The following is a 144,179-nucleotide window of genomic DNA, read 5'->3' as shown; positions in this document are numbered from 1 at the left end:
CTAAACCTAAACTCGATCCTGAACCCGAACCCGAACCCGAATTCCTAAACCTAAACCTAAACCGAAACTCAAATCCCTAAACATAAACCTACACCTAATCCTTATCTCAACTCCCTAACCTAAACCTAAACCTAAACCTAAACTTGAAAACCTAAACCTAAACCCGATCCCGAACCCGAACCCGAACCCGAATCCGAATCCCTAATATTAAAATAAACAAAGGATGGCCGGTGGCATAATATCCATGGCCCCACGTATAATAAAAATTGCTTTGAGTAGTTGGTTTCCACATCGCAACCATTGTAACCAGCCTTATAGACTCGAAAAGGACGGAAGCGAATTTTCTGCCGAAGCCCTTCCCAAGAAGTTCCTATGCAGGGAACCTATGTGGGGTCGACCGTGAAGTTTGTGAGAAATCCACCCCGTCCATCCATTTTGCAAGCTCATTTTAGAAAATGTGCCAAAAATAATCCTGATCAAAGACTGAAATGAACCACATGAGAGGGATAATTGAGGAAAGAAATACCTACCATCGAAACCTTCTTGACCTCCACCTTGCTGTTTGGATACCATCTAAAACGTTTATAGGATCATTGCTATTGGGATGAACTGAGAACAAATTAAACTTACCTTGATACAACTTTTGATGTCATATTAATGTTTGGACCATGATTGTTCAATTCCTAGGGTTTTCTCTCATGTGGCCAACTTGAGTCTTGGATCCAACTAATTTTATTTTATTTTTATCACTTAGTCCTAAAATGAGATCCTAAAATAGATGTACAGTTGAATTTATGATAAACATTACAGCCGATCCTAGGAAGTTGGCCGGTGTACCACACACCAGCTATATAGCTGGTGTGTTGATGTCAACAAGTTCCGTGGGTCCCATCATGAGGTATGTGTTATATCCAAACCGTCCATCCATTTGGCGAGCTCGTCTTAAGGCTTGAGCTGAAAAATAAGACAGATCTAAAGATCAAGTGGACCACACTACAAAAAACTGTGGGGGATTGAAAGTCTAGCATTGAAGCCCTTTTGAGGGTCAAAGAAGGTTCGAATCAATATGAATTTTTTTTTCCCTTTTTATTGATGTATTTTTGACCTTATTAACAGATTAGATGGAAAACAAACATTACGGTGGGCCTTAATATTTTATTTGTTAATGGTGAAAATCATTGTCTCGCTGCGATTTTTCGTGTGTTTCATTTGAGCTTTGGAGATAATTGATTTTATTTTATTTACCAATACTCTAAAATGATCAAAAAATGAATGAATGGTACAAATATAATAAATACATTATTTTGGGGTCATCTAACTTTGATCTCATTTGATCTGCTAGTACAACTCGGAGCAGGAGGAGCGTCGGCGCTAGTCACAACACTATCTACACCAGCTATATAGGTGGGTGGTGGTACACCAGCCAATCCGCTTCCCCTTACCTAGCTCCCAGCGTAAAAGGTTTCACAGTCCGAAAGTATTGCATTAAAATAAACAGGGATGGCCGGTGGCACAGCATCCATGAAAGTGTGAGCAATATCTTGTAATAGATAAAGGTGTGTATAACCATTTTCCCAAGAGGCAAAAAAAAAAAACCATTTTCCCAAGAGCCAAAATCACTCCCTCTACTCGTGCATATACGATGGCATCTCAGGTTGGTTAAGGCATAAAAATAAAAATAAAAACAAAAACTACTCATATCCCATGTTATGGTGGAGGTTATTTTTCACTACATGGAACTGTGTACGGATTACGAGACGTGATGTCTCACTCCGTGTTTCACGTTATGCAGATGACTACAAATAATCCATCACATACTGTGGATGGGCCATCCTATTAATTGCCATAGGGTCATCTTACCCTGGGTTTCACGTTATTCAAATGACTACGACTAATCAACCACATATTGTGGAGGGGCCATCCTATTAATTGTCATACAGTCATCAGGGTCATCTTACCGTGACAACAGCTAATCAATCACATATTGTGGATGGGCCATCGTATTAATTGCCATAGGGTCATCTCACTCCGTGTGTTTCACGTTATTCAAGTGACTACAACTAATCAACCACATATTGTGGTGGGGACATCCTATTAATTGTCATAGGGTCATCTCACTCCGTGTTTCAACTCAACACTACAATTAATCTACCACAAATTGCGAGGTCTAGTATCTTCTTCTTCTTCTTCTTCTTCTTCTTTTTTCTTTTTCTTTCTTTTTTTTTTTTTTTAACTGTTATTGAAAAATTCAATTTGAAAGGACACATGTTGTAGTAGAAAAGAAAAGATATAGCATGCTAATAATTTTTAAGGATGATGAGAGTATTTTTTATTAAATCATAATTAACAAGATGACAAGACAGAGAACAATTGAAAAGAATTCAAAAGAAAATTAAAAAGATCTATTGAGAAGGCAATTAAGATAAAATCTTGATAAACAAAGTTAAGTGGTCGATAGTTGTATGGAAGTAGAAAGAGTGATCGATAGATGTCAACAAAGCAAGAGTGACTGAGTAGAATACGATCGAGTCAGTAAGAAAGTCGGGAGTAATTACAGTACATGTGACAAATTTAGAAGGAAGTCTCTAGAAGGTAATGTAGTACTTAAATAATTATAGCAACTGTCAGAAAGCATGAAGCATCTAGATGGTCAGTTTAAGGCTATAAATAGCAAAAAAATCAACAGAAGAAGACTTTTCATACCAAGTAAACCAAATCAAACCTATCTTTCAATTACTTTATGCTTCTTAACACTATCTTTTATTTATATTCCTTAATGTAATTAACATTATCTCTCATTTATATTCCTAAGTGTAATCTGTAGCAGTAACCAAGTAGTTGTTAATCTTAGCTATAATTTGAGTTTATGCTCATACGCTAAATTTAATTCGAGTATCAAGCAAAGTTCTCTAATTTAGAAAGGTACTCTGTAGTTGATCTATGTGGTTAACTATAAGAATTTTATTTTTATTTTTATTTACATAACCATGGCCGATCTTGCGTGGTTTCGGCAATTGCCAAGAGAACCATGCGAAAGCTATATTATGTGATTCAAGTAGGTTAAAAGTCATTGTAAGGTAGTCATGACTGAGGCCAAGTTCGTGCAGCTCGAGTAAGATGATCTGGAATATAAGTTACACAAGAAGTTTGTAAGCACGGAGTTTGCCGACTTATATAACCTTACTAAGAAGGTTTCTCATTATGAGGAATTACTCCAGGAAGGAGTCAGACGAGCTAATTCGTTAGTAGGAAGGTATTATAATATGGATCCCAATTATAAAATCGTGATCACCAAAGTGGTGATTAAAAAAAAAAAAACCACTGGTTTGTTCGGCATTAGTTAAAGCGGAATTGATCGCTCCGACCACGCAAAAGACCCTGAAAGTTTATACTTTTGACATCACTCCGGCTGAAGAAATATTTGATTTCATGTTGAAAGTAAAATTCATCAAAGTGCCTATTAATCTTAAAATAGCTCCGGCTGATGAGTTACATAAGGTCGAATAGTGCAAATGACATGAGTCTCGATCTCATTGCACGAACAAATGTATTACTTTCAGGAACCTCATCTAAGATCACGTCGACCGTAGACTGCTCAAGTTCTCGAAAAAAAAGAGGCTATTAAGGGTTAAATATTGCATATTATCTCCCATTTATAACTTGGTTTTATGAACATGATAATGGTTAATGTTCTATTTTAATCATGTTTGTGTTGCAAGGTGAATTTAAGAGCTTGGATTGAAAAGGATGCTAAAAGCATGGATTTAACGCTCAAGAATCACCAAAGCGAAGGATATATCTTATGAGACCAAGACTGAAGAATTCACATGCCAAAGATCCAAGAAAACTAAGTTAAGAATGAAGAGAATCAAATTTTTGAAGTGAATTTCTGTGATCCTCGATTAGTCTGAGCTTTGACTAGTCCTGGCGCCTGCTTGACTAGTCCTGGCTTCGCTGGGCCTCGACTAGCCGAAGAATCCTTGACTCAAACTCCATCAACATGAACTTTTAAATTCCCGTCATCTTCAACCAGTCGAAGGTGACCCTCGACCAGTCGAAGGTTGTCCTAGACTAGTCGAGGGTTACACAGATTTTGCGCGAACTGCATAAATTTGAAGCAGTTTCCGGATTTTTCCAACTCAGTAAGAAAGTTGGAGTTGCAAAACTATAAATAAGAGTCCCTAGGATGTTCCCAGGTATCTTCTAGGGTTTGAGGAGTGAAGCAAAAGGGTTGAGAAGCCGTCGCCAAGAATTTTTCTTCCTTTTCCTTAGTTGTTTTTACGTTTTTCTTAAGAGAATTTAGTTTAATCATGTCTATGGTTGGCTAAACCTCTTAGCTAGAGCTAAGAGGTGAAGCTTGTAGTGTGATGAGATGTTTATTTTACTTTGATTCATGTTTATGTTGAACCTTCTTTGATTCTATTTTGATTTTAAAAGAATACTTTCAGTTCTTAATGGTTTATTGTGACTCAAATTACAGTAGATCTGCAATAGCTTTGAGTATCTTCTTTTCCTGACTTTGAGATTGTGGGATTGGTAAATCCCGTTGTTAGCTATCGTCCCATAGGCATGGTTTGGTGATGGAATCTCTTCCAATTATCACAATTCTCCCTAATTGAGAATTAGGTCATGGAAAGTTCAAATTAATCTTAATTGTATATCTTCCAATTGGATAGGATAGGATAGGACTCCAATTCCAATCGTGTGACTTGAATCAAGTAAGAGGGCTTCCTGATCTCTACAAGTTGATCCTTGGAAATCCTAGTTACTACCTTTAAATTTGTTAGTTTTAATCACTTTAATCACATTAACTCTCTCAATTACTTCAGAATGAGATTCATAAGTTCTTCTAGTTCTAGTTCTAGTTACGTTTAGAATACAAACAAGATTAGTCCATGTCGATTTGACCTCGTTCTCACAGAGATTATTACTACATCGCGACCCTACACTTGGGGTTGTGAACAGAAGCCATGTTGATCGATAATGACCCATTTCGACTCAGCATGGAGGTGAACACATTCACTGCCAGCTTGAGGGATTGGTCAAGGTTAAGAATTGATTTCAATTCAGAAGCTCCAAAAGGAATCGGTGGGGACCACCCTTAACTAGGATGGTTAAACCCCCTGCTACGCAAGAAGGGGTATGGAGGCAAGTCATGCACCAAAAGTTCCTGGCGGTGCCAGAAGCTCTTACCAGGACCCAAAAGCGTTAATGGTAGAGGCAGAGAGCCACGTTAAGGAGAGAAAGAGAGGAGGATGAAATACCTCATCGACCGGAGCTCAGGTTACCATGCCCCTTTTGGAGAGTTCCCTCACTTGACGAACCAGTGGCCATAAACACACTCGAAGCTATGATACCACCCACTGATCATAAGGGTGAACATCCCCTTGAAAGCATGGAGAAGTCGGAAGGCCTTTAGGAGGAAGACAAGGCTGGTAACTTGTCTGACTACTTTAGTGAGGACTATTTCCCCACAGAAGAATGGCTGTCTGGCGAACTTACGTCTGTTGTAAGTACGCTGAAAAATATGGTGGTCGATGTCCCATTCGATGCTAGGACCGACGAGCACCCTAGTCAGACTGAGAAAGTTGAGTCTGATACACTAGGGGGCGAGTTTTGGGTGGTGAGATTGTGTTTGGGTCAATTCTACCTGCAGTGTTTCATCGCAATATGGTACTAACTTTGCCGGCTAGATTTTAGGCAAGGTCAGCTCAGCCGAACATAATGCCTGCGGATGTAGAGGAACACACTTCCCCGGTAATCATACAACATGCTTATTTTTCTTTTAAAGAAGGTAGACAAGATAAAACATTGCATGTCAACACAATTACCGTAGTGTCTGATGGTACATCCGATAGGGTGGTCATAGACAAACCCACTAGTGACATGACGCAACATCTCAAGTCGTTATATATATCGGCTCATTTGGATAGATGAATCTTGGTAGACAATGGGGATACAGTAAACCTATTGCCAAAAAGGATAATGGCTAAACTAGGAAAAACTACGGCTGACTTGATTCCCATCTGAGGTGACTGTTATCAATTTCGCCTATCATGTTACCAACACACATGGTGTCTTACCTGTCAACCTCACCATAGGCACAAAGTCTGTCCTGGGGCCATTTTTGTAGTTGACACATCGTCAAACTACAATGCTTTGATAGGGAGGGATTGGATTCATTATTTTGTGTGCATCCCATCTTCTCTCCACTAATTTGTGATTTTATGGAATCAAAATAAGGTCGAGTTGGTCGTAGCTAACAATAAACCCTTTTTTGCCACATTGAATGCTAATGAGGCCTATTATTACAGTGAAGAAATAGGACCCATTAGGTTAACAGGGAGGAAAAGTACGGTTGCCCAACTGAGATTACAATGAAGAAAAATCTGGGCAGTATTGTGTAGGTGATGTCGAAAGTGACTCGGGCAAACGAGGCTCAGTCAAAAGACATTGTCCTTTATCAGTCGGCCACCCGCTGTGTTATAGAAGTGATATCATGATTGTGATAGCTGAAGGCAAAGCGTGTGTGGCCGACTTTGCGGCCATAATAAAAAGGCTTAAAGAAAGCTTAAAAGAAACTGATGAGGGAGTCTTTTGTGACTTTTCCTAAGTTTCACGAACCAGCCGAGGAAGATGGCTTAAGGATGGAAGATCTACCAGGAGAAGCAGAAAAGCATCAACCGCAGGTTTAGGACCCACTGGACTAAATAAATTTGGGGACATATCAAGATCAGAGGCCCACGTTCATAAGAAAATTTTTACAGCCACCTGAGTGGGAAGGAATAATAAGTTTTCTTAGGGAATTTGAGGATTGTTTTGCATGGGGACTATCATGACATGCCAAGGCTTGATAGATCTTTAGTTGAGCACAGGTTGCCTACCAAAGAGGGGACATCGACCATACAAACGGTCCCCAAGGCAGATGACGGTCGAACTCACTCTTAATATCAAAGAGAAAATTGAGTGAATCCTTAAGGCCGAGTTCATTCAACCGATTAAATATGCCAAGTGGATGTTAAACATAGTCCTAGTAATGAGTAAGAATAGTAAGTTGAGAGAATGCGTTGATTTTCAGAAATTTGAACTTACCTACATATAAAGATGAATATCCCATGCGTGTAGTCAGTCATCTAATTGATGGGGCCGTTGGACGTGGGATTGTGTCTTTCTTGGATGAACATTCTAGGTACAATAAAATTTATATAGCCTTAGATGATGTGCATAAAGCTATGTTCAGATGCCCTGGCCCTCTAGGGACTTATTGTTGGGTGGTAATGCCTTTCGGATTGAAAAATGCAGCGGCCACATACTAAAGAGCTATGAATGCCATCTTTCATGATATGATCAACCATTTTATGGAAGTCTATGTAGATGATGTGGTAGTCAAGTCGACCGATACGAATGAGTATATGACCCACTTGAGCAAATCTTTCGAACAAATGAGACTCCATAAATAAAAAATGATCACTTTGAAATGTTTATTCAGGGTATCGGCCAGTAAATTCTTGGGATTCCTCGTATACCAGAGACAGATTGAAATAGATCAGAACAAGGCTCAGGCTATGTGATCGATGCATGACCACCAGGAAACAAAGTTGAGTTACAAAAGTTCCTGGGCCGCCACAATTTCTTACGACGCTTCATATCTAACTGTGCAAGCAAGGCTAATGTTTTTTCTTCGTTACTAAAATTAAAACAGGGGGCTGAGTTTGTGTGGGAAGTAGAGCACTAGCTGTCTTTCAATCAAATCAAGGAATAACTGATGAAGCTACCCATATTAATGCCTCCTATTAAGAATCAGTCGCTTAAGTTATACATTGCAGCTTCCACAAAATCGATTGGAGCCCTCCTTTCAAAAGATGATGATTTGTGTAAAGAAAGATCGATCTATTACTTAAGTTGAGTGTTACTTGATGCAGAGAAGCGCTATTCAACTATGAAAAAATTGTGTTTATCCTTGTATTTTGCAGCCACCAAGCTAAGGCATTACTTGTTGTTCGAAAAGGTAAATGTAATAGCTTTAATAGATTTGATTAAATACATGTTGAATCAGCCAATTTTAAGCAGCTGTATGGAAAATGGGTATTAGCATTATCAGAATTTGACCTACATTATTTACCACAAAAGGAAATAAAAGGTAGGGCAATACTAGACTTTCTGGTTGACCACCCTACGGAATTAGAGAAGCAAATCCCTCCGAACATTATGGATTCGTATTAAGTGCAAATCACACCATGGAAATTAAGTTTTGACGGATCATGGATGCACGAAATGTCTGGGGCCAGAATAGTGCTTATCGCTCCGAACGAGAATCGACAAGAATTCACATTCCAATTAAAATTCAAGTGCACTAACAATCAGGCCGAATATGAAGCTATGATCATAAGTATGGAAATATTGTTAGAATTACGGGTGAAAATGTGATGATTATCGGGGATTCATCGTTGGTAATAAATCAGATGGATTGATTGTTTAAATGCAGTAACCCATCCTTGCTACCATATTATGTTGTGGCTATTCAGTTGCTCGAGCAATTTGATGACGTTCAATTAATGCATGTCACTCGAGAATATAATGTGGATGCCAACAAAATGACACAGTTAGCAGTAGGTCTAAAAGTTTGGAAAGGACCGACTGATCGGTCCATTACAGTTCAGAGAAGGTCATTACCTTCTGTTTTCCAAAGGGAGAACATAACACAAAATTTCCAAATAAAGGTAGAAGAGAATGATTGGAGAGCTTCGCTTATGGGTTATTTACAAAATCCTTGAACCAAGATTGATCAGAATATACGAAGATCGGCAATCAACTATGATGTGGTTGATAACAAGTTGTATCAGAAAGGGGCCGACAGACTGTTACTTCGATGTTTGTCAAAAAATGAAGCCATGTCGGTTATGGAAGGGGTTCATGAAGGCGTTTGTTGGGCCCACCAAGAAGGAAGGAAAATGAGGCTTATGCTCAGGTGCTATGGATACTTTTGGGTAGACATGATGGGTGATTGTATCGGATACGCTAAGGGTTGTAAGGCTTGTTATTCACAACCCCAAGTATAGGGTCGCGATGTAGTAATAATCTCAGTAAGATCGAGGTCGAATCCATAGGGACTACACTTGTACGAATTCTGAAAGTAACTAGAACTAGAAGAAGATCTAAAATAAATATCTAAAATAGACTAATTGTGAATAAGGTTAAACAATCAATTTAAAGGTGGTAACTAGGGTACCAAGGATCCACTTGTAGCAATTGGGAGACTACCTTGCATGATTCAAGAAATCCAACTGGAATTAGAATCCTGTCTTATCCAGTTAGAGAAAAGAGAGACGGTCAGATCTTTGAACTTCTCATGAAACTAGTCTTAATAGATGAGAGTTGTGAGGATTGGAAGTGATTCCATCACTCAACCATGCCCAGGAGACAATGGTAAACAATAGGATATACCAATCCCACAAACAATCATAGGAGAATTTTGAAGATTAAGAAGGATTCCATCGCCCTACCATGCCCAAGGGACGATGGTGAACAATGGGACTTACTAATTTCACAATCTCAAATCAGGAAAAGAAGATATTTAAAGCTATCGCAAATCTATGGTAATTTATCACGACAAACCATTTAAAACTAAAAATATTCCTTATAATTAAACTAAAATCTAAGAGAGTTCAACAAAATATGAATCAAAACAATGCAAACATCCCTATCACGCTACAAGCTTCACCTCTTAGCCCTAGCCAAGAGGTATAGCCAACCATAAACATGATTAAACTAAAGACTTTTAAAGAAAACATCAACTAAGGAAGAAGAAGAAAAACTCCTGGACGGTGGCTCTACCCTTTTGCTCTACTCATTAAACCCTAGAAAATGCCTAGGAACATACTAGGGACTCCTATTTATAGTTTTGCAACTTCAACTTTCGCACTGAGTTGGAAAATTCTGAAAACTACCTCAAATTTACGCAGTCCACGTAACATCTGCGTAACCCTCGACTAGTTGAGGACAACTTTCGACTAGTCGAGGATAGTCTTTGACTGGTCGAGAATCGCGCGAATTTAAAAGTTCATGTTGCTAGAGTTCGAGCTGAAGTTTCTTCGTCTAGTCGAGGTAGAGCTTAGACTAGTCAAAGGAGGGCTTAGACTAGTCAAAGTAGGCAGATTTTTAGGGTTCCTTTTCTTTACTTCAAGTCTTCGATTCTCTTCATTTCTCACTTGGTTTACTTGGATCTTTAGCATGCGAATTATTCATTTTTGGTCTTCTAAGATCCAACCTTTGGCTTGGTGATTCTTGAGTATTAAATCCATGCTTTTAGCATTCTTTTCAATCCAAGCTCTTAAACTTATCTTGCAACACAAACATGTATAAAATATATCATTAAGCCTTATCAGGTTCATAGAACCAAGATATAAATGGCGGAAAGTGTGTAATATTTGAGTCTCAACACTTGTTAAATAAATGAGCTTGTCCAGCATGTGCTCGCAACCGAATTGCTTCATGTTATAAAGTCATGGCCATTTTAAGGTTGTGTAATCGATCTTATCGAGCAGATCTATCCACCTTCAACTCAGTTAGATTGATTCATGATCGTGGCGACCAATTACTTTACCAAATGGATCGAAGAAAAAGTCATGAGGAAGGTCAGCCATGGAGATTGTTCACAACCCCAAGTGTAGGGTCGCAATGTAGTAATAATCTCGGTAAGACTGAGGTCAAATCCACAGGGACTAATCTTGTGTGTATTCTGAAAGCAACTAGAAGTAGAATTAGAAGAAGATGTGAATCTAAATATGAAATTGTAGAGAGAGAGAGAGAGTAATTGTGAATTTGTATTTGAAATTGATAAATTTAAAAGTGGGAACTATGGTGCCAGGGATCCACTTGCTGCTATTAGGATGCTTCCTTATCTGATTCATGAAACACAATTGGAATTGGAGTCCTATCCGATCTAATTGGAAGATATATCAATAGAATCAAATATAAACTTTTATTAACCTGATTCTCAATGAAGGAGAATTGTGAGGTTTGGAAGGGATTTCATCACCAAACCATGCCCTAGAGATAATGGCTAACAATAGGATTTACCAATGCCACAATCCCAAAAGAAGAGAAAGAAGATACTCAAAGCTATCGCAGATCCATTGTAATTTGAGTCACAACAAACTATTAAAAACTAAAAGTATTCCTTAAATATCAAATTAGAATCAAGAAGTTCAACAAGATCAAGAATCAAACAAGAAAAACATCCCAAAAATGATACAAGCTTCACCTCTTAGCCATAGCTAAGAGGTTTAGCCAGCCATAGACATGATTGGAATCAAAACCCTAAAGGAAAGCATTAAAAACTAGGAAGAAGGGAAGAAAGAACTCTTAGATGACGGCTCCAACCCTTTGCTCTGCTCCTCCAAACCCTAGGTAGCTCAAAAAGTTTGTAGGAAACCCATATTTATAGCCTAATTTGCATAAGATCACAAAACCACCTCAATTTACGCAGTTTGTGTAACTTTGCGTAACACATTTCGATGTCACCGAACAACCTTCGATGTCATTGAACATAAGTCAAATTCTGGAAGTCACACCTTTACGCGCTGCGTAACATTTCTTGTCATTGGGCACACCTTCCATGTCATCGAATAGGACTTTGATGTCATTGAACAGTCTTCGAGTAATCAAAAAAGTGTTTAAAACAATCCAATGAGCTGCTTTAAATTCTTTCATAATTCAATGCCATCGAACAGACTTCGATGTCATCGATCATCTTCTTCGAGTCATCGAACATGACTTCGATTCATCGAGAATTGCATTCAATATGTCCAGTAACCAACTTGATTTTCATGTAAAAATTTAATGTCATCGAGTTGTATTCGATGTCATCGAACGATGGCTTCGATGTCATCAAAAGTGGTCGATGACACAAATAATGAAGTGAATTTCAACACTTTGTTTTTCCGACTTCCTTCTCCACTTGGTTTTCATAAATCTTGGAGTCTTGAAATCCTCGATCTTGGTCTTCAAAGATCCTTTCTTTGCTTTGGTGTTTCTTGAGTATCAAATCCATGCTTTTAGCATTCTTTTCAATCCAAACTCTTAAATTCACCTTGCAATGCAAACATGTATAAAATGTACCAGTAAGCCTTATCATGTTAGTAGAACCAACATAAAGATGTGGTAAAATATGCAATATTTAACACTCAACAGAGATATCATTAGTTTTATAGAAGCTAACATCACTCACCATTTTGGTGTACTAGAGTCTATTACAATGGACCGAGGTACTGCTTTCTCGACCAAAGAAATACGTGCTATGGTCGACCGATACGGTAGAAAGATTCTACATTCGACTCTGTACTAAGCTCAAGCTAACAGCTAGGCCAAGGTTAGAAATAAGGTAATCAAGAATATTTTGAGAAAAATGATACATGGAAATTCATATGAATAGCATCTCAAGTTATCCGAGGCCTCGTGGGCCTACAGCGTATCGCCTCGTACTAGTACAGGGGTTACTAGTCTTTTTGTGCTGACTTATGGGCACGAGGTGGTGCTACCTTTAGAAATTATGGTCCCATCATTACGAGTCACGCATCAGTCTCAATTGAGTCCACCTGAGTTTACGGAAGCAAAGTTGGCCGAGCTTGAGGGATTAGATGAGGTTCGTATCAGGGTGCTAAATTCCATCATGGCTAACAAAGTAGCTGTAACTCGAGCATACAATAAAAGGGTTAAAGGAAAGGCTTTCAAAGGAGGAGATATGGTCTAGAGGATGTTTCTGCCCATTGGCCTGAAGGATCGAGCGTTAAGAAAATGGTCCCATACATCGGATGGACCATATACCATCGAATATGTTCTAATGGGAGGTGCCTACTTCCTTAAGAATTTGAGTGGCAATCTTGTAGAGACACCTATAAATGGCTAATTTTTGAAACAATACTTTCCTCCGTTATGGGAAGTAATTAAAAATCAGGCCAAGTCAATTTAGTAAGATAGATGAAATTTTTGTTTAAATAAAACTGTGAAGAAGGGTACATTAAGTATGTTTAAATAAAGGCCTAGAGGCCATTAGTTACAATCATGTTGGACAAAATAAAAGGAAATAAAGAGGAAAAGAGAAGGAAAGGCCAGACGATAGAGTCTCCACTTGGCCCACCTTATATGCTCGAAAGCTTTAGTAGCTTCAAGCTTTGTGTCCTTCATCAGCTTCTTCCTCTCGCTCCAGGACACTTGCTGACTCACGAGCCTTGCTAAGGTACGTTCTATGTAGGCTAGACGATAGTTGACATCTTCCTATTCTAATTCAACCGATCAATTTTTAGCCTCACTGACCTCAACACATCCCTGACAGAGGACTATTTGGGGCTTCACGAACACTACCAACTTGGTATTCTCCAGTCGATCGTGGTTGGGATGAAGCCGAAAAGTGTCGGACGGGTCAACAAGAAGGCAGTCTAGTGAACACTTCAATGTCCACAGCATTTTTTTTATATTAAACTCATGTTCATGAGTCTAGTGCAGTTCATTCTTCCATTCTACTTTAGAGCGGGTAGGCAAAGCGCTGCACTTAGCACTAAGGCAGGCAAAGTGCTGCACTTAGCACTACGATCTGATAGCCAATTTAAAGTGGCAATACAACGCTCAATTTTTGCGTCTGCCACTATGTATTCAGCACCGAGTTTTCTGAGCTCAGAGAAAAGGTTCAAAATCTATTGAGGAGGTCATTCTTTCTCAAGAAGGTTTTCAACATATATGAAGAAGAGGAAACGGTCACCTTTAAACGAGGGGCATGAGATGGATTTTATCCCTTTCCTCAATGATTTCTTGTATAATCTTGAAGGATAAAGCGAAAGGATCCATTGATGGTGAAATTTCTCTAGCAGGGATGTTGGTTAAGGTTGGTTCATTTAATGCCTAAGTACTACTTTTATAGATTAAGATTCAAGGTAAGCATTTAATGGTCACGAGGAGTGAAGTGATGGTTGATTACTTGATACTGGATGAGCCATTCCTGGGATCATGGGGATGTGGCGAGACAAGCGGGGCTTGTTTAGGAAGTATGGTGTATACATTGACATGTTTAAATGTTGTGTCCACATTCTAAAGGGAAAAATGTGTGTTATTGAGTTAATGTGTAGCAGACAAGAAATCGGTCATTTTAACATGTGCTTGCAGCCAAGTTACATCTTATCGTAAGCCATTTCCATCTCAAGGATGGGCGATCGACTTGATTGGGTAGATCCACCCACATTTGACTAAGGTAGATACATTCATGATCGTGGCAACCAATTACTTTACCAAATGGGTCGAAACAAAACCCATGAGAAAGGTCGGTCATGAAGATATCATTATAAATTACAAGAATGCAACAATGCCCTCGATCAATCAAGATTATTTTATTTCATCACTTTGTTGGTTATCAATCACATGGTTACATGAAATTGGAAAACTTCTTTGTGAGTAAAAATAAAATAAAGGACAAGGCTGATTCATCACAAACTGTAAGGATGAAGAAGAAGATAAAATGGAGGGTACAAGCTGTCGATGAGGGAGATGGTCAAGATCATATTATCACTGCGCATCCCCTCTCAGCCGCAGCCTACGCCTCCCTTGGCACATATTGTTTTCGCCCAGAAAATGTTATCTAAGAGCCACACATTAGGTTTTTCCAAGCCATCTCTTGGCAGATGGGTAGAATCCCATATGACCAAGGACCGCAGGCTTTTATTCAGCTGCTCCTTTCTCAGTCTTGTTGGAGATTGAGCGGTCCCAATGAAATGTTGTCTAAGACTGGATGAATATGGCCAACCCTTTCCAATTTGTCTAGACTCGACTTGGGTAAAGCAGATGGATCTGAGTTGAGCCACTAGCTAGGGTGTTAAGAAAAAACCCCATCGACCATGACATCTCATTATTAAAGCAATGATCGCAAGTCCCACGTATTACGTTATGTTGAGCCATCTCTTGACAGAGCCTCATTTTCAGGGGTAAGGCATGATGGGTATGAGAAGAGAGCGCTAGAATGATCAAGTTCCGCCACTGTATTTGTCACGCTCCAAACCCGAAAATTGGATTCATAGGAATCCCGATCGCCGAATCTGGTGCCGACAGCCTCCGTAGTACCCCATTCTCGGCTCCCAGCATCCATACGCCAGATTCCGATCCTGGGATCCTACAAGGAGGATTTTTTTTTGTACATTTAACTCGCAATAAGCATAACCACAAGATTACCTAATTCACAAAGGCAACATCATCATCACATATCCACTAATATAATCAGTTGAGTACAATGCTGGAAGGAAATACATAAATGAAAAATACAAGCCCCAGAAGATCGCCGCACGCTCCAAGCTCAACATTGCTGTAACCTAACATCATCTGCACGCATCTATCGTGCATAAGCTTATAGAAAGCTTAGAGGGTGGTGTAAATGTGTGCACAAGGTAAGTGCCAAGTATTCCATATCAGAGTAATCAAGTTAAGCGGAAGTACTGACAAGTCCATGGATCATACAATATCGGGGTACACAACACAAATCAACTATGCAAGTGAGGAGTCAAAGCGAGCTAAATATTAGATGCCGAGGATACAATGTCATAAATCACACAATATCGAAAGTACAGGTAATCCATAAATTGTATAATGTCGAAATAAGCAGAAATATTGACAAGAGCATGAATTATCATAGTAAACAGAGTATTGACAAGATCATAAATCATACGATAACAGAGTAAGCAAAAATATGGACAAGTACATGAGTCAATCAATGTCAGAATATGCAATGTAGAACAACTATGTAAATAAGGAATCATAGATAGCCAAATATCAGATGCAGAGGATACAATACAATATACATTCCTGATGAGTAAGACAAATAGTGTCAGCCGTACCTAGACCATATAAATGAAGGGACACAATAACCCAAAATGTCGTATGCCGCGAATGTCATGCAATATGTGGTGCGAATGGAATGACCATACTGGAGTGTGAAGTCGGGATGATAGTACGTAGTATCGCGGGCTATGGGGTCCATCACAAGGGACTTCTATCCAAACCAGTCTCATACCTAAATTTGGATAGTCAGACTCAATGTGGTAAACTCCTGATCTCAAGTTAGTCGCACGCCCCAACCGAAATCCTGGCCATTGCGAGGGCACACGTAACAAATAGTTGCGCACCACCAACCTGAGTGGATAGTGAATGAATGAATGCATGAATGAGTATGCAACTCCTGCTCACTAAATCCACTTATCAGTACAGTTCCTCTCTGGGATCATCACCGGGGTTTAGTACACTCCAAATGGCACTGCCGCTCTCCCAGCCGCATAGTCCAAGTGAGCGTAAGAAACCTCACTATCCGCCTAGCCAATAGTCTGTCAATACCTATCCGGCACATCGATAGCGGACCCATTCACGAGCTAGTCAAACTCAGCCTAGTATTGCCTCCTACCCTCGGGCGAGTAAGGCCACACCCCCTCCCAACCGACCACGACACAGTGGGAGATGCGGCCTCCTGGATTCGGCACTCAGGCGCTCATGTATCTACTCGATCTCGATGTTGGGGCGTCTACTGGCCACGGAGGTTTAGGGATTTTCACCCAGGGACATCTATGGCGCCCGTATGCTAAAACTAAATATTTTCGGTGTCCCATTTGGCCATCCACTATATGCCTGTGGAGGCTACGACCCTGGTGTCGCTAGAGCGTATAGTAATCATAATGTGAGATGCATGAGTATACAATCTAGTCATGCATCAATCCTGGGCATACCGCGTGCTCATGTGAGATAACCTCTGCCTATCAGGGTCTCATGACAACATACTCAATGACATATGCAATGATCAACCACATCTCATAATAAACACGCAGATGATGCGTATGGGCATGTATCATGATGCTAAACTATCACATACTCATAATCGGTATCAACAACCGGTATCGACAATCGACCTCGACAATATGGACATTTAACCAACAATGCTCCTAAGGAATGGCCCACATAGAGCCAAACATATAATGGGCCCACGGCCTCACACAAAGACCTGATATACAACATAGTGGGCCTTACCCAAGGGCCACATATACACAACAGGCGGGCCCTACTCATGGGCCTAACATACATCATAATGGGCCTTTCTCATGGGCCTAACATACATCATAATGGGCTCCATAACCTGGTCCTCAAATACATCCCAATGGCTTCATCGCATAGGCCTCATGTACATCATATTAGGCCTTAAACACGACCTGAATGCACATCACAACGGTCCTCAAATACGGGCTGCATATACATCGTATTGGGCCTCAACAATCGGCCCCGATATTCAGCTTCAATAATCGGTACCAATAATCAACACCTATAATCAGCATTAACAATCAGCATCGATAATCGGCACCGACAATCAATATATATAAACAAGGCGGGTCCATAGATAGACAACCAATCAACAATAATGTAAAGATCGGCTCTCGGCCATGATTATATCAATCCGATAGCACGGAGCCATCTGTCTATGGTGAATGGGGCCCACTTATTTGAGTTAACCCACGAGGAGAATGGGCCTAACAAGGCCCAAGGGGAGGTTACAATGAGGACATCTAACCGTCATTACCCCTCAATGTGTACATTCAACCAACATTGCTCCCAAGCAGCGACCCACGTAGAGCCAAACATAAGTGGACCCATGGCCTCGCACAAAGGCCTAACATACATCACCATAGGCCTCAGTCAAGGGTCTAATATACATTACAGGCGGGCCGCATCAATGGGCCGCACCAATGGACCTCATGAACAACACATCGGGCCTCACTCATAAGCCACATGTAGATCACATTAGCAGAAGGTGCATGCAGTACACTCACACGAATGGTTAAGCCCCTGAGCAGGCATTTAAATAATATTACCATACCTCAAGCCTCGCACGTGCCTCCCTACCTTGGTTTAGCTCATGCGTGGATCAAGTATGCATCCCATATATGTCACATATGCATTCAATGTAACCTGTCACTCATGCATGTATTACTTGCATCCATGCATATGTTATATGGGCCTGGGTATTTGGCCTAAACTGACCCAAATTTGCAGGCCGCACCACAGTCAGCTCGATTGTCCGTTGGGTCTAAAATTTTGCAGAGTGACACTTATATAGGTGGGTCACACCCCCACAAAATGTCAAAATTTTTGAACGCTTAAAAATATTTTAATTTATTTAAATAAAACAGACTGTCCAGAAAATCGGACTGATCTGGACACCATATTGTAATGGGCCGGTCCAGCCACCACCATGGTATGTACAGGTGTCCATTAGCCCCAAAATTTTTTAGGTGGGTCCTACCATGAGTGAACCACCTCTCTGCAAAATTTTACGATTTTTGGATACTCATAAATATTTTAATTAAATTAGGAATTTCAATCTATCCAAGAAGAGATGTTGTTGTCCATGCATTGTTTACCCAATAAGGTGAGCCCAACCTTCATCCAAGAGGGGGAAAATGGAGGTTTAGTATTTTCTTTATAAAATAAAGTAAGGTGTGGTCCATAAAAGTGGCCCATCCCTCAGAGAAACCAAGCTGAAGTGTATGTTTTCCCTCCATACATATGGGCTGGACAGCCCAATAAAGTGGACCGCCCACTCCTATGGGCCTCCTTTTTGGGTACCATTTCATGGGCCATCTGAGGTATGAACCATCACACCTCACGGTGGGGTCCACACCTTCTCATTACACCCCATAATTATGAAGAAAATAATGGCAATCATGATCCAAAAATCCATGCCAAAGATTGAACATGACAGTCCATGTAATAGTCCAGGTTTTTGGACAGCAATACATGGCTGGACACATCAGCCTATATCTCAATAATCTCAGCCATAAAAAAGGTGTGTAACCTTCCTCAGTGGGCCCCACATAAGTCCAGATCACATACTAGGACTAGGACACTTACATGCATTGATTAAGGTGTCTAATGATCATGGAGTTAGGTGGTAAGAGCATCCCACCTTGTTGGATTTTTATTTTTATTTATTTTGGGACATCCAAGGCCCACTATAAATGGGCCAGACACACATTATCATCCATACATCAGAGAAAAGAGAAGAAAAAAAGAGAGTAATCTGGCTATGGGGGTAGGGCCCAGCCACTAGTAGGCTCTCCCAAGAGTGAATCATACCCATACAACTATATTGATTGTACATGCAATATAAAATCACTACATGCATGATCTATAATTGCTATGGATGGTTGAGATGCCATCCCAACATGATCCTTAGGGTCTAAATAACCTTAAGATGGAGTGGATCATTAAATACATCATGATGGGGTCCATGGAGAATGGCTCCATCATAGATCATGACATGCATGTAGGATGGGCCAAAGGGCCACATCCATGGGATCAAATGGGATCCCCACCATGGATTGATGGGTCGCATATGATCCATCTAGAAAGAAAAATAAGATCAAAGGGTAGAAAAGAAGATCAGCAATTATAATCACCCACCTTAATGGATCCCACTCCAAAGTTACATCAATCTTCTCTTTATGCTCCAAGGGACATGTTTCAATGGGTGAGATGGATTATTGAAGGTTAGATGGGAGGGAATTTGAGGGAGAAGGGGCTGGAGAAGAGGGAAAATGGGGCTGGAATTTTTTTCTAAGAGAGAAAGAAAGAGAGAAGAGAGTAGAGAGAAATGAGAGGAAGAGTAAGAAAATTTGCTAGAAAAGAGAGAGAAAAAGTAATCATCACTCTCTCTCCTAGATAAGAGAAAAATCATCATAGCCTATGGTGATATAAACTATGTTGCTAGGTTAGAGTAGGGATGGGTAGTGTGTGGGTGGTGGGTGGTGTAGGATTTGGGGGTTTAGGTAGTGTATGGGTAGTGTGTGTTGGAATTTGCACAAAAGAGGGTGGCCACCTCAAAAAATGTGCCCTCCACACTAGGTGGGCCACATGATCATGCTCAAAGGCTACAAATGAGATGCACATAACTTATGATCAACACATCGGATGGACACACAAGACGCATCGTTAAAACCGCGGCGACGATGCGGTCACAATGGCATAGGTCTCAACTCGATCCGAGTCGGGTCTTCACGACTGGGCTCACGGATGACCGCAAAAACTATCCAAGGGTTACGGGTAGCCTGGATTCGACCAGTAGGATTGCGGGATCAAGATGGATGGAATGCATACTCACACACACATATGCACACCTGCGAACTTGGGTCGGGTCTCACAACCCTCCCCACCAAACAAGAAATTTCGTCCTCGAAATTGAACAATCTAAGACAAAATAAAAGACAAAACACCACCATCATATAGCAATCATCATATAAGGAAGGCAATATAAATAATCATATATCAATCAATCATCAAACAAATGGGGATAACGTTCTCTGATCTCGGCCTCGCGTTCCCAAGACGCTTCGGCCTCTGAATGATGACCCCATTGCACCTTCACTAAGGGAATGACCTTGGTCCTGAGGACCTGCTCCTTCCGATCAAGGATACGAATCGGCTGCTCAATATAAGAAGCATCCTCACGGACCTCAAGTGGCTGCCAATCAATCACAGGAATAGTGTCCGACCCACATCTCCGCAATATAGAAACATGAAACACGTCGTGGATTGCAGACAACTCAGGAGGTAAGGCAAGCCTATAGGCCACAGCGCTCACGCGCTCGGTAATCTCAAAAGGTCCGATGAATCTCGGGGCAAGCTTGTCCTTCACACCAAAGCGAACCATGCCCTTCATAGGCGAGACCTTGAGATACACCATATCCTCGACTGCGAACTCGAGGGGTCGATGCCGACGATCGGCAAAACTCTTCTGCCGGCTCTGGGCTGTAGACATCCTCTACCTGATAACATCAATAACCTTTGACCTCTGCAGCACAAGCTCGGGACCTAAGAGACGACGCTCTCCAACCTCGGTCTAACAACTAGGAGATCTGCACGGTCTGTCATAAAGTGCCTCAAAAGGAGCCATGCTGATAGTTGCCTGATAGCTGTTGTTGTACGCGAACTCGGCGAGGCGCATATGATCATCCCAACTGCCCGCAAAGTCGATCACACAAGCCCTGAGCATATCCTCAAGGATTTGGTTGACCCTTTCGGTCTGCCCATCTGTCTGCGGATGATATGCGATGCTGAGATGTAAAGTGACCCCCAATGCCTGTTGAAAACTCCTCCAAAACTGAGACGTAAATCTGGAGTCTCGGTCTGAAACGATCGAAACTGGGATGCCGTGCAGTCTCATTATCTCCTCAATGAATATCCTTGCTAACCGGTCCATAGACCAGGAAGCACGTATTGGAATGAAATGAGCCGTATTCGTCAGACGATCAACGATAACCGAGATGGTATTGTGACCGCGCTGAGTCTTCGGCAAACCTGCGATGAAGTCCATCGATACATGCTCCCACTTCCACTCTGGAACGCTCAACGGCTATAAAGGACCAGGGGGTCTCTAATGATCAGCCCTAACACGCTGGCATGTGTCACACTCGGCCACAAAACTCGCAATCTGGCGCTTCATCCCCTGCCAGAAGTACTGCCTCCTCATATCACGATACATCTTCGTGGAGCCCGGGTGGATAATAAGTCTCGATCGGTGTGCCTCGGTCATCAGATCTCGACGCAACTCTGGAACGTCCGGGACACACAATCGGCCTCTGAAGCGTAATCCACCATAGAAACCAATCTGCCAGTTTGACTGCTCCACGAATGTGGCCTCTACTCGGTACTCTTGAAGTGACTCGTCCGTTTGCTTAGCCTCGATCACCCTGGCCACTAAGGAGGGTTGAATCGACAAGCTCGAAAGCTGAACAATGGAAGACTGCAGACTGAACTCAAAGTCAAACTCTGATACATCCTCAAGCATCTGCCACTCATGCACCATCATCTGTGCCACCAGGCCTCGTGGCTGGCGGCTGAGTGCGTCCGCCACCACGTTTGCCTTGCCCGGGTGATACTGAAGGTCAAAATCATAGTCTTTTAGCAACTCCATCCATCGCCTCTGTCGCAGGTTCAACTCGGACTGCGAAAATAGATACTTCAAGCTCTTATGATCCGAGAAGAGCTCGAATCTGGCCCCATATAGATAATGCCTCCACACCTTCAGTGCGAAGACGACTGCTGCAAGCTCCAAATCATGAGTGGGGTAGTTCAGCTCATGGACCTTGAGTTGGCGCGAGGCATACGCCACTGGCTTCCCATGCTGCATCAGTACAGCACCCAAGCCAACTCTGGAGGCATCAGTAAAAACAACAAAACCCTCACTCCCATCAGGAATAGTGAGAATAAGAGCGGACGTGAGGTGGTCCTTCAACTCTGTAAATGCCTTCTCGCAAGCGTCACTCTAGATGAAATCGACGCCCTTCCACGTCAACCGGGTCAGCGGTGCTGCAATACGGGAGAAACTCTCGATAAACCGTTGGTAATATCCCGCTAGACCAAGGAAGCTGCGAATCTCGGACGCATTCGTGGGCTGGCCCCACCGATGCACTGCATCAACCTTCGAGGGGTCCATAGCGACACCCTCCCTCGTCACCACGTGACCGAGGAACTTCATCTCCTCCTGCCAAAACTCGCACTTCTCCAACTTCGCATACAGCTGGTGGGCACGGAGGGTTTCAAGCACAATCTGCAGGTGCTCAGCATGGTCCTCTCGAGTCCTCGAATATACAAGAATATCATCAATGAATACCACCACGAACTGATCAAGGAACGGCCGAAAAACCTCATTCATCAGCTGCATGAATATAGCGGGCACGTTGGTCAGTCCAAATGACATGACCAGGAACTCGAAGTGACCATAACGTGTTCGAAAAGCTGTCTTCGGAATGTCCTCCTCTCGGACCCAAATCTGATGGTAACCAGAACGCAAGTCTATCTTGAAAAAATATTGTGCACCCTACAACTGATCGAATAAGTCATCAATACGGGGAAGCGGGTATCGGTTCTTGATGGTGACTTTGTTGAGCTCACGATAATCTACATAGAGCGCAATGAACCATCCTTCTTCTTCACAAACAATACCGGGGCTCCCCAAGGTGAACTACTGGGACGAATGAAACCTAACTCCTGAAGCTCATCCAACTACTCCTGCAGTTCCCTCAACTCCAACGGTGTCATCCGGTAGGGGGCCTTCGAGATGGGCACAGTACCGGGCACCAAATCAATCTGGAACTCCACCTGCCGACGTGGAGGCAAACCCGAGATCTCCTGAAACATATCCAAGTACTCACAAACAACTAGCAGCAGCTCAATATTCTCCACCACAGAATCCTCAACAACTAAAGCCAAGAAACTAGATAACGGCTCTCCTCTTGGCTCAGCAACAAACTGGAACACTGGTAAGCCTGGAATGTGAAACGTAACCGTCCTCACGGCACAGTCTAAGACGACGCCATACTCTGCAAGCCAGTCCATACCTAGAATCACATCAAAACCTGACATCGGCATCACGAATAGATCGGCAGGAAGGAACATCTCGCCCACTAACACCGGACAAGAAGGACAGCGACGGGTCAACATCGTAGACTTCCCCATGGGAGTCGAAACGGTCAAAGCCTCAGACACGGACTCCGATGAAATACCGGTCAATCGGCAAAACTACTCGGCCACAAAAGAATAAGAGGCACCAGAATCAAATAAAACATGAGCAATGCAGGAAGAAACTAGAAAAATACCCTCGACTACTCCACCGGTCGATGATTGCGGGTCCTGGCCTGGCGCCTGCTGCACAGAATAAAAGCGGCCCTGAGCTGGTAAGGGAAGCAACCCCGAAGACTGAGGGTCCTAAGTCTGTGCCTGCTGAGCTGCGATACATACTGGACCCAGGGACCGGACATGCAGATATCCCCTCTGCTGGTGCTGCGGCTGCTGCTGTCTCTCACTACAAGAAATATGGTTTTTACCGACGAAACTTTTACCTACGAAATTAATTTTCGTAGGTAAAGATGACTTTTATCAACGAAAATCATTTTCGTAGGTAAAAGTAACCTTTTACCAACGCAATTAAATTATGTAGGTAAAAGTCATATTTACCTACGAAAATTTTCGCAGGTAAAGGGTCTTTTTCATTATCCCTTTACTTTTACCTACGAAATTAGATTTCGTAGGTAAAAGCCATCTTTACCTACACAAATTTTTGTAGGTAAAGGGTGTTTTGAATTTTTCAAAACAATAAAAAATCGAAAAGGTTACTTTTACCAATGAAATATAATTTCGTAGGTAAAAGATATCTTCACCTACAAAACGTTTGGTAGGCAAAAGGTGTTTTCAAATTTTCTATGTTCGAAAAATGAAAAGTTTACTTTTACCTAGTAAAAGCTATCTTTACCTACGAAAATGTTCGTAGGTAAAGGGTGTTATTAATTTTTCAAAATACAAAAAAAAATCGAAAAGATTACTGTTACGGACGAAATTTAATTTCGTAGGTAAAAGTCATTTGTACCTACGAAACCTTTTGTAGGTAAAGGGTGTTTTCAAACTAAAACCCATCTTTACCTACGGACATTTTCGTAGGTAAACGGTGTTTCGCATTTTTCGAAGCAACAAAAAATCGAAAAGCTTACTTTTACCGATGAAATTAATTTCATAGGTAAAATCCATCTTTACCGACGAAACTTGTCGTAGGTAAAGGTGTTTTGAATTTTTGAAAAAATCAAAAATCGAAAAGTTTCCTTTTACCTACCAACAGTTTCGTAGGTAACAAAACATGTATGAGGCTTTTACCTACAACTATTTTCGTAGGTAAAAACCACTACAAGAAAGAGGGTTTTTAGCGATGAAATTATTTTCGTAGCTAACAGTCCCCTTTAGCGACGAAAAGTTTCATAGCTAAAGGGCGTTGCGGATTTTGGAAAAAACAAAAAAACTTGAAAGGGTACCTTTGAGCGACGAAATTATTTGCGTAGTTAAAAGTCCACTTTAGCGACGAAAATTTGCATAGCTAAAGGTCGTTCTGGATTTTGGAAAAAACAAAAAAAAATCGAAAGGGTACCTTTTAGCAACGAAATTATTTTTGTAGCTAAAGGGCGTTCCGGACCTTTTAGCGACGAAAATATTTTCGTAGCTAAAGGGCGTTGCGGATTTTGGAAAAAACAAAAAAAATAAATTGAAAGGGTACCTTTTAGCGACGAAATTATTTTCGTAGCAAAAAGTCTCATTTAGCGACGAAAAGTTTCATAGCTAAAGGGCGTTCCGGATTTTGAAAAAAGCAAAAAAATCGAAAGGGTACCTTTTAGCGACGAAATTATTTTGGTAGCTAAAAGTCCACTTTAGCGACGAAAAATTTCATGGCTAAAGGGCGTTCTGGATTTTGGAAAAAGCAAAAAAATCGAAAGGGTACCTTTTAGCGACGAAATTATTTTCGAATCTAAAAGTCCCCTTTAGCGACGAAAAGTTTCGTAGCCAAAAGGGCGTTGCGGATTTTGGAAAAAACAAAAAAAATCGAAAGGGTATTTTTTAGCGAGGAAATTCGTTTCGTAGCTAAAAGTCTACTTTAGCGACGAAAATTTGCATAGCTAAAGGGCGTTCCGAATTTTGGAAAAAACAAAAAAAAATTAATTCGAAAGGGTATCTTTTAGCGTCGGAATTATTTTCGTAGCTAAAAGTCACCTTTAGCGGCGAACATTTTCATAGCTAAAGGGCGTTCTGGATTTTGGAAAAAACAAAAAAATCGAAAGGGTACCTTTTAGCGACGAAATTATTTTCGTAGTTAAAGGGCGTTTCGGATTTTGGAAAAAACAAACAAAAATTGAAAGGGTACCTTTTAGCGACGAAATTATTTTCGTAGCTAAAAGTCCACTTTAGTGACGAAAATTTGCGTAGCTAAAGGGCGTTCCGGAATTTGGAAAAAACTAAAAAATCGAAAGGGTACCTTTCAGCGACGAACTTATTTTCGTAGCTAAAACTCACCTTTAGCGATGAACATTTTCATAGCTAGAGGGCATTCCAGATTTTGGAAAAAAACAAAAAAATCGAAAGGGTACCTTTTAGCGACGAAATTATTTTTGTAGCTAAAGGGTGTTCCGGATTTTGAAAAAAACAAAAAAAATTGAAAGGGTACCTTTTAGCGACGAAATTATTTTCGTAGCTAAAGGGCGTTCCGGATTTTGAAAAAAACAAAAAAAAAAATCGAAAGGGTACCTTTTAGCGATGAAATTATTTTCATAGCTAAAGGGTGTTTTGAAATTTCAAAAAAGGGAAAAAATCGAAAAGGTTCCTTGTAGCGACAAAATTATTTTCGTAGCTAAAAGGCACCTTTAGCTAGCGATGAAAATATTCGTCACTAAAGGGTGTTTTGAATTTTTCACATGGCAAATTTTCGCACTGTGTTGTTGGCAGTAAGACGTTTACCGATGAAAATGTTCGTCGATAAAAGTGTTTTTCCTATGTTTTAATTTTTAAAAATCTTTGTCGGTAAAAATGTGTGTGTGTATATATATATATATAAAGAGAGAGAGAGAGAGAGAGAGAGAGAGAGAGAGAGAGAGAGAGAGAGTTTATATCATATGAATGGAAATTTATATATATATATATATATATATAATTAAAAGGTAATATTTAAACGATTTGTAATATCACATGAAAAAGAATAGTGAAAAGTTTATAAATTTTAACTGTGTTTAAGAAACATTTTGAGAACAAAATAATGCTTTTGAAGAAAAAAATCAGCATTTTAAAATTTTTGAAAAAAAATTAAAATATGAGATAATTTTTGAGATTTTGAAAATAAAAATTCAAAATTTGTATTTTTATAATAAAAATGATATTTAGTTAAAGGATTAAAAAAAATATACATTTTGAAAAAAAAATGTTAAATTTATTTGTGAAAAATAAAATTACTAAATTATTAGGCACATCCACTAATTGAACCTTTAATTGTTTTTGGACAATCTAATCAGTTCAAGTTGAAGAATAAATAACTTTAGATGTTTAAATCAAATTTCAATGAAATTGTTGATCTATCTTGTATGCCCAATATCTTTCTCATATGTAGCTTGATTGAGGCGAGTAACTAGTCAAATTGAGAGTATTGATCAGTAGAATAGAGTGAATGGACCAGACATGTAAAATGGGCCAAATATTTTGGTTAAAATTGTCACCCAATTTATTGACCTATTGAATACCTAAGAATTGATGTTAGTAAGTTTTGTGGGCCCCATCATGATGTGTGTCGAACATCAACACTGTGGATTTGATGTGTCCCCTTTAGGTTATGAGATATCTCAAAAATCATCGGTAAACGAAACTCAAGTGGGCCATACCATTTAAAACTATGTGAAGACATCCTAAAACTATAAAAGCACTTGGTGGGGCCCACGTGAGTTTTGGATGCGGTTGAAGCTTGGTCTGACCCCTCATCCAAGTGGGACACACATAATGAGTGGGTTGGATATGTGAATCACATTTAGGCAGGCCCAATATATGATTTTGAATGTTTTGAGGAAACCTTTCTCCACTACATTTAAGTGAGTTACTCGTTACCTTTACCAGAGTAAACTCTGTGGGGTCCACCTTTTTTTATTTATTTTATCCACTCCATTCATCCATGTTAACAGATATTTTGAGGTCTAAAGAACAAAAAGGAAGCATATCCAAAGCTCAAGTGGACCACGCCACAGGAAATAGTGTGATTGAACCTCTATAATTTAAAATTTCTTGGAGGTCATAGAAGTTTTTGATTAAGCTGATGTTTGTGTTTTCTATTCATTTATATATATTTTTGATATTATGAACAACCTTTCTTGGAGGCCATAAAATTTCTGTCTTTGGACAATCTGATCAATATAGATTGAAGAGTAAATAACTTCATATGTTTAAATTAAAATTCACTCAAATTGTTGATCAATCTTGTTTGCCCAATATCTTTGTCATATGTAGCATGATCGGGGCGAACAACTAGTCAAATTGAGGGTAATGATCAGTAAAATAGAGTGAATGGACCAGACATGTAAAATGGGCCAAATATTCTGGTCAAAATTGTGACCCAATTTATTGACCTCGTGAGAACTTAAGAATTGATGTTAGTAAGTTTTGTGGGCCCCATCATGATGTGTGTCGAACATCAACACCATGGATTTGATGTGTCCCCTTTAGGTTATGAGATATCTCAAAAATCATCGGTAAACGAAACTCAAGTGGGCCATACCATCTAAAACTAATCGAAGACATCCTAAAAAATATAAAAGCACTTGGTGGGGCCCACATGAGTTTTGGATGCGGTTGAAACTTTGTCCGACCCCTCATCCAAGTGGGACACACATAATGAGTGTGTTGGATATATGAATCACATTCAAGCAGGCCCCATATATGATTATAAATGTTTTAAGGAAACCCCTCTCCACTACATTTAGGTGAGTTACTCGTTACCCTTAGCATATTGAGTAAACTCTGTGGGGTCTACCGTTATTTATTTATTTTATCCACTCCGTTCATCCATGTTCACCATTGAAATAGTGTGATTGAACCTCTACCATTGAAAAATTCTTGGAGGCCATAGAAGTTTTGCATCAAGCTGATGTTTGCGTTTTCTCTTCATTCATATCTTTTTCAAACAAGAACTCCAAAAATGGAATAATGCCACAGGAAACAGTAGGAATAATGATTTCCACCGTTGAAATCTTCCTATGGCCTACAGTGATTTTTATTTGTCATCCAACCTATTCAATAGATCACAAATACATGGATGAAGGGAAAACTAAAATATCAACTTGATCCAAAACTCCAGTGGCCTCCCAAAATTTTTCAATGGTAAATGTTTAGTTTATACTATTTCCTATGATGTGGTCCACTTTAGATTTTTATAGGCTTTATTTTTGAGCTTCTGTAATAAAATTATATGTTAAAATGGATGGATGGAGTGGACAAAATGTATAAATCATTGTGGGCCCCACAAGATTTACTCAGTATACTTGTGAATGGATTGGCTACTCTCCCACACCAACTAATGGCTCGTGGTTGATGCTCTGTGGCCCCCACCATGATGTATGTATTTCATCCATGCTGTCCATATATTTTTACAGATAATTTTACAATATGAGACCAAAAATGAGATATATCCAAATCTCAAGTGGACCACATTACAGGAAACAGTGTTGAATGAGCGTCGACCATTAAAAACATTTTGGTAGCTATAAAAGTTTTGGATCAAGCTGAATTTCCCTTCATCTGGTCTTGTATGACCAAATCAACAGACTGGATGTCAAATAAACAGTACAGTGAGCCTTAGGAGGATTTTAATGGTGGATATCCAATCACTATTGTTCTCATGTGGTGTGGACCACCTGAGATTTATATCCCTCTAATTTTTGACACAGAGCTCTAAAATGATCTTTGAAAATGGATGAACGGAATGGATGAAACACATACATCATGGTAGGGCCCACAGAGCACCCGCTTGAAACCGCCCAAAATTGGGCGCGCGCTTAAAACAGAGGCGCGCCCAATCCCTCTGCCCTCTCTCTTTCTCTCTCTCTCACCCCTGCCTCTGCCCTCTCTCGCCGCGCCCAATCCCTCTGCCCTCTCTCTCTCTCTCTCACCCCTGCCCTCTGCCCTCTCTCGCCGCGCCCAATCCCTCTGCCCTCTCTCTCTCTCTCTCTCTCTCTCTCTCTCTCTCTCTCTCTCGCCGTCCCGGTCCCAGACACCCCTAGCCCGGAGGCCGTGCGTCGCCCTCCTTCCGACGTCTGACCTCTCTCTCTCTCTCTCTCTCTCTCTCTCTCTCTCAGATCTGCTGCGCCATCGGATTTCTCTTCTTCAGAGGTCGATTTTCTCGTTGATTTTTAACGGTAAGTCTACGATCTTTGATAGTTTCTATTTTCTCCGTTGGATGTTGAGATCTCTATTTCAAGTTTGAGTTTTCTGGATATTTTCTTCTTGAATCCGTCTCTCTTCTTGAAATATTTGAGTTTTGAGTTTATTTTTCTTATTTGTATGTGATTTATTTGAAGATATTAGGGTTTCATGCCATTTTCTGCTTCTGTTTTTCAGATATGAAGCTTTTTTCTAGAGAAATTTGAGGGGGTGTTTTTTTTTTTTTTTTTTTTTGTGCATGATATTAGGGTTTCCATATGGCTCAACGGATGGAAACAACAACCTGGTCGAAAATACTAGCACATGATATTAGGGTTTCCATATGGCTCATAGGAATATGCAGAGTTCTGTAGTTTAGAAATGCATGTTCTCAGTTAGAGTTGCAACTGAGTTCAGCTTGATCCATAGTCCATCAGAAAATTTAGTTCAATAGCAATGAATTTAGCAATGCATTTCAGTTCACAGAAATTCCAATGGTATGGACTTCAACAAAATGTTCAGTTCAAGCTACAATCCACATTCCAGTTCAAGTTCAGTTCACAAATGAGTTCCAGTTCATAGATTTGTCTGGAGTTTAGTCTATGAATCGTTGACAAATTAGATTAGGATCTGCTGCAATCACATGATGCAATCCAGCTCACATGAGTGCATGAATCAGTTTACAAATGAGTGCAAGAAAGAAAAGCAACCATTGATTTGGAAAAAAACCATTAATGTGCATCACTTCACAAAAACCTGCAACCCATCACTGTAATCACAGAATAAGTGAATGAATCACTTCACAACCATCCATCGATCTGCATCACTTCACAAGCATGTGCATAACATTAGTTGCAAAAGTCTAGGATCTAGTATTGCTATCATCTAGATTCATGAAATAAGACACATTCATCATCCATCAATGAAGTACAATGGTGGAAGTTTACCGTCACAATGACTATACCCATCACCCACAAATTTCACTTCGTCTACAACAGGGCATTGATTCCACACTTCCGTGTTAGCAGTAACAGCATGGAAATTATCATCCCAACTGTACCCATTTTTCTGAAGTAGTGTTTGTAGAATGTGATATAGCCTTTTGAGAAGGTGGTAACAACTTTTAATTTACCTATATACATCAAGTGGTCACTGAGCCTATTCACTTACAAAATCCTGTTGATGTCCTGGAAAAAGAAGAAGCTTAAAACTCTCCTTCTTCTTCTTCTTCTTCTTTTTTTTCCTTTTTTTTTTTACTTTTTTTTTTTGGAGATCTTAAAAGTTCTTTTTTCTTTCAACTGTAATTGAAATTTTAGATATTTAAACTCGAAAAAGTGAAATCGATAATACATAGGCATGGCAGTTATGAGAGTGTTTAATGCCATTCTTGTTGTCTGGTTTTACTTCTCCACATAGGCACCCTTGAGGAAATGATTACAGTGGCTTAGTCCAAGTCACTTTAGATATGTTTGAGATGCACCTTTTTGTCTCACAGGGTTATGGTTCAATCATCAAGGGATACACCCTCAATGGTGTTCTTTTGGGGCTAGCAAAAGGATTGTCATCCCTTGGAAGGTACTTGATGCCTTTGCAGAAATCCTTGACCTTCTCAATGTCTTAATACAGATTGTTTAACAGTTAAGGTCTGAGGAAAGGCAACTCCTTGGATGTCAATTTTCCCTAATTTCCCACATCTGGCAACCTCATTTCAATATGGTGGTCTAAATACCTGTTTATGACTAGTGGTGATATGATTCGGCTGAATAATGTATCTTACTTAGCATTTTTGTCTTTCATTTAAGTGCTAACAGGCCACATTAACTCCCAAGCTACTTGTGAATGTTATGGCACTGATCATTTGGCTGCTGGCTTGTGTTACAGTTCATGATAAGAAAGAGTATGCTGTTAATGCTTCTGCTTGTGGCAACATATTCACTCGGCATAGATTTGAAGCCTCTTCAAAGTCCAGTTCTTCCAGGATCACCAATATATGTGCCCCAATTTTTAACTATATCTCATTTCATTAGGTGCATTTTATACATTCTGCAATGCAACATGCTGATATTGACAGTGTTATGACATGACTAACTCTATACTATAGATAAGTTGCAGGCTGATATTTGCCCTCCTACTTGTTTGACTTTAGAACTGATAGTAAGCGGGAACTATTGGTCATAGGTCAGTGAGTAATATCATGCCGTATGAGATATCTACAAGTTAGTAATATCCCTTTGCATGTGCTGTAAAATCTTAGGAGGGACTGTTTACGTTATGCCAGTTGTTGTAGTTTTTCTGCTCAGCATTGTTGCTCTAGCGTGGTGGTGCAGCCACAGTTAGGATTTTGCACCTTCCCTCGTAAAGTCCCTTTCATTGGAGCATACGATGCACATTGTTCTCTGTTGAACTCAACAAATCAGGAAAAGATTAAACTCAACAAACAGCTCCCTTAGTCGGCAACATCATTAAGGTCAGTCTTCATTGTCAGATCAAAATTTTTGAAGGAAAATGCATACATTTTCTTTTTTATTTCATTTGAGTAAGTTTTACTTCTTATAATACTTGTACTAAGCTTTTAACTATGATTGTTTCCCTTTGATAAATCAAGTTATTTGCAGATACTGTGCCGAGTGAGAAGGATCCTCTGCTTGGAGTGAATTTGGAGAAAAATGTGGCTTTAAAGCAGGATGCAGCCCACGGTAGCATTTCAAATCCCAACTGTATATTTGGAGTGGATCCACGTCAAACCTCATTTGTTTCAGAGAAGAAAAAACCCATGTTTCGTTCTAAGATATGGAGAAATCTTCTTTGCAGGTGTAATGCTTGCACAAAATTCTATGTCCAGCAAAGCATGATAGGTTGTCTAATTGATGAGGACTCAATTGAGGAATATGAAAAGGTGGCAAAGTAAAAGAGGAAGGAGAAATTGGAGCAACAGGAAGGAGTTGAGTTAAATTTTCTCAGCAAACTTGGTCATGTCCAAAAGATTGAGATTCTGAATGGCATTGCTGACATGAAGAATGAGCTCAGGTCCTTCATGGTATGGGTTCTATGTTCTGAATTTCCTGTTTTTATATGTGATTCTGTCTGTAATTCTGAATTCTTATTTTAAAGGGGCTACTATAGGGGAGGGTCACAAATTTCATTTTCTTTCATCTGAAATTTCTTTTTTATCAATAAAGGTATTGACTTTTATGTCCCCGTCTATTAAGCATCCTCTTTATATATTTCTCTACATTTCTTCTCCACTATCATCTTACTCAGCTTTTCATCCAGCAAGCACCTTCAACCCCCCTTTTTCCCCTTTTCTTTTCTTTACAGGGGTTTTGTTTTGTACGTTTTGCCACAAAGAGGCTGCTTTTAAAGCCCGGAAAGAAAAAGATGGATCTATGGTAAAATAATTACTGCAGAAATCTGGCCTATCATTGTCTAGACCTTTTCATTTTCAAGTGGCTTCTAGTTTCAGTTCCTAACTCACTGTTAGTTTTAAATCATAGAGCCAATAGTTGCTTCCTGCCATGATTTCGTACTATGAAAATATGATTTAATTTGATGCAGAAGTCAGTATCAGATTTTAGCATTTAACTGCAAGTTTAGTTTGGAAAGTAAATCCCATTCATTTTAAAGAGGATGTTTAATATATTCTCATGTTGTTTTACGCTGGGTAATAGGGATTTCTGTGGGGCCTTGGAGGCCAAGGTATTCCAAAATGGTTATATAATGGCCGTTATGTAATGATAATGGTGGTCACTGTTAGCCATTACGTAATGCTAATGGTGGTCACTATTAGTCATTACGGCGTCGTAAGGGCTATAATGGTCATTACAGAAAAATTGACCTGTAAGAGCCCGGTAATGGTCCATTCCAGGGCCAAAATAGTTTTTTTTTTTTTTTTCCAAAAAAAGAAAAAAGAAAAAGAAAATCCGAGATGGCTGTTACAAGCACTGTTAAGTAACGTTAAGGAATACCATGTTGGGCGCTCTTCTTCTTCTTCTTCTGTTGTTGCATATGGTAGATCAAAACTCTCATGGCCCCTTGAGGTGCTTGTTGTTCTTTGGAACGAAAAGGCGCCAATGAGGGGGCTGTAGTCTCGTTTGTGAGGGAGTGATGAGAGGGTTGCTTGCTATGGGTCAATCCACATGTGTTTTGTAAAAAGCTTGTTTTGTTCTTGAATAAACTTTGTTGGCATTCAGTAAAAAAGGAAAGACCTTGTAGGTTGTGTCATCTATATGAATCATTATCCTGGACAGTAAAAATATAAATTAAATGGTGTAGGTTTTGCGTCATCCGTAGATTTATCCCCCTCGTTTGCATTAGGAAATATACAGTAACCTTGTTAAGTTTCAAAAGAGAATCAAGCATCATAGATATGCAAATGTATAAAATATCTCCTTAGAGATCCGATGTCATAAAGAGCATAATTCAGTATCTCTACTGTTTCATGTTCTTTCTTATCTGGTGTAGATGTTGAGGGCACTTCATGGTAACATGGTAGGTCTTAAACTCTTTTCGGTAACCAGAACTATCTCTAGCACTTTTTGGCAACCAGCATGATTTTTAATGCTTTTTGGCAACTGTATATCAAATGCTGTATTTTGGGCCCTTGGATCACTACAGTCAGGACACTTGGGTATGTGATTGGTGTCTTAATGGAGGTCTATCCGTTTGCCACTGCTTCCAATCAACCTTGGCTGTTTTAAGGCAACCATTTATGCATTCCCAGAAAGTGCAATAGCAATTGATGTGTGACCTTAATGTTGGATACAATGTATTGTATTGTCAATTATTTCAGTGCAAATTGGAAAATTCTTTAGCTACATTATCATAGAAACTAAAATTGATTTGATTTAACTCAGCCTTTCATGGGTTTTGTTCTATTATACTAAACAGGGTTGTGCTAGGAATCCTACTCATGCATTCATGGGGCTTGTCAGCAAGGGTCTTGAGCTATGGATATATTAGGTATGAAAACTGCACTTTCTAAAAACTGATTCTTTTCTGATATTCTGGCAAAATATTGCAAAAACTGGTGCAGAACTCAAGGTACCTGTCATCCTTAATCCCTACTCTGATTGATTGTCTGTTTGCTGAGTTTGGAGTTCCCAAAGCACCAATTCACACGGGGAACAATGTAGTAAACAGTTCCACTAAAATTTCCATGCATATTCTGTTTTTAGGCTGTTTGCACAGAGGGGAGTGTCACCCATATGCTAGCAATAGTCCACTATGTCAGAAGATCCAAAACCTTCAACTGGAGCATGGCAAACATATTTTCCAGTTCAGGACTGAAAATTAGGCAATGTGTTTCTTGAACAGAGGATCCGCCACGCGTGAAGCTCAGGTACATAGCTTACTATGAGCAGTCCTGATAACAGGGTAGCATAGTAAGCATAGCAGCCAATGTTTGTATGTGATCGTTCCTCATTAATTAGAGAGAATTTTCTTATGATTAAAAGCAGGAATCGGGTCATGGGTTGGGCTATTGCGTCACCATCATTAACATATGGCTGATTTAATGGCCATGTAGCCACATTTCCAACATGGGATATTTATTGGAAAGTTAAAAAGTGAAAAATCCAATGTTCCTGTTTTAACAAAAGATGCTTACTAATTCATATTGTAGGACTGTTCAAACAATATGATGTTTGGAATGTGTCTTAGAAGTGTAGCAGTGTTGCCTATTTTCATCCATCATTTTCGTATGGGCCCACCATCTCGTATGCAAGCATTTTGTAACATATCTGCTATCACATTGTAGCAGCCAGTTTGAATGGTTGCATGGCAACTGTAACCAACCTGAAAAATCCGGTGAACAAATGGTGTTATGGTGTTGCTCCTATTACGGTGGGATATCCATTCCTTTTTAAAATTAGAATCTAAACTGTCATTAGTTATGATTGCTGCAGCCAAATTTTATTCATTGTTTCCTGTTCTGAACTTGGCAGCACAATAAACTTCATGTGATATTGAAATCAGTTTCTTCTTGTACTAGAAAAAGACTCGAGTAGGGTCTTTTTGGTTTTTCGTGTTATCATCAACATATGGCTGATTGAATTAAAGCATCCTAGATGTGGTTCATAATTCAGAAAACTTGGAATACAAATACAGTCGTGGTTGTATTTTCAAGCTTGTGGAAATGGACAGATGAGAGTGGGAGGAATAGTATAATGCCAACTTAGAAATTGTGATGATTTTTTCTATATGCTGTAGGCACAAGTTGATTTGCTCTCATTCAATTAGTCAAGAAAACCTCAAAAGTCGAAGCTTCTCAAGGATTTGATTGTTCAGGTAGTTTTTCTATTTGTATTCTGATTTTAAGAAGTTTTGAGCATGATCATTACTGCCATTTTTATTTATACTTTAGGTATATCGACATGATGATAATAACATGGAAAACATGAGAATTCATGGATTTTTGGCTCCATTAAAGCCTTTTGGGTAAGTAGTTTCAGACCTTTTCTATGCTGTTTTCTTGCTCATGTTTGAAAAAATGAAATAAATCATCGGGTTTCCTTATTCAGACACATTGTAGAAGCGCTGGAGATGCTATTGATGTCCATGGCAAAAGATGTGGCAGTTTGTTTGTTTTGAAAACTTTCAATAGACCATTAATTGTTTTGTTGGTATTGTGCTGATTGTTGTCTTGATGGATGTTAAATGGGTGAAACATGCACAGGTTCAATGATTGGTTGATTATAATATTGTTAGCTTTTGTTGATAGAAACTAGATTTAGCCTCGATTATTGATAAATGAGGTTAAAAATTCAATTTAACCTCACTTGATGCCAACAAAGGCTAAATGTATCTTTAGTCTCAGTTTTGCCTTAATTACCTAAACTGAGACTACAACTCCCGTGGTTAAAGGCTTTAGCCTCAGTTGTTGAGAACCGAGGTTAAAAATAGATTTAGCTTCAATTGGAGGCAACTGAGGCTAAAATTTAGATTTAGTCTCAGTTGGAAACAATGGAGGCTAAAATTTTGATTTAGCCTCATTTCGAGAAAACTGAAGCTAAAAAGGTTCTTTTAGCCTCACTTGAAGAACCGAGGCTATAAAAGTCATTTTAGCCTCGGTTGCTAAAACTGAGGCTAAAGCCTTTAGCCATGGGGGTTTCAACCTCGGTTTGGATAACTGAGGCAAAGCTGAGGCTAAAGTTTTTAACCTTTTTAGCCACAGTTTTGAACCGAGGCTAATGCCTCCTTTTCTTGAAGTGGTTACAAACTTGAGATTTAAAACTTTTTGAAAGAAAGTTGATAATTGAATACTATCTGTTTTGGAGGCTATGTATTGCTGATTTTGTTCAGGCCATGACTGTCCAATAGGTTTGAGGCACCTATGGGTCTAAAGAAAGAGTGGGAAAGATTAATATTTGAACAAAAGTATGGGGAAGCATTCACTTCAGCCCATGAATTGTTGGATGTTTATTTGGTTTTTAGATAATGCAGATTTTGCTTAGTTTTTCAGAGTTTATAATTGAGAAGATGAGCATGTGCTCTTGAAGTATTGTCTCTCTCTCTTTTTTATGACATCTCATCCTTATCTTTTTCTATATTTTTAGTTCTTCAATTTTGCTGCATAACTTTTCTGTATGATGATATTCGTTGTAGGAAGCTATTCGTTGGGGTACTGATTATCTTCTCAAAGCTACTGCTCATCCAAACACCTTATATGTGCAGGTTTCTTTTTCTTTTTCTCTAATTCTTTTTGGGGTTGGATTTGCTTTCTTTTTCTTTTTCCTCATGTGGGATCTCTGTTTCTTTTCAGAAAAAAGCTGTTTAATTTGTATTTTCCATTTGTTTGGGATTTTTTTTTTTTTTTGGATTTCTTAGCTGGGTTTTTCCAGCCGTTATTGGAATGTTGGTTTCTGGTTCTTATAACGTTTTAGAGTTTTTTAGAAGAAAAGAGGAATAAGAGACAAAAAGCTGGTTTTTTTTTTTTGGTTGTTGAAGATTTTAAGCAATGAAAATGGTTTTTGGGATTTTTAGAGGGCTTGAAAGAAAGAGAAGCAAAGAAAACAGAGCATTGCGAGTTTTTATTTTTGGTTACAGGTGGGTGATGCTAACAAGGATCATGCGTGTTGAACACAATGAAGTAAGGAAAAACACATGCTGTAGTTATATAACACATGCACAGATCGACACATCACATTTTAATGCAACTTGGTTATCAAGGCAATGGTTAATCACATTTTGATGCAGTTTGGTTATCTGGAGCATTTTTTTTATATGAATAGTAACTCTATTACTGAAAAATGTGAATCTTTAGCATTGATTAGAGAAGTGCTTATATTTTTTAACAAAACTAGATAGTTATTGGTCTTGTACATTTAATAGTTGAGAGTTTTGTCTATGGCGGCACAAAAACAAAGAGCAAATCTGGGACTGGACTTGAGTCAGCAATGGAATCTGAACATCTGACAGGTGAGAAACCTCGTTTGGGGATCGACTGATGAGCCATTCTGATTATGCACACACTTGTATCAAGTCGGATGTTGGATTTGTTTAATGAATATAGCTTTTGGGCTGCAAGCTTGAGACCGATTTCTACAATTTATTCAGTTTGACTTGAGTCAATTTATATCCAGGTTGGGGGAGTTGAGACTGTTACTCTTTGAGATGATGAAGCCCGTGTTAGAGGTTCTCAGAAAAGCATTCTTGAGAGAAAAGCTCCTCCAACCTTCCATTTTCTGGTTGAAATGAGGGAAAGGAAATATTGGGTCACGCATCGGGTACGTCAACAATTGGGACCACAATTTGAATGGCCTGGAGTGACATCCATTCATGCCGCATGTACAGTGGATCAGTCTTCTCCACCATTTGAAGCAAATGGTGGAAAATACAGTTGTGTAGCACATAAAGAAAACATGCCTTCAAACTTTGATATTCTCAGCATCTATGTACTCTATTTACATTTCATTCATTTGCACTCTATTTATGAATTATTAGCTCCAGATATAGGTCTTTTCCTATCTAAAAGTAAAAGAACTCATGTTATATGTTTGTCATTGGCTCATCGCGCACATTCATTCAGAATATTTCAAAACATGATCATGGGTGATAATCCTTGCATCTTATATCATTCTTTTAATCTATTCATCTTATATTATTCTTTTATTCTATGCAGACTGAAAGGAGTGTTGATATGTTGCTCCATGATAAAAAGCCCTTGGTTGAGGTAATGATATCAAAACCTCCGTACCCAGCACTATAAGCATTTACTTTAAACATATGGCTAGAATAGGCTTTTGACAAATTGTTTGAAAACTAGGAATGCAGATTCACCTTGGTTGACCGATGAGTCAAAACTTGATCATGGGTATAAGTGAAGGTATAGTTACTAATTGTTGTATATTGGTTTCCATTACTAAGGAGACTGATAAATCATAAACATGCCTTAAACACGTAAGGTTGTCCCTGAACAAATTTCTTAGGCCAGCATCACATTTTTGCCTTATTTTCTATGACATTCATCAGAATAATAAAATATATTACATAACAGGTGTATATCAGGAAGAATATGATCAAATATATTGTAGCAGGTGTATATCAGGTATATATGAAGAAATTTGCACAGGAATGTTGAAAAAAAAAATAAAAAGAACTTTTTTACCTACCTACGAAAGTTTTCGTAGGCAAACGTTCTGTAAGTATAACTTTCGTTAGTATTCTCACCTACGAAAAACTTTGTAGGTATATGTTTTGTAAGTAATTTTACCTGTTTCGTAAAATTTTAAACTACGAAAATATTTGTAGGTGAAAGTTTTCTAAGCATTTTTAGCTACGAATATATTCGTGGGGGAAAAGTCTTATAATACTTTTTAGCTACGGCAATCTTGGTAGGTAAAAGTTTTAGCTAATTTTCTAAGTATTTTTAGTTACGAAAATATTTGTAGGTAAAAGATTTGTAATACTTTTCACCTGCGAAAAATTCATAGGTAAAAGTGTTGTAAATATTTTTAGCTACGAAACTATTCGTAGGTATAAGTTTTGTAAATATTTTTACCTACGAAATTATTTGTAGGTAAAAAGTTTTGTCAATATGTTTACCTGCGAAAATCAGCGTTGGTAAACGTTTTTACCAACGAAAAATGTCGTCGGTAAAAGTCTTACCTTTACCAACGAAATCTGTTTTTCGTTGGGAAAAGTGTTTACCCACGGCCTTTTAGCGATGAACTTGCCGACGAAAATTTTCGTAGGCAAAATTCTTTGCCTACGAAAAAAAGGCTTTTACCTACGAAAATTTTCGTAGGTAAAAGGGGATTTTCTTGTAGTGTCTGCTGCTGCTGTCGCTGCTGAGGAGGTCTGCCTAGCTGCCTCTGCTGCTGAGGAGCCCTAGGAACGGCAGGTGAAAGCTGAGCTCTCTGATGCTGCTGAGGAGGACGAGGAGGCAACTGCGGTGGCCTCTGCTGCTGAATGGGGAGAGGGCACTCACGCCTCCGATGCCCGGCCTGTCCACAGCTGAAGCATACACCAGAAAAGGGGCCGGAGTATGGTGCTGACGATGATGAGGAAGCTACTGTCTGAATCGTAGGCTGCTGAAATCCTGACCTGCCCCTCCATCTCTGCTGACGGTGCTGCTTGGAACTGCCGGCTGGTGCCCTCCTCTTCCAATCTCCATCGGAACTCTGCTCTCTCGACCTCTGGGTCATAGCCCAGTCCTCCTCATAAACCAGTGCCCGATGAACGACCTGGTCAAACGTCTCCAAATAATGCCCTACCACACGACTGTGAAGGGCAGGAAGCAAACCAGCCACAAAACGACGAGCCCTCATCTTCTCATCGCTGGTGAGATGAGGAGCAAATCTAGATAAGGCCAAGAAACGGGCCTCATACTGAGATACAGTCATATCACTCTGCACTAGGGTCTCAAACTCAATCGCCCGCTGGATCTGAACGTGCTCAGGGAAGAACTTCTGGTCGAAACGGACCACGAACTCCTCTCATGACCAAACAAACTGAGGTCCGACCATCCTAGATACAGATGACCACCAATGACGGGCCTCACCCTAAAGAAGATAGGTCGCAAGAGATACTCTCTGACCCGCGGGATACTGAATAGTGTCAAAAATCCTCGCAACCTCAGTGCGCCAAGCCTCGACGGCAGAAGGGTCAGGGTCACCACTGAACCTCGGGGGATCATGCTGCCGGAACTCTCGATCTATCGCACTAGCTTGTGATAAATCAGATTGCTCAGAAACCTCAGCGGTAGCTGGCTGACGGGTCTGCAATGTGGTGGCAACAAGCTGCATCAACTGCTAAAAATGCTCGGCTCCTATAGGTACTGTCGGAATGGCAGGGGCGGCACTCGCCTCAGGCGGAGGCACGGGTGCGGCCGGAGGAACAGGAGCCTCAGTAACTAGAATAGCAGGCTGAGTAGGGAGAATATGTGGGGGAACCGGAGCAACTGGAGGTATGGGCGCTACGGGCTCAACCGGAGGAACAGGCTGGATCCGGACCTCAGGAATCGGATCCTCAATAACGGGAGCAGGATGTGCTCGAGTAGAAGGGGTAACTCGGGCGCCTCGTCCACGGACACCATGACCACGGGTGCCATGACCACGCGGCATCGTCTACAAAATAATGATGACGCAAGGAATCAAGACAATTACATGCTCAATACGGAGCGAAAGGAAGGATCTCGGGACACTACTTGTCCCATGTTCTTAGCAGACCTGAGATGTCATCCTTAGTCATTCCAGAATTACCTGCCATGCTATGATACCAACTCATGTCATGCCCCAGACTCGGTAACCGGACTCACAAGGAACCCGATGGCCGGTTCTGGCTGCAACAGCCTCCGTAGTACCCCATTCTCGGCTCCTAAGGTAGGTTCCGATTCTGGGATCCTACAAGGAGGATTTTCATAATAGTATAATCACTTTCAATGCGAGCATACCTAAGATCACAGCAAGTACATTTGAGAATAACATAGGCACACATCACAAAATCCACTAAAAATTTAAACTTTTACATGAGAATAAAAGGAAAAGAGAGAGAAATCAGCAACACTGGAGTCCTCACTGCTCAACTCTACTCCACGCTCTGCTGCTATGGCGCCTACCTAGAGTCTCCTGCACACATCAATCGTGCATAAGCTTATAGAAGCTTATAGGGTGGTGTAAGTGTGTGACAATGGTGCACAGAAGAATAATAGGAGGTATAAGGAGAGAAGCATAATCAATGAACATATCACTAGTCTTACCAAGGCTTACCATGAATGCGATGCAATAAGTAATGGGTGCCATACCAAGGCAATGTATGAAGGGGGGCTTGTACAGCCAATGCTAATGCGATGCAAGTAATGTCAGTGCTCATATCCAAACCATAAGTCAAGTACATTTTCAATCATAAGAAAATCACCGGGGTCCATTACACTGCTGAATGACTGCCGCTCTGCAGACCCCGCACAGTCAAATGAGCGTAAGAGACCTCACTACCCTCCTGTGGACAACCAATCACCAACAAGGCCTGAAGGTAGTGGACCCATTTACGAGCTGGTCAGACTCAGCCTAGCAATGCCTCCTCACACTAGGCAGGTAAGGCCACACCCCTATCCAACCGACTACACGACAGTGGGAGTCGCGGCCTAACGGTATAAGGCCCTCGTGCGCTCATGTATTCCACTCGGTCACGGCGTTGGAGCAGATCTTTGGTGCCATGGAAGTTTTGAGAATTTCACCCATGGGCATCCTATGCACCCGGTATGCTCAATTAATATTTTCGGTGTCCAGACATATGGCCATCCACGAATACCCCTGTGGAGGTAAGGCCCTGATGAAGTAAATGCGGATATCCACAAGCTATGCAATGTCAGATGCATGAATCACACAATCACCCATGCATCAATTCCAAGCATCCATCTCTTGGGGAGATAGCAACATGTCCTACACAATGACACAGCCATGACCAATCATACCTCAACCAAGCATGCATATGATGCATATGGGAGTGGCCCATGAAGATGAATAGGGGCGCCGATAAGGTGAAGATGAATTCTCTACCTAACTATGAAGGGTCTAGGTACTTAATCAATTCCTCATAAGGAATACAACCTCTAGTGGGGGCCCATATACCTGGGGTAGCCCATGAGACTAATGACCTAGACTAAGGACCACAAGACTAATGATATAGGCCTAAATAGATGAAACGGGCCTAGTAAGGGTCTGTGGTGGGCCTTTAACCACCTATAGAAGCCCATAGGCCTACCTTAGGGCCACCAATGTAGACATCCAACCACAATTGGTCCCCAAGAGTTAGCCCATCTCTAATTGATCATGGATCAAGGCCCAAGGCCCACGCAACATCAGAAATAAGAAACGAGCAGCCATAATCATATCACAAATACTCATGTTGGGCTTCAGAAAGGCGGCCCAAGGCTTATCTACAACATGGGTCCAAGGGAAACACACATAGCCCAACCCATATATACCGCTATAGGCCTATAGGGGAAAGGTTAGGGCCCAACATAAAGGCCACTAATCCCATATATTGTGGTGGCCTAGTGGGCAGCCCATTGCTTAAACCACATTGGCAAATGTCATGCTCTTAGTCAAGTAAGTTAGGCCTACAACCTGGCCCAAGTATTAAAGTTGATTTGGTGGGCAACCAAGGGCCCATCTACTTATGTAATCCGGCCCACTAACCCAACATAATAGTATGGTAAAAATGGCCTAAGAGTTTAATGGGCCTATCTGGAAAGTTCTAGCCCAATTGGGCCTAAAGAGTTCAACAACCAGCTACATTCATGGACCCGATTAAATTCAACTGTGGTGGGCCTCAAAAGTGCATTTATCAAGCCCAACATTTAAGGAACCAAAGGCATAAATTATTCTCTTAAGATCTTCACAATGTGGTAGGTCCCACTCCTCAAAATTTCAGCCCAAAGGCTAATCATAATTATAATAAGTTGCTGGATTTTTTTAACCCAACAGGTTTATGGGCTTATTGGAGTCCAGTAATTGTTTCATTTGATTAGGACATCAGCCCAAGTGGTCCAGCTATCAAGTCAGAGAGCCCCACCACATAGGGTTAAATTATACTACAGAAGGGAGTAGGTGGGCCACACTGCTAAACCAAAGTCCAGCAGGTAGCCTACATGGGGCGTCCCATATGGGCCTGGGTATTTGGCCTAAACTGACCCAAATTTATAGGCCGCACGACAGTCAGATCGATTGTCCGTTGGGCCTAAAATTTTGCAGAGTGACACTTATATAGGTGGGTCACACCCTCACAAAATTTTAGAATTTTTGAACACTTAAAAATATTTTAATTTATTTAAATAAAACAGACTGTCCAGAAAATCGGACTGATCTGGACACCATATTGTAATGGGCCGGTCCAGCCACCACCATGGTATGTACAGGTGTCCATTGGCCCCAAAATTTTGTAGGTGGGTCCTACCATGAGTGAACCACCTCTCTGCAAAATTTTATGATTTTTGGATACTCATAAATATTTTAATTAAATTAGGAATTTCAATCTGTCCAGGAAGAGATGTTGTTGTCCATGCATTGTTTACCCAATAAGGTGGGCTCAACCTTCATCCAAGAGGGGAAAATGGAGGTTTAGTATTTTCTTCATAAAATAAAGTAAGGTGTGGTCCATAAAAGTGGCCCATCCCTCAGAGAAACCAAGTTGAAGTGTATGTTTTCCCTCCATACATGTGGGCTGGACAGCCCAACAAAGTGGACCGCCCACTCCTATGGGCCTCCTTTTTGGGTACCATTTCATGGGCCATCTGAGGTATGAACCATCACACCTCACGGTGGGGTCCACACCTTCTCATTACACCCCATAATTATAAAGAAAATAATGACAATCATGATCCAAAAATCCATGCCAAAGATTGAACATGACAGTCCATGCAATAGTCCAGGTTTTTGGACAGCAATACATGGCTGGACACATCAGCTTATATCTCAATAATCTCAGCCATAAAAAGGGTGTGTGGCCTTCCTCAGTGGGCCCCACATAAGTCCAGATCACATACTAGGACTAGGACACTTGCATGCATTGATTAAGGTATCCAATGATCATGGAGTTAGGTGGTAAGAGCATCCCACCTTGCTAGATTTTTATTTTTAATTATTTTGGGACATTCAAGGCCCACTATAAATGGGCCACACACACATTATCATCCATACATTAGAGAAAAGAGAAGAAAGAAAGAGAGCAATCCGGCCATGGGGGTAGGGCCCCGCTACTAGTGGGCCCTCCCAAGAGTGAATCATACCCATATAACTACATTGATTGTACATGCAACATAAAATCAGTACATGCATGATCTATAATTGCTATGGATGATTGGGATGTCATCCCAATATGATCCTTAGGGTCTAGATGACCTTATGATGGAGTGGATCATTAAATACATCATGATGGGGTTCATGGAGAATGACCCCATCATAGATCATGACATGCATGTAGGATGGGCCAAAGGGCCGCATCCAAGGGATCAAATGGGATCCCCACCACGGATTGGTGGGTCCCATATGATCCATCTAGAAAGAAAAATAAGATCAAAAGGTAGAAAAGAAGATCAGCAATTATAATCACCCACCTTAGTGGATCCCACTCCAAAGTTACATCAATCTTCTCTTTATGCTCCAAGGGATATGTTTCAATGGGTGAGATGGATTATTGAAGGTTAGATGGGAGGGGATTTGAGGGAGAAGGGGCTGGAGAAGAGGAAAAATTGGGCTGAAATTTTTTCTAAGAGAGAAAGAAAGAGAGAAGAGTAGAGAGAAATGAGAGGGAGAGTAAGAAAATTTGCTAGAAAAGAGAGAGGAAAAGTAATCATCACTCTCTCTCCTAGATAAGAGAAAAATCATCATAGCCTATGGTGATATAAACTATGTTGCTAGGCTAGAGTAGGGATGGGTAGTGTGTGGGTGGTGGGTGGTGTAGGATTTGGGGGTTTAGGTAGTGTATGGGTAGTGTGTGTTGGAATTTGCACAAAAGAGGGTGGCCACCTTGAAAAATGTGCCATCCACATTAGGTGGGCCACATGATCATGCTCAAAGGCTACAAATGAGATGCACATAACTTATGATCCACACATCGGATGGACACACAAGACGCATCATTAGAACCGCGGCGACGATGCGGTCACAATAGCATAGGTCTCAACTCGATCCGAGTCGGGTCTTCACGACTGGGCTCATGGATGACCACAAACACTATTTAAGAGTTACGGGTCGCCGGGATTCGACCGATAGGATCGCGGGATTAAGATGGATGGAATGCATACTCATACACACATATGCACACCTGCGAACTCGGGTCGGGTCTCACAGTGATTGACCACGTATTTCGAGCACATAAATCTCGCCCATAGGCTGGATTTGTAGCCGTAAAAAATAGACCAGTCCCGCTTCATTCTTAGGGCCTCCGAGACCTCCTTCAAGGCCTTGATGTTTAGACCACCTTCCATTGAAGGGGACGCAATATGCTTCCTGCCGGCCCAGTGAAATTTGTTTTCGCCATCTGACCACCCCCAAAAGAAGTTGGCAAAACCTCTTTCCAGTAAAGACAGTGTTTTCCCGGGGGTTTCAATCGATGCAACGGTGTGAATTGGAATACTTGAGAGGATATGCTTAATGAGCGTGATCCTGGCTGTTTGATTGAGGAACTGAGAAGTAGAATAATTACACTACATAATGTAATTGACTGATAATTAAAAGATAATATTTAGTTTGATTCAATTGCTACGAGATAAAATTTTCTTAAATTTTCTTGTCCAATATTTTCTTATTTATAACCTTAATCCAGCCATTTAAATACTTCTTACGTCCTCATTGTTGCTATAACTGTTCAGTACCACCACTTTATGCTCCTCCTGCCATCTGTCCAGCAACCCCTACTTTATGTTCGACCTTATTCACAACTACGTGGCATTGCTATATGCATTCCATCCCTGTTATCAAGAAATCCTTTTCACACAATCTCTGCGAATCTTTGAAACCACCATGCAAATATGCTCGGATGACACGTAACCTACTCTGAATGGGACCACGAGGGTGACCAGGTCTCTACCGTGGTTACTCTGGAATGGTAGAAACTACCCAACTTGTCGGAAATCTACCGCGTCCATACGGCATATTACCTTGTTTGGCCTTGATTCCAGTAATTAGTCTTATTGAGCTCTCATGTGGGCTACCGCATGAAATAATACCATAAACTTCTTAAATTGAATGGCATGGCCCACTGGAGTTCTGGAATGCAGCGATTTTTGGTGATTCTTTCATTCTCATTAGGAAATTCAAATAATTAATGATTGGATGGCATATAAAGCTCATTAGAGGGCCTTCCCAAGAAAAAAGAAAAAAAAAGACTAATAGTTTCCGCCCATCCCAACTTTTTCTTTTGGTTTGGCCCACCTAAATATTGAATTATCATGATTTTTAGACTACATATAAGATTAACATGAACCAGCGTAGAGGAAGGGGTTGGTTCTTATAAAGTTTCCACCCACATAGCTGTCATTTAGGAATGTGACCTAGCGCGAGGTACACTACTACAGCCATTCGTTCACATTCGCTGAAAAGTCCAAGAAGTTTTCAAGGATAGGATTAATTCGTACTTCTTTTTCTGGTAGGGGGTCCACCTTATCTTTCCATTTGCCTTGTTTTTGTGCTCGTATCCTAGAATGCTCTCAAATAAATGAAAGGACAGTCTGATTCTAAGAAATACGTAATTGTAAAGCCCGAAATTCCTTTGCTTCCCGTGTGGTGCGGCACATTCCAGGCGAAGAGAAAAAAAAACGTGTTGACATGTGGAACTTCTGTGAGCCTCATCCGGACGTATGTATCAGATCCACACCGTCCATCTATTTTTCCATACCATTTTAGGTAATGAGATAATAAAATAAAGCAGATCTTAGGCTCAAGTGGGCCACACTGCAGAAACAGCGAAAATTGCATGCCTACTAATGAAAACTTCTTGGGACCACAGAAGACTCTGATCAAGCTGATATTTGTATTTTCCCTCCATCAAAGTCTGTGTGACCTCACGTAGAGATATGATAGAAAATAAACCTCACAGGGGACCCTAGAAAGGTTTCAACAGTGTTTGTTCAATCTTAGTTGCTTTCTATGGCGTGGGCCACTTGAGGTTTGGATGTACCTTATTTTTGAGCTCATGATCTGAACGGTATCGATCTAGAACATCAATCATTGTGGGGCCTAGAGAAAATCCACGCAATAAAAGTTGGGTTGTATAGTATGCAATCCATCAGGGGAGAGAGAAAATTGGCGTGTTTTCTATCCTAGTATCATCGTCGATGAGGTGGACCAATGAGAAGCTATGGCAGACTATCGATCCGCACTCATTTTGCCTATATAAGCACCTTGGCATGCAAGGGCTTTCCCCACCCCAGACTTTCTTGATTTCTGATTCCTTTCCTTCTCCTATCTTCATACAAACGATGGCGTTCCAGGAGCTGCAACTGATCAAGGAAGAGCACCAATTGTTTTCATCTTTGGTTAACAATGTGTTCATGACGAAGATCCAAGCCACGCATAAACTTGACAGCCACAACATCGATGTGGGACCCCTCTCGATGTTGTGGAGGACATCTTGCAGCGTTACAACCCTATTGTTGTAAGGATGACTTACGTGCTTCTTTCTTCCTTGTTGTTATTATTTATTTTCCAGTATCATCTGCATCCTTTTCATTACAATCATCTTTCTTTCACTTGAGAGAACTATGCAAGATAATCAAAAAAAAAAAAAAAAAAAAGAAGAAGAAGAAGAAAAGAACAACGCTCAGCCCATGCAAGGGCTAGCCTGGCTGGTACACAAATCACATAGGCTAATTACTCAGAGACACATGACTAGGGATTATCTACTGACTTCTATGATACAGGTTAGTAGTATTCTAGGATACGAACACAAAAACTCAGTGTTGTAGGGGGTCCACTTTATCTTTCCATTTCTGATAAACGGGTTGGATCTATAACACATAATTCTCAACATACTTATATAAAACTCAGTATCACATATTCTCACATGTGGTGCATTACATGTGAATGAAAATAGAAATTTTGACATTTAATGCATAGCTTGTTGGACCAATTTAAATGGTCTTGTGTATGAGCATTTCTCATATATATATATATATATATATATATATGAGGAAAGGTACTATGCGCTCGAGCTGATGAGACCGTCTCATGAGGTCGAGCTGTGTGGGCCTCACCGTGATGCGTTTCGAACATCTACCCCATCAGTCAGATGCACAATTTCATCGTGGGCCTAGGTCTCAAAAATCAAGTCAATCCATGACTTGTGTGGGCCACACCACATACAGAAGTGGGGAGGGGCTGTGCACCATTAAAACATTCATAATCATTTTTTGGGCCCACCGAGATGTGGTTTGCAAATCCAGCCCATCCATTATGTGTGTCCCACTTGGATGAGGGTTCAGACCAAGTTTCATCAGCATTCAAAACTCAGGTGGGCCCCACCAAGTGCTTTTATATGTTTTCGGCATGTCTTCACATGATTTTAGATGGTATGGCCCACCTGAGTTCCGTATACGGCTGATCTTTGGGATATCCCATAATTTAGAGGGGACCCATCAAATGCACGGTGTTGATAGTTGACACACATCACGGTGGGGCCCACACAGCTCGACCTCACGGGAGCTTATCGTGAGGTCGAGTGCATAGTATATATATGTATGTGTGTGTGTGTGTGTGTGTGTGTGTGTGTGTGTGTGTGGAAAAAGGTACTATGGGCTCGACCTCACGATAAGCTCCCGTGAGGTCAAGCTGTGTGGGCCCCACCGTGATGCGTGTCGACCATCAACACCATGCATTTGATGGGTCCCCTTTAAATTATGGGATTTGCCAAAGATCAGCCGTATATAGAACTCAGGTGGGCCATACCATCTAAAATCATGTGAATACATGCCAAAAACATATAAAAGCACTTGGTGGGGCCCACCCGAGTTTTGAATGCTGTTGAAACTTGGTCTGAACCCTCATCCAAGTGGGACACACATAATGGATGGGCCGGATTTGCAAACCACATCTCGGTAGGCCCAAAAAATGATTATGAATGTTTTAATGGTGCACGGCCCCTCTCCACTTCTGTACGTGGTGTGGCTGACACAAGTCACGAATTGACTTGATTTTTGAGACCTAGGCCCATGATGGAATGGTGCATCTAACTAATGGGGTAGATGTTCGAAACGCATCACGGTGGGGCCCACACATGGTCTTGACAACTCGAGCGCATAGTACCTTTTCCCTATATATATATATATATATATATATATATATATATATATATATATATATATATATATATATATATATATATATATATATATATCGAATGTAATTGGGATTTGGGAGGAAATAAAAGAGTTTTAGGGCTTTAGAATTTGTTCCTAAGAGTTTCAAGGGTATAGCTTTGGCTTGTGAAGTGGATTCGAGGCTTATTCGAATTGGTATATTTCTTGTAATTTCTGCTTCTATAGTCCATACTAATTGCTTTGTGACATGATTTTTTTCCAAAAGGAATTTTCCACATAAAATTTGGATTGTTTGTGTTTGGGCTTGGTTGTGTGATTGGTAGAACTTTGCTTGATTCGTCTTTGAGTGCCTCTGTGGTTCCAAGCACTACAGTACTTTGTGAACTTTGTTTGATTCGTCTTTCTATGCTTCCGTGGTTCCCCAACACTACACTTCTTTGTGTGATATTGACAAATCTAAGATGAATGGTTTTGTATAGAAAAGTATTGTTTAAATATTACCTTCGTAATCCTACTATGTAATGTAATATATGCGTCTTATGTTTGTGTTTGATGAATGACCACAAACACCTTAATAGCCAACATTTGATTCTCATATATGATGGATAAGGGATCTTCCCAGAAGTGGACCCACAATGGAGATCACTTTGAAACAAAACCAGGATGGTCCACTCGTCAGATACAACTAATGCAAATACATTGCATGGAATATGAATTTGTTGAGAAAGTTTGAGCTAACCATCCACACCTTGAATCTCAATGCAGTCCCAACAAGCCCAAATTGAAATCGTGGAAGGGAAAACCGAGCATTCTTCAAGCATCCTAACGCCTGAAGCACTTCTGACCATCAAAAGGATTGCATGCGAGGTAAGTGTAAAAATCCATAATACATGTCTCTTCTGCTCTCTATCATACACCATTACCTTTAATGCATTTATCTTTTTCTCGATCTATCATTCACCACTAACACTAATGCATGCGTTTCTTTATATTGTATGATGTCAGATAACATGCAAGTTCTCTGGTGGTGATGTGAATGAGACAACGTTGGCATTGTTTAACTCACTCTCAAACTATTCATGGGATGCAAAACTGGTTTTAACACTATGTGCCTTCGCGGTTAACTATGGGGAGGTCTGTCTCATTGTACAGCAGGCTAGCGTCAATGCTCTCGCAAAATCCGTGGCCCTACTCAAGCAGTTGCCTGACATCCAAGAGGACATGGACACTCTGAAACCTCGTTTCACCGAACTCAACAACCTCACAAAGAAAATTCTAGATGTGACCAAGGATATCCTCGAATTAAAGGAGCTTCGCACAAAATATAATACAATGGCAACTACTGCAATGACCATGGACATGACCGATATCCCCAAAGCAGTTTACTTGACCATCCAAGTCATTATGAATTGTGCCTCACTGATCGCTGACTTCATACACTCGGGTCACGAGTAAGTTAATGTGGTGCAATCATCTTCCAAGGACGGGTTTTTCATTCGATCATTATCATGTGTGTTACAAATTCTTCTGAGAGATTTCACTTATCACATCCTTTCCCAAATTTTAATTTGCCTTTTTGGGTCGAGTCTTTGTTACTCTTGAGAATTCTGATTTTAAGAATGAGTGATTGTCCCTATTTTCAATCAGCTTGCCCACTTAGTTCAGGACAAAGTCAGTAATCAATATACTAAGAGGCTAAGATAATCAGTAAGTATTGGTTATACGTCCTATAATTAATCCCTCCTAAGATCTTGGGAGTAAGGATTTCCAGCCCTTTACCAACCTTCCTCTAGATACCCAGATTTTTAATCTGTCAATTTTGTAATTTGAATCTTACAATTGAATCTTACTACTGATTTGATTTGATCAATAAATCAAATCAATTATCCAAACTTGTCCATAGTCAGTAATAAGTGAAGTTCCGTTTCTTTATTCATATTGGTAACATTTTGGGCCAGACCGGGATTTCTAAAGCTAAAAGAAGCTCTCTAAAGAACATGTTCTTTAGTTAATGATGTGGAAAACGTGATGAGCTTCTAATGTTGATTTCAGGCACAGCAGCCCGATGACAGGGGTTAAGGATCTTGGCGACGAGTTTAAGAAAATACATGAGCTGATGATGTAATTAGACTCGTGCCATGAACACATAGGTATGTAGCAATGATTTATTATTATTATTATTATTGACTTTTGATCAATCATTTTTTGTGTTGAAGGCGCAGCGAATTTCTGAGCCACCTCCCCTTATTGGGCCATGTCACAGCTCATGACTTCTGGTGATATCAGTTGGAAAAAATTACGAAAGTAAACAAATAAAAATGCATATGTATATACACTTTGGTCATGCACAGATCTTCACATTCAATGTCTCACTTTTCTCTCTCTGGACTCGAATTCTTAGTGTAGTTACAGAAACCAATGTGACATAGCAAACTTTTGTGTGTGTGTGTGTGTGTGTATACACGTTCAATGAATTTTTATGTGTTGGTGGCCTATTTGATTCAATGTAAATACCTATAATGCTAGGTTATAAGGGTAAATTTGTCATGCACTAAAAGTGGATACAGAATGTGCATCCTCATACCCGACTCATAGCATATGACTTGTATATGGAGTGTATTTAAATCATAAGTTCATACTGTTTTCCAAAGGCTTAGTTTACATATACTCTAAGTCCACAATATCAAACATTTAGCAAAGCATCTCACTTACAATTATTCCAGCCATCCACATATGATAACTACTAAGAAAATTTATAGGCATTTAGTCCACATGTTTATAACCCTCACAAAAAACTAATCATTGCACTATAACCCATCCATTTGGAGCTTTATTAAAACATTGACTAATAACCACTATAAAACATTCAAAAAATTTCTAACTACTCAACTAAAATTAGTTCAAAAGCATAATTAAGGAAATAAAATAAGTTTCAACTAAACATGCTAGTGACTTAATACATTCAACTCATCTTCTTCAATATAGGGTCATTGCCCTTGTGTATCATCCACTGGTTCAACATCCTGCCCTAAAACTTGAGCAACGGTTTTATTGTCCATTAAATCTATACAATTTTTTCTTCAATAGAACATCAGCTGGCTAGACCCAGTGAGTGCATGCACATCATAATTAACATAGGATTGTATGAATGTCATGAGATAGATAAATGTGTAAATGCATTAAGTGGGTCAATCAGTCCACTTGACTTAGATTCTATCAACCCATATCTCCCCTTTTTAAGCTAGGCTTCCACTATCTTTGTAGGCTTCCACATATTGTGGGTATCAAGAGATGGTCCCCTAGGTCCCTCGATACTTTAAGTACCTAATCATATAAGCCATTGTCACATATATAGCAGTATATGATATTTTAATTAGAAGCAAATTCAACAAAGCACTCAACACAAGAAATCATAATCAGCAAAATAATGAGACGTTATTTTATTTACAATAGAGAGGAAACATATTGTGATCACTCGCCTTAAATATGATAATGTGGATTTCGATATGTTACCTCGAGATCAATCGGTTAGCAATTACCTAATTACATATTTTAATTAGCTCACTATTTGCTTCTATCTAATCCTATTTGATCAGTTCACCTTTAGTTAATAAATTCTTAACTCGGGACAACTCACAAGGAATATTCAATCGTAGAATTTTAAATTCTCTTAAATCTCACCTACAACACATAATTATTCATCATTCCATGTGAAGTCCACTTAATTAACCAAAGTACTCTGATCATCCCATTATCTCTAGATGATCAATGGTTATTACTAATTTACATCATATAAATAAAATATCGAAGTTCTTAACAAATGAAAATATTCTAATGTATTTTCGACCATTCAAACTAATTGGTTCACACTACCTTCGACCGGTCAAGGTATTAAAATCTACTTCAATCAGTTGAAATAAATATGAATTAAAAAAAATACACTTTTGTCCCTTTTGATCGTTGAAACTGCTTATTCGATTGGTTGAAATACCCTTCGATTGATCAAATTGCCTTATTGACTAATTGAACATATTCTAATTTTTGGAATTTAGTTGCTTGACCATTTAGGTTATTTTTGATCAATCGAAATGATTGCTGGACCGATCAAACTAACCTTGCTGGAATTTTTCAGATCTGAAATTTATAACTTTTCAAGTTTCCTTATTTTTCATAATTCCTCTCGTTTTAAATGATCCATTTATCATATGGGACATATCTATTCCATTCATTGACATCATATAATCCCAAATTTGGAATGGGTAAATAGATCACTTAGATCCAAACCATCCATGCTTTCAAAATCTAATTTAAAGCATAATAAGTACGATCTTAACCTTTCATCCTCATGACCCATTCAACAGTCAAATCCACCCATATTTTCTGGATAACTAGTTAGATCTATCCCAGAATAAGTGCAAATGGTGGGAATCGGATTCGATCCGTCTGAGCATCATCTTATAATCTAAGGTATAAAATGATTCCTAAGTTTAGATATGATTGAAATGGGTCATCATATGATTAGACCAAATGTGTGTGTGTGTGTGTCAAAATGGTTCAGATTAGATCTAACATCACTAATGTTCCAGATAGCTTAATATACAAATTCATGTCTATGATTATATCTAATTAATATGGCTCATTTATGAAAAGGGCGAGCTCTCAGTCCTAGAGGGGAGGGGGGGTGAATAGGACTATGCCAAATAAAAAATAAATACGGAATATAAATGTAGATAGCTGAAACAAATAAACAAATAACAACCTCAATTGCAATAGTATTGAGAGGTTGATACAAACGTTGTTCAAAGGACAACCTTACACCAAAAACTAAAGTTTATGGCAGGACAACTTGATTTCTTGAACTCGGTGAGGATCAAAAACTCAAACTAATACAAGAAGCAATTAAAACAAATCTAGCTATTACAACATTCACCACAAGTACATGAAATAAATATAAACATTCACCACACATAAATCACATATATCATCATCCACCAAACTCCAAGAATTATAGTGGTTCGATGTGTACACCAACTATTCTAAAACAACCACACCTACTCCACTCCCAATAATCACAACCCACGTGATATTGGCTTTTACTATGAACGAAGGTTTTTCAAGGTTCACCTTAAAAAATTTACAATTATGTTTTCAATGGGATACCATAATTAAAAATCCATGCTAAGATTTTCTGGCTATCTCAGTGAAAACCACAATAGAGATTTTCTAGCAATCTCATAAACCAAAAGTTGTAAATCAAATATGTATTTGAAGATTCTCTTTTGATGTAGTCCAGTAGAACTGCTTCTGTAAAGATGAAGATGTCCAATGTTCAATCACACAAATGGAGAGGTTATATGTCTAAATAAATTTTAAATTAATCCAACTTTGGGTTACTTTGATTCAATTTTTTGGATATCAAAAGGGATAGATTAGAATTCTCTTTTATCAAATTAGATTGAAATAGCAAGAGATCAAGAAATTAGAAATCAAAAAGCTATAAAAGGAATCTTAAATTACTGCACAATAGCTTGACAATCACGAGGAGTTATCTCTCAGAGTGGTGGCTTGAATTAGCATGGAATGAATGAAAAAAGCTGAGAAAAGTCATCTATTTATAGGCTGAAAAACGGTTCCCTCGACTGATCCTGGGAGCAACCAAATTTCAAAAATTCTAGCGCAATCTGATAAAATTGACCCTTGACTGGTCCAGTGGGGCTCAAAATGGTTGTCGGAGTTTGAATCGAGTCCTACTCAACTGGTTGAGCCAGTCTCCATGACCGGTCGAGTAGGGTGCTTGACTGGTCAAGGACCTATTAGAAAATTTTAAAATTTTTAATTTAAATATGGACTGGTCGAGAAAAACTTTGGAGTGGTCGAGTCAGATCCTAGACTAGTCGAACAGTGATTAGGACTAGTCGAAGCAAAGCCTATAATAAGCATAATAACCCATATTAAATGTGTAATATGAATCACCTAAACTTAAGGTCTTTCCAGGGTCATTTATGCCTCAAATGTTGAATATTGAACTTGTAGCTTTCGTAGATCTGGTTGATCTTGTTCTTGAACTATTTGAAGCTTGAACTTGTATACTTGAAACGTGATCATTTTCTTGACCATGAAGTGTACTTGAACTTGACCTTGCATTTGAAGTAGCACAAGTGTACTTGAACTTGGTCTTGCATTTGAAGTAGCACTTGAACTTAGTTTAGAACTTGAACATATACTTGAACTTGGTCTTGAACTTGAAGTCGATATAGCACTTGAAGTTGATGTTGGACATGAAGTTGATGTAGACATGAAGTTGATGTAGATAGAACAGACTTCATGGCTTGTAACACATCTTCGTATGCCGGTGAACTTTCCATCACTTGAAGGTGAACTTTCCATCATGAACAAATCCATCATTCCAAAGTGGTTTGTCACTATAAAATTTAACAATACAGGTGCTTGATATACAACATAGCACTTAAAATCTCCTCATTTGTCAAATTTGTGACAAAACCAACTTAGAAGATTTCACAATAATACACAAGTCCACAAACATCACAACTTCACTTCATGATATGACACTAACTCTTTCAAAAAAAAAACTCCCCCTCAATCTAAGCTTGGTGACTTGTAGAGTACCTATATTACCAAATACATATTTCCAAACAAAAAATGCAACTCTACACCATGCACCATATAATCTCATGAACATAATCACAAAACTAATAAATTCTCCCCCCTTTTGTCACAACTTAACAAAGAAAGATAAATAATAGAGCGCAAACATAACTATGATTATGATAATAACAAAGAGTACTAGAAAAAGAGTTAAAGTTACAGCATAATTTAATAGAGTATCAACATCAGCAAGTTATACATAACAAGACCAAAAAGAAGTAAAATTTAAAATTTAATATTAATACATGCCCAAAATATCAAGAAAAACTAGTCTGATCCAGATGAAGAAGGAGGTGGAATGGATGGGTCAATCTAATGCAGTCCCTACGTTCAAACCCCTGCTAGACAAACTGGCTGCTAAAGTGAATGGCTGAAATGCCAGGATTCTTTCTCAGGCGGGTCAGGCTGTTTTAATTAAGCATGTCCTCTCCAGTATCCCGGTTCACATGATGGCGGCCACAGTTATCCCTGCTTAATCCTTTCCTGATATGGAGAAAGGTTTTGTGAACTTTTTCTGGGGGTGGACGAATGGGAGAAAAAACTTCACTGGTCTCAGTGGAAGGTGATTGCGGCCCCACGGAGGAAGGCGGGCTGGGCATTAGGAGGCTTGGCGGGATGATGGCGTCTTTGAGGCTAAGGATGGCCTAGAACCTTTCCTGTGGTGGGAGCAATAGCCTCTGGAAGAGATTCATGAAGGTTAAATACAGGGATCTTCTACCCACCTCTCTAACGCCGGGTCATAGGCTGCATCAGGCCATGGCATCCCCTATCTGGAAGAAGATTTAGTCCTTGTTTCCATTGTTATCAGCCAAGGTGCGTTGGCTACTTGGCAAAGGGGATTGCAAACTCTGGACGGACGACTGGACTGGTCATGGCCCCCTCCTGAATCACGCAACTAGAGATATTCCTTTTCATCTTCGTCAAATGCCGGTAAGAGATTTCATTGGTCATCAGGGCCCGTTGCCTCCTTCTTCTTTTTTTTATTTACTCTCGGTGAAGGTAATTCATCATATTTTCACTGGTGGTTTCTTCACCTTTGTGGAGGACGATCAATGTATTTGGCCATTAAGTCCCTCTAGTGCCTTCTCGGTGAAATTTGGTTGCGCCGTGGTCAGATGGAGAGCTGATTGCAGGTTATGGTCTCGGTGGGTGTGGCATCAGCTGGGCCCTCAAAATTTTCAATTTTTCTTTAGCGCCTCATATAAGGCACAATCCCGGTGGATGATAGAGTTCAGCAGAAAGGAGCTATCTTGGCTTCCTCCTACATCTGTTGTTCCCCCCATGGCATCCACCTAATGGATGAGACTCTAGATCATGTTTTCTCCGAAGGGCACCTAGCAGAGGCAGTTTGGCATCACTTTTAAAGCCTTCTAGATTTCTCAGGGGCGGCAAATCAGCCCATTTTGGGTAGGCTCAACCTCTGGTGGGGTGGGGTGGTCCCAGGGATTTCTAATTTCCAAATCCGCGGGCTGACTCCTGTTTTCCTTCTTTGGGAAATATGGAAAGCCAGAAACTCAGCTAGATTTGAAGACAAAAAGATTAATGCTCGGATGGTGATTTCTCGGGTCAATTGGTGGCTAGGTTGGGCCTTCAAAGGGAAGCCCCAAGTTGTCTCCAAGTCCTGTCCGTATAGCCTTCTGCTCTCTAGCCTGGGTATCCCTCTGTCCCCCCCCTCCTTCCTTGCATCCTAGCATGATCAAATGGATTAGACCGGACTCTCCTTAGGTCAAACTCAATGTGGATGGATCAGCGCTCAATAACCCAGGTCCATCTGGTGGCGGCGGCATATGCAGAAGACAGGATGTAGTATGATCTGTGGGTTCTCAAGAGGATATGGCTAGGGATCCAACAACATGGCGGAGTTCTCGGCCCTTCATGATGGTATTTCCATTTGTATTGACATGGGCCTGCGACAGGTTCTTGTTGAATCGGACTCCAAACTAGTGGTGGAGTTGGTTAATGGCATCTCTCAGGGGGGCTGGAAATGGCCGCATTGGATTACCCGAATCTCCAACACAGCTAGCCTCATTTCCTTCAGGTTATCCCACATCTTCAGAGAGGGCAATGGCCCAGCTGATGGCCTGGCCAAGGAGGATTGTAGGACCCAGTCTCATCACTTGTATTTGTCTCTTCAGAATCTCCCTCACGAGATTAGGGTAGGGTGATTCTAGATTCAGCGGGCATTGGTGCCATTAGGAAAATTGCCCATGTATAGTTTTCCTCTTTTCTTACTTATGATAGGTTGCCCATTGTCGATTTTTGGGATTCATGGGCAACCCAAATCCTGTAATCATCCTTCAGATATGAATGAATTGACCTTAAAAAAAATATTAATAAAATAAAAATAAAAATCTAATGCAATCCCTTAGTTATGTGTCGAAAATACTTACACATATATTTCATTTGACTATCATGGGATATTTTTAATGCATCCACCTTCTCCTCTAAAGTGCAAAGGTGCTCATCATACTCAGGTGGCTAATAATCAGGATCATCCTCAAAACCATTTGATTCTAAATTATCAAATATATCTTTCATCATGGTGTCGGTTGGTAACGCATCTTCTTCTTTAACTTCCTCTGCTTCCCCATCCTTTTAAACAGGATTGAGCTTCAAGTTCATCTTGTTTATATTTGAATTATTGAACGGAAGAAGCGAGATAGGGCTCTCACTAGGTGGCATGACCACATTACAATGTAAAGATAGGGTGGTCATCAAGTAAGCAAATGAGATATAGTTGTGGCCCGGGTGAAGATGAAATTGAATAATAATGTAACATATCAAAAAAGGAAGACAAATAGGAATACTCGACACAATGGAGTGAATAATATGAACCATAAATGATGTCAATTCAACTTTATTGCTAGATCGGGGATAGTCATTAAAAATAAAAATGCGATGCAAAACCCTATATTTAGGCAACATTTGGCTGGCCTGAAGCGCATTTCCCACACTCCATTCCGAGTCCATGTTACATAATTTATGGGTTAGTGTATACTTTTTCGACTCAGACAACCTTTCGGCTAAGGTCAATATTAGAATACCAACATCACTTACATTAACATCATATAAGCCCGAAATTAAGCAACGATCGACTTTAAATGACCCTTCTCTAAAGACAATTGTGATGGTCAATTCATCAAGAGATTCATCGTTAATGCAAGCGAACATCCCTTATGCAATGGAGCGGTATGCCGGTCCACTCCAATTCAAGATATTCTCCCAACCTATAGCGGTAAGGAGGGGAAGAATCTAAAATTGAGCAAAGTGATTTGAATTGACCAACCGCTCAACAATAATCTCGCAAGTGCAAAAATCCCGCACATACTCGGGATCCACTTCGGGAGGACGAAGGGTTCACACCCTAATTGGAGTGGATGGAGAAGAGGAAGCTTTAGTAACTTTCTTCTTAGATTATCCTTCCATTGCAAGATTAAAAGAAAGAAATACAACAATGGAAATAGGGATTTCAAACCCAACAAATTTTTAACTAGAAATCCTTAGAAACCACTAGAAAAGCTCAAATCAACCCAAGAATCTAGCAATATATGATCCAAAGAACCCAAATATGAAAAGAAATAAAAATTGGAGCACTTACCAAGCACTAATCGAAGATGGGTTCGATGGGTTGGAGAGGGGTCAAGTGAGGGAGATGAGACAATGGGTGAACAAGTGATTTGCTCATAAAAGGGTCCCAACCACGCAACTCGACCGGTCGAGTACATGCTCGACTTGTTGAGCTATGACTGGTTGAGTATGTGCTCGACCGGTCGTGCAACCTCTAAAAAATTAAATTTTATTCAATTTTATTCAAAATTATAAAAATATATAATAAAAAAAATATGCAAACATGATAAACTCAGTTAGAATTACACACACCAATATCCATTTTCAACTTAGAAAACCAATTCCTGTCAAGTGGTTTAGTAAATATGTCCACAAGCTGATTTTCTGTTTGAACGTATTTCAATGAAATGATTTTATCTTCTACTAATTCCTGAATATAACGATACTGAATGTTAACATGATTGGTACGAGAATGCTGGATGGGATTTTTAAAAATATTAATTGTGTTACAGTTATCACAGTACAATATCATTGTATCTTGTGCAATATCATAATTATTGAGCATTCTTTTCATCCACACAAGCTGGGTACAAGCATTTCTGGCTGCAATATATTCAGCCTCAGCTATGGATAATGATACAGAACTTTGTTTCTTGTTGTCTCAGGAAACTAAATAATTCGCAATATAAAAAACATCCACCACTAGTAGATTTTCAATCATTTATGTTCTCAGCCTAGTCAGCATCCGTATATCCAGCTAATTGAGCATTAGTATCATGTGGATACCAGAGGCCTAGATTAGTCGTACTTGCAACATATCTAATAATACGCTTGACAACAATAAGATGAGATTCCATAGGATCTGATTGATATCTAGTACAGATACCTACACTGAATGCTATATCAAGTCGGCTCGTAGTTAAATATAGCAAATTACCAATCATACTATGATATAACCGAGGATCTACATTTTTATCTATTGTATCCTTTGGAAGCTTACGAATCGTACTCATAGGAGTATCAAATTTTTTGTCATTCTCAAATCCAAATTTCTTAACCAAGTTTAAAGCATACTTGGTTTGAGAAATGAAGATACCGTCTTCTAATTGTTTAACTTGTAAGCCTAGAAAGTAGTTCAATTCTCCCACCATACTCACTTCGAACTCAAATTTCATTAACTCTGCAAACTTCATGGACAGGTTAAAGCAAGCAGAACCATAAATAATATCATCAACGTAAATCTGTACTATTTGTATGTGTTCATTGAATTTTTTAACAAAAAGAGTTTATCAACACTCCCCATAACAAAATTATGACTTAGTAAGAACATAGTCAATTTCTCATATCATGCCTTGAGAGCTTGTTTCAAACCATAAAGTACCTTTTTAAGGTGATACACATAATTGGAATGTTTAGGGTCCTCAAAACTCTTATGTTGTTCAACATAAACCTCTTCATGAAGATCACCATTTAAAAATGCACTTTTAACATCCATTTGATAGATCTTAAACTTTTAAAACATGCAATAGATATGAATAATCTGATGAATTCAAGACGAACTACTAGGGCAAAGGTTTCATCATAATCAACTCCTTCTATTAGAGTGTACCCTTATACAACCAGTCTAACCTTATTTCTTATTATATTCCCTAACTCATTAGATTTATTTTTGAAAATCCACTTGGTTCCAATTATATGTTTATTAGATGGTTTTTGAACTAAATACAATACATCATTCCTAATGAATTAGTTTATTTCATCTTGCATGACAACTATCCAATTTTCATCAGTATGTGCCTCTTTTATGTTGGTTAGTTCGATTTGGGAAGTAAAACATACATAATTATATATGTTTTCTAGATGTTTTCGAGTACGCACACCAGTGAGAGGGTTACCTAGTATTTGATCAATAGGATGGTCTTTAATTGATCGTAGCTTAGTATTGATTTGACAAGATGAGGAGTCAGGTTTATCTATTACAGTGACTTCATTATCTTCTGAACTAGATGTCAGTGTGTTCAGGTGATCATTAATAACAACATTTTATAGACTCCTGAATAACACAAGTTCTCTAGTTAAGAACGCGGTATACTCGACTATTCAGAGCATAACCTAGGAATATCCCTTCATCACTCTTAATATCGAACTTCCCTAAAAATTTTCGGTCTCGTAAAATATAACACTTACTTCAAAAAATTTGAAAGTATTTAATTATAGGTTTCTTATTAAACCACAATTCATAAGCCGTGTCATCTTTAGATTTTCTAATATAAACATGGTTTATGATATAACATACAGTATTAACAGCTTCGGCCCATAAATTTTTAGGTAACTTCATGCTATTTAACATTACATTGGTCATCTCTTGTAGCACTTTGTTTTTCCTTTCAACAACCCCATTTTGTTAAGGCGTCTTAGGAGTTGAAAACTCATGCGATATACCATGATCGCTACAAAACTTCTTAAAATTCCTATTTTCGATTTTCGATCCATGATCTCTTCGGATCTTAATAACATTCATTTCTTTTTCAGTCTGAATATGCTTAAGTATTCTTCTAACTTCATCGAGAGTTTTAGATTTTTCTCTCATGAATGCAACCCAAGTAAACCTGGTAAAGCCATCAACAATTACCAAAAAATACTTCTTTCCACCTCTACTCTCCGTTCTGGTTAGTCCAACAAGATCCATGTGGAGAAGTCCAAGAGGTTTGGATGTGGTAGAGGAGTTCACTTTCTTGTGACTACTCCTTGTTTGTTTTCAAATCTAACTTATGCCACATATATCTATTTTCTTCAATTTGGGTAGACCTCTAACAAGATCGGTTTTGCTCGATCTATACAAATTTTGGTAGTTCACATGTCCAAGGCTTTTGTGCCATAATTCGTTATCATCGGTTTGGACCATGTAACAAGATAATTTAGATAAGTAATATTCATTCACGATATAGCAAATCTCAAATGTTCTACGACCATTTAATATTACACAACCTTTCTCATTTGAGATCTCGCGTCCTTGATTTATAAATTTAACACTATGCTTGTTATCACAGATTTGAGATATGCTCAAAATATTGTTCTTAAGTCAATCTACAAATAAAACATTTTCAAAAAGAGGAAGGTTAGAAATATGAACCGTACCTTGGCCAATTATCTTGCGATTGTTTCCATCACTAAAAGTGACTGAACCATCAATCATTTCTTTGTAGTTGGTGAACAAATTTCTGTCACCTGTCATGTGTCTTGAGCAACCACTGTCTAAGTACTACTTTGATTGACTCGAAGCCTTGAAGGCAGTGTGGGCAACCAAACAAGTAACCTTAGGAACTCATTTCATAGTAGTTTTGGGTTTTGGTGCACTGTTGGTTTTTCTTCACTTGTAATTACTATTAACTCTCACATTAGAGTTAGATTTGAGAAGCTCCTTGAGTAAGTCCACAATTTTTTTCAGTTAAAGGATTATAGCATTATTTTCTAAAGATGACATTATTAGTATTGACTTTAGAAGCTTGAAAAGTTTTTACATTTTTTGATTTGTTTTGATTATTATATTTCAAGCCCTTTCCATTTGAGTTAGACGATTCTCTTTTGACAAATGTGGGAAATACACTCTTATTTTTCAGAGGCCTGTATTTGTCATAGCCCAGACTTGATCTGTCTCCATATGTTCTAGATGTGGTTAATAACTTTTCAAGTTTAGGGTCTTCATGGGCATACCTCCATGTATCCTTTGAACTCAATAGGGAAGAAACTTCAAGTTTTAGTATATCTCATTTTTTGTTCTTAATTTTTCAAATTTAGATGTTTTGAAATTCAAATCACATTTTGTTTTTTCAAAACAATCAGAAATATGGGATTTTTCTAAAACAAAATTTTCAAATTCCTCTTTCAATTTCAAAAATTTCTCTTTTTGAAGTTTAAGATTGACAGCAATCTTACAACTCTCCCTGTATAGGGCATTATAGGCATCTTAAAGATTATCTTCATTATCATTTTCAGGGTCACTCCTCAGATTTTCATATTCAGTTGAATCGCAACTATCTAAGGAAGTGACTCTGGCTAGAGTCATTAAAGCCTTAACTTTATTTAAAGTTTCGGGTTCAGATTCATCCGACTCAGAAGAAGCTTTGAGCTGAAATGATTCATCCCATGTGGCTAACATGCCTTTTCTCTTTCGCTTGTCCCTTTTTGGACACTTATTTACCAAATGCCCATATTCATGGTAGTTGAAACACTAGCTATCTTTTAGAGATTTTCATATTTTAGATTTACCTATTTTCTTCTTAGAGGATTTTTGAAAATCAACTCTTTTCTTTTAAAAATCTTGTAAAATTTTTTTGCAAGTAAAGCCTTATCATCCTCCGAGTTTTCACAATCTGAATTAACATTATTATCATGAGAAATACATTTGGATGATTTAAGAGCTATAGACTTACCTTTTGGAGTTTTGAAATTTAACTCGTATGTTTGAAGTGAACCAACAAGTTCTTCAACCTTCATGTGATATGTGTCTCTAAGTTCCTGAATGACAGTTACCTTGGAATTAAATCTCTCAGGAAGTGATCGCAGTATTTTTGCACAGACTTTGCTTTCTAGGATACCATATCCAAGACCCCACATAAAATTGACTATGTCATTTAGTTTCATATAGAAGTTCATGAAAGACTCATTTTCTTTTATACGAATTTCCTCAAACCTAGTGGTGAGGATCTGAACTTTAGACTTTTTTATAATAGATGTACCCTCGTGTGTCATTTCAAGAATGTCCTAGGCTTGTTTAGCAGTATCACAAGATATGATTATTTTGAATTTATTAGGTGATAGTGCACAAGTGATTGCATTTAAAGCCTTAGCATTTACATTGCTCTCATTTTTTTGAAGAGTATTCCACATATAAAATGGTGTTTCCTTTAGGGACTTGGTTCCATCACTGCCTATAACTTCAGACATTGGTGGATTCCATCTAGTCACTGTGGCTTGTCACACGCTTTCATCAATAGATTTCAGAAATATCCTAATCCTGGCTTTCCAATAAGTATAGTTGGAGCCATCAAATGGTGGTGGCCTAGTAATAGATAGGCTATTAAAATTTGACATACTGAACGCTCTAGATCTATAAGCTCAGGAGTAAATCCAATAGAATAAGCCACTTAGCTCTGATACCACTTTAAAAAAGTGAGCTCTCAGCCATAGAGGGGGAGTAAATCCAATAGAATAATCCTATTCACCACTTTAAAAGGTGAATAGGATTATGCCAAATAAAAAATAAATGCGGAATATAAATGCAGATAGCTAGCTGAAACAAATAAACAAATAAGAACCTCAATTGCAATAGTATTAAGAGGTTGATAAAAACGTTGTTCAAAGGACAACCTTACACTAAAAATCAAAGTTTATGATAGGACAAGTACCTAATTTCTTGAACTCGGTACGGATCAAAAACTCAAACTAATACAAGAAGCAATTGAAACAAATCTAGCTATTACAACATTCACCATAAGTACATGAAATAAATACAAGCATTCACCACTCATAAATCACATACATCATCATCCACCAAACTTCAAGATTTATATTGGTTCGGTGAGTACACCAACTGTTCTAAAACAGCCACACCTACTCCACTCCCAATAATCACAACTCACGTGATATTGGCTTTCACTATGAAACAAGTTTTTCCAATATTCACCTTAAAACCTTTACAATTACATTTTCAATGGGCTACCACAATTAAAAACCCCATGCTGGGATTTTCTGGCTATCTCAGTCAAAACCACAATAGAGATTTTTCGGCAATCTCACAAACCAAAAGCTGTAAATCAAATACATATATGAAGATTTTCTTTTGATGTAGTATGGTAGAACCGCTTCTTTGAAGATAAAGATATCCAACGTTCAATCACACAAATGAAAGGTTTCTAGGTCTAAATGAATTTTAAATTAATCCAACCTTGGACTACTTTGATTTAATTTCTTGGATCTCAAAAGGGGTAGATCAGAATTTCCTTTTATCAAATCAGATTGAAGTAGCAAGAGATCAAGAAATTAGAAATCAAAAAGTTATAAAAAGAATATTAAATTACCTCACAATAGCTTGACAATCACGTGGACTTATCTCTTAGAGTGGTGGCTTGAATTGGCTTGGAATAAATAAAAAAAGATGAGAAAAGTCCTCTATTTATAAGCTGAAAAATGATTCCCTCGATTAGTCTAAGGTCAACCTCAACTGGTCCTGTGAACAACTAAATTTTAAAAATTCTGGCGCAATCGGATAAAGCTGACCTTCGACTGGTCGAGTGGGGCTCAAAATGGTTGCTGGAGTTTGAGTCAAGCCTTGATCGACTGGTCGAGCCAGTCTCCACGATAGGTCAAGCAGGGTGCTCAACTGGTCGAGGACCTACCAGAAAATTCTGAAATTTTGAATTTAAATTTGGACTGGTCAAGAAAAACCCTGGATTGGTGGAGCCAGCGACTAGGACTAGTCAAATAACGATTAGAACTAGTCGAAGTAAAGCCTATAATAAGCATAATAACCCATATTAAATGTACAATATTAATTACCTAAACCCAAAGTCTTTCTAGGGTCATTTATACCTCAAATGTTGAACATTGAACTTGTAGCTTTGGTAGATTCGGTAGATCTTCTTCTTGAAGTGTTTGAAGCTTGAACTTGTATACTTGAAACTTGATCATTTTCTTGACTATGAAGTGTACTTGAACTTGATCTTGCATTTGAAGTAGTACAAGTGTCCTTGAACTTGGTCTGGCATTTGAAGTAGCACTTGAACTTGATCTAGAACTTGAACATGTACTTAAACTTGGTCTTAAACTTGAAGTCGATGTAGCACTTGAAGTTGATGTTGGATGTGAAGTTGATGTAGATAGAACAGTCTTCATGGCCTATAACACATCTTCGTATGAAGGTGAATATGAAGGTGAACTTTCCATCACTTGAAGGTGAACTTTCCATCATGAAGAAGTCCATCATTCCATAGTGGTTTGTCACTACAAAATTTAACAATATAGGGTGCTTGATATATAACATAGCACATACAATCCACTAATCATATCAATCTGAAAATTAGGGCTTTGATATCTTTCGATCCTTAAGATTGAATGATAAGTTTAAATCCATCCAAATGCAGCTAGATGCCAGTAATTTGATCTATTCCTCAAGATACTATTGCCAAGATTAATTTGGATTTCCAAATCATCTCTTCTCGAGATTTCTCTAAGTACATATGCAATGGCCATGTGGTCGATCCACACCGTCCATTGCATAAATCAGGTTAAAATAAGCTAAATGCATGAAAATAAAAAAGATTTAAGGGTTGATACTTACCTCTAATAACTCCCTCTCTCTCTAGGGTTTTTTTCCTTCGGCAAAAAGTTATTATTATTGTCTCAAAAATTAATCATTTGACCTCACCCACAAATGAGTGTCACAATGACATGAATCAATCACTCAACCTTTCTCTCAACTAAAAGTGTCTCTACTAACTCAGTTATTGACTTCTTTTTGCTCTTAATTTAAAATTTAAATGTTTAACTACTAATCGTAGTTACAAGTGAAATAAAATTTAGAGTCATTACAAAAACCATATTAATTACGTCTATTATTGTTTGGGAAAAGAAGAATTACTCGATTAAAACTCAACCTTATTTTCTTATTATTGAAACCCCGGGCCCCACCATAATCTATAAGTTATATCCACATTGTCCGTTCACTTTTCTTAAATCATTTTAGCACATGAGCCTAAAATGGAGAAAATCCAAAGCTCAAGTGGACCACACCAAAGAAAGATGTTGGTCTTCCTATGATCTAGTACACTTGAGCTTTGGATTTGCCACACTTTTGGGCTTATGCCTTAAAATGATCTAAAAAATGAATGGACAATGTGGATATAACATGTACATTGTGATGGAGCCTATATAGTTTGCCCAGTTTTATGAATCAAGATCTACCAAACAAGTATGAAGTCAACGTCATACATTAAATGCTCAATTCAGGGAAAATACAAACAAGTAAATACCCCCAATCAAATAATACTTAAAGGCACAATGAATTTCTGTGCGGCCTCCCCTTATTAGGCTATTGCTCATGATGTCATGTGTCATATACATGTATTTAAAGCAATTTAGGTGTGCCCTAGCCCTACCAAGGAAATGATGTGGACCAAACCATAATGTAGGAAATATTGGTGATGAGCTATCTACCATTTAAAACTGCGTAGGGCCAACCGTAATGTTTTCATAATGTCTAATTGTCATCCGAGTAGGGAGTGATCTAAGGCATCCAGAACCTTGACGAAAATTGAGATATCATGATATCACCGTTAAACGGTGGTTCTGTTTCATCAACATGGCCTCAATTGAGGTCGGGAACCAAGCACGGTAGGCTTGTTGAATATCACCAAGTTGTCTTCTGATCTCCTTGAGCTCGGCCTCCCACGGGACCTCATTCTTTACTATTACCAGCGTATGGCATAGGTCAAAATCAACAAGCGTGATGGTTCTTATAGTGTGTGGGCTCATGGCTATGTTGCCCTAGTCGTTGTTTGACTATGCCGAAGTCGACAAGTACTTGAGGAGGTCCGGATAGCTCAGTCACCGCTCCTCCTTCCCCTCAGTTAGGAGGTGGATTCTGCCCTTCCAGTACTTACATTATGTGGTTCTGTGAATGCTCGAAATTGGCGCCAACGCTCATCTGGTGAATCTTCTAGATGTTGCGGATGTTTTTGCTTATTTGTAGGATGGGGTGTATGTGATTTCAGTTTGGAGTCGCCACTAGCCACTTAATCTTAGAATCTCGCAGTCAGCTAGAACCTGTGGAATACTCAAGGTTGGAGAAATCCAAAAACTTTCCTTCCTTAGATTGACTCCTAGTCTACGATCCGGGATTCCAAGTAAAGGACCTTGGTTATAAAGAGGGAAGGGGTTAAGTACTCTCTCTGCCCATACAAATGTACGGTCTCTACTTAGTATGATAAAACAATCTCAAGGGTTGCATGATAGAGTCGAGATGGAACTAGGCACATGTAGATTTCTGATGCGGCAAGATCCGAGATTTCGGTAAGCCACAGAGTATACATCCAATAACGTGTCTAGAAGGCGGATATGATGATTATGTAAAGGGGTAAAGAAAAATGGATTAGATTACTAGGAATTTCTGATGTGATAGGATCCGATGTACGGCAAGTCACAGAGCATACATTCACTGGAGATTTAGAGGAGTAGAGGGGGTTGAGAAGGGAGTACATGTCATGATGAATGCTTGCATAAAGTAAAAGAATCTTTGGCTTGAACTTGGATAAGTTAAAACATGGGTTACACCATATTAATCCGTGCTAGGCTCAAGATTGAGAAGGTTATGAGAAGGCTGAGAGATGGTTAAAAAAAATCTAATCTTGGAGGCTTGAGAGCTCACTCTCTCACCCTTACTCTCTCTCTCTCTCTCACTATCACTTGCATTTTAAGAATGGAAGTTTCTGTGAAATGTGAAGAAGAGAGGGCTATTTATAGCCTTCTCCAATGGCATATAGTTATTGTTGGGTTTGAGGGGGGTAAATGATGACATGGCAGCTTGGGATTGGTTGAGGGGAGAGGAATGCCACATAACATGCTCTTATTGGCTCTTGGTAATTGGTGGAGTTGGTAAAATGATAAATAATGTGGGCTGGAGGGGTAAATCCATATGAAAGTTGACTTTGGGATGAGAAATAGCTATTACTCGGAGGAGACAACTGTCTCTCTCTAGAGCGGTAGTCTGACTACCGCCCGGGCCTGGATCAGGTCGGGCTTTGGTCGGTGGGCCTCGTTTGCTACTCTGGTTCGCCCGGGAGTCCCCTTTCGGGCTCTTGAGTTCAAATTAGGGTTCGGATCAAGGCTCCGATTAGAGTTTGGTTCAGGGTTTGGATTAGGGTTTGGTTCGGATCAGGGTTTGGATTAGGGTTTGATTCGGATTAGGGTTTGGTTTGGATCAGGGTTTGGATTAGGGTTTGGTTTGGATCGAGGTTTGGATTAGGGTTTGGTTCGGATCAGGGTTCGGATTAGGGTTTGGTTCGAATTAAGGTTCGGAGTTTGATCATGGTTCTTAGACTGTCTTAGCTTTTCTAAAGTATTAACTTGGGTGGGGTGTCTACAGGTTCATATTGTCGATTAAGGTCTCAACCTGATTTTCAAAGGAGACAAGTTGACTTCCCTGATTACGAGACCTTCATGCAAGCATTGTAGGAGAAGAGTCGGTTTAATATTGTGAGGAAGGATCCTAGGGATCAACGTATTGTTCTTCTAGTGCGAGGGTTTGTGTGGTAATGGCGGTCAAGGCTCTTTTCCTCCTTTTCACTATTATAGAGTGAATAGATACACGGTAGGTGAGTTTAGAATGACTTGATTATCGTTTCCCTCATATGGCACCAAACTGTTGATGCTGAGATTCGGTCATCCCTGCTAGACCATCGTGTACCTACAAAACTAAACATCAATGGAGACCCTCGATGTAGTAGGGGACCCTCTGTTGCCAAAGTTAGAATACACTCTAGGTCTATTCGAATTAGGATTTTTGTGTACACCTTCTTCCATAGGTGGAGTTCTTATTTATAGTCTTTTGGTGTTTGTTACGTATATGGTAATGAATCTGCCATACAGTCACGTATCATGTAAGGGATCGTCCTCAAGATACAAGGCGTTATCCTCGACACGATTCTCGGCAAAGATCCCGGGGAATTAATCATGTTCGTATACGAAGAAGGTCTCTTGGTGGTTGGCTTTCAAGGAGGTCATGGTTGACTGCCAATGCCGACCTGTAAGTCGGGTTGGTGAGGCCCTACAGACCAAGCTAAAATGTTGATCAATGATCTAAGTCGGAGTCGGGTCTTGAGGTCTGAGTCCTCAGTGGTCGTTCCCAAGGTCGACTTCCATAGTCATTCTTTAGTTGCAACAGTAAAGTGTTAAATAAGTGGTTGAGGCCATTGTTGATGGTTGGTATTTGAGTTGGTCGCGAAGATCATGCTCAATAATCGGGGTCGAGCTCTTGTTCGATCTCCTCTTCCGAGCTACCTACCTTCTGTTTTCTATCTCCTTTTGATTATTTGGTTAGTCCGATTTTACCTATAACACAACTTATTGATAAGGTCACATGAACCTAGACGAAGGAAAAATAAATAAATTTCATCTTGTCTAAAACTTTTGTGGCCCGTGAATGGTTAATCCCCACTATTTTCCTATGGTATCTATGGTCCACCGGAGAATTGGATCTGATTTTTTTTAGGGCCCCTACCTTAAAATGATCTAGAAAAACGAATGAACAGTGTGAATATAGAATAAATACAACAACGTGGGACCCACGGTGAGGGTGGCACCATCTTGGGTGTGTCCTGCAGACACAGCTAATCCGCTCCCTTCACGCTCGGGGCCCGCTTTTCACGGAAGCGGATTAGCTAGTGTACCTCATAACAGCTATATGATTGTTGTATTGACGTCAGCAAGTTCTATGGGTCTAATCATGAGGTATGTGTTATATCCAAACCGTTTTTTAAACTCTCTCTACTTTCATTTCAAGAAAAGAAGACTTTACAAGGCTCGGCACTAACAAGAGGCCCTTCTCAGCAAAAAGAGGAGAGGACCAGTTAAAACAGAGCAAGGACGAGCTGTAAGACCTGTATCCTAGCCCGTACCATTCCTTAGGCTTCCGCGATCCTCCCGATCAAATTTCGGCGACCCGCGGCCTATTATCGGTGTTTGCGCGTAATCTTGAGTCATGTCCTGTCGATCTGAGTCGGCTCAACCCGAGACCTATACCATTGCGACCGTGCCGACGCCGCGATTCCAACGCCGCGTCTCGTGCATGAATGCGGCGCTTAGATCATGAGATGTAGCTCGCGCATTGTAATAGCTGTGGACCACACATTTGTGGGGCCCACATATCACAATGGCACCATTTTCTAGGTTATCATGGGGTGATGTCATCACCCCATGCCAAGTAATAAATGCTTACAAGCAATTATGGCATTTATTCTCCCCATGGGTCAACCCTAGCATTTATGGCCATACATGAATTAATTAATCTCTCTTTCTTCTTCTTCTTCATTTTTCTCCCCTAGCAAAAAAAAAAGGGTGAAAACGTCCATGGCAACCCTCCCATTTCTAGCCACATCCACCTTAGATCCCTTTCAATCCAACCACTAGAAGTCCATCTCCACCGTTGAAGGAGCCTCATTGGAGCTTTGGAGCACTATGAAGGAGAAAGAAGGAATGTGGGTGCATCTTTAGGGAAGATTTCCATTTTTATGATGTGGGTGTTTCTCTCTCTCTCCCTCTCTTTTTCTTTTGTCTTGTATGTGAAGGTGTGATTGTGTGGCCCACTTAATGTGTTGTGAGGTGTCCAAACCGTTTATCAAATGGACCTCACCTTGATGTGTGTCTTATGCACACCATCCAAACATTTGGTGGCCCACCCTGATAGCACATTTATGGGTGGGGCCCACCTTAAGTGTGTTATATTCAGCCATCCCGCGTCCTGGACGCTGGATGGGCTTCACCGTAAAGTGTGAGCTGACGTGTGTAGGCACTAACGCCAATGGAAAAAAAAAAGATTTGAGTGGGCCACTTGTGTAGGCCCCCCTTAATATATATTTTCAATCCAAGCCGTCCATCCGCTTTCCTACATCATTTTAGGCATTGAGCCAAAAAAATGGAGCCAACTGATGGGCCATAGAATATTAAATGGTGTTTTTTTTACCGTTGAAACCTGTTCTGATGGTCTTATACGCTGCAATACTTTGAATATTGGACTTGTTTAGTCCGTATCGGACCATGGAATGCAATGAGCGGTGTGGATCTACCTGATGTTGGCCGCATATATGGAAAACCGCAAGAAAACAGTTTTAGAAAAAAAAAAAAACAAAAATTATAAGCAGCAGCTGCTGCTGCTGCTTCTGTCAGACGTAAGGACGAGCGCAGGACGCCTGCGCTATGTGCAGGACAGGGTCCCACTCGTGGGCCCTACCATGATGTTTGTATGTCATTCCAACCTTTCATTATGTGGGCCCCTGCTTGAAGTGGGTCCCCTCCAAAAATCTGCCTCATCCGGATCTCAGATGGCCCACACGATAGGAAATAGTGGGATTGAGCGTCCGCCATTGAAACCCTTGGGACGCTGAAGTTTTGAATCATTTTGAAATTTGTTTTTCCTAATCACCAGGGTCCGTGGGACCCACCTTATTCCACGCCGTCCATCCACTTGTTGGGCCACACTGTGGTGCGTGTGGAGTGGACCCACCCCACGTGTGGGGCAGCACCGTAATGTGTGTACTGTCCAGGCCCTGGACGGCCTGGACGTTTGATGTATATAATATATATCATATTATATTATATTATATTATAATATGTTATAATACATGCTAATGTGGTGCGCCCTACATGGGACCCACCTCTGTTTTGTCTCAGCACATTAAAAAAAAAAAAGAAGTGAAAAAAAGAAAAAGAAAAAGAGAGCCACGTGCTGCTCTCTCTCTCTCTCTCTCTCTCTCTCTCTCTCTCTCTTTCTCAATGTTAGCTAGTTCCGCGGGTCTCATCTATTTCACCCACGCCGTCCATCTTGTTGATCTGCTTCATGCGCCCCACCATGATCTCGTGCATTAGATCAGCACCGTCCAGAGTATCAGAGAGTCTTTGGACAGTGGCCTTCTTCTATATGCCATATTATATTATAATATAATATATCATATTATATTATATGGTATTATATCATATTATAATATATTATATGATATATGTTATACTAGGCCACTACGTGGACCGCACCATGATGTGTGTGTCGTATCCCTACTGTCCATCCATTTGATGATTGGCCTCACCATGATGTATGTGATGTATCCCTACTGTCTATCCATTTGGCGATCTTGTCTCCCGGCTTGAGATAAAAAAATAAATAAATAAATAAATAAATAAATAAGTAAACAAAGCAGATCCAATATCAAGTGGACCACGCTGTAGAGAACAGTGGGATAAACACCCACCATTGAAAACCCTTTGGGACTATGGGGCTCTGAACTAGTATGATATTTGTTTTTCCTCTATATCCAGGTCTTTGTAACCTTATGCACAGACTGGATGGATGATAAAGACTATGGTCGGTCATTGAAATTTAATACCATTGTCATTTGTGGTATGGTCCAAATGATCATTCGGACATGATTCATTTTTATGCTCTTCAATGGTATCTAACGGCGTACTTATGGTATATTGGACTTGGCCCTTTCGATTCGGTCCATTTGAGTCGGCCTATTGATCCGGTCCATTTGAATCGGTCCATTTAACTCGCCCTATTTGACTCAACCTATTCGACTTGGCCCTTTTGATTCGGTCCATTTGAATTGGCCTATTAATCCGGTCCATTTGAATCGGTCCATTTAACTCGCCCTATTTGACCCAACCTATTCGACTCGGCCCATTGGAGCGGCCCATTTATAAGGTCCATCTTGATGTATCTGTGGCCATCCGTTAAGGCCCACCTTGATATATATAGATATAGTAATTTCGGCCCATATGATGTATTCGAGGCCCATGTGATGTGGCCCATAGTGATGTGTATTAGGCCTTTGTACGAGGCCATGGGCCCACTTTATGTTCACCTCTATGTGGGCCACTTCTTAGGAGCAATGTTGGTTAAATGTCCACTTTGATGGGCGATGTTGGTTGAATGTCTATATTGTGACCTTCCCATAGGCTATGTTCGACCAATCAATGAGGCTAATTATCATGACCGATTACCGATTATGATTGTCATGGCCGATTGACCGATTACCGATCGAGGCCGATTATTGTGGCTGATTACCGATTATGATTGTTGTGGTTGATTGACCGATTACCGATCGAGGCCGATTCCGATTATGATTGTCATGGCCGATTGACCGATTACCGATCGAGGCCGATTACCGATTACCGATCGAGGCCGATTATTGTGGCTGATTACCGATTATGATTGTTGTGGTCGATTGACCAATTACCGATCGAGGCCGATTCCGATTATGATTGTCATGGCCGATTGACTGATTATCAATCGAGGCTGATTATCATGACCGATTTCGATTATGATTGTCATGGCCGATTGACTGATTATCAATCGAGGTTGATTATCGTGGCCGATTATTAATTATGATTGTCGCGGCCGATTGACCGATTATCGATCGAGGTCAATCATCGTGGCCGATTGTGGATTCCGATTGGAATGTATCTTCTACCCGTGTTTGCGGCCCAATGTAATGTATATGTGGCTCGTATTTGAGGCCTATTATAATGTGTATTTTGCTCGTGTTTAAGGCCTAATATGATGTATATGAGGCCTATGCGATGAGGCCCATTGGGGTGCATTTGAAGACCAGGCTATGGAGCCCATTAGATATATGTTAGGCCCATGAGAAAGGCCCATTGTGATGTACTCATGGCCCAGGATGCCTGGCCCATTTGATGTATTCGAGACCCATGTGTAGGGCCCACACGTCATGTATTTGAGGCCCATGATCAGGGCCCGCCTGTTGTGTATATGTGGCCCTTGAGTAAGGCCCACTGTGTTGTATATCAGGCCTTTGTGTGAGGCCGTGGGCCCATTATGTGTTTAGCTCTATGTGGGTCATTCCTTGGGAGTAATGTTGGTTAAATGTCTATATTGTCGAGGTCGATTGTCGATGCCGGTTGTTGACACCGATTATGAGTATGTGACAGCATAGCATCATCATACATGCCCATACGCATCATCTGCATGTTTGTTATGAGATGTGGTTGACCATTGCATATGTCATTGGGCAGATTGTTATGAGACTCCTTGATAGGCGGAGGTTATCTCACATGAGTGTACGGTATGCGTACGATTGATGTATGACTGGATTGTATGACTCATGCATCTTGCATTGTGTGCCCTAGTGACATCAGGGTCGTAGCCTCCACAGACATATCGTGGATGGTCAGATGAGACACCGGAAATGTTTGGTTCTAGCATACGGGCGCCATAGATGTCCCTGGGTGAAAATCCCTAAACCTCCGAGGCCAGGAGACGCCCCAACGTCGAGACCGAGTGGATACATGAGCGCCTGAGTGCCGAATACCAGGAGGCTGCGTCTCCCACTGTGTCGTGGTCGGTTGGGAGGGGGTGTGGCCTTACCCGCCCGAGGGTAGGGGACAATACTAGGCTGAGTTTGACCAGCTCATGAATGGGTCCGCTATCGATGTGCCGGATAGGTAATGGCAGACTATTGGCCAGGCGGATAGTGAGGTTTCTTACGCTCACTTGGACTGTGCGGCTAGGAGAGCGGCAGTGCCATTTGGAGTGTACTAAACCCCGGTGATGATGAACTGTACCGATATGTGGATTTAGTGAGCAGGAGTTGCATACTCATTCATGCATTCATTCATTCACTATCTGTTGGTGGTATGCAACTAGTTGTTACGTGTGCCTTCGCAATGGCCAGGATTTCGGTTGGGGCACGCGACTAACCTGAGATCAGGAGTTTACCACATTGAGCCTGACTATCCAAATTTAGGTATGGGACTGGTTTGGATAGAGGTCCCTTGTGATGGACCCCATAGCCTGCGATACTACGTACTACCATCCCGACTTCACACTCCAGCATGGTCATTCCAATCGCATCGCATATTGTATTACATCCGCGACATACGACATCTTGGGTTACTGTGCTTCTGCATTTATATGGTCTAGATATGGCTGACGCATTTGTGAACACATAAGGAATTATATACTCCATTGCATTCTCGGCATTTGATGTTTGGCTCTTTATGACTCTTCGTTTGCGTAGCTGTTATATATTGCGTATTCTGATATTGATTGGCTCATGGACTTGCTTGTATTTCCGCTTACTCTGTTATCGTATGATATATGATTTTGTGAGTATTTCTGTTTACTCTGATAATTCCTGCTCTTGTCAGTATTTCTGCTTACTCAGATAATTCATGATCTTGCTAGTATCTTTGCTTATTCCGATATTGTACGATTTATGGATTACCAGTACTTCCAGTTTGTATGATAATGGCATTTCATTGAATACTTGGCACTTACCTTGTGCACACACTTACACCACCCTCTAAGCTTTCTATAAGCTTATGCACGATAGACGCGTGCAGGTGATGTTAGGTTACAACAGTGTCGAGCTTGGAGCGTGCAGCAGTCTTCTGGAGCTTGATTTTCGATTGATGTATTTTCCTTTCAGCATTGTACTTAAATGATTATATTAGTGGATATATGATGATGATGTTGCCCTTTGTGAATTGGGTAATCTTGTGGTTATGCTTGTTACAAGTTAAACGTACATTATATATAAAAAAAAATCCTCCTTATAGGATCCCAGGATCGGAATCTGGCGTGTGAACGCTAGGAGCCGAGAATGGGGTACTATGGAGGCTGTCGGCACCAGATTCGGCGATCGGGATTCCTGTGAATCCGATTTCTGGGTTTGGGGCGTGACACGAGCACCTATGTACTGGCAATGCAAAGAAGAAAAGAGCAAGGACCGCGCTATTTTCTTGTTCTCAGCACGCCTAAACCGACCCTATCCAAAAAAACCAAGCCACGAACAACTAGATGGAGGCACTTGGAATGGGAAAAAGTCGAAGACTGTTGGATGAGACTCCCTTCGTGAGCTAGAGCATCGACCGGTGCGTTGCCTTCTCTAAAAATGTGAGCGAAAGAAAAACTTCCCAATCGATGTAAGCAATTAATTCGAGACAGCCAAGGACCCCACTTCCAAGGGGTCTTGGGGTGATTTGAGAAGTTATGGATCACAAGTTTCGAATCTGACTCCACGATAACCCTGTCCAAGCCTTTTTCCAAGCAGAGAATCATCCCGACATGAATAGCACAGAGTTCCGCCGTGTTATTGGAACCCACCCCGTATCCAACTGAAAAGGCGAATATAACGGATCCGTTTTCATTTCTGTAAATGCCACCCCCACCTGAAGGACCCGGGTTACCCATCGCTGAACCATCAACATTCAATTTGACCCATCCCGGGGATGGGTGCCTCCATTTCACCAGGGAAGGAGCAGGCGGAGGATGACCCGCGGTCAAATTCCTGGGTCTCAAACCGTGATCCCTGCTAATAGCTACCAGAAACTCCTCGCCAAGGACCAATTTTGCCCACCATCGGACACAGGACACTAATTTACTGAAATTCATAGGGGAATCGTCATAGACTGCTTCGTTTCTGGCGCGCCAGATTTCCCAAAGAATAATAAAAGGAAGCAAAGCTCTGACCGAATTATGCGCAGCACCAGGAGCCGTGGCATTCCTCCAATGACTCAAGTTGCTAGCGATCAAGCTATGGATCAGCAGAGGGATAGCGCACAACATGCCGAAAAAAGTCCAAAGGGCTTGTGCATGACGACCAACTAGAAAGAGATGGGGGATTGATTCCGGACGGGGAGACGCATTCATACCTTGAAGACAAGAATTGCATTTAGAGGCCAGTGCAATGCCTTTATCCTAAACTCTGTTGTCAACGGGGATCGCATTGTGAAGAAGTCTCCATAAGAAGATAGAGAATTTAGGAGGAAGATTGCAGGCCCAGATCCATGTAGCCCATAGGATGGGCGGAGAGGGAGATCGCAACAGTTTCCAGGCTGAACAAATAGAAAAATTTCCTGACGTTTCGTGCAGCTAGAAACACTGAGGAGGATCATCAGAGGTAGAAAATCCGCCGTTGATTATCTCGTCGAATAGTTATTGGGGGAGAAAGGCAAAAACCCGGGAAGGAGGGAGAGGGCCGGAGTGACCCAGCACATCTCCAATTTTCAGTTCCTTGAGCTCAATAGGGACAGGGCAGTCGAGAAGGGGTTGGATGAGGCCTCTGCCCTGACCAGAAGTTGAGATCCCCATTACCAACCGTTCATCCATTTGGCAAGCTCGTCTAAAGGCTTGAGACTAAAAATAAGATAGATCTAATTATCAAGTGGACCACATAATTATCAAGTGGACCACAGTGCAAAAAGCAGTGGGAGATTGAACGTCTACCATTAAAACCCTTTTTAGGGTCATAGAAGTTTTGGATCAATATGAAATTTGTTTTTCCTCTTCATTCAAATCTTTGTGACCTTATGAACGGATGGTAAATAAACGTTCTGGTAGGCCCTGCAAAGTTTTTAACGGTGAAAATCATTATCTCCGCTGCTATTTATGGTGTGGTCCAAATGATCTTTGGATATGATTAATTTTTCGGATAATGCTCTAAAATGATATCTAAAAATAGATGAACGGTGTAGATATAATAAATACATCACGGTAGGTAGGGCCATGTAACTTTGATCCCCTTGGAACCGTTCGTACAACTCGGAGCTCGAGGAGTGTCAGTGCTCGTCTTCGCATGACACGTACCTACGGCAGCTATATAGCTGGTGTGTGGTACAGTAGCCAATCCGCTTCCGCTTTTCACTTTCTGGACTCGGATTGCCTAGCGTAGGCCTTACCAACCAAAAACTCGAAACTTTTGTAGGCCCACACCATGGTATATGTTACATCCACGCCATCCATTCATTTTGCATGATCATTTTAGGGTATGACCAAAAAAACGAGACAAATCCAAAACTCAGCTGGACCACTTGATAGAAAGCAGCGGGTTACAGTGACACTCACGGTTGAAACTTCTTAAGATCCTATCCAGAATAAGTTGGCAAAACCTATGAATGACACTGATAAAACACATACACTAGGTAGGTCCCATGGAGTCTCTACACCATGTACCCATAAACCACGTGCCCACGGTGGGTCCCGTGAAACCCTTCGCCAAAATGGAAGACGCGGTTTGGCGGGTGACCCAACACCAGCCAGCTAGCTGGTGTCAAATCTCTGTGGGCCGATCACGATGTACAGGTATTATCTATGCGGAAACGGATTGGCTACTCCCCCTGCCACTAGCCTGGTGGCTGATGGTGGGTGCTCTGTGGGCCCCACCATGATATATATGTTTCATCCATACTCTTCATCCATTTTTACAGATCATTTTAGAGCTTGATCCAAAAAACGAGAGGAATAAAAGTCTCAGGTGGATCCCACCACGGGAAAACAATAGTGATTGGATATCCACCATTAAAATCCTTGTAAGGCTCACTGTACTGTTTATTTGACATCCAATCTGTTGATCAGGTCATACAGACCCAGATGAAGGGAAAAAACAAAGATCAGCCTGATCCAAAACTTTTATGGGCCCCAAAATGTTTTCAATGGTTAATGTTCATTCAACACTGTTTCCTATAATGTGGTTCACATGAGTTTGGAATATACCTTATTTTTGGTCTCATACCATATATGGACGGCATAGATGAAACACATACATCATAGGGTGGGCCCACAGAGCACCGACCACCAGCCATTGGCTGGTGGAGGGGAAGTAGCCAATCCGATTCCTATCCACACGCTGTCCATCCATTTCGCCAAATCATTTCAGGGCATGAACCCAAAAATGATGTGATCCGAAGCTCAAGTATACTATATCACAAGAAACAATGGGGGTTGAACTCTTACCATTAAAATCTTCCGGTTCTATACAAGTATTGGATCATATGATATTTGTGTTTTTCTTTTCATCCAGGGTTATGTGAGCTAATCATCAGGATGGATTGAAAATAAATATTACAGTGGGCCTTGGGATGTTTTTAACAGTGGGAGTTCATTCACCAGTACTCTTTCGGGCAAGTGTGGTTCCCTCATGTTTATATCTACCTCATTTTTTAGTCCATGCCCTAAACTGCTATGGCCGGATAAAACAAACACATCATGGCAGGGCTCACAGAGATTTGTCACCACGTAGTTGGCTGGTACTCGCCTAAAATTAGTTGGCAGTACTTAGATCCACATTGTCCATCCATTTTTCCATATCATTTTAGGGATGAGCCAAAAATTTAAAAAAACAAAAACAAATGAGATGCAAATCTCAAGTGGACCACACCAGGGAAACAATGCAGTCACTTCATCCGTTTGCGAAAGAGATATTTATCCCGGTGCCTTTGGTTTATACTGTTATACCCTTTTATGCGTACAGAAGGTTTGATGGAGCCCACTTTTATCTACTTGTGCGATCAACACCATTCATTTATTTTGTCAACTCATTTTAGGACATGGAGTACTAACAAAGTCATTGGCGATGTGGCTACCCACAATGCTCTGTGGGGCCCATCATAATGGATGTATACTATCCACGCTTTCCATCCATTTTTTCATATTATTTTAGAGCATGAGCCCAAAAATGAGGCAGATGGATCACACCACAGGAAAGAGTGGTGATTGAACACTCACCATTAAAAACTCCTCAGGGGCCACAAAAGTTTCAGATTAAGCTGATATTTGCTTGACCTAATCAACAGGTTGGATGACAAATTAACATTACAACAAGCCTTAGGAAGTTTTTAATGGCGGGCGCATTCAATGGCCACTGCTTACTTGTGGTGTGGTCCACTCGCAATTTGGACATCCATCATTTTTGGGCTCGTGCTCTATAATGATAAGAAAAAATAGATGGCCAGCTTTCATAAAACACATGTATGATGGGGGCCTACAGAGTCAGTAGTCACCTCGCTATAAGTAGGCAATCCTCGTCCCTCATTTTAGGCCATCAGTGCAAAAAGATAAGTAGGATCTAAATTGCATGTAGAACTCATTTTCATGAAACACTGATGATTGAACGCCCACCATTATAAATTTCTTGGTGGCCGATAAAAGTTTTAGATCAATTTGATACTTATGTTTTCCCTACACCTAGGTTTATGTGATCTTATAAATAAGTTGGATGAGAAATAAACATCATCGTGGGCCTTAGGAAGTTTTTAATGTTTCATTTCAATAAACACTGTTTTGTGTGGTGTGGTTGACCTGAGATATGGATTTGCTTCAACTTTTAGTTCATGCCATAAAATGAGCAGGCAAAACCTGTGGACGACATGGACATAAAACATACATCATGATGGGGGCCACAACTTTTCATCACCATACTCGAGGGGTGAATAATCTCAGTGGGGCGTGTTTCAATGACCACTGTTTTATGTGGCAGGTCCACTTGAGATTTAGTTCTACTTCAATTTTTAACTTATGCCTTAAAATAAGCTAGTAAAATTGGAGGGTGTGGATATAACACATACATCTTGGTGGGCCCAATAACCTTTTCAGCACTGACCTTGGAGGGGTAAAAAATCTCAGTCTCATTTTTTGCACCAATGGTGTGGCCAATCTAATAACGTGATTAACCTGATTTTTTCACCAAGAAAGTTTGATGATAGTGCCTACCGGTTTCATGACAACCTGATTTTTTCACTTAGAAAGTTTGATGGTAGTGCCTACCGGTTTCATGACACGGATGTTATATCACCTGCCAATGGTGTGGCTGATCAAGTTTAATGGTGGGGCCTATCGTTTGCATGACAGATGTTATATCACTTGCCAATGGGACATCGCTTCTCATTGGTATACGCCATTGGCTATGGCACGAGCTTACAAAAGAGGTTGATTTTCTCTCTGCCGAATAGATTCTCTATTTCTACTAAACAACACAACTTTTAATGTATGGAACTTCTTTGAGCCCCACCGTGTGTTAGATCCGCAGCATCCATCAATTTTTTCAGATTACTCTAGAGCATGAACCCAAAAATGAGGCAAATTCAAAGCTCAATTGAACCATGCCACTGAAAGCAGTGGGGATTGGACAAACTACAGTTTCAAAATTCAAAGCTCAATTGAACCACACCACTAAAAGCAGTGGGGATTGGACAAACTACGGTTTCCAAGGGCAACCGTGATGTTTATTTGCCATCTAACCTATTTATAAGCTCACACAAACCTAGATGGAGGGAAAACACTAATATCATCTACATCGGACCTTCTATGGCACCATGAAGTTTTTAAATTAGGCATCAATTTCTATTGTTTATTTTCCCATGATGTGGACCCATAATAATTTGAAATTGGATCATATCCTATAATGATTTGAAAAAAAAAAAGAATTGCCGGTGTGGACCTAAAAAATACATCATGGTGGGGCTATGTAAATTTCACTAAGTCAAGAAATTTTGTTTCTTGTTATAACAGCACATTCCGAGAAGAGAAATAAACAGGGAGTGTTGGCATATGGAACTTCTGTGGAGCCCATTATGATGTATGTGTTAGATCCACACTGTCCATCCATTTTTCCAAATCATTGTGGGGCATGAGACAAAAAATGAGGCAAATCTTAACCTCAAGTGGCCACACTAAAAGAAATAGTGGGAATTGGATGCCTACTATTAAAAACTTTTTTGGACCACAAAAGGCTCTGGTGAAGATGATATTTGTGTTTGCCTTTCATTGTAGTCCTTGTGACCTTATGAAAAGGTTAGATGGAAAATAAACCTTATGATGGACCTTAGGAAGGTTTCATCCGTGGTTGTTCAATCCTGGTTGCTTTCTATGATGTGATTCATTTGAGCTTTGGATGTGCTTCATTTTGTGTGCATCCTCTAAACTGATCTAAGAAAATTGATGGATGGTGTGGATCTATAACATAAGTAATGGTGGGGCGAGAGAAGCTCCACACGTTAAAAATTTGTGTAGTGCGCAATCTATTAGAGAGAGAGAGAGAGAGAGAGAGAGAGAGAGAGAGAGAGAGAGAGAGAGAGAATTGGTCCATTTAGGGAGCTATTGTCATCGGGCAATGGCATGGCCCAATGAGAAAGGACGGCATTGAATTTCCCATTGCAATCATCACTCTCAACTAGAAGAGCTTGTGGACTTTACTTAGAGGGTAATTTTGTTATTTTTAAAAATACAGATTTTAAATAGTGTTAAAGGCTAATGTCATTAGACACCCGGTGTTGGGATTACTATCAGTGCAAAGCATAAGCTTTTTAATTTAAATATTTTAAAATCGGTACTTAAAGGTGGATGGCACTAAAGGAGTTTGTTATAGCAGCATCCACACTTATTATTTCAAGTACCGACCATGATCACATGTGACGTGTTCTAAGTAACTAAGCCTCCTATAGCGTGCTGAGTAAAATGTGACCCACCTGATGTAACTTATCCATGCCTTCTATTTGTTTTCTCAACTTATTTTAGAGATGAGCCCAAAATTGAAGCATATCCAACACTAAGGTGCACGGCATTATAAAAAACAGTAGGGAAGATGATGTCGATGTTGAAACCTTCCTGGAGCCCACCGTGATATTTATTTTCCTTCGTAGGGTCACGCAGACATAGATGAAGGAAAGCGCAGCGAGTGTTGGATGTGCTTCAATCATGGATTTGTACTAAAATGAGTTTGAAAAATGAATGGATGGCGTGGGTTTGGTCAGGACGCTAGCGTCCGGTCAGATATATTCAAGTAGTGGGTCCCTCTTTGCTATGATTACTGACCAAAAATTGCACTCCTGTCAGATCCATGGTGCTTTTGGTGCTGAATGCCTATCATTGGCAAAATTTCTATTAATCGCCCCTGGGCAGGCCATTGATTTTGTTGTTACGACCTTACAAACCATAAATCCATTGGCATGAGCCTTCCCTTCTGCACATCCACCTATTGAAACCTTGGAATCACTGTGAAAATCTGCATGGATGTTAGATATTTGGAATGGGTAATCCAGGTGAGCCCTAAAAATTTAGACTAGGATGGCAAGGTGAGATAGTGATTCTGCACTGTCCATCTAGTTTTGGTCCTCTCTATAGTTGGTCAGCTTGTTTAAAAATCCGACCACACAAACAATCCTAGTCATCAGGACATCGTGTTGAGTGCTGATCATAAGCACTTTTTAGTGATATGCATTGACAAATGTGATTGATGCTAATGTTTGTTGTGATTTTTTTTAGAATAAAAAATAAATTTCAAAAATAAAAGTTATTTTTAGAAAGTAAATAAATATATTAATTATTTAAACTTTCCATAAATAGTGTGTATAACCAGTCGGTAAGAGAAGGGGTTTTTGCTTATGCAACCAGGGTTCAAATCTCCTCGAGGACGGTGCGAAGCACCGTCCGTGCACTCGTGCGCGTGGCATGGGCTGTAGGGCTGCTTGGGCGCTTTATTAGGCGCACTTAGCATGTCGCAAGGAGCAATAAGAGCCTTAGTCTTTTTGGCACACGGTTCAATTTTTTGGGCCATGGTATCCTGATCTTTTATTACCTTTTTTTGCTAATTGAGAGTAATTGTAACATGATTGTACATGTGGCATCTATGCCATGTGTCGCTTATGTGGATACAGTTTTTCCTATTGATATAATTGCTCCTGTCTAAATGGGTACAGAAATAACTGTCATATGACATAGAGTCATATCCTTTCATGGAAAGGCAATAATTTGCTGTGAATGGGTATGGATTTCTTGAAGAAGCTCTTAAGCACCTCTTCAGGAAGAAATCCATGACCCTTCAGTTGATATAAATCCTGGATACTATAATCCAGAAGTATGGACACTCTTAATCATTGATATTATATCATCTTCTGTGCAATTACTCTCGATCTAATCTTTTGCTGAATATTTTCTGAACGTCTTAAGGCATATAAGTGTCAAAACTAGAGATCTGTTCAACACTTAAATGTGCAAATTTTCGTGTTAAAAAATGGATTGAGAGTTCATTGTATCCTGAAGACAATTTGCAGATTTCCTTCGTTTGCACTTGCTGGAATTTTCAGAAAAAGGGCAGCAAATCTGTCTTGAGAAATCGACTATTCAAGTCGAGCCTTGAACCCGATAGATCTGATCGTTTTCTTCTATCCTCCGTTGTGTATTGAATTTTCTAACAATGTCTACAGGTAAGAAAAAAAACATGGAAGGTATTCAGGTAATCATACGCCTCTTGGAAATGAAACACAGCGACAACGTGAAAATTCTCAAGGAATTGATTCACTCCGAATATGTGTATCTTCACTATGGCGGCAGCGAGAAAAGGGTTTGCACTAAACACCAATGCAAAGTTTCTTACTTTTTCTCCTCTGTGTTTGATTAAAAACATCAATGTTTTAGAAGACTATCAAGCATAAAAAATAAATAAAACATGGTTTCTAATTTTTTATTTTTTATTTTTTATTTTTTATTTTTTTATTTTTATTTTTTTAATGGTGAAACATTATTTGCAACTGTTTCTAGAAATGTAACAACTCAGTCGTGGTGTTAGGTAACAAAAACGGCCCGTTAAATCACAACCATTGTTCTCATAACAGTTGCCATTATCTTCTAAATTGTAGCTGTTGCAATATAGCCGAGGCATTTCGTAAGAGTATGATGGGGTTGCCTTATAGAGTGTATATTTCCATTTTTCACTAAAAACATTAGTTTCTTAGGAGTTTGAACACCCGGTCAAGGGTTCGAGTATCCATAGGTGGTGAAATCCCACTGCGGTGTGAGTGTGTGGGGGTGTATGTGTGTGTAAAGAAAAAAAAAAAGCCATAAGCTTCTTTGTAACTCTCTCTCTCTCTCTCTCTCTCTCTCTCTCTCTCTCTCTCTCTCTCTCTCTCTCTCTCTCTTTTTCCAAATATGGGCACTATCAACATTTCTAAAAAGAACTTGTTTCTTTCACTTGAAAGAGTTTTTCATCAAACAAGTAGGAGGAATAGTTTCAGTTAATATTAGTGAAAGGGACATTTTTTTTTCAAAAAAATAAAAATAAAATGATATTAATACGAAATTAATCTCTAACAATGCTATTTAATACTATTTGGTTTAGAATACCCTTGAACAATATCAGATTATGAATTAGTAATCATATTCATAAAAATTCTATTTCATTGAATCAGACGTGTCTGTACTGGTACCTCCACAGTTGTTGTCTTTGTTCTGGAATGCAGGTTAACATGGAAGAACAACTGAAAAAGAAGACGGTGATACTATTCATTTCGGATCTCGACATCTCCCATGTGGAGTGTGAGGTTCTGACTGAAATCTGTAAATGTCCGTCGGATAGGCAATACGAAATGGTTTGGCTACCAGTCATAGATGGGTTGGCCGAGTTGCCTATTGAGAAAGAAAAGCAGTTCAAAGATTTGGTATCATCAATGCCGTGGTACTCGGTGCATCACCCATCCGCGCTAAATCCTGCAGTCATAAGGTTCATCAAAGAAGTGTGGAATTTCGAGAAGAAACCGCTGTTGGTAACTTTAGATGGCCGAGGGAATGTGGTGTGTTGCAATGCACTTCACATGATGTGGATATGGGGCAACCTGGCCTTCCCTTTCACTGATTCCAAGGAGGAAGACCTTTGGAAAGAGTAGACTTGGACGGTCAAGTTCTTAGTGGAACAAATCGATACTGAGATACTTCAATGGGTATGACTCGTTTCTCCTATTTCATGTCATTCGCATCGATCCATTTGGTTTCACCACCTGATGCACTTATATATATACATAAAATCAGTAATAGCTTGATGTATTGATCAAGTGCTAATACTTTCTTAGATAGGCGAGGGATGGAGAGTACATTTGCTTCTATGGAGGAGAAGACAAGGATTGGATTAAGCAATTCATAGATGCAATGAAAAGTGTGAAAACTGAATCTCAAAGCCCATAAAGATGGTATATGTGGGAAAGAGAAACTCCAAGGAATTCCAATTGAAGGAGATGTTCACACCCCAAGTGCAGGGTTGTGATGTAGTAATAAACTCGGTAAGACCGAGGTCGAATCCACAGGGACTGATACCTGTACGTTATCTGAAACCAAGTAGAACTAGAACTAGACTAAGATGCGATCTAAACAAAATAGAATTTAAGAAATAAGTGTGGAAGAATGATCTAAAACTTTAAGGAATTCAGAGAAAGTAAGCTAGGGATTCAGAGGATCCACTTGTAGAGATCAGGGAGATTTTATGCCAGGATCACAAATTATGGAAATTTACTGAACTGCCATTGATATAGGTTTCAAGAGATGAAAGGTGTATGAATTAGAATGGATTCCATCACCAAACCATGCCCAGGAGACAAAGCAAACAACAGAATTAATCTAAATATCAATCAATCAACATGCCATGAAGGTCAGGAAGGTACTGTCATCCTACCATACCCATGGGACAATGATGAACAACAGGGCTTCCTGACTTCATAAATGTAAAAAGAAGAAAGAAATATTCAAAGCCATTGCAAGCCCATTGTAATTTTAGTCACAACATGCCATTAAAAACTAAAAATATTTCTATAAAATTAAATAAAAAATAATCTCTTCAATCTAATCAAAGGGCACCAGCAATATCTCTCCCATCAGGCTACAAGCTTCACCCCTTAGCCCTAGCTGAGAGGTTTAGCCACTCATGATTGGGCTAGATCTCATACTAAAATAGAGAAAAAGAAAGAAGAAGAAAACAATGAAGAAAAGAAAAAAAAACACCACTCTACTCCCTGTCTCTTTCTCTCTTCGCGTCTAAAACTCCAACTCCTCTGCTGTTTCACGTCCTCAGCCACGTCCAGTAGAAATCCCAGCCGCTGTTTCTCTCCAGCAGCCTTAAAACTCAGCCTCCCCTCTCTTCTTCACAACCAAAACCGGCTCCCCCCCACTCTGCTCGTTCACTCCTTTCTTTTATACAACCAGGGGCGGAGAAGAGCTGGAGTCCCAGTCGAGCTAGCTGCGGAAACCCCTTACGCGTAGTAGAGACGCAACTTTCCTTTTCACTGTGGTGTTGATGGGGCACACGATCAATGATATCAGTAGAATCCGTCCCATCCATTCGATTTATCTCGAAAAACTAGTCTGAGATGGACGGTTTTATTTCAATGTTGATGTGGCCCACTTGATTTTCTGATTTGCCGTCTAATTTATGTTTGAACGGTTAAGATCTGCTGTCTGATGTATTTTGCAATTTCTCCGCCTAGGTGAAGGTCTTGGCCACCTTTCAGAGCAGATGAACGGCTTGGATCATCGAGAAGGGTAATGATGGTGGCCCACTGAGTTTCGTCCGCAAGCTCTGTTTGCGAACAGAGCTTGCGCAGACCTTGCGCTGGCTGTCGGTGGAGCCCATGAACACTGTCATAAAGAGAATCCTCTCCGTTCATTCAACTCGTGGCGAAAAAACAGTAAGAAACACGCATTTTTTCTTGATTTTAGTGTGGCCCACCGTATCTTCTACTCCGCCGTTCATCATACATTGAACGGTTAGGATTATGCAGAACCTTCCATGGTGGTAAAAAGACACCTAGGCGAGGGTCTACCCCAACCTCTCGTCACAATGGACGGTCCAGATCTTCGTAATAAGCGCTGATTGGGGCCCACTGCTGAAAAACGGACGGACGCTGTCCGTCCGCTGTTGCCGCGGAAGAAGAAGACGGGTCAGCCCGTCTTTGACCGGGCTGACCGTCCGGTGCGGCGCGGGCAGCGGTGCACTCTGTACACGCGCTGTGTATATAGAGTCCAGTGTGATGATCGTGAGAAATCTGCTCCGTCCATCCGCTTTGACACGTGGTTTAAACCGTGTAGAACAATTTTGAAGCATATCCGGATATCAGGCAGGCCCCACAGAATGATTAAAGGGCTGATCTGTCCATTGGGCCACTTCCACAGTGATCCAGGGGCTGAAATTTTACGTGTACGGTTTATTTATGGTCCTCAAGCCACGTGTGAAGTTTCGAACTGATCAGATGGTGGGAACCCTATGATCTTGCATTTTGGACACTTTTCAGGCCACTTGAGCTTCGATTCCTCAATTTCCGCGGACCCCTGGTGTATAATTTCGTCGCTCTTGGTCTTCTGGAGTCCGTCCCCTGCTTTAGTGTCATCAGATCGGTAAATCCATGCTTTTTAGTGTCCTTTCCCAGTCTGAAGACGCCCTGCATCACAAATTCAATTAAATTAGGCTATTAAACGGTGTCATGCTTGTAAATTCATGCAATAAATGGGTCTGATATGCAATATTTGACCCTCAACATAACCCCCAACCAGCATTTTGCTAGTCCCGAGCAAAGTATGCGAAAAAATAAGTTGAGAATTACAGGAGAATTTCTATGAACTCGAGTGATTTTGGAAAACAATCTAGATATTCAGAATTCAACAATTCATGAATGTTGGGCCTTACTCTCTCCTAGACTCAAACACACGGTAAGCTTCATTCAAAGTATTAGTCCCTTAATTAGAAATAATCCTAAACATTGAGTTCCACAGATGTAAAGTGTAATCCCAACTTTCAACATTAATATTCAATTCTTTATTTCAGGATATCGTTGGTAATCAACAAGAGAATTCATAATAACCAAAGCTTGCCTCAAAGATCATCTTTTCATTTCTTTCTTCTTCTTTTTTTTTTTTTTTTTTTTTTTTTTTTTTTATTCACTAAAAACAAAGAAGGGGAATGAAGTCCACACTTATAGGGAGCAAACCTATAGTGAAGATTCTTTGCCTAACCTTTCTCAACGGTATCTCTTCCTTTTAATTGATCTTGACGGGCAATTGTTCAAATTGATTCCTTCTATGCTTACTGATCACCAAATTAACCCTTCAGTTTCAAACTGAAATCTTAATGTGTAAGCGAGATGTGACATGTGAAATCATGACTCAATCAATGTTTACAACTTCTAATCATGGATTAATAATTAAACTTAACTGTGAAATCTAACGAGCAACTGAATCCAAGAGCAGTAAATCACCAACATTCCATATCCTGTAATTCTAAATCAAAGATGGTTGTCAAATCACTTTGAGTTCACCAGAAAGTCTAGAAAAAATTTAAAAATTTTCACACTTTTTGCTCAAGATGAAAAAACACTGATTAGGTAACCTAATCTCCCACCCCCAACCAAAAATCTACATTGTCCTCAATGTAAAAAAGAAATAGACATGCAATGCACATGAGACAACGGGAAAAAATAAATAGGAGTGATGGAAAGATAGTACCTGGATGATGAATCGTGAGAGACTTTCCAAGAGATCGCAGCATGGAATCCAGTCAGCACGAGAGAGAAAATAAAACAAAACTAACAAAAATAAAATCCTACCTATACCACTTTCGCAGGTGCTCTCGATTGCATTTAGCGCATGCAACAAGCCTTTAAACCCCTAGGTTACCCCTAGTGGACGAGTTGTAGTCTCGTGAGGATTTGCAGTAATGTTACCCACAAACATTGAACTTGCTAGGAAAATGAAATAAGTTGAAAAGCTGGGTTGCCTCCCAGGAGCGCTAAGTTTAACGTCTTCAGCCAGACCAAAGCAACTACCATAATCCTATGAAAACGATAAACCTACCTATACCTCCATCAGACTAGGAGATCAGTCCTGGTAAACAGGATCGGTCAGAGGCATGGACATGTCCTCTGAATCAAATTTCTCGACAAATGGCTTTAAACGATGTCCATTTACTTTAAACTCCTTGCCATTGTCGGGATCTCTTATCTCGACGGCCCCATGAGGATAAGCAGTAACAACAATGTAAGGGCCGGTCCAACGAGATCGAAGCTTACCCGGAAAGAGATGTAATCGAGAATTATACAAAAGGACTTTCTGGCCTGGCGTGAATGATTTTCGTAGAATATGTTGATCATGAAACGCCTTCATCCTGTCCTTGTAAATTCTCGAATTCTCGTATGCGTCGTTCCGGATTTCTTCAAGTTCATTCAATTGAAGTTTGCGTAGCGAGCCAGCGTTGTCCAGATTGAAATTAAGATTTTTGATCGCCCAGTACGCTTTATGTTCCAGCTCCACAGGCAAGTGACAAGCTTTCCCATAGACAAGTCTAAAGGGAGACATTCCAATAGGAGTTTTAAAGGCAGTACGGTATGCCCATAAGGCATCGATCAATCGGATTGACCAATCCTTACAATCAGGGTTAACCGTTTTCTCCAAAATGTGTTTAATCTCCCTATTAGAAATCTCGGCTTGTCCACTTGTCTGTGGATGGTATGGGGTGCTCACCTTATGAGAGATACCGTATTTCTTCATTAAGCTCTCAAATGGTTTATTACAAAAGTGTGAGCCCCCATCACTAATGATGGCTCGAGGCGTTCCGAATCGAGAAAGGATGTTCTCTTTCAGGAATTTAATGACCGTGCGATGGTCATTCTTTCGACACGGAATCGCTTCAACCCATTTAGTGACATAATCCACGGTGACTAAAATATACAGATTTCCAAACGATTGGGGAATGGTCCCATGAAATCGATGCCCCAGCAATCAAATGCTTCAATGATAAGGATGAGACTCAAAGGCATCATATTTCGACGGGACAATGCTCCCAATTTCTGACAACGCTCACAAGCTTTGCAAAACTCATGAGTGTCCCTGAACATAGTGGGCCAGTAAAAGCCACACTGCAGAATCTTGGCCGTGGTCTTTTTAGCAGAAAAGTGACCACCACAGGCCTCGGTGAAAATAGATGACACTTCGATGCTCATCGTCTGGTACACATCTCTTTAGAATTTGGTCCGGGCAATATTTAAATAAGTAAGGATCATCCCAGGAAAAAGTTGCGCACCTCGGTGAAAAATTTCTTCTTATCTTCGCAGTCCACTGCGGTATAGCACCCGTAGCAAGATAATTAGCAATATCGAACCAAGGTGAATGGGAGACTCGAACAATTGTTCATCGGGAACATGTCATTGATATGGGTCGCCTCAAGGGAATCAGAGGTATTAAGGCGAGAAAGGTGATCAGCCACTATGTTATCTACTCCCTTTTTATCTTTAATTTCCAAATCAAATTCTTGGAGTAGAAGGATCCATCTTATCAAGCGGGGCTTAGAATCATTCTTAGAAAGAAGATACTTCAGTGCCGCATGATCTGTATATATAATGATCTTGGATCCGATCAGGTAGGACCTAAATTTGTCCAAGGCGAACACTACGGCTAAGAGTTCCTTTTCCGTAGTCGAGTAGTTCACTTGGGCAGGATTTAGAGTCCTACTTGCGTAGTGAATGACGTAGGGCTTCTTGTCTTTTCTCTGGCCTAGGACCGCCCCAAGAGCATAATCAGAAGCGTCGCACATAAGCTCAAAAGGAAGGTTCCAGTCGGGTGGCTGCATGATAGGTGCAGTGGTTAATGTGCCTTTAAGCTTGGTGAAAGCTTCCTGGCATTGCTCAGTCCACTCGTACGGAACATCCTTTTGAAGAAGATTACATAATGGACGAGAGAGGAGACTAAAGTCCTTTATGAATCGCCTGTAAAACCCTGCGTGTCCTAAGAAGGATCGCACGTCTCTGATGTTCTTGGGTGGAGGTAGGTTAGAGATAAGATCGATTTTTGCCTTATCTACCTCGATTCCTTTAGACGAGATGATATGTCCAAGGACAATTCCCTTCTGAACCATGAAATGGCACTTCTCCCAATTAAGTACCAGGTTCTTTTCTTCACATCTTTTCAGCACACATTTAAGACTTTCCAAGCACTTGCTGAAAGATGGACCGTAAACAGAGAAATCGTCCATGAAGACCTCTAGATATTGCCCCACCATATCAGAAAAGATACTAAGCATACATCGCTGAAAGGTGGCAGGGGCATTACATAGTCCGAATGGCATCCTTCGATAGGCAAAGGTGCCGTAGGGACATGTAAATGTGGTCTTTTCCTGGTCTTCAGGGGCTATCTCTATCTGGTTATAGCCCGAATACCCGTCAAGAAAACTGTAATAGGAATGACCAGCTAACCTTTCCAGGATCTGATCAATGAATGGTAAAGGAAAGTGGTCTTTCCTCGTGACGGTATTTAACTTCCTGTAGTCAATGCACATTCTCCAACCAGTAGTGACTCTAGTTGGCACGAGTTCATTATTAGCATTGGCTACGATGGTGATTCCAGACTTCTTAGGAACCACTTGAGTTGGACTCACCCATTGACTATCAGATATAGGGTATATAATACCCACGTCCAGTAGTTTAAGAACCTCGGCCTTAACCACTTCCTTCATGTTTGGATTTAGTCTACGTTGTGGTTGCCGAGCGGTCTTTGCATTATCCTCAAGATATATGTGGTGAGTACAAATCGAGGGATCGATTCCTTTGAGGTCCGCTATCGTCCATCCCAGGGCTCCTTTATGCTCAATGAGAGTAGATATAAGCATACTCTCCTGTTCTTTCTCCAGGTGGGCAGAGATCACCACCGGGTATGTCTCATCTTGACCTAAATATGCATATTTCAAATCAGAGGGCAAAGGTTTTAAGTCAAGCTTCGGCGGCTTGAGGTTAGACGGCAGAGGCACTACATCAGTTTGTGGTAATTCTTCAAATTGTGGCCTCCATCGGTTAACTTCAAGTACCGGTGCAGTATCAAGCAAGGCGCACGTCTTCCTAATCATGTCATCATCAAAATCATGGGAGTGGGCCAGGCACGTCTCTAGATGGTCGGAGGATAAGGTCAGAGGTGTCGTATCTTCCACGAAAGAGTCAATCATGTTAATATCGTGGAAATCGTCATCATCCTCTGAATTGCTGCCGTTATTGAAAAAAATGTTTGACTCCAATGTCAAATTTCCAAAAGACATAGTCATGATACCATTCCTGCAATTGATAATTGCATTTGACGTGGCAAGGAATGGGCGACCAAGAATGACGGGAATCTGAGTGCTCATGTTATTGATGGGTTCGGTGTCCAGGATGATAAAGTCTACAGGGTAGTAAAATCTATCAACTTGGACCAACACATCCTCAATTATCCCTCTTGGTACACGAACAGAGCGATCAGCAAGTTGTAGTGTGGTTAGGGTGGGTTTTAATTCACCCAAACCTAATTGTTTGTATACCGAGTAGGGAATCAGATTGACGCTCGCTCCTAAGTCAAGAAGTGCGTGATCAATTCGATGGTTCCCGATTACACATGATATGGTTGGGCTACCGGGATCCTTAAATTTCTGCGGCACGTCTTGCTTCAGGATGGCACTCACTTTCTCAGTCAAGAAGATTTTCTTTTGAATAATTTTCCGTCTTTTGGTCGTGCATAAGTCTTTCAGGAATTTGGCATATGAAGGTATCTGTTTAACGACATCAAGTAGAGGAATGTTGACTTTCACCTGTTTCAACACCTCTAGAATATCCTGAGAGTTAGAGAGAGGTTTTGGTGAAACCAACCGTTGGGGGAATGGAGCAACTGGCTTCTCTAGAAGTTCCGGTTCCACTTTTTGTGGGGCATCACTGGATCCATCATTGTTGTCCTCTTTTGGTTCTTGGGGCTTTTCGAGCCTAACCGGAAGAGTTTTATCAATGATCTTCCCACTCCTAAGAGTGGTGATGGATTTAGCATGCCCCATCTGATTTGAAGAGCTGGGATCATTATTCTCGTACTGCGGTTTAGGATTGGGGAGAGGTTGTGCAGGAAGCATCCCCTTTTCTATAACCGTCATACGAGAATCTATCTTTTGCATAAAATCTGTAATTCCTCGCATTGCCTGAGCCAGCTCTTGTATGGGATTTTGAACCGGTTCCTCTTGAGGTTTCACTTGATTTGGATTTTGATTGAAGAAACCTGGAGGAGTCGCCGTTTGTCCATTTCTCCAACTGAAGTTCGGATGATTTTTCCAGCCAGGATTATATGTGTTGGAGTTAGGTCCAGTAAAAGGTCTTTGATAATTATTTACGGCATTGGCTTGTTCATTCAACACTCCTCGAAAGGCAGGTATTGTAGGACAGTTTTCAGTTGTGTGAATGTTGCAATCACAGATGCCGCAAACAATTTCATTGACCTTATCTTTCTTTCCTTCCATGGCCTCAACTTTCCTTATGAGCGTAGTCACTTTACACTTGAGATCATCCTCTTCTTTCAAGAGATATAATCCACCTTTTTCCTTTAATTGAGTCGGCCTAGACGTGGTGTTCGACTTTGGGTAATAGTCCCAAGATTGTGTTTTTTCAGCCAAACTGTCGAGGTAGTCCCATACCTCGTCGACATCTTTATTAATGAACTCTCCATTACACATTGTCTCGACCATTTGGCGCATGGAAGATGTCAGTCCATCATAGAAAAAATTTGTAATGCGCCACGTTTCAAACCCGTGTTGTGGGCATGAACTGACCAAATCTTTGAACCTTTCCCAACATTGAAAGAATGTTTCATCTTCCTTTTGGGCAAAGTTCATGATTGCTTTTCTGAGGGTAATTGTTTTATGATGTGGGAAGAATTTTTTTATGAATTCCCTCTGCATATCGTTCCATGTGCCAATGGATCTAGGACGCAGTGAATGTAACCACGTCTTAGCTTTCTCTTTTAAGGAAAAAGGAAAGAGTTTTACCCTGTATCTTCAGATACATTAGGAAAACATAATGTAGCTATTATCTCATCGAACTCTTTCAAATGTAAATATGGACTTTCAGATTCAAGTCCATGGAATTTGGGAAGGAGCTGGATAACTCCTGGCTTGATGTCCATTTGTCCTATGTTTTCAGGAAAAATCATGCATGAGGGCATACTCACTCCCGCCGGTTGCAGATAATCTCGTAAGGTACGAGGCGGGGGTGCCTGTTGCACCTCATTCTCATCTTGGGTATCCTCCACCCTGGGTGGAAGTGGAGGAGGTTGGTCTTCAGCCATAACCTCAGTTAACTCAAGGGATTTCGAGTGGTGTCTAGTCCTGCGATGGATAGTCAACCCCTCAACCAGTCCTCCTTCAGTCAAGAGACATCGAGTGTCGTCACGGGCCCACTTGGGCATGAAAACACTCGCAGCCCTCGATTAAAAACCTAATCCTAAGAAAGGAAAAGAAAATCTAGAAAGAAAGAGAGAGTTGGAAAGAAATTACCAAATTGGAGTCTTGAGTTAAAACCTACAAAATAAAATAAAATAAGTTAGATTCTAAAAAGAGAAGAACAATTCTTTAAAAGAAAGATAGAAGTGAACTAGCTTCTAAAAGAAAGAATTCCTAAAAGAAAGTGAAAATTTCTAAAATAAGTTAAGAGAGTCCTAAACTAGAAAGTAGATTACTAAAAGAGAAGTGAAAAATAGAAAGTAGGGAAGGAGCTTACCGAATTAGAAATTTCTATCTTAAAGGCCTACAAAATAGGAAGGTTAGTTTCTAAACAAAAAATTCTAAAAATAAATTAAGAAACAAATTAGATTCTAAGAGAGTTAAAATTACTAAAAATAAAGGTAGAAAGTTAATTAAGAAATAACCTAGTTTCTATTTCCTACAGATGAGAGGATACTAGAATTAGAAAATTTCTAAGATTTAAACCTTAATTCTAAAAACAGAAAAAGTAGAGAATTTTAGGAAAGAATTACCAATTTAGAAATTTATGTTAGGATCCTACAAAACAGGAAACAAGTTAGTTCTAAAAATCAAATAGAAATAAAAATCTAAACTAATCCTAATCTCAAACTAATTCTAAAACTAATTAATTTCAAAGAATCGTAACCGTCAGTCCCCGGCAACGGCGCCAAAAACTTGTTCACACCCCAAGTGCAGGGTTGTGATGTAGTAATAAACTCGGTAAGACCGAGGTCGAATCCACAGGGACTGATACCTGTACGTTATCTGAAACCAAGTAGAACTAGAACTAGACTAAGATGCGATCTAAACAAAATAGAATTTAAGAAATAAGTGTGGAAGAATGATCTAAAACTTTAAGGAATTCAGAGAAAGTAAGCTAGGGATTCAGAGGATCCACTTGTAGAGATCAGGGAGATTTTATGCCAGGATCACAAATTATGAAAATTTACTGAACTGCCATTGATATAGGTTTCAAGAGATGAAAGGTGTATGAATTAGAATGGATTCCATCACCAAACCATGCCCAGGAGACAAAGCAAACAACAGAATTAATCTAAATATCAATCAATCAACATGCCATGAAGGTCAGGAAGGTACTGTCATCCTACCATGCCCATGGGACAATGATGAACAACAGGGCTTCCTGACTTCATAAATGTAAAAAGAAGAAAGAAATATTCAAAGCCATTGCAAGCTCATTGTAATTTTAGTCACAACATGCCATTAAAAACTAAAAATATTTCTATAAAATTAAATCAAAAATAATCTCTTCAATCTAATCAAAGGGCACCAGCAATATCTCTCCCATCAGGCTACAAGCTTCACCCCTTAGCCCTAGCTGAGAGGTTTAGCCACTCATGATTGGGCTAGATCTCATACTAAAATAGAGAAAAAGAAAGAAGAAGAAAACAATGAAGAAAAGAAAAAAAAACACCACTCTACTCCCTGTCTCTTTCTCTCTTCGCGTCTAAAACTCCAACTCCTCTGCTGTTTCACGTCCTCAGCCACGTCCAGCAGAAATCCCAGCCGCTGTTTCTCTCCAGCGGCCTTAAAACTCAGCCTCCCCTCTCTTCTTCACAACCAAAACCGGCTCCCCCCCACTCTGCTCGTTCACTCCTTTCTTTTATACAACCAGGGGCGGAGAAGAGCTGGAGTCCCAGTCGAGCTAGCTGCGGAAACCCCTTACGCGTAGTAGAGACGCAACTTTCCTTTTCACTGTGGTGTTGATGGGGCACACGATCAATGATATCAGTAGAATCCGTCCCATCCATTCGATTTATCTCGAAAAACTAGTCTGAGATGGACGGTTTTATTTCAATGTTGATGTGGCCCACTTGATTTTCTGATTTGCCGTCTAATTTATGTTTGAACGGTTAAGATCTGCTGTCTGATGTATTTTGCAATTTCTCCGCCTAGGTGAAGGTCTTGGCCACCTTTCAGAGCAGATGAACGGCTTGGATCATTGAGAAGGGTAATGATGGTGGCCCACTGAGTTTCGTCCGCAAGCTCTGTTTGCGAACAGAGCTTGCGCAGACCTTGCGCTGGGCTGTCGGTGGAGCCCATGAACACTGTCATAAAGAGAATCCTCTCCGTTCATTCGACTCGTGGCGAAAAAACAGTAAGAAACACGCATTTTTTTCTTGATTTTAGTGTAGCCCACCGTATCTTCTACTCCGCCGTTCATCATACATTGAACGGTTAGGATTATGCAGAACCTTCCATGGTGGTAAAAAGACACCTAGGCGAGGGTCTACCCCAACCTCTCGTCACAATGGACGGTCCAGATCTTCGTAATAAGCGCTGATTGGGGCCCACTGCTGGAAAACGGACGGACAGCGTCCGTCCGCTGTTGCTGCGGAAGAAGAAGACGGGTCAGCCCGTCTTTGACCGGGCTGACCGTCTGGTGCGGCGCGGGCAGTGGTGCACTCTGTACACGCGCTGTGTATATAGAGTCCATTGTGATGATCGTGAGAAATCTGCTCCGTCCATCCGCTTTGACACGTGGTTTAAACCGTGTAGAACAATTTTGAAGCATATCCGGATATCAGGCGGGCCCCACAGAATGATTAAAGGGCTGATCTGTCCATTGGGCCACTTCCACAGCGATCCAGGGGCTAAAATTTTACGTGTACGGTTTATTTATGGTCCTCAAGCCACGTGTGAAGTTTCGAACTGATCAGATGGTGGGAACCCTATGATCTTGCATTTTGGACACTTTTCAGGCCACTTGAGCTTCGATTCCTCAATTTCCGCGGACCCCTGGTGTATAATTTCGTCGCTCTTGGTCTTCTGGAGTCCGTCCCCTGCTTTAGTGTCATCAGATCGGTAAATCCATGCTTTTTAGTGTCCTTTCCCAGTCCAAGCTCATGAAGACGCCCTGCATCACAAATTCAATTAAATTAGGCTATTAAACGGTGTCATGCTTGTAAATTCATGCAATAAATGGGTCTGATATGCAATATTTGACCCTCAACAGGAGACCATCGCTGAAATTAAGAAGGTGGACCAAAGTGGCACTTGTTTTGACGTAAAGAAGATACGGTTCTTCTGGAACCGCCTAGAGAGCATGTGGCATTCTATGATGCAATATGGCCGGATGATTGAGACGACAATAGAATGCAAGAGGTTGTGACGATGCTTACGTATGATGATAGTGATCATGGGTGGGCATGGATAAGCAAAGGATCAACGGAGATGGTGAAGTATCATGGGAAGACTATTCTCGAGTGCTTGAACACGATCGGCACATGGAAGCAAAAAATTATTCAGGAAGGATTTATTTCGATATGCTCAAAAAAGAAATTCCTCAATACATTAATACTACCAAGCATTGCGTGAGCCTTCAACTCCCTTGGACAATTGGGAAAATTACAGAGAAGGTGGATTGTGCTGAGTGCAAACACCCCATGGAGAAATACATTCTCTACCGCTGCTGTACCGACTAAAGTAATAACATGCTACGACCGATTATGGTATGTGTGTCCTTAATAAATGTGTGTGAAGAATATTTGGTCTTTCAATAAGATAGTGGGACTGGTTCCATGGCTTGAGAACTAGTCTTCACGACATTCTAGTGTCAATATAAGACAGTGTACTATCATATCCATTGAATATTATTAATATTAATATGTATGTTATTGGAGTGAAATAATTAAGCTGAGTTATGAAGTACATTGCTTTCAGAGTTACTAATTTCGATGATGAATCTGTATGGGAAATGAATGAACGGAAGATGATGTAGAACGTTGACCGTTTGGTTGCCCATGTTCCTTTGAATCTAACAAATTAAGGGTTAACCTGATTGTTGATGTAGACATGATTCACGGCATGGTTGAGACTAAGAATTGCACCTCCTTATTCTTATATGCATCTTGTTTAGAGGTAGAAAAGTACGAAAATCATCAGCTGGTTTTGTAAGGGTTCCACGCTCCACATTGTTGGAATATAAGTTCTAGAAAACTAATGTCAGCTCTAACCCACTAGCTATGTGGATAAGACGAGGCTGATCTCAGTCATAGATCATATTGAACATAAGTTCCACTGGACAGTTTAACATACCTTTGGGTGTAGTGTCACATTAAAACTTACATACATATATGGGTTAGTTGAAAAGTGAATCTGCAAGTCGTCCATGAAAATTAAAGATTAGACATTCGGATATTAATAAGTGAGAGTTGTGATCCGTGGATCTCGGTACCCTATGATATGCCAAGTGCTGAGCTGCGATGTAGTAATAACTCGGTAAGACTGAGGTCATACCCACAGGGACATGCTATTGTGCGATTTTTAAAATACATTATAACTAAAAGTAGAATCTAAATTAACCACTAAAATCTAATTTAACGAGTAATTGTGAAGGAAACTATGAGAGATAAAACACTAGAGCACCAAGGATACACTCACAGCTTCCTTAATGTAATTTACTTGATTCAATCGGATCACACAATTGGAATCAAAGTCTTATCATATCTGGGTCAATAATAAGCAGTTAAATCATTATTCATACGTTTCAAAACTTATTTGAACTTTCATTAAATTGGTTCCCTCATAAAACATTAAAAATTTAATTATAATATATTCAAAGTATATATCGTGCCTGGATTCAACGATAGATCAATGGAATCTACAGATCAATTCCTTATAAAATAGGTAAGAAAATATTTAGTCTTCGTAAGCATCCAATGTACCCGAAGTAAAAAATGAAGCAAAATAAACTATAATTACTTCTTCATTCAAACCAAATATTTATGAATTATTCAATATGAAAATCAATTAACTTAAATCAAAGTAAACTGAACATTAAGAAAAACTACAAGCTTCACCTCTTCGTTCTAGGTAAGAGATTAATCAACCATAAACATGATTGAACTAAATATCAAATAGAAAAACATAAGTGCTAATTAAAATCGAAAGATTGAAGAGGAGGGATGGCTCCTTAAAACTCCACAACTCCTTGCTCTAATCCTTCTACCCTAATTCGTGTTTAGGAAAATATAAAATACTCATTTATATAGCTTTGATTCGCACTGACTTCAAACCAACCTTGAATTTATGTAGCTTTCACATCTTCGATGAATCGAACTCCCATCAAATGATCTAGATGAAAACAGGAAACTGATCAGCAATGAACATTTAATTTCGTAAATTTTCTTGATTACATCGAACCTTCTTCAATGGGATCAAACTTTTCTTCAATGACATTGAACTTACTTCGATGGCATCGAGGAGTGTATGAATATGTCCAACAAAGAAAAAAGGAATTTCATGATTTTTAAAATGAGATCGATGATAGCTTCAATGGCATCGAATGATCGATTTATTGCTTCTCCGATTTTCTGCACATTGAATCCTCAGTTTTCTTCCTTCTTCGCTTAGTTTCATTAGATCTTTGACTCTTCAATCCTTCAATACTGACCTCCATAGATCCAATCCTCCACTTGGTTATTCTTTAAGCATTAAATCACCGCTTTAAACGTCCTTTTCTCATTGTCTCTCAAAATCACCTCGTAAGAGAAAATGCAAATAATTGGATCAATTAAGTACATCCATGTTCATAAAACCAAAGCATAACAAGGAAAAATATATACAATATTTCATATTCAACACACCCCCAAACCAGCATTTTACTAGTCTCGAGCAAAACATGCGGAAATGAATCTTCCAAAAAACCAAATTTCAAACCTTTCTCAGAAAACGACATTATATGCAATCCTATATATATGAGTAAAATTTAAAGATATAAGAATGAAACATCGATAATTCAGAACCTAACATCAGTAGTAAACATTTAAACTAAGTTCTCTTTCATCGATTAATTAGTAGAATGCATGTTAACATCAAGTTCCTAGTATGCTTTGTGGAATCCAACTTATAATCCATAAAAGTTAACGTTCTCTATCTAACATTAACCATAATCATTACTTCAAAGAGGACAGATTAACACAAGTTAGTGATTCTGAACGTGTCTCAATTTTACTTATTTTTTCAGCTTTTCAATTCTATATCAATGGCTTTTACAACATTTCATTCTTCTTTTCCTTCTTTTTCATTGATTTCTCATTGAAACACATACCATAAGTAACTATTTTCAATTTCACTAGTTTTTAGCTGGTCATTTTCTTCTTCTTTTTATACTTAAGGTAGATATGGATCTCTACACTTAATTCCTAACACTTTGAAGTAATCATTAAGATAAAATTAGGAGTTCAAGTCAACTTCACAGAATATAAGTTAAGTATGAATTGTGAATTAGACTAAATTGATGTTTAAACTTTATATGAATCAATTCATTTGAAGAACTTATTCAAAAATCTACTAATTAACTAGACTCTAGACTTTCAAACTTTAGGGTCAGATTGATATCTAGGCAAATACCAACACTAAAAGTAATATCAGGTCTACTTGCAGTTAGATAAAGTAAACTACCAATCATACTGCGATATAATTTAAGATTCACATTTTTACCTGTAGAGTCTTTTGATAGCCTTAAAGTTGTACTCATAGGAGTATAAAAAAATTTTCCATTCTTAAATCCGAACTTTTTAATTAAGTTCAAAGCATATTTGGTTTGAGAAATAAAAATACTATCAGGTTGTTGTTTTACTTGCAACCCTAGGAAATAATTCAATTCTCGAACCATGCTCATTTCGAACTTAGATTTCTTTAAATCTGCAAACAGTATAAAACCATTGAATCCTATGCAATTCCGTAATCACTTAACATTCTATTCATCCATACAAGCTGAGTACATACATTTCTAACCGCGATGTATTCAACCTCAACAGTTGAGAGAGATACAGAACTTTGCTTCTTACTAAACCAAGAAACTGAACAATTTTTGATATAGAACAACCACCACTGGTTGATTTCCTATCATCGATATTTTCAGCCCAATCAGCACCAGTGTACCCTGCCAACTGAACACTAATATCATATGGATACCAGAGACCCAATTTAGCTGAACTTGCGACATATCGCATAATTCGCTTAACAGCAATTAGATGAGTACACCAATTGTTCTCAAACAGCCACACTTACTCTACTCTCAATAATCACAATCCACATGATATTGGCGTTCACTAATAATCAAGGTTTTTCCAGATTCACCTTAAAACCTATACAGTTGTGTTTTCAAATGAGTTATCACAATCAAAACCCCACGATGAAATTTTCTGGCTGATCTCAATCAAAACTAATACAGAGATTTTCTGAATATCTCAAAAACCAAAAGCAAATAATCAAATAGTTCTTATTTTCTTCTGAAGACGCTGTTTTATGTAACTCGTATAACTGCTTTGCTTGATGTATAGATGCTCAATGTCCAATAAACATAATAAAGTGGTTATAGGTTCTAAACAGATTTTAAATTAACTTAAACCTTGGGCTAATTATTTGAATTCCTTAGATCTTACAAAGTAGAGTAAAAACTCCCTTTAAAAAATCAAACTTACAAAACAAAGATCAAGGAATTAAAAAAACAAATAAGCTATTAAAAGATCTAAAATTACTGAACTATAGCTTGATAATGACGCGGGCCTTTCTCTCAAAGTGGAGGCTTTTTCTGGTCTTTTTAAATGATTTAAAATGAGATAAGACCTCCATTAATAGGCTAAAAAGTGGTTCATTCGACTGGTCTAAGGTCTCCTTCAACTGGTTTAAGAATCAATAAAATTTCAAAATTTTCAGCACGATCGGATAAAACTGATTTTCGACTAGTCGATGGAGCATAAAATAGGTTGCTAGAGTTCTAGTTGAACTCTCCACAACTGGTCGAGAGAGTACCCATGATTGGTCGAGTAGGGTGCTCGACTAGTCGAGGAAGTACCAGAAAAACTCCAAATTTGAGTTTGAATCTTGGAATGGTTGAAGCATTTATTGGACTGGTCAAACTAGAGCCTGGACTAGTCGAACTTATGCTTGGACTAGTCAAATTTAAGCCTAATCAAAGTATAAAAGCCCGTGTATGATTAACATATGAAATGATTTAAGTCTAGGGTCTTTCCAGGGTCAGTTATACCTGAATTTATTAGACATTGAATTTACTAATCGAATCTTCAGTAGCTTGCAGTAGATCTTCTACCTGAAGTATAGTTGAAATAGTAGCTTGATCTTGAACTTGAAGTAGAAGTAGATCTCAAACTTATATTACTATCTTCATGTCTTGTACTTTCAAATTTCATATGATGATGATCTTGAAGGTGAACTTTCCATCTTGCTTCACTTGAAGGTGAACTTTGCATCAAATGAATAAGTCACACTCTAAATTGTTTTGTCTCATCGAAATTTGACAACAAATGGTGCTTTATACATTACAACACTTAAAAATTCATGTTTATGCTGAACTCCATGAATTCTAATTTGATATTTAAAGAATACTTTTAGTTTTTAATGGTTTATTGTGACTCTAATTCCAGTGCAATAAATATATCTAAAAATTCAATTCAGCATTCACGTACTAAGCACATTGACATTAGATATCATTATATTCATGAATTAGTGGAAAAAAAGATAATCTCTTTGGATTACATTTTGACCAAGACTCAACCTACTGACATTTTTACTAAACCGCTCGACAAAAGCAGGCTGAATACATTGAAATTTGATCTTGGTATGTGCAATTCAAATTGATTATTCATGTATTTCTGTATTATAGCATATATACTTGTTAATTTATTTGTTTAAATTTCAAAATTATATGAAAAATGCATATTTTAGTTGGTACACGACTGGTTGAGGACGTACTCGACCAGTCGTGGCACGACCGGTCGAGGATGTCCCACGACCAGTCGTGTAGCACGCTGGATCTTTTAAAAATTTTAAAAAAACTCCTTCATTTCAACTTTTCTCTTCAACGAGTCGACGCCCGACCGGTCATACCCACCTTCCTAGATCTTCAAGGTTAGTGCGTCATTTACGTTTTTCTTATAGATTCTAGTCAATATTACTTCATTTTCACTCTTGGAGTAATTTATTTTTTGATTCATTGAGGTTTTAGAGTTTTCTTTTGAAAAATCCGTTCTAGCCAAACCCCACTCTACATCTTTTATGATCTCTTAATTCTTTATACTCTTAATTGCAAATGGATGCTAGAGGAAAAAAGAAAACTTCTCGTGGTCCATCTTCCTCTAGATCTACTCCTATCACACGGCGCCATCTTCAGTCACCTAAAGATGATCCCTCATATATGCGGGATTTGCGATTGCGCAATGTCATTATTGAACGTCCTTTTGATCTTGACCACATTGCTCCTTTTGGTATCCTTCCACTTCTCCAAGCTATAGGTTGGGCTAACATCCTACATTGGGGTGGGCCTGCATACCAGTCTATTGCGCAAGCTATGTTTGCATGTATCTCTGAATTTTTGACTGAGAATTTAACGTTTAAAATTGGTGCTAGAGAAGGTCCATTTGAAATTGACCGCCATCTGATTTCGGGTCTAATGGACATACCTGTTAATGACGAGGGTATTCCTATTCATACTCTAGTTGAGAAACCTTGAGAATAAAAAAAAAACGCTTGCTCACTAAAGCATTATGCAATATGGATATGCAATGGACTCATAAGAGGAATGCTCTCCCCTCAAAGTACTTGTTACCCAGATATAAGGCTCTCCACTGAATCTTTATTTCAAATCTGTATCCGCATTCTGGTAATAAAACAGAACTGACTTCGTTTATGGTTCGATTTTTGCATTCTGTCATCTCTGGTACTAAAGTTTGTCTTCCTTTAATATGTCATTCTATCATTCAGTTTCGTCTACATAAAGACACAGTGATATTTCATTTGCTTGTCTTATGACTGTGTTAGCTATTCACATGCAAGTTGCTATGCCTGTTAGAGAGGCTCCTATTCCTCATCTTATTTTTAACAACTCTAATATAAACAAGATGAAATTGGAATTGGCTCTTGGCCAAGTAGATGTGGGTGGTGGTGGAGCTACGGCTGTAAATGAAGACGAAGCTGGTGATCTTCCTCCTGATGATATAAATATGGATGACATTTTTGATGAACTTGAATCAGACTTTACTAATGATCCTGACTATGAGCCATCTGATTTTGATGCTCGTCTTCGTGCACTTGAGAAGAAGGTAGAGAACATGAATGTTGCCCATGATTTACAATTTAAATATATGCATAAGTATCTTAGGTGCTTAAACAATGGCCTTCATCAACTTAATCCTACCATACCTACTCCTTCTTCAGGATCTGATTAGTTGTTTTTATTCTTTGGTCTATAATAACTATTAGACTATTTTAGTTTCTTTCAGTGTACTAGACTTACTTTGAATTATACTGGTTTATGATATTTGTACTTTGAATTTGCTTATATATCTTTCATATCTTGCCTAGTTAACTCCTTTATTACTCTCTTGTTCATTTTCATCTTCCATATCTTAATTACTTCCTTTGTCTTATTGTGACAAAAAGGGGGAGAATATTTTATTATGTTTGCTTATGGATATGGATGGATTATGGATAGTAGCATTTTTTTTGGATATATGTGTGCTACTCAAGGGGAGTAAGTAACACTACCAAAAAAACGATCAACGGCTACGGACTATGTTAGTTTTTGGCTACGGATATAAACCGTAGCTCACATGCTACGGCTCCGATCCGTAGCTAAAAGTCAAAAAACCGTAGCTAAAAGTAACAACCTTCCCACATCCGTCCAAGCCCCTCGATGGACTCTACGAGGCCCATTAAAAATCGTATGCTCCATCTAATACGTCTATCCGTTTTGAAAAATAATTTTAGGGCAGGATCCAAAAAATGAAGTAGATCGAATGATCAGGTGGACCACACGTTAGGAAATAGTGGAGATTAATACCTATCATTGAAAGTTGGTGTGGTTCAATTGGACAAAAGATTTTGTAGATTTGTGGCAACTTTTCCTATAAAAAAATTTCAAAATTAATGAATGGAGTGGATTTTTCAAATGCATCAATATGGGCCCCCCAAATAGAAAAAAAAATCCATCCGTCCAGATCCCATCAAACGTGTGAACGCCGAGGGCTGGTTACGGACGGAATAATAGCTACGGCTTTATGGATTTTTAGCTACGGCTTTTGACCGTAGTAAATCCGTAGCAGGTACAAAATGCGGAAAACCGCGCTCCTTTTTCTTTTCCCCCTCTCTCAATTTTTTTTATTTCGCTCTCACGTCCGTCCGTTTCTCACTCACTCTCACGTTCGTCCCTTCCTCTCTCACTCTCAATCTCCCACTTCTTTTTTCTCTGTCTCTCTCGATCTCCGACACCATTGTTCCTGTCCCTTTCTCTCTCTCTCTGTCTCTCTCGATCTCGATCTCCCGCACCATTGTTTGAAACAGAAAAATCATCATCAGCATTCCTTAGATTGCATCGTCAGAGAGGATTTTGGTATGCGTTCTTCTCTCTCTCTCGATCTCCGGCCCCTTTTCTCTGTCTCTCTTGATCTCCGCCACCTTGATTCATTGCAAATCAAGCCTCATCCCAATTTATTGGATGATGAGGCTTGGATGATGATGAGAAATGCTGCAATAAGTCATTGGACTGTAGTAGTCATCCAACCAATGGCATGAGAAAGGAACTGTTCACTCAAACAAGAAGCATTGGTTGACGGGCTGTAGAAGACAGAGCCTGGGGAGTGGTCATGGGATGATCAAAAATCTAATGGTGGGATTTCAAAGTGGGATGGGTTAAAAAATCAAACCTCAATCATAGCAAATGCCATGCAAGGATAGAAAGTTCTTTGTATGATTACCTGTTGCCTGTGGAGCCTTTGTTTCTGAATCTTAATTGCACAGATGGGTTTTCCGAATTTGTTTGCCTATATACACTCATGGGGTGGCACACCAGATCAATGATTTCAATTACTAGAACTCATATGAAGTGTTCTATATAGCATTTATCTTTATTTCAATTTCTAGATCAATGTTTTCAATCACTTGATTTCAATGAATATGAAATTTTTGTGGAGTTGGTTGTTAAAACATGCAGGGGAGTTGGTTGTTAAAATGTCAATGAGATGTGATTTTGTGGAGTAGTATATTTTCAGTTTGATTGTATTCTCTCTCTATCCGTTGATGGAATATACTTTCAGGGTATATTGTTGTTTGATACTCACAACAGACTACTATTTTGTTTGATGCTGCTGAAATATTAGTAAAAGGTATTGATGTCAACACCCAACCTGATTGATTTGCTTACCCTCCATTTTCCATTTTGGGCATTCTAAAGAGTACATTTGTGGTAATATTTCAAAACCCAAAATTGAAAATAGGGTGCAGCTAAATCAATTGGAACAGGCGTTAATAGCGACTCCCCTGGTTAATCCAATAACCTGCAATTGATTGCTTTCTTTCAACTCAAAAGGAATGCCATAAATTTATAGTAGCCGCATGAATCCCTACTTTTAAGGTGCTGGCCCACTTCAACCACTTATGGTCCCACTACCTCTTGTTGCAATTCCTGCTTTCTTTCATTTCTGGTAATTAAATCACATATATTCAACTCAAAGAACTTTGCTACGTCAATATAGTAGTTACACAATTAGAATAGATAGCTTGAACAGGGAACTACCTCTTGTTGCATTTTAGCTAAGTACTTCAAAACTCTTTGGTGTTTTAGTTGATTTCAAATCAAGATCATAGATGCATGTGTTTAGAATTATATTTGTGAATGAGTGAAAAATACTTATTAATTATTTTTTTGGTAAGGTACAGGTTCAAAAAGGACCCTTTGGTTAATCGGGTTTCGCCTGTAATGGATAGGGAGTGGATAACACTAAGTTTTCCGGACCCATGTTTTATTTCTGGAATGAGAAGTTTTTTAAAGTTTGCGCGAGATCACCTTCCTGGTAGAGAAACCATTTTTTGTCCATGCACCACTTGCAGATGTGCACGTTTACCGATTTCTTATGATGATTTGGAAATACATCTAATGAAAAATGGATTCGATCCAAAATATAGGGTTTGGAACATGCATGGTGAGCATGTATCACCTGAGTGCACTGAACGTGCATCAAGTTCCCAACAATGCCATAGTGTCCCAAACTTAAATGATGTTCACAACACGATCGTTCAAGAACTCGGTGGTAATAACCTAGATAAAGTTGTCCAGGATGAGCCGAACGTGACCCCTGTAGTTGGAGGCGAATTTAGGGAAAATGAACGTAACGATTTTGAAGCAAATCTACAAGAAGCAATGACTGAGCTATACCCTGGGGCAGAAGATTTCACCGTGCTGACTTTCATTGTACAACTTTTTAAATTAAAGGTGAACCATGGATGGAGTGAAAAAAGCTTTACAGAGCTCCTTCAACTACTAAATGGTAATAAGGCCCCAACTAATACCTACTAAGCAAAGAAGATTATTACAAAGTTGGGTCTTGATTATGTGAAGATCTATGCTTGTCCAAATGACTGCATCTTGTACTAGAGAGAGCATGAGATGAAAACTAGTTGTCCAACTTGTAACGCTTCTAGGTTCAAGACAGAAATGGATGATGACAGAAAATAATTTCAAGTACCTGCCAAGGTGTTAAGGTATTTTCCATTAACACCAAGGCTACAAAGAATGTTCAATGTGCCATGGTTGGCGAAAGAAATGTCCTTGCACTCAACCAGGAAATTGCAACATGAAAAGATGGAGCATCCAGCTGATTCTATTGCATGGAGGAATCTCGATGACAAGTATACGGATTTTTCAGCTGAGTCTCGTAATGTTCGATTGGGTTGGGCTACAGATGGGTTTAACTCATACGGCACTTATAGCGCTTCATATAGTTCATGGCCCGTTATGTGTGTGACGTACAACCTTCCACCAAAGCTTTGTATGAAACCTCAATTTACTATATTGACTTTGCTCATTGAGGGACCGCGACAACCGGGAAAGGATATTGACGTTTACTTACAACCATTGATTGATGAACTTCAAGACTTATGGCAGAAAGGGGTCATGACGTTCGACGCATACCATGAAAGCAATTTCAATATGCGTGCAGTTCTACTCTGGACAATCCATGACTTTTCAGCATATGGCAACGTTTCCGGTTGTAGAACCAAGGGTAAATATGGTTGTCCTGTATGTGGTCCCAACACAGATTCCTTGCGACTTAAGTATGGAAAGAAACATGTTTATATGGGCCATAGACGGTGGTTGCCAATGTTGGACCAGGCTAGAAAGGACACAAGTGCTGGCACTTACAATAAGAAAGTGGAGATACGACGACAACCGATCCGTCTGGATGGGATTGAGGTCGAAAGACAAACTGCGAACCTCAATATGCGGTGGGGGAAGTCTGGGAAGAAGAATAGAAGAGGTATTGATGGAGGCCGACAAGAGCTAATCGATGACGTTGAATCACCGTGGTTCTTCAAACGGTCTATATTATTTGATCTGGAGTATTGGAAAGATATTCCCGTGCGCCACAACCTTGATGTTATGCATGTCGAGAAAAATATATGTGAAATCCTTGTCGCTTTGATGTTGAACACGCCCGGCAAAACCAAGGATGATGTTAATGCGCGCAGGGACCTGAAATGGTTGGGAATTAAGAAGCGTCTATGGCTGAAAAAGAGTAATGGCAAGACGATTCAGAAACAAGGTCCTTTCTGTCTAAGAAAAGAAGAGAAAAAGCTTTTCATTCAGACTTTACATAATCTGCGTGTTCCTATTGGTTTTAGTGTGAACTGGAAGACCATTGTAACGGAAGATTGCATGGATTTAAAGGGAATGAAGTCTCATTCTTATCATGTGTTGATGCAACATCTACTCCCGGTTCTTATCCAGCATGCATTCAAGGATAGGAAGGTCATTCGTCCTATAATTATAAGCTTTTGCACCTTCTTTAATGCCTTGTGCTCGTCAACCATAGACCTTCAAACGCTCATTACTCTCGAGAGGGGCATGGCTAGGACGTTATGTCAGCTTGAGATTATATGCCCTCCATCGATATTTGTCATGATGATGCATCTTACCATCCACTTGGCCTACGAGGCTCGCATATGTGGTCCTGTATACTATCGATGGATGTATCCATTCGAAAGGTACGCTATGAACTTAGTAAGAGTAAATAGGTGAAACGTCTAAAGATGCATGTATATGTAATGTATCATTATTTTTGTCAGGTTCATGAAGATATTCAAGGCTTATGTCCGTAACAAGACGCGACCTGAGGGTTGCATTGCAGAACAATACATCCAAGAGGAGACGGTTATATACTGCAACCAATACAGAGGAAAACATAAAACAAGCCTCTTGGAAAAGCTGGAAAAACGTTTTGATGGAGTCATTCCAAAACCACAAAAGTTACAAGAAATTATTGACGATGATTCTAATGATGACAATGTTGGTCCAGTAGGTTTGAGTCAAAGTGTTATCCTAATGGGTATCGAATATGAACAAGCTCGTACTTGGGTCATGAAGAGTCATCCCAGCTATGATGCGTGGGAAGGGTATGTACTTTTAGCTCATATATATCTTCTTTACTTTATGCAATTTCAATATAACATTGGTATCGAATAACCCACAGGAAGTACAAAGATTTCTTGCAACGATGCTACAGGAGGACTAACAAGGTGCCTAGCGAGGATGAATTCATACCTTGGTTGAAGAGACAAACAGAGTTCAACGAATCTAACGAAGAAGAATTCAAAGATATAGTGAGAGGACCTCTAGCTTTTGCTACGCAATACAATAAGTATTGTATTAATGGTTTCCTTTTTGTCACTAAGGAATATGAGGAGAATAAAACGAACCAAAATAGTGGGGTTATGACAGAGGGTATGACCACTTTCAGATCTAGTGCTAAGGATATAAATACAGTGGATGAAAATCAACCTTACTATGGAGTCCTTCATAGAATTATCCAATTGGAGTACCGTACAGGGTATAAGCCCATCCTATTTAAGTGTGATTGGGTGAAGGTGACACATCATGGTGTTGCTGTTGATGTTGAAGCGAATCTAAGATTAGTAAATTTATCTAGTCTTTATAGTTCAGACAAAGTGGGTGACGAGCCGTTCATCCTCGCGGAGCATGCCGTACAAGTTTTCTACTCCAAAGATCATAAAAATCCTGAATGGCACGTGGTCTTGGAGGTTCCAAAAAAGATTTTTGTCAAAGAGGAGACATGCCTTCTATCAGAACGATTGAAGGTTGTAACTGATGCTGATGCAGGACCTGATCTCACCACCTTAGCAAATGCCGATGAGTTGATATTCAATGAACCTGAAGAAGTCAGCGTTGTAGTTAAGAAAACAAAGAAAAGAAAGCGATCAAGGAGAATCTATTGAATTCTTTGTATTTTTAATCCATGTAACAAAATGATATATATCGAAGGAAATATAATGAAGGTATGGAAAATATAGTGAATTGTTTGTGCTTTATCTGTTATCTAAATTGTTTCTTAACCATTAGGGTTTTTTTTTTTCTATTAGCATATATATAAGCACATGGACTCACAGCCAGAGGCATTGGGTGCAAATGCAAGCAACACTAAAGGTAATAAGATAGTTCTCATTAATTAGATATGTAGATTTCATTTTTCTTATATATTGGCGGTAATCAACGATGTTTATATATAATTATTATTCTTTTTTATGTAGATGTGCCAGCTTCTTCTTCATCTAGAAAAAGAGGCCCTACTAAGGGTGCTTCTTTACATGTGCAACTTGATAGGAAAAAAGTCCTTAAGACAAATGAATTCGGGCAACCGAATGAGGACAGTCCCAATCACAAAGACTTTGCATCGCATATCGGTGTCCTAGCCCGTGCTCATATCCCGATCATATACGAGGACTTTCACCAGGTGCCTTATGCACACATTCAAAAGGTCATAGAAACATTGTCACTGTTTTATGAGTTTGAGGGTCAAAGTTGGGATGCAGGTATTTGGTACATAACACAACGCATCAATGAAACATGGAGAAATTATAAGAAAAGGTTGACTAAACAATATATAAAAAACAACGATCCTATAGTTGTTAGAGATAGTCCTGCCCCCCCAGGTGTCCCTATGGAGGATTGGAGGACCTTTGTGGATCAACACAACACCAAGCAATTCAAGAGAGTAAGTGCAAGGAATAAAGTCAATCGGGCAAAGCTAAAAGGACCTGCGTGTCTTGGGAGGCGCAGCATGGCTGTTACTCGCCATCAGATGGTATGTATATAAAGATAGGTATTATAGTTTAAAATTAAATTTAATTTTGATCTAATTAACTCTATTAATGATGTGTATTTGAACGATATATTATGTGCCAAAGGCGATGGAGAGGAATCTTACCTCTGATGCCGAGATAGGTAGAGGTGATGTCTACTTAAGAGCCCATACGAGCAAGGACAAAGTCGTCCAGTATCCTGACCTTGTTGTAAGTGTACCCCTCTTACCACTAACTAGTACCATTATGAAATGTCATTATATAACTTTGAATTATTTTACATTCATTTGTATTAATTTTGTCACAGCAAAAACTAAATGAGCTTTATAGTAGCAATCCTGCTTCTAAGATGATCGGAGTTGACGATGCCCTTACACAGGTACTAATAAAGTTAAAAAATTACTTGAGTTTCATGGTAATTATGAATTTCCTAATAACTTAATTTGTAATGTTTTACAGTTGGTTGGTTCTGACAGTAGAGGGCGAATGCGTGGTCTGGGTTGCTCGATAAGCAAAACAAGACTGAAGAAGTCAACCCCTACCCGTTCAAAGCTAGATAATATGGTAAAAGAAAAAGAAGGCCTAGTGCAGGAGATATTAGAAATCATTGGTCGATATAAAGGCCTAGGTAGGTATGCATCAAGAGGCACAGTCTGATCAAAACCTCTCATCACCACCAGCGGCTAAATCTACTCAAGCATCATCGGTATGCAATTATAATTTCACTAATGTAATAAGCTTACAATTATATTATAAATGCTAACAATACCAATGCCATTTTATATGTGTACATGTAGCCGGATACGATATATATCGGTAAGAAATGCGAGTTGCTTGGTTGGGGCTTACGTGGTGTTGTTGCTCGTGGTCAAGTACACGAAGTTAGTCCAAATGCAGTTGTCCATTATGAGCCATTAGCAGAGGGAGCTTTTGTTGTTATCCTGACTGAGATTATACACCCTGATGCTCCTTTGTGGAAAGAAGATGGATTCGCATCTATACTTGGAGAGGCAGGTTCGGGATTACTTGTGCAATGGGGGAAGCAATTAATGAGATTCTTATAATTTAAACAAATATAGTACTATATAATTGAACATATAGTAATTTGGCTTAAGCGGGTTTTGGTTGGGGCTTACATGATGCTGTTTTTTTTAGCTTAAGTAGTTACTCTATATGATGTTTGGCCTAAGTAGTTACTCTAAATGATGTTTGCCTTTTTTTTTTTTGGTACTCTATAGTTCATCGATATTTATAGTCTGCGTGAATTTTGCACTATATATTTGAATATATTTATAGTCTTAGGCTCCATTTGGTCATAACATTGGTGTTTATGAATGTAAATTTATCTCAAACCAAATGGAGCTTAAGCCCTTTTTTAACTCCGCCAATGCAACTCCTTGCAATGGGTAAAGGAGGAGGGGGAAGGGCTTCAAGGTGAGTTTTATCATTATTTTTTTTTCATTTTTTGAAGCTGTTATAGCTTTTGAGTTTATTTTTGCTTGCAGGCTGGTAGATTTGCTCGCATATGTTGGCATATGGCCTTACAATTCTTAGAGGTACGCATGGAACTTAACAGGATCATTGGCCTATAAGTTCATTCATGTTGTATCTTATGATTTTACATTCAGTGGATTATGATGTTTATGGAGACACTCTGTTTTTGAAAATTCTGTTTGGTCATTTTAATGATTTTGAGAAATTGAAACCCGTGTAAATAGAATAAATATGAAATCTAATTGCAAGGACAATTGAGAACTCCCTAACTAAAATTTTCTTATTTCAGGCACTTGTTGTCCTCATGCATGATATGGGTCCAAACTGGGAGCTGATAAGTGATGCTATCAACAGTACCCTGCAGTTCAAGGTGAAGTTGTATTTGGATCTTTTTCTTTGGTTATACTAGGAGCACAGTAACTTATAGTGATCTAAGGGAGCTGGAGCATTTTCTGAGTATGGAGCACAGTAATTTCATATTATTTACGAATTACTGGAATATGAAGGACAACTTATTAAATGTGTTGACACGCTTGGCCGTATTGAAAATGATACTATTTAAAGTTAGAAAATGAGTTTCCAATGGTGGAAATCTAAGGAGCAAATTGTATGCTGAATATTTGCTGCTAGAAGTGCAGTATGAAGACATTATTACAGTATTTTTAATGTCTGTTTAAAGTCACAAGCCTCACATTTATTTTAATGTCTGTAACTTGCAGAATGAAGGTCTCAAACACCAAGTGTTTGAGTGTTCCTTGGCTGACCTTCAGGCTGATGAGGATCAGTCCTACAGGATTTTACAACCGACAAATTAAGATCGCTAGTCCGTAAGTGGCAAACCTTGATCGAGGCGCATGTACCAAGTCATGTATGAGCTGCGCATCTATTCTCTTGAGAAGGCAACGTAAGGCTAAACCTCTCACTTGCCTATACACTAAAATCATCTCAATATTATCACTTACATGTTCAAATCACCTCAATGTTCTCTCCATGATATTTTTCTATTCTTTTTGGATCTATAGCTTTGGGTCGGTGCTTACATCAAGGGCAATCAGAGCAGCTCACTGTTTGACTTCCATTCAGGTTAGATGCTTTTTGAAGATTGCTGTGAAATGTTGCTGTGTGCCATTATATCTATCAGTTCCCTTTATTTGCAGCCCACAATCTTGAACAGATATTCCCATCACTTCTCACTCTTGTTTACCAGTTGTGGAACCTCTTAATCTCTATTATGTGCATTGTTCTGTTCCTGCACACCTCTAAAAAAATTGTACTGTAACTGCACATGTATTCAATACACATTGTGCATGTGCACACACACATGTACACCTAAACTGCACAGTCACCCATGTCTGTTAGTTTATCATCCTTTTTAGCTAGAAGTTACCCTCCTTCAATGATGCCTGCATTGACAACAAGCTCATGTATTCGGACAATTAAGCCATAATTTTTTGAACATCATCTAGGGCATTGTGGTTCGTGGGGGTCATGTTCAGCTCAATTGGCTAGACCAAAAATTACAAAATAAAAATGAAGCATCTAAGAGAGAGTTTGGACAGGTAGAATGAAACATAATTCATCGTCTTCTTGTCATTCTGATCCTTTGTTGAGGCTATCGGTCAGTGCAAATAGTCTTCTTATTCCTCGTCGTTTTACCCAGAATCCTCACCTTGTCATCCCTTGTCACTGTTTACAAAAACCCTTCTATTAGAGGATATTAAAAAGGTCCATCTCTATTCTTCTGCCTTGAAACTCTGAATCATGAAGATTTCGATGGTCTTATGGCTTGTTTTTGGTGTTTGAAGAACATGAAACAGAAACACTTGGCTTCTAGGATCCTTTATCTTTCAGTCTAAAAACACCCTTAACCCTTCTGTATTCTTTGAATCTGGTTTTTTTTTTTTTTTTTTTTTTAATATCTTGACAAAAAGAGAATACCGATTCTCTGAAGTTAACCACTGACCTGTCAGTTCTTCTTCTTCTCCTTCTTGGAAAGGGACGATGAGAGATTATCCCATATCCTTCTATACATAGGTAAAAACCAAAAAATGGAGATTCCTTGAGGCCCAAAATCCAAAATGTCTTGCACATTTCATCCCTTGAAATTCTATGGAATGTGTAGCTACCTGATTGAGAACTTGTCACTAATGATGGCTTATATATATTTGCAGCAAAACGAATCTGTCACTAATGATGGCTTTCAGGTTAGACAGAAGTGTCTATGGCCCTCAGACCTAAGAATATGTTTTTATACGTGTGGCAGGCCCGTGAGATTTATTTATTTTTTGCTAGTTACGTTGTTTGTCGAAGATCCTGAAATTTGATATGGTTACAGGAATTTGCAGCCCCAAACAAATCATTGTTCCAAAATTGAAAGCCTATGAAGGTAAGTTGTGTACACATCCCTTTTGTACACAGCTATTTACTGGTTAGCTTTGTATCCCTGCTAGGTCTAAAAATGAAAGTATTGGCTATGTGCTGTAGGTACGATCTGCTACACTCGACACATGGCTTCCAGAACAGGTTGCATTTATTCAAAGTAAGCATGCAGAACACTTCTCAGCCTTCTTTATGAGCTTTTTAATTGTCGCAAATCTGCCTACCAATGAGGACAGCTTCTTAGCCTTCTTTATATTGATTTTAATATTGGTCTTACTCTTTTGGTTGTATGCAGCAATGGGAAATGAGAAGTCATAGATCAGATTACTTTCTTGAATTTCTCTATTTTGAAGTTTTGTAGCTAAAAATCTTTGTTTTTTCCAACCTAACTATAGGAGATTCAGGCAAAAAGAGCTCTTCAGAACTCTGTATTTCCAGCTGTAAGCAGAGTTTGGAATTTTATTCTGTGGAAAATAGGATTTTTTTTTTTTGAGACTTACAATTCCTGTTCGATAGCATACTGGGTTAGAACATGAGCAAACCGATCAGTAGCTTGACCTGTTTGATGCAGCATTACACGGCAACCTGTTCGATAGCATACTGGGTTTTGAACTTATTGCAGGTACGATCTTGCTCTGATCCTTGGTTTACACACATTTTGAACTTACTGAGATGTGGTTACAAAATTTAAGTACAGTAGTTATTTGATTTAAAAGAATTACACTGTTTACATTTGGGACAACAGATAGGAATGTTATCTCTTTACAGTTAGTTTACAAGAATATGTTATAGTTTGTTTTCCATAATTTTTTAGTACTTGGGCCCCATTCAACTCAACCTGCATATTTTCTGACCGAGCAACTCAAAGAGTTTTTATGATTACTTTGATAAGAGATGAATGCTCCTGAGAAGCCTGGTTTTTAATGTGTTGGAGTATCAAATGTCTGTCTATTGATATCTCTCAGATCCTAGTTGTTGTTGGGGTGTCTCTACGTGAGGTAGTTAGCTTATACAAAGGTAGAAGAGTAATCGCAAATTTTGTGGACCTATGAGTAACTTGAAAAAAAAACAAAATCAAGTCTAACATTGTGGACCTATGACTAACTTGAATTTTAAATGGGTAAAAACAAAAAAAAAAGAAAAAAGAACCATGATCCATTTAAAACCAGATCGGTAGTGACCCTGATCCACTTTGGACTGCTTGACTGTAAGCAAATTTTGTGACCTTATGAACAAGTTGGATGGCAATTAGCCATCATAGTAGCCCTGTGAATGTTTCAAGGTGGGTGTCATTATCCCTACTACTTCCTGTGGTGTTATCTACTTGAGCTTTGGAATTGCCTCATTTTCTGTTTCATGTCTAAAATGAGCTCATAAATTAATGGACGACTCTCCATTCTCATTTTTCTCATGCCTGCATTAAGAGTAATAATAGCATACTAAGAGAATGCCACCTCTACATTCTCATTTTTCTCAGCCCCGCAACCCAAAAGAAATTTGCAACTGCAACTCAGCAACATATCAGTTGTTTGGAAGTGTACCTGAAAATGTTAACAAAAGTTGGGTTGCATGGGGAATCTTTGTTATGCAAAGAATTTGAATTGCCTTGCTTTTCTGGTTAGCAAGTTAGTTCAAGGATCAGTCTTCATGCTCTGTTTGGAAGCTCAGAGTCGATTTTTGGATTGGGAGGAGGTGTACTCTCGGGAAGCAGACACAATGCTCAGCTGAGAAGGAAGTTAATTGTCAGTATTGCTTTGGGGATGTGTCTCTGAGTCAATGCAAGCTGCTTATCATGCAGCATTGTTTTTTTATTATTATTATTTTTTTAAATCTTTTTTGTTGGGGTATATGATACGTGAAGCTCCTTTTTGGGCTTGAACTGAAAATTGAAGCATATCCAAGATGAAGATGCAGTTGGACTACACCAAAGGAAACTGTATGAATGTAACACCTATGGCTGAAAATTGTTAAGTGGCTAAAGAAGTCTTGGATCGAGCCGATATTTGCGTTTTCCCTTCATCCATGTCCATGTGACCATATGAACAGTTGGATGCAATTGTCCTCGCTGTTTCCTGTGGTGTGGTCCAGTTAAGCCTTTGATATGCTTCAATTTTTCGCTCATGCCCTGAAATGAGCTGGAAAAATGGATGGACAGTGTAGATAAGACATACATCCATAGTGGGCCCCACATAGTTTATATCCATATGTTTTTTGAGGTCATTTTAAAACATGGGATGAAAAATGAGGTAGATCCAAAGCTCAAGTGGGCCACGCAGGAGAGAGTAGTTAAGATAAAAATAAAATAAAATTAGCCACATACAAAAAATAGCAAGAAAAACAACAAAACTTATCTTAGGTCAATTCTAACCCACTCCCGCCAGACAGTCCCAATTACCATACATGTTTTTCATGTGTACAGTGATGAGGGAACTGCATATTGCTTCAATCATTCACTCACCATAATAGAATTCCTCAAGGACTCCAACATATCTAATGTAAACAGGAATTATATGATCCTCTGCCAGGAATTATATGATCCTAGCCATATGCATTGACAAATCCACCCTACAATCCCCAAATTCCTATTTTTTCCTTTCGCAGCTGTGATCCTTTTTTCCCCTACTTCAATTCAGGAACTTATTCATTCCATGCCTTGCAGTGGTTTCTACGCATGTAACTCATTACTTGGATGTAGGAGCAGGAGAGGGTAAAATATCCATGTGCAGAAATTTTTCAAAGGATTTGATGCATCTCAGGTACGATCTTTATACTCCATTTGGCTGATTAATTTGAGTTTCTGTAAAACGTAAAAAGAAAGAGCATTAGTCATACAAATTCTTTAGTCTTGCAGAACTAATTAGGAGTCGAGCTTTGTTAAACATGATGTTAGTTATCATGCCAAGATGCCTGTTTCGAGAGTTGACAGTGAGCAGCTTGAGTGTTCTCAGCAGCCATTACTTGACAACAACTTCGGAACTGTTTTCTCAGCTTTGCCTCCTAGCTTCATTGAACTATTGACTGGCCGTTTGACTGAACATGAGAACAATGGTAAGATATGCAAACTATATTTACTAGTTTCTTTAGTATGACCTTCTCTCTATTTGTGTAGTTTTAAAATTTTGAACTTTTTTGGTTGCAGAGATGCATATCCGATTCTTCTTTTCATGGTATGTGAATTTCTTTCATTACTAGTTCTCTGCTTCTAATCTGAAGGTTGTGCCTAGATCGACCTGATTCTTTGTACAGGGCATCAAGATGGTGGGATCCTTCTATTGGATGGATTGGCTCATACATATGTGCCATGCTGTCACATGTTCTGGTGTGAGCATGAGTTGACTGTGCTCGTCTGTGGGCTTAGTAAAGCTCTTCCTCACTATTTGCTTCGAAAAAGGAAAAAAGAAAAAGCAAAAAAAAAAAAAAAAAGAACAAAAAAACGAGCTCTTCCCCATAATATATATATGGGCTTCATTAATCAACACCCAGTAAGTAGTATGGAAGTCACTGTCCTCCTATGTTGTAATTAGTCTTCAGTGAGATCTAGACTCTTCATTTAGTTAGTCCAATTGTTATGGATCAAGAGTTAAACATGGATTAGACGAACGACCCAATATTCTTCTTATTGGTCAGCAGTCTGTTCTTACTCCTTTTTATGATGCTACTTCTGTTCAATTCTTACCAGATTTTATGACTAGAGTAGATATGGTCATTGATGAATTGGGAGGTGATATGACAATCTAATCATCTCCAAATCACACATAGGTTAGCATGCTTCATACTTGTACAGTTTTTTTTTTTTTAGTACGGAAATTGAAAGCTGTACATGGTGGACTGTTAAGTTGTACAGTGGAGAATATACAACCATTTTAGACTGCCGAAATTTCGGTGTCCATAACTTCTTGGAAAACTACTGTTTTGTACTTATGATTTACTTTCAAGTTGATGTTATGCATTGTGAAACTAATTATATTGATGTAGCTTATACCCATTATATCTCACGCAAAACACAAATATCAGCTTGATCCAAAAGTACTTTTGTTCTGTGGATTGACTACACTTATGTTCTGCTTTTTGTTTTCAGGCTTGGTCACCATTTGTTGTTGGCTTGGAAAATGCTTATTCTAATAAGGTTGCAGCTTCCAGAAATTACACAGATTTTAAGCTCTGGTAGCTGATCTTCTGTAGCCTTCATTGTCAAAAGATTCATTCAAGTCACATGTTCTGTGGAAGAATATGGTCAGGCATATCATCATGTGATTTTTTCTATTTTTCCGTTTTCCCTTTTAATTTTTTAAAAAAGAAGAACACTGCATATACTCATTGACAACGTCATCTCTTGCCTAAGTCCTATAATTGCTCTTTGGACCAGCTTCTGTTGAGAAGCAAAGGATAGCTGAGGAGGTTGCATCATTGCTAAAACTGAGTGATGATATTGACACCATCCCCTCTGAAAGGTCAGTTAAGAATTTTCATTTTTTTAAAAAAAATTGCACTATAGTCAAAATTATAGTTGGATTTGTTTATGTGAGCTTATTTCTTAAAAGATGCGTGCATGCAGTTATTTAGGAAGAAAAGAAATTTTGAAAAAAAAATGAAAAGAATTTGAGAAGACAGTACAAAACTTACAAAACATCAAGAGCTTGCATGAGTCCTATCATCTTCCTAGTAAGCCTATTTCCCTGAAGAGACCTAATAATAGAAAGTTTTTTTTCATTAGGGTCAGCACACCATTATCAAGAAAAACAAACCTAATTAAATGCAACAAGAATGGATGACAACTGGAGCAAAAAATAAAAGAAAAAAAGTTGCAGATTGTCAGCTGTAATAGAGATTCAGTGGAGTATACTACAGCAAGCAGTTTAACTAGAAGAGTTCAAAAATATCAGTAGCTGAATGATTCTAGTTGGTTGATTAGTAGATGAAACGAATAGTTATTTGTAGATGAAAAGAGATACAGCAGAGCTTTTGAGAGATGGAAACATACAATGTAGCTACTTGCAGGAAACCAATGTTGTAAGGAATCTCTCCAGTGATTTGATTGTATGAAATATCCCTTGAAACTGAGCAGTTCATCTTTCCTTCCTTTTCCCCTTGTAGCCTTTTTTTTTTAACTGATCTATTATGCTAGATTAGGAACAATTTGAACTTGGTTTTAACAGATTCAGGATGCTTGATTAGGAGCAGCAACTTAGCTCATTTTTTAAACCAGATCTAGGATGCAAGTTTAGGCTGATCTGATCTTGGTTTTTAACAGGTCTAGGATGCCAGGTTAAGAGCAATCTGTTCTTTGTTGTTTTTCAATATTTTACTATTTCTTTTATTTATCTTTTCCAGAAATATGAACATAGTATGAAGTTTTTTTGTTTTTTTTTTTTTTGAAAAGGAACATGATATGAATATCAGTTCATGGAACGTGCCATGATACACGTGAAACCACTAATGCATCTTTTCCTTTTATTTTTATTTTTTTAGAGAGAGAGAGAGAGAGAGGAATATGTGTAATTTTCTACATTTTATTTTCAGTTGAAACCCGTAAATACTATTTTATCAAGAAGAAAACAGGAAAAAAGATTAAAATTACAGCACAAAGGTCCCTACTCTGCAAACATGAAATTGAGTGTCTTGATTACTTCAGAAAGATCAGGCATACCTGAAGATTGCATATGCATCACCCACTAGATATAAATAAAACAGTAGAATTCATGTAGTGCAGTTTGCAAAAGGCGTAGAAAGAAAGGGGAAAAGGAAGGAAAGATGAACTGCTCAGTTGAAGATTTGAAATAACCATGCTCTTGTCTTGAGAATCCTAAACCATGATGGGATTAGTTCACTCTAACATGAAAAGTCCCATTTTGTTAAAAATTTGCTATTCATAAAAACAGTACAATGGGACAGTCACACTCTAAAATCCAAAAGCATTGTTATTTGCAAGTCATAATTCTTTGGATGCTTTTGGGAAAGCACTCCACGAGTCTGTATTGGATGCTTTTGGGAAAGCAGGGCAGAGTGAAGAAATTGAGCAGCTATTTGAAGAGAAAATGGGTATGATTGCCAACTCACTACCTGTAGCTCCTCAAGCTGAACAGGTAGTAGCTTAATCTATTTTTGCTAGACCCAGTATCACAACACATTGTCCTTCATGTTTTTGAGTCGAGTGATGAAAATGGCTGGTTCATTGTATCTTGGATGTTCAGTTGACATCAGTCTAAATGGGCGTCCATTGCCAATTAAATTATTAAATGTTGTAAGGGGGTCATTGTTGGGAGTATGGGTTCTCGTCTTAGGTGATGGGTTGTTATATTAAACGTAAGGCGTGTTTGGATGCAAGGCATGCTCAGTTGAATTGAACTAAAGGAAACAAAGAAAAATGGAAAAAAACAATCTTGAATCAGGTATCATTATTCTAATTTGAATGAGGTTGGCATTGCATATCATGTATTTTAATTCAGACTCAAAATCATCTGAATTTGCAGTTTCGGCCTTTTCCCCTCTAGCAGCGTGCTTGTTACTGGTTTTTTGTCAAAGTGAATGCTTTTTTGAATTTGATTGAAATTAAGGGCCTGCTTCCCACCTAAATGAAACGAAATGACAATTTTGACTACTACCCATTTAGCATATTCATCTTCTTTTTCTTTTTTCTTTTTGCATGCTCCAGGCGGCAGTAGAGATCAGCTGTGAGCCATCTGTCAGGATTTTTTTTTGTTTTCTTAACATAGAAATCGATTGAATTCTTATATGAATTGTATTGGCAGGGTGTTAAAAGAGCTGATCTCACAGAGGATGAGACTGCCTTGCTTGAGCAAGCCCTAGCAATGTCAATGGATGATCCTATATCTAGTCAATCTGGTGATGTGTTTGTGGGAGATACAGATATGTCAGAGCCAGAATGACATGAGCAAGGTGCTTGGAGACCAATCTTTCTTGTCATCTATTCTTGCTTCGCTTCCTGGAGTTAACCCTAATGATCCTTCAGTTAAGGATTTGTTGGCATCTCTCCAAGGTCAAACAGAGCAAAAGAAAGATGAAGATAAGCCACCAAGCAAGGGTGAAAAGTGATGGTGTTCTATAAGCTGTCCATGCCTCCACATGCTCTCCAAAGGTCAGGTTTGTGATATACATACAGAAGGCTCCTAGGAAAGTTTGTGAGAAGTAGACGTCTCTTTTCAACCATGAATGAATTTGATTTAAACAGTTTCAATGTTTCCAAATTATGATGACTTGATGTGAAGCTCACTGATATGCAAGCTGTTCTTGTTTGGGACTTTGATGGTGGCAGCAGCAGCAGCAGTTAGGGAGGTTATTTGTGCATTCAATTAGAGGCCTTGGTAAATTCCTCCTAGTTTGAATTAATCAAACAACCACCTATTGTAGGTTATTTATTTCCAAAGCATTGGTTTAAAATGGATGCATGCCTGTCATCGAATTCTTTGACACGGACCTTGCAAACACGCCATCAAATTCTGAGGTTTTGCACAGTGAATTTGAACATTAATCTAGCTTGAACAGTGAATTTGAATAGTGATTGGCATTGGTATCATCATATCATGATCCTGGTATGAGCACTGCATGAATAATGTTGTGTTCAGTTCATTGCTATCTGAATATGGGTTCTGTTTTTCATGAAACCAAAAATGGCAAAAAACAAAAAAGAAAAGAAAAGAAAAAGACATGGCACCAATCTCTTCATCAGTGTTTGTAATCTGTCATAGCCTTTAAACTTGAAATTCTATGGAATGTGTAGCTACCTGATTGAGAACTTGTCACTAATGATGGCTTATATATATTTGCAGCAAAACCAAGGACGTTTGTTGGATTGGTTTTCAGCCAAATGCTTTCAGCCAAATGTTTTAAATAATATATTTAATTTTAGCAATTATTATGTTTGATAGTATCAATTGTTTCAAATGCCACCCACTGTTTTGATAGAAAGATATTAATATTTTCAGACCTCACCTCTTCTCTAACCTTATCTTGCATTTTATACCAGATGTGCCGAGATCTCCAAGCCCAACTGGCTGCTGCAGAGGCAGAAAGGGTAGCGGCTGAACAGGAGAAGCGTGAAAAGGAGGAATCTTTTTCTTTTTTCTTTTGCTGAATAAGAACTCATCATGGAAAGGGTGGTCCAAGAGTCAAAGAAACTTCAGCAGGAAGCAGAGGAGAATGCGAAGGTAATGATAAAGGTGACAGCTACGAGCAACAAAGACTAATATAATTCATAGCATTGTCTGATCGTCTTGATGCTCTGTTGTAGCTACGGGAGTTCTTAATGGACCGTGGTCGTGTTGTCGATGTATTGCAGTAAGTCTCCATTCCCTCCTTTCTTGAACGCTTTTCTTATGTAGTATATCATGGGATTAGCTATCTGTTGATAAATTTTTCTTGGGTATTTTAGTCCAAATGCAGCATAATCTAACTTTGATTTCTTTGAAAACTTGGCTGGTCATTCATTCATTTCCTAACAATGAAATTCTATCATAACTGGACAAAAAACAAGCGTCTTCTGGTCATAAATGAACTATTATTAGCATTCCTTTCTTGTCACTGTCTTGGTGCAGACTCTTAGTTGGCCCCAGTAGCAGCAGATAAATGGATCTGACTCTGCGACATTGTGATATTGCATTGAAATGTTTCTGCTTTAGCTTATCGATCAGAAGAGAAGGATACACTGTAAAGGCATGTTGTCATCATAGTAGTAGCCTTGTCCCAGCCATTTGGAGTCAGCTTTCACACGGAATGCATGAATCTTGATGTTTTCCTCGGATGAGAATAGTTGAAAATAGAACTTGATTTCTCAAACCTGATGAAGTTTGAAGGATAAATCTTAACTGTTTAAAAAATACATCAATTCTTTTTACTTGACCCAATTTCTGATGAATTTACAAGGATAGAGATGATGTTTGGCCGAACAAAAAGGTGTTTTTGGTTTTGCTAGCAATGGTGTCGTTGGCCTTCACATTTCTGTGACCTGACCATTCACTGGTCGCACCATCATGAATTTGTTCCCAAAGTTCACCTCTGGAAAATCTTGCACATGCAGTTTGACTTTTCCAATTGAATGTGGACATGACATTTTAAGGAAATTGGATTGCTAGACCCCACAGTGATGTTTATTTGTCATCCAACCTGTTCATAAGATCATACAGACATGGATGAATGGAAAACAAGAATATAAGCTTGATCCAAAACTTCTGTGCCCCCTAAGAAATTTTCAACCGTAGTACATTTTATCTGTTTCATGTGGTGTGGTCCATTTAAACAAAAATATAAGCTTGATTCAAAACTTTTGTGCCCCCCAAGAAATTTTCAACCGTAGAACATTTTATCTGTTTCATGTGGTGTGGTCCATTTAAACAAAAATATAAGCTTGATTCAAAACTTCTGTGCACATACAAGGATACTTTTTTCAAGGTGATTCACATGCTTTATTTCATTGCCATTGTATGAATGAACTTGTCCTCAATATATGCTGCATTTTTTTCTCTTAAAGCTTCTTGAACATGAAAATGTTTAAGAGTCCACTCATGGACGTCTTTCTTTCTTTTTTTCCCAGGATTGCCTCAAGTTCTTAAAAGAAATACCTTCTGCAGCAACAAATGATGCATCTACCAATCCTTTCCAACATTCCAGCTCTATCATGAATCTTTATCTAGAGACAAGTTTTACTCTTTTGAAGGTTTTTACTTCCAAAATTTCTTTTTCTATTACCTATACATAGCGTCATAGAGAACTATTATGCACATGAATATTTCACAGGTCCTTCAAGCCCATTCTGGCTAGCTCATCTCCCACCAACTTTCTTAGGAATTGAGAAGGTTGCAGGCATCATCTATGCATGCTAATCCAAGATTGCAAAATGGTGGAGCTACAGATTCATGAACACATGATGCATCATATCTGATTATTCACTAGCCTCTTCAGATCAACAGAAAATAATCTTTTTTAGCATCTCTGTCCAAACACAGGTCAAAATGTATGATTATTCACTGGCCCTTCACTCACCGTTGTTGTTTAAATATATCTTAATGCTGTTGCTGTACAGAACAATGGTAGCAGATTTTTAAAGTGTGTGGAACAGTTGTTGGGGTATGAAGGGTTTAGTTGAACAGTTGCTGTTGTATAGAACAGTTGGTGAAGGGTTTTATAGATTTTCAGAGAGATATTTGAATTTATCTTTGTTCTTTTGTTCTTTTTTTCTTGAATTTGAGGTTGGGAGTTTGGAATTTCAGGTCCTCGGGGAGAGCAATGGATTTCAATGTGATCTTTAGTCTTTCTTCATGAACTGAAAGTGGGTATTTGGAATTATAGTTTTCTTTTTTTCAGATAGAGATTTGAATTTTAGATGTGTTGCTCTTTCCATGTGAATCTGATTTTCTTCTAACATCTTTCTTACCATAGATGGGGTGTTAAGAAGCCTCAAATCATGAAAAATTTAGTCACAATCTTGTCGAATGTAGGTCTTGGGATGGCCATGTTCGGTCTCGGTAAGATCATTGATATGCTCATCATGTTCAGTCTCGGTAAGATCATTGATATGCTCATTCGACGTGAGGGGTGTCATCAAGAAATATGACAGTCCCGAACAAAGTAAGCTTGCTTATTCTATGTACTTGCTATGAATTTCTTAAATCTATATATGCTTTCTCATCACCGTGCCTTATTTTCTTGCAGTTCTTGAAGAATTCTTTCATTTAAGACTTGAGTTCTATATAAAGAGAAAGGTGAGCTTTGATTTAGGCCCCCCATTTTTTCTTTTTGGTAATTGAGAAGATGGTAGTATTGACTTGCTACTTTCATGCAGAAAGTAATGTTGGATAGTCTTGAAATAAAGCTGTTGAGATTGTCTAACAAAGTCAGATTCATCATTGGGGTGGTAGAAGGAGAGATTATTGTAAGTAACAGGAAGAGAGCAGATCTGGTCCTCGAGTTGCAGCAGAAGGGTTTCACACCGTTCCTTAAAACCAAAGGCATTGATACCAGCGAGGCAATGGAAACAGAAGAAAATGAAGAGACACCGGAGGTGGGAATAGTTGTAAGAGCAAGTGATTATGAGTATTTACTATCGATGCCGATTGGATCTTGTTGTTAATGAGAACTTTAAATAGACATATAACTATTATTATGTTGGCATTGTACTTTTGTGAATGAAAATGAATGATTGTGTTTGATTGAATGAATGAATGATTTATCAGGGTGTACTACAATGGTAAGAGTTGCCATTACTAATTAAATTTTCTATTAACAACAAGCATTAGCTACGGCTATCCACCGTAGCCCTTTGTTGAAACCGTAGCTCTTGCTAAAATTAGCTTTTTGCTACGGTTCTCATTCTACTTTTCGCTACAGATAAACTCCGTAGCTGTATGTAATTTTAAACTACGAATAATATTGCTACGGATTTAATCCGTATCTATACATTCATTAGCTACGGCTATTAACCGTAGCATTGTATCTGAAAACTGTAGCTGTTGCTAATTTCAGCCTATTGCTACGGTTGTTGCCCAACTTTTGGCTACAGATATAAGCCGTAGTCGTAAATCCTTGACCACTATAGAAGCAACGGCTACGGCTTTAATCTGTATCTATTATCTATATAGCTACGGTTTATAGCCGTAGCCATAGCTTTTAGACCTATGGCTACGGCACCAATGGCTACGGTCGTGCTACGGATTTTAACCGTAGCCGTAGACTTTTAGCTACGGTTTTTATCCGTAGCCTTTTCCCTGTTTTCTGGTAGTGTAAGGAGGTGTTTTACCTACTTCATGATGATTTGTGCTACTTGATGATAACTGGTGCATGATTCTTTAACCAGGCTGTAACTGGTTTCCTTTTATAACTGGTGCATGATTCCTTATTGAGCATGTAATGCTACTCTTATTCTTATTGGAGTGTGTTTTGTCACAAATTTAACAAAGGGGGAGATTGTAAGTGCAATGGTTATCTATTCCCTTGATTGTTAAATTTTGTTGTGCTAAAACCTCAATCTGTGTCTTATGTAGTATGTTGATATATATATATATATATATGTGTGTGTGTGTGTGTGTGTGTGTGTGTGTGTGTTCAAGGCACTGCATCACAATGCTTTTAGACAAGTATAATGATCTACTTCAAGAAATGCAAGAACAAGTACATTGTTCTCTTCATTAAAGCTTCAGAGTGTTAAAGCTACGAGATCTTGTTCAAGACTTAAGGTGAAATACTTCCCAAGAACTACAAGTTCAAGGTTTCAAAGATTTCAAGTTCAAGTTTCATCATGTGTCAAGATCTCAAGTCTAATGAACTTCATAAATCATCCATCATCTGAAGAAATGAAGGTTCAATGTCCATACTTCACATTCAAGGAATGATTGACCTTAGATTGACCTTATGGTAGGTCATTTTGTATACATATATAATTCAAATTGAATCATTTTATAAGTATTTGGTCTATTCTTAGACTAGTTCTGGACTCTGTTCGACTAGTCCTAGAACTAGCTCGACCAGTCTAAGAAATTCGAAGACCAGTCCTAAGTTCTTGCAAATTTTCAGAATTTTTTAGTTCGGCCACGACCACTCCTGAAGTCTGCTCGACCGGTCATGTGAACAATGCTCGACTCTTTCACAACTAGTCCTGCAGCTACGACTCAAACTCTAGCGAATAAATCAGGCTCCACACAACCAGTCGTGGAGGCTTCACGACCGATCGTGAAGTGCCTACGACCAGTTGTGGAACGGTTTTCATTAATCGCGCCCAAATTTTAAAAATTTGTTAGTTCTAGGACTAGTCGTAGAGACCTCTGGACCAGTCGTAGACGTAATTTCTGCAACTATAAATAAAGCACAAATTTCAGAGTTTTATATAGAATTAAAGTAAAATTAAGGCATCACTTTGAGAGATAAGTTAGTGTTCTTTTTAAGCTACATTGTGCATATTTAATATTCTCTTTTGTTAGCTTTTAATATTTGATTTTATTTCTGCTTTCCAATCTGATTTGAAAGAGGAATTGTGATATTCCACTTCTTGGAATCAAAATCAAATAGAGCTAGCCCAACTTGATTTAATTTAAAATCAATTAGAACTTAGAACCATTTCAAAGTGAGTATTGAACATTGAACTTCTATATTCGAACTTCTACTCTGATTTGGTTCTTCCGGGCTATAACAAAAGGAGATATCCAAGTATTTTACATTTGTGTAAATCTTGTATCTTTTTTGTTTCTTTTGAGATTGAGCCAGAAAAATCTCATTGTATTGGTTATTTAAGGAGAGCTAGAAAACTCAGAAAGTGGAGTTTTTGAATTGTGTAAGCCCATTTGAAAGACACAATTGTGAGGGTTTTAGGTGAACCTGAGAAACCTATTTTCATAGTGAACGCTAATATCCCTACTTGATTGGATTTTAGGACCATCACATTCACTTCATAGGAATGTTACAAATCGGAAAAGATACCCACCCAAGGTGAGGATCACCCTTCAAGCTTTTCCTACATCATAATAGTTAGCTTAGTTTAATTAGTTTGTTGATTTCTTAATATAGTGCAACATGAAAATAATGATTAATGTTAGTTCTATTTGAGTAATCTTTTATAAATGCAACATGTTTAGAATTAAATTCAAGAAATTTAACATGCTATGATCTCTAGTATCTCTAATCTGATTTAAGATGCGCACTTTATATGTGTGAATGTTAGTGACGTTGTACGTGACTTGTTTTACCATTTGCGATTACTTTATGGCATATTTAGAGATCCTCAAATTAGTGGCCATTTGTGTAAAAAAATTAAATGAAATTATGGTGGACTTACCATCTTACGGACCATTTATTGCCTAAGTGCCTTCCGTTAATTGCCTTTGCGGCTTGTATTAGACATGCCCACCTCTAATTGTAAATGAGAAATTTGTTTAGTGTAGAACTTCTTTTGACCTTGTTGTTACCTAATCATCAATAAAGTTTGAACAGCTAGTATTAGAGTATTTTTCACACTGTTAAAGAAATCTTTAAGTGAGAGAATGTTGAGGTGGTGGCATTGTAAAAGTGAAATGCGTCTACACATTTTATACGTAGAAACCTCTCTCTCTCTCTCTCTCTCTCTCTCTCTCTCTCTCTCTCTCTCTCTCTCTAAGGCCCGGTTGAAGTAGGCTTTGGTTAGTATCATCATCTGAGGTATTTTTTAGTAAGAGATTTCTTATATAGGAAAAAAAAATAAAAGAGAGAGGTAAGCTTTATATATATATATATATATATATATATATATATATATATATATATATATATATATATATATATATATATATATGTTCATCCCTGCGTCACATAACAAATAGAAACATAAGAAGGCCCCAAAGGACGTCAGGGAAGCTTCAAGCAGGGCATCCCTAATGTAGAGCAGGTCGCGAGGACTTTCATGTCCAACATGGACCAGAGAAGGCCCGATAGAAGGCAGAAGTCATCAAGATCGTTAGAACCTTAAAACAGGCATATCTCGCAAACTGGAATGAGTTACTTGACGTACCATATATGATTTTGGGTAAGACAAGCTACTTTAGCCAATAGCCAGGTTGCCCACGCCGAATTTGCGAGATTCCATCAGATCGACAGTCGAATTTCATGTTTATTTCCATTTATAATATTTGTATTAAGTTTTGGTTTTATTATAACTCTTCATCCATTGGGCTCTAGGAGTTGTGTCCAACATGAAAGGTGCTAATAAAAATTAGGAGAATAACGTGGTTAAGCCATGTAGGACCCTTACCATAAATAGTAAATTTACTATTTATAGTAAGTTACGAATTTTAGGGAGTTTTACATGTAGTTTAATTATGAAATTTCTTCAAGGCTTGGTATCCCTATTTAAAGGGTTGTAAATTTGTTTTTATTATTTATCAATAAAATTACAAATTTTATTGAATTTATTTATATTTATCTTGCTTTTTCCACGTGGATTTGAGAAGTATCTATGAGGAGTCCAGAGAAGCTCCGTGAATTTGTAGTAGTTATCCTTGGGGAAGATGGTGATCGATCTCATCACGTTCATCCCTACATCAATCCCCATCCAAACTGTTATCTGTGTTGTGGGCTTCTTGAGTTCTAGATCAACCTCATTTTTGTCAGTATTGTGAGGAACTCATACACTCGCATCTTCTTACTTCTTAAAAGATCGGTTTCAGTATTGCTGGGTTTCGTTGGCTGGCAATGGAAGAAGAACAGTTAGGAGTGTCAAGATCAAGGTTGAAATGGTGTACCAGGAGCAAGAATGTATCTGATACCATATGCTATATGGGCCACCATAAGAAACTTGCTCTGAAGGGATGATGGTTCCCATCCATGTTCGTTGATGAATTTAGAACAATGAATAGAAAATTTCCAATGACTCGCATTCAACTCTAGAATTCAAAGAAACAATAGCTTATTTATGGTAGTTTAGAGAATAAATCCCACAATCTTACCCATACTACACATTGTCTCATATTGGAGGCTACAACATAATCATTTGATCTGACTCATGTAAAATGGTAAGAATTATTCGAACCTCAACCAACAAGAAGTTCCGTTGATTGTAAAAAGATGCATACTCTGTTCTGAAATGGGAATGTCTATCTAGCTTCTACCATAGAAATAGTTAAATCATTATTGGAACAATTCTCTGTTTTGATTGTAGATGAATTCTCCTCAAGCCCCCTTCTTCCTAGAAAGAATGCAGGTCGTATCGGATTAGCCAACGTTGCCATTTCGTTACTAAGCATAGAAACAATGTCGGACATGGTGGGTCTATCCCTCGCACTTTCCTGCACACATAAGAGTCCCATTTGGATGAATCTCAAAATGTCTCAGCCAGTAGATGTTGTATCACCTAACGTTGGGTCCATCAACTCCGAGACCCTACCATCCTTCCACAATTCCCATGCCTGAAACAATTACATCTTTCTTGGTTGTAAAGTCATTGTCGGATTTCAAAACAAAACAAAAACACGGTGTTTTGAAACATGAAACCAAGATGGTAGATTTGTTCTGGTTACTCACATATCCAAGAAGGTTTAGAGACCCATAAGAATAATAAAAGCTGGTGTTCTTCTTGCCATTGACAATCTCTAGAAGTAAGACTCCAAAGCTAAAGACGTCAGATTACTCTGAGAAAAGGCCCTCCATTGCATACTCAGGAGACATATAACCACTGGAATTCCACCATTCAACAAAATTTCAATTGAAGTTAGACAATCTGTTAGGCATGTTTATGGGTATATAGATGCGTATGTGGTTAGGTGTAGACTGGTACTTGTGAATGAATTTACTTACTAAGTTCCAACAACCCTATTTGTATTTGCCTCTGATTCATTTCACCCGAAAATTCTCGCCATGCCAAAGTCTGATATCTTGGGGTTCATCTCACCATCCAAGAGAATGTTACTGGCTTTAAGATCTCTGTAAATAACTCTTAATCTCGAGTACTTGTGAAGATAGAGAAGCCCTTGAGCAATTCCATCAATGATGTGGATGCGCTTTCCCCAATCTAAAAGCTTTCCTTGGGTTGGAGCTGCATCAATTTTAGACTCAAATATATAAACAGGATGGTATTTTAGTGCACATGGTAGAGAATATCCTACCAACATAAAGGAAATGAATTTAGATGAAGTTGAAGGACAAGACTTCCAGATAGTCCATTTCTTTAGTGTTGTCCCATCCACCATACACATGGTATATAAGCGTATTGGGCTGGATCATTGTAATCATAATGTGCGTTGTAGATGCAGCAAATGCCAAAAATCACACTAGTAGAGTTTGGTTAAAAGAAATTGGTTCCGATCAGTGTGAATTAGACGACCAAAATCTGATTACTATGATCATCCGATCAGTATGAATTTCGAGTCATGATCCATATGGAATGGGGCGAAATTTTGGATGGTTTGTGGCATGTATGTCACATGTACAGTGGATGAGAGACCGCAAATTGAGAAATGATGACAAACTATCACCATAGTATTGCGTGGAGCTGGAAAGTATTAAAGAGCAAAAAACCAAAGAGGAAGAAATCCAGGCTTCTGTTGGGCATGTACTCGTAGAGCAGTATCTTTTCTTCTCCTTCAATGCAGCAACCCAAAAGCCTAACAAGATTCACGTGTTGGAGTTTGGCAATAAGTATAATCTCATTTTTGAAGTTTATGTTAAGATAGAGGTTTAAAAGTGTGAATCAGCTAAGATGAATTATTTTTCTTATCTTTTCAAATGACAGTTGTAGATCAATTGCTTGATTAGGATTTTGCTTCTTTCTTGGAATTACTTTAATAGTGAGTATGAGTTAAAAACTTAATAGGAAATACGAATACTATTTTAAACGGTATCTGTGAAATATGGTTTCCTTGAATTTCAATCTCTTTCTCACTCTCTTTAGATGATTTTCAAGTGTATAGTCAGCCATCTGGGCTATTCAATTTCCACACTGAGTTCTGTTCCTTGAGATTCACCAACACATGCTCATGATCTCAGCCTGTAGTAGTTTCCCAATTGGGTTCGTTGGGGTTTCTTTTGTTTATTCAGCAAAAGGAGTTTCTGCTTGGTAACATAACCATCTGCCAGTTGCAGTTGTGAGTTCCATTGGAGACTGGATGAAAAAGAAGAAGAAGAAGAAGAAGAAGAAGAAGAAAAAAAAACAAAGAGCCTAACATAAATCATACTGTGTTGCACTTTCTTGATAATTAAAATCCCTTCTTTTTTTTTTTCAAATCCATATACAGAGAAACAAGTTCATTTCTTATTATATAAATTAAACTAGTTATCAATGAAATTAATGGTTACCTTATAAACAGGGCCAAAACCACCCTGCCCAAGCTTATTTGTTGGAGAGAAGTTATCCGTAGCAGCTACTACAGTTGCAAAACTGAATAACGGCATTTCCAGACCCTTCGTCCTGCCTTCGCTGAGCATGTTTTCATTTACTGATTCCCAGTCATCTGACCCATTATTTCGTAACTCATGCAATGATACTTCTTGGCTTCTTTCCTGCTTCCCTGGTTGTCAGCAAAAGGCTCACTTCACTTCATGAATCAAAATGTCCATTGCCCAGTTCATGGTTAAGAGAATTTTTACCTTTAGGCATGAGCTTTCGCCTACAGAAATAACACGTAAGGGAGCCCAATAAAACGATGGACATAGTGATTGTTACTGCAATGATTACTTGCTGCCTCTTCTTCTTTCCTGTGCCTGAACTTGTATTGATTAGTAGAAAACAGAACGCACATTTGAAAGCCTTTGCAGCTCACAGCACATGCATAACATACATATAGAATCAGTCTGACTGAGATAGAGTTGCAGTTTCCTACTTCTACCGACATAAGAAAACAAACAAAAGATAACCGAAATTGGGAAAAATAAAACGAAGACAAATCATTAAAATTTACCATTTCTAGTGCCTTGTTGTCAAGAGTCAGTAAGTGGATCGACTTGTTGTCGAGAGTCAGTAGGTGTATTAAGCTCTGAAGCAGCAAGACGAACATAAAGATCAGGGACTTTGCCAGAGATGTTGCTGGAGATCTTACGAAGATTCATCAACTCTCCATCCCAAAAGGAAGATCCGGTTTTGTTGTCATGAGCAGAAGCTTCTCCTGCACTCAACTTCGCAGCATTCTAGGCTGAGACTTGAATTCTTTAGAACTCAAGGGTTACCAGAAAACATCATGCCACTCAATGGCAAGAACCCATCTTGATTCCCACACTTCAGTTCTATTCGCCTCATGCACCCCTTTGATTTATCACCTGCATCCCAATCTCCTCGAGAGTAAGGATCAGACCGTGCAAGCACTTGCAGAAAGAGAGCACCGTCCCTTCGCAAATACCATAAGCCCCACAAGGAGCATAAACCTCATATGCCACTCTTGGTTGAGACCAGGACGAATTCCAAGATTGGCTCTTCTCCATCCATGTCAATTGCTTGATTTGCCCAGACACGTTCATCACCAATATTGAAATTATAGTATTATCATAAAATGAATAAATAAAATATGTCCCATTCTCATTCGATATGTAGCTGTAATTGAAGATATTATTTCTTCCCATTTCAGGAATCAGGCTGAAACTCTGCCCGTTCCAAGTTCCACTAGTCCAATTTCGTTCTTTCCGTATAAGAAACTGAGGTGCCAATCCATCGGAATCCATTCCCAAAGTGAAGTGCCCAGGAGCAGGGTCATCTTCACTTGTCCATGAAGCAAGGAACCATTTTCGCCCACTCTTTATATTCACTCCCAGTTTCATGCCAGGGAGATACGTATCGGTAGGATAATCAAAGCTTTGCCATATGACCCGGCCTTCATCATTTGTCGAATTCCCTTCCATCAGTATGAAGTTTCCAGTATCCAAGAGCTGAGCACTTGTGTAACTGCTAGAAGAATCAGATGTCACCATGAAGTTGACTACAATCTCATCCAAGATCATCAGATTTCCATTGTTGGTGTTGATTGCAAGGACACCAGATAAATGCGAGACTGGGTTTTTCCTATTGGCAACCCATACAACCATTTGTTTCGTGACTTTCTTGTACCATATTCCCACATAACGATTCTTTGACTTGCTGGGGCTGAAGAAGCCCAGCTCAAAAACCTCACAAGCAGAAATCAAGGTCTTCCCGTCCGGGAGTGGTTGGTCTGGTGTGATAATATCCGCCGCGTGGGAAAATTGAATGTAGAGGCAGTAGAATGTGAAGAAACTGAGAAGAATAAACAGTTTGCCAGATTTGCTTTTCATCATCGAATGAGTAATGAGCTTGCAATTTGCCGTCAATGGAAGGTGATTGAATGGCGCCTATGACTGATGAGTTAAGGAAAAATAATACTGAAAACTTATGACCACTTCTATAGCCAGTCTGGAAGATGGTCAAAATACTCGGCTACTTGAATTGACTGATCCAACCCAGAAGCGAGTTGGGGCTGAATGGGCACAACTCACCTAAGTCACTTAAAATGGTCTTCTTGGAATGGACAAAAGTCTAACAATCATATTACTATATTCTAACTGGTGCATTTTTCTCCACCGGGTCATGCATCATGGGGTCACTAAATAGGAGCCCAAGAATGATTTTTATATTGTTTTTTCTGCAACTTCTTCTGAATAATTTCTCACATGCGCCTAACTTTGACAATGAAATTGGAAATTGCAACGAGGAGAGGATTGCTGATTCTACATGCAGTACAGGGGCTTGTTTTGTTAATATTGTAAGTACTCTTTATGTAATGGAAACAGAGGCTTGGATGATTACGAACACTCAGCTTGTGGGCCCCACCGAGCGATGTCAGGAGGCAGATGAACTCCCAGTTTAACAAATGGTGTCAGAGCCATTACGGGTCAAGTATGATGGGGCCACCAGATAGAAGCTTAAGCCTAACGATTGGCTCCGATGGAAGAGAGAGATGAGGAGCATGTAACATGAGTAAATGAGGATTTTTATATACTATGTATTACAAAATTACCCTCTGAAATCTTAATGGGCTCAGTGGGGCTGACGTGCTTTTGTAAATGGTCCAAACCTGCCTGAGAAGCAGGCCTTAATTTTAAGGCTGAACCCGTCCTGCAGGCCACATACTCCATCCCAAGCCTCGTTGAGGCAGGCTGGCCCGAAAGCTCAACCAAACTGTTATCTGTACTGTGGGCTTCTTGAGTTCTAGATCAGCCTCATTTTTGTCAGTCTAAGAGTATTGTGAGGAACTCATACACTTGCATCTTCTTACATCTTAAAAGATCTGTTTCAGCATTGCTGGGTTTTGTCGGCTGGCAATGGAGGGAGAACAGTTACGAGTGTCGAGATCAAGGTTGAAGTGGTGTACCAGGAGCCAGAATGTGTCTGATACCTTGTGCTATATGGACCATCATAAGAAACTTGATCTGTAAGGGATGATGGTTCCCATCCATGTTTGTTCATGAATTTAGAACAATGAATAGAAAATTTCCAATGACTCGCATTCAACTCTAGAATTCAAAGAAATAATAGCTTATTTATGGGAGTTTAGAGAATAAATCCCACAATCTTACCCATACTACTCATTGTCTCATATGGGAGGATACAACATAATCATTTAATCTGACTGACATAAAATGGTAAGAATTATTTGAACTTCAACCAACTAAACTTCCATTGATTGGAAAAAGAGGCATACTCTGTTCTGAAGTGTGAATGTCTATCTAGCTTCTATCACAGAAATAGTTACATCATTATTGGAACAATTCTCTGTTCTGATTTTAGATGAATTTCCCTCAAGCCCCCTTCTTCCTAGAAAGAATGCAGGTCGTTTCGGATTAGCCAACATTGCCATTTCATTACTAAGCATAGAAACAACGCCGGACATGGTGGGTCTATCCCTCGCACTTTCCTGCACACATAAGAGTCCCATTTGGATGAATCTCGAAATGTCGCAGCCAGTAGATGTTGTATCACCTAACGTTGGGTCCATCAACTCCAAGACCCTACCATCCTTCCACAATTCCCATGCCTGAAACAATTACATCTTTCTTGGTTGTAAGTCATTGTCGGATTCCAAAACGAAACAAAAACAAGGTGTTTTGAAACATGAAACCAAGATGGTAGATTTGTTCTGGTTACTCACATATCCAAGAAGGTTTAGAGACATATCAGAATGATAAAAGCTTGTGTTCTTCTTGCCACTGACAATCTCTAGAAGTAAGACTCCAAAGCTAAAGACATCAGATTTCTCTGAGAAAAGGCCCTCCATTGCATACTCGGGAGACATATAACCACTGGAATTCCACCATTCAACAAAATTTCAATTGAAGTTAGACAATCAGTTGGGCATGTTTATGGGTATACAGATGCATATGTGATTAGGTGTAGATTGGTACTTGTGAATGAATTTACTTACTAAGTTCCAACAACCCTATTTGTATTTGCCTCTGATTCATTTCGCCCGAAAATTCTCGCCATGCCAAAGTCTGATATCTTGGGGCTCATCTCACCATCCAAGAGGATGTTACTGGCTTTAAGATCTCTGTGAATAACTCTCAATCTGGAGTACTTGTGAAGATAGAGAAGCCCTTGAGCAATTCCATCAATGATGTGGATGCGTTTTCCCCAATCTAAAAGCTTTCGTTGGGTTGGATCTGCATCATTTTCAGACTCAAATATATTAACAAGAAGGTATTTTAGAGCACATGGTAGAGAATATTCTACCAACATAAAGGATATGAATGTAGATGAAGTTGACGGACAGGACTTCGAGATAGTCCATTTCTCAAGTAGTGTTGTCCCATCCACTAGACATGTGGTATTTGAATTTATTGAGCTAGATCATTGTAATCATAATGTAGGTTGTGGGAATTTATTGAGCTAGATCATTGTAATCATAATGTAGGTTGTGGATGAAGCAAGTCCGAAAAATAACTCCAGTAGAATTCGGTTAAAAGAAATTGGTTCCTGAACAGTGCGAATTAGTGGACCAAAATCTGATGACTAAGATCATCTGATCAGTATGAATTTTAATTTGAGTCATGATCTGTGTGGAATGGGGCGAAGATTTGGATGGTTTGAGAAGAGTGCATGTATGGCACATGTACAGTGGATGAGAGACCACAAATTGAGAAATGATGCCAAACTATCACCATAGTATTGCATGGAGTTGGAAAGTGTTAAAGAGAAACAAACCAAAGAGGAGGAAGTCCAGGCTTTTGTTGGGCATGTATTCGTAGAGCAGTATCTTTTCTTCTCCTTCAATGCAGCAACCCAAAAGCCTAACAAGATTCGTGTGTTGGAGTTTGGCAATAAGTATAATCTCATTTTTGAACTCTTCTAGACCTTGTCCAGAACTTCTTGACAGCCTTTTCACAGCGATTTCTTGTCCCTCGGACAACCTACCCTGAAGATTGTCATTTTCCGTCAGCATCTTCTATTCAATATCTATACACTAAGTGGTGTATACTTCGTGTGTTGGTGTTTGGCAATAAATATAGTCCTGTTAAAGCAGAGTTATTTTGCCGATGGACAACATACGTTGTGACAGACATGGAAATTTGGCAACTAAGTATGTTATTTATTGTAAGATAAGAGGTTTTGTTACCTCTACACTTACTTTTAGAGAGTGAATCATCTAAGATGAATTATTTTTCTTGTCCTTTCAAGTGATAGTTGTAGTTCGAGAGCTTGATTAGGATTTGCTTCTTCTTAGAAATATTTTCCTAGTGAGTCTGTTAAAAGCTTGATAGGAAGATAATAGTATTTGAAAAGGTACTGGTGAAAACAAAATTACATGATCATTAGTAATTATTTGAGCTAAATTAGTGTTCGAAGAGGTGGCATGAATAAGAGTGATGTTTTCACTATTGGCTTTATTTTCCTTTCTTTCTCATGATTTTCCAAGTCATGGGATATATTTCTGAAATATGGTTTCTGTGAATTTCAATCTCTCTCTCTCTCTCTCTCTCTCTCTCTCTCTCTCTCTCTCTAGATGATTTTCAAGTTTATGGTCATCTTGGAAATTCAATTTCCTGACTGCGTTCTGTTCCTTGAGATTCACCAACATACACTCATGATTCCAGTGTGTAGTAGTTTACCAATAGGGTTTGTTGGGATTTCTTTTTATCTTCTCTGCAAAAAAAGAGTTTCTGCATGGTTCCGGAGCCATTTCCAGTTGGGGTAGTGGCTAAAACCAAAAAGAAAAGGAAAAAAAAAAAAAGGTCTAACAGGAACCATGTGTTGGATTTTCTCAATAATTAAAAGCGTTGTTCAAATCCCCTGCGGAAATATATGTCATTTCTCATTATCTAAATTGGACTAGTGTCAATGAAATATGGTTACCTTATAAACAGGGCCAAAACCACCCTGCCCAAGCTTATTTGCTGGAGAGAAGTTATCTGTCGCAGCTACTATACTTGCAAAACTGTATAGCGGCAACTCCAGACCCTTCCTTCCACCTTCTCTGAGCCTATTTGCATTCATGAGTCCCCTGTCATCTGACCCATCATCTCCTAACTCACGCAATAATACTTCTTGGCTTGTTTCCCGTTTCCCTGGTTGGTAGCAAAACAGTTGCTTCACTTGATGAATCAAAATGTCAATTGCATAGTTCATGACGAAGAGAATATTTACCTTTATGCATTAGCTTTCGCATACAGAAACAACACATAAAGGAGCCCAGTAGAAGTATGGACAGAGAGATTGTTAGTGCACTGATTACTTGTTTCCTCTTCTTCTTTCCTCGGTCTGAACTTGTATTGTTTTCTGTATTTGAACATGTATTGATTAGTACAAAAAAGAATGTATGGTTGAAAATCATTGCGGTTCACAGCACAAGCATAACATATATATATATATATATATATATACACAATCAGTCAGACTGAGATAAAGTTGCAGTTTCCTACTTTTACAGGCATAAGAAAACAAACAAATGCACAATTAAAAATGATAAGCGGAAACAGGAAAAAGAAAATGATGTTGAAACGATAAAATCTACCGATACGAATGACTTGTTGCCAAGAGTTAGTAGGCATACCAAACTCTGAAGCAGAGAGATGAACATAAAGATCAGGGACATTGCTGGAGGTCTCACGAAGATTCATCAACTCTCCATCCAACACGGAACATCCAGTTCTGTTGTCATGAGCAGAAGCATAAGCAATACAAGAGCAGTTTCTCCTGCATTCAAATTCGCAATCTTCTAGGCTGAGACTTGAATTCTTTAGAACTCGAGGGTTACCAGAAAACATCATGCCACTCAACCGCAAGAACCCATCTTGATTCCCACACTTCAGTTCTGTTCGCCTCACGCACCCCTTTGATTTATCACCTGCATCCCATTCTCCTCGAGATTAAGGCTCAAACCCGTGCAAGCACTTGCACAAGGACGTACTATCATCGCAGATACCAAAAGCCCCACAAGCAGCATAAACATCACATGCCACTCTCGGTTGAGACCAAAACAAATTCCAAGATTGGCTGTTCTCCTGCCATATCGATTGCTTGAGTTGCCCAGACACGTCCATCACCATTATTGAAATTATAGTTTTATCATAAAGTGAATAAATAAAATATGCCCCATCCTCATTCGATATGTAGCTGTAATTGAAGATAGTACTTCTTATCATTCCAGAAATAAGGCTGAAAACCTCTCCATTCCAAGTGCCACTACTCCAGTAGTTTTGCCGTTTTCTCTGTATAAAAAATTGAGGCAATCCATTGGAATCTATTACAAAAGTGTAGTCCCCAGGAGCAGGGTCATCTTCACTTATCCATGAAGCAAAGAACCAGTTTCGCCCACTCGTTCTATTCACTCCCAGTTTCATGCCAGCGAGATATGTATGGGTAGGATAATCAAAGCTTTGCCATATGACCCGGCTTTCATCATTCATCGAATTCCCTTCTATCAGGATGAGGTTTCCAGAATCCAAGAGCCAAGCACTTGTTTGATTGGTAGCAGAATCAGATGTCACCATGAAGTTGCCTCCAATTTCATCCAAGATCATCAGATTTCCATTGTTGCTGTTGATTGTAAGGACACCAGATGAATGCAAGACTGGGTTTTTCCTATTGGCAACCCATACAACCGTTTGGTTCGTGACTTTCTTGTACCATATTCCCACGTAACGATTCTTCGACTTGCCGGGGCTGAAGAAGCCCAGCTCGAAAACCTCACCAGCAGAAATCAAGGTCTTCCCATCAGGGAGCGGTTGGTCTTGTGTGATGGTATCCGTCGCATGGGAAAATCGAATGCAGAGGCAGTAGAATATGGAGAAACTCAGAACAATAAACAGTTTGCCGGAGTTGCTTTCCATCATGGAATGAGTAACAAGCTTGCAATTCGCCAGCAATGGAAGGTGATTGAATGGCGCCTATAGCCGATGAGTTAAGGAAACAAACTCCACTAGGCCTGATTACCCAACCATACAGCCAAATGTTCAGTGGCGAATACTGAAAGATTATGACCACTTCACTTGTATAGCCAGTCTGAAAGATGGTCAAAATACTCGGCTACTTGAATTGACTCCTCCAACCCAGATCCGAGTTGGGGCTGAATGGCACCACTCACCTGAGTCGCGATAGACTAGTTCCGGAATAGTCCTTGGTATGGTAATTGCAGCCTTTCAGTCGGTGGTGGCCGACAAATGAATGGTTAGGAAAAAGATTTGAAGTGATAAGTCTACAAATGAATGGTTAGAAAAAAATTTGAAATGAGAAGTCAAAGGACGTATAATGGCCAAGAAAAGATCTAAAGTGAAAAGTCAGAGGTGGGAAACTACACAGCAATGGACGAGGATTAGCTACTGACAGGTATAAGAGCGAGATTCGCTACTGAAGTGACGTCACCAAGTTACGTGGGCTCATTGTGCTG

General features: G+C 39.3%; 3 protein-coding genes, 2 long non-coding RNA genes, 1 other non-coding gene and 1 pseudogene across 6 annotated transcripts; 4 read left to right on the top strand and 3 right to left on the bottom strand.

Annotated features, from left to right (window-relative positions):
• Positions 1-37,072: 37,072 nt before the first annotated feature.
• LOC131220651 (uncharacterized) lies at positions 37,073-38,423 on the top strand. The gene is made up of 4 exons (XR_009158755.1): positions 37,073-37,273; positions 37,381-37,449; positions 38,107-38,193; positions 38,358-38,423. It is a non-coding gene; the product is annotated as an uncharacterized LOC131220651 (long non-coding RNA).
• Positions 38,424-50,791: 12,368 nt separating this feature from the next.
• Positions 50,792-100,215, top strand: LOC131220263 (protein SIEVE ELEMENT OCCLUSION B-like). Its single transcript, XM_058215215.1, has 8 exons — positions 50,792-50,899; positions 51,038-51,483; positions 52,085-52,153; positions 52,249-52,308; positions 67,004-67,185; positions 86,036-86,172; positions 87,068-87,486; positions 99,993-100,215. Exons 1-8 carry the CDS (start codon positions 50,792-50,794, stop codon positions 100,213-100,215), a joined length of 1,644 nt encoding a protein of 547 aa, XP_058071198.1.
• Positions 96,161-96,267, top strand: LOC131222097 (small nucleolar RNA R71). Its single transcript, XR_009159805.1, has one exon. It is a non-coding gene; the product is annotated as a small nucleolar RNA R71 (small nucleolar RNA).
• A 25,704-nt stretch (positions 100,216-125,919) lies between the features above and the next one.
• Positions 125,920-127,596, top strand: LOC131220649 (uncharacterized). Its single transcript, XR_009158754.1, has 3 exons — positions 125,920-126,065; positions 126,137-126,183; positions 127,436-127,596. It is a non-coding gene; the product is annotated as an uncharacterized LOC131220649 (long non-coding RNA).
• A 5,858-nt stretch (positions 127,597-133,454) lies between these two features.
• On the bottom strand, positions 133,455-137,592 carry LOC131220262 (G-type lectin S-receptor-like serine/threonine-protein kinase At4g27290; annotated as a pseudogene).
• Positions 137,593-138,816: 1,224 nt separating this feature from the next.
• On the bottom strand, positions 138,817-142,560 carry LOC131221753 (receptor-like serine/threonine-protein kinase SD1-6). The gene is made up of 7 exons (XM_058217063.1): positions 142,344-142,560; positions 141,938-142,069; positions 141,647-141,858; positions 140,498-140,708; positions 139,719-139,956; positions 139,446-139,596; positions 138,817-139,331 (listed from the first exon to the last, which is right to left on the bottom strand). Exons 1-7 carry the CDS (start codon positions 142,558-142,560, stop codon positions 139,020-139,022), a joined length of 1,473 nt encoding a protein of 490 aa, XP_058073046.1. The 3' UTR covers positions 138,817-139,019.
• Positions 142,344-143,951, bottom strand: LOC131221749 (G-type lectin S-receptor-like serine/threonine-protein kinase At2g19130). The gene has a single exon (XM_058217060.1). It carries the CDS (start codon positions 143,623-143,625, stop codon positions 142,660-142,662), a length of 966 nt encoding a protein of 321 aa, XP_058073043.1. The 5' UTR covers positions 143,626-143,951; the 3' UTR covers positions 142,344-142,659.
• Between the last annotated feature and the right edge of the window lie 228 nt (positions 143,952-144,179).

This window comes from Magnolia sinica, chromosome 12 (genome assembly GCF_029962835.1).
Source record: "Magnolia sinica isolate HGM2019 chromosome 12, MsV1, whole genome shotgun sequence".
Taxonomy (NCBI): domain Eukaryota; kingdom Viridiplantae; phylum Streptophyta; class Magnoliopsida; order Magnoliales; family Magnoliaceae; genus Magnolia; species Magnolia sinica.
This window is presented reverse-complemented; position numbering and strand designations above follow the sequence as displayed.

Bases quoted from the DNA above. Each gene is read 5' to 3' on its own strand.
- LOC131221749 (XM_058217060.1), bottom strand. From the start codon at position 143,625: ATGATGGAAAGCAACTCCGGCAAACTGTTTATTGTTCTGAGTTTCTCC.
- LOC131221753 (XM_058217063.1), bottom strand. From the start codon at position 142,560: ATGATGTTTTCTGGTAACCCTCGAGTTCTAAAGAATTCAAGTCTCAGC. The intron at 140,709-141,646 runs GTAACCATATTT...GACAATCTTCAG, and splicing joins GTTTTGGCCCTGTTTATAAG to GGTAGGTTGTCCGAGGGACA. The intron at 139,957-140,497 runs GTTTGTTTCTCT...AAAATGATGCAG, and splicing joins CCTGGACTTCCTCCTCTTTG to ATCCAACCCAACGAAAGCTT.
- LOC131220263 (XM_058215215.1), top strand. From the start codon at position 50,792: ATGCAGTCCCAACAAGCCCAAATTGAAATCGTGGAAGGGAAAACCGAG. The intron at 52,309-67,003 runs GTGATATCAGTT...CATTTGAAGTAG, and splicing joins GTCACAGCTCATGACTTCTG to TACAAGTGTCCTTGAACTTG. The intron at 87,487-99,992 runs GTAGACTTGGAC...AGACGACAATAG, and splicing joins GAGGAAGACCTTTGGAAAGA to AATGCAAGAGGTTGTGACGA.